This window comes from Glycine soja, chromosome 12 (assembly GCF_004193775.1).
Source record: "Glycine soja cultivar W05 chromosome 12, ASM419377v2, whole genome shotgun sequence".
Classification (NCBI taxonomy): Eukaryota; Viridiplantae; Streptophyta; class Magnoliopsida; order Fabales; family Fabaceae; genus Glycine; species Glycine soja.
In genome coordinates, this window is record NC_041013.1 from 42683245 (window position 1) to 42784711 (window position 101467).

Genomic DNA, 101467 nt, shown 5'->3' on the forward strand with positions numbered 1-101467 from the left:
TAAGGACACGTCAACGAGCAAATACCTTGAGCTACCATGCAAATAATTTGTTAGATTACTTGTGTAATTAAAAATTTTAAGCATTTACTCTTTGTTTTTCTCTCCCACATAATAAATAAATAAAAATATTAAGAAGCAATTGCATTGCAATGCTTAAGAAGCACCTGAGCTTGATAGGAACGGTACTTTTGTCCAGTTTTTACTTTTTACTATAGGAGTGCATTGCGTGTTAAGCATCCCCTTACTACATGTTAAAAAGTACGTACTGCCTTTTTCCTATACGTTTCGATATTTAAAGTTATTACACACAGATTAATTAAGAAACATTTAAAGATACTAAATATTAATGCATTTAAACTAAGATATTCTTATTTAATAGTTTAACCTTTGATACCTACTTCCCAAGTGAGTATTAATTAAGGATATATTTGAAAAAAAATATGTTAATTAGACTTTAAAATTCTAAAACAATTATTTTGGGGAAAAAATAAGAAGTTAAAACAAAAGATATGGGAAGGAGGTAATATTTATTATCGAAGCAACGGTGATTAGCACATTTATAGGCAATAATAAATACTCCCCTTGTTTCATATAATTACCGTTAGTTGTTTTGCATAAGAAAAATCAATAAATAGATGAAAAAAAATAATTTTATAAAATTAATTAACCCCTCATCATTAATTCATTTTTTTTTGTTTTTTTAGCTCATATTATTAATATCATAAGGGATATAAGTAAAATAATAATAATTAATGTTACATTAAAAACTAAATTTTAGGACAAATATTTTTTTCTTAGATGTCAATTATAATAAAATGGAGTATTATTTAAAAAAGTAAAAAAATAAATACAAATATGTAATGATGGGACTCATTTAAGATATTAAAGTAAAAAAAAAAAGGTGCCTAATTGGAGAGATTGAAGCTTAAATTGAAAATAGTGAAAATGAGTTGTGTATAAGTGAGACTCGTTGTTGTTTGTGAATGATCTAATGTTGTTTTATTTCTTTGTTTTACATGTCTTTTCAAATAAAAGAAATAAATTTTTTTGATTTAATTACACTTTTAGCCTCTCAACTTAGCATAATTGAAATTTGAAGATCAAAATCACGAAATTGTAAATCTAGATTTGAATGTAGAATTAGACCTAATTTTTTTTAAAATATTTCAAATGAACGCTAAGTTCTAACAAAAAGAAAAATATTACTCCTCCCTAAGATTTCATTTCATCTGTATTGCATATTAATTATTTTTTTACTAAAATATTTTAAATTATTTTCTTTTTTCTCTAATGGAGATTGGAAAAAGATGAATAGATTCTCAATAAACTTAAGAATATATTTGAAAAAATATTAAAAGTATAGTCAAATTTAATGTTAATAAATAATTAACTTTTTTAATAAGCATAAATTAGTCAATAGGAAGGGAGGGAATAAGATATAGATGTGGTTGACGTAATGTTTTTTTTTTACATATCTTTCCAATTAAGAAAGATAAGAATTTTACTTTTTACAACTCCCACATAGCAAACGATGAAACGACACCTTTCCTCGTGCTCGGCGAGTTCCTAACCTGCATGGCAAGGCAACCACATATTTTATCCTATACATAATATATTGCGATTTGCTAGTAAGAATTTAACTCAACAAATCACTTGTACAATTGTGTCTAAATATCTTCTACTGAAATAATGCTACTGATTTTTATAAATATCTTCCTAATAGTTTTTCTTAATTATTAAATGAAATATGTTAAGTATGTTTCACTTTCCCACCGACAAATAGACAGCACTAGTTACAGTTACAGAATTTAGCATCAATTAGAATAAAATCTAGGCAAAATTATAAATTTAATTTTCTATTTGTCTTAAATTACAAATTTGAGTCCTTATAATTTAATTTATAAATTTAGTCTTCTATATTTTTGTAATTCCGTTATTTCACTTCTCACATCGATCATTAATTTTTTGTCTTGACGGTCATATATCATGTTTTTATTAAATATTAACCATTACGTGTTACATTTTTATTAGACATTAATTTCATGTACTTAATTCAGTCTTGGTATGTTTCATGGTCAAAGATATAAGAAATAACTTAAGAAGTAAACACTAAAGCTGCTAAGTGAAATCTTGTAAATGGTTTAACATTATATGAAGAGTGACAATAATACTTTCTTTAACACTTTCTTTACAACAAGAAATTATTAAGTGATTCTAGACCATCATGTTCCCAGCTAATATTCACATGACACATAATCAAACATTATTATTTATTTTTCGTAACTTGTAAAATTTAAATTTATTATATAAACATAGGTTTGGATCAGGGATAAATGGTGATCCAAAGTCACCTAATGATTCCTCATTCTAAACGTACTTTCTACTATTGGTTACATTTACGTGTGTCCTGCTAATTTCTGAATGAAACCCACATACAGTCTCACATGTATTTCACCTAAGAGAAGAGAGTGGCGCTAACATTTCTCATCTTATATTTAAATAGCTTGACATTGTCCTAAGCTGTACCTAAATCTGAACAGTGTACCTAATCCAGGGATTGAGCCATTTGTGATAATTTATCATCATGACATGCCACAAGAACTGGAAGAAATATATGGTGGTTGGATTAGTCCCCTAATACAGTACATCTTCAGCTCCAATTTTTGTTTACTCAAAATATATAAAGCTAAAAAAATTGGAGATTTTGTCGATTCTTCAATGAATTGTCCTGAAAACTCATAAATTCTCCTGCAAAGCCATAGTCCAAAAGTTTAAGCCAAGAGAACAGTGAAACTTTTATAACAATACACGTTCTTTGTTGTAGGAGAGATTTTGTTCATTTTGCTGAAATTTGTTTTAAGAGCTTTTGAGACAGGGTTAAGTACTGGACTACCATCAATGAACCTAACCTGTTTTCAGACTTTGAGTATATGAGAGGAATATATCCCCCTGGTCACTGTTCCCCACCTTTTGGAAATTGTAATACTGGTAACTCTGATGTTGAGCCTCTCATTGCCTTGCACAGTATGTTACTGTAACATGCCAAGGCTGTTGACTTATACCGCAAGAATTTTCAGGTAACTATGTCCTAAACTAGCATTTGTTGTCACATTTTCTAGGTTAGGGGAAACAGGAATAAAGGCCAAGATTGGACTATTGGAGTCTAATTAGTAAACCATTCACGCTAATCCAGGCAAAGCAAGGTGGAACCATTGGCATTGTTCCACATTCCCTTATGTATGAACCACTTAGAGATGAAGAAAGTGATAGGCAAGCTGCGAGTAGGGCCTTGAACGGATTCCCAAACTTTCTGTTCAATGGTTTTCTAGTTTCCTCAACAACACTAGCCACACCAACAAACAAGACCTGATTGAGCTATATGTTAGAAGCAACAATGTGACCAATTGCTGGTTTCGGAGTTATTTGAACAGCCTGAAATGTACGGATACTAGTGTGCTGTTCCACTTCTCAACTGAGATTTTTTGTTTGAAAAATGTTGGCAACATACTCTTTAAATATTCAATTGTTTGTTATAATTTATTGAAAATTACAAAATTTTGTAGACCTTGCTTATTGTTTAATCAGTCTCCGTCCTGATTTTATAATTTTCAATAAATTTTAATCAATAATAGAAAGTATGTGAGAAGATCATGTATTGCTAGCACTCAGCTTTTGTTTATAGTATGTTTTGTTGAAGAGATATGAACCGGTAACCACAAAAACAGTAAACAAAAAGGCTTCTTGTGAGGGAGGTAAATCGACAGATTTGAACCACCATATTGTAAATGTTTGAATTCAAAGTCAGCGAGGCTTCTTGTAGCATCATCCTTGAACTTCATCATGATCCAAATGAATGCATTGGTCTTGTACTAGCCCCCATGACTTGTGTGTCATTTCCTCAAAATTTCAAACCTTATGAACAATATTGCTATTATTTTGATTCTTCTATTCCCTATCTGAAGTGCAAATTAGTTAGTAAATTGAATTATATACCTTCCTTGACATGGCATACTTGGACGGTTAGACATCCAAACTATAGTATCTTGAGTCTAAGTAGGATAGAATCCTCTGTGAAGAAAAGAACCTAATAGAGTTGTGAGGGTGAGTAAAAGGACCTGACACTCCCACTCAGCATTAAACTTCCTTTGTGTTTTTGCCCAATCCACTTTTTCTTGGCCCTTCTTGAGTGATAAAATCTTCCAAGGCTACCCCTTAAGGAATGGTAAAGTTCAAGATAAATCCTCCAAGTTCAATATGTCATACTAATAATAATACCAAGCAACAATTCAGCAATCCAGCATTGAGACATTAAGATCTCTGTGATGTATCTAGAACGGTTTAGTAAGAGCAACCAAGTACTCCAGTCAAAATCCTAAATTTTACCTTATTATAACTTGCCTAAGCAAGCATGATTTTGGGTTAAAAAAATCAATACCTTTAAATTGTAAATGAACCCTGCATTTTGAGACTACATCACACCCAAATTCTTGAGCATAATCAGCCAAGACCAACACAAATACGGACGTAACAAAACTACATATAGTTTAAGTGTATATTTGGTTAAATTGTTTTAGAAACATTTATAGAAGAAGAAAGTAAAAAATAAAAAAATAAAATGAATTTCTTTAAAAATTAAAATTAGTTTAAGAATAAGTCAATAATATTATTTTAAAAAAACAAACATTAGAGAATTTTTACAAATTAACCGTAAACTAATTTTAAAAGTTTAAGGAAAAGTTGTCAAGTACCAAAATCGTGACCCCAACTCGTTTGTTATTTTCTTCATAAATAATAAGATAATTATTGAAATATATAACATTTTCCCTAGGAAGGAGGCCCCACAAATAATTGTAGCAGTTGCAGAATTGTCAGAATTATTAAAGCATGAAAATATGACGAGCCACGTAGTCAATTTGATAAAGTTTTCAACGTTTTATGCCCCACGAGTCACGACGTTATTAATCTCCTGAATGATTAAACCATACGAACAAAAAAGATAATGCTGGAAAAGCTGCGCCTTGTGTTGACACTACTTTGCTGTGTTCATTTTCATGTCCAAAGTTCTCTTGGATTTGAAGATGGAATCAGCAGATCTCAATTCCCAGAAGGGTTCCTCTTCGGAACATGCACTTCCTCATACCAGGTAGGTACATGTTTTCTTGTGCTTTCCCTGCCTTCAAAAACGTTGGAGTTACTCTAAACTTTAACTTTTCCTTGAAATATAAAAAGTTTGTTGGAGTTACACATGTTTTTCATTTTTTCCTTTTTTGTTTCTGAAATATTTAAAATTTGTTGTTTCTATAATGGGATTTTTTTTTTCAAAATAAAGATTGAGGGAGCACCTCTTGAAGATGGCAAAGGTTTAAGCAACTGGGATGTTTTTAGTCATATACCAGGTAAATGGTGTCTGTTGATATGATTTCCATCTTGATTCCTTGTTGTGCATGTATAAAGTTATTATAGAATTACAAGGATGGACATGAATGAACACTATGCAATTTGATAAATTTTCAGGAAATATAAACAATGATGAGAATGGTGACATTGCAGATGATCACTATCATCGCTATTTGGTAAATATCAGCTTCATATTTTACCTGCCTCTGTTATACTCTGACTAGTATTGTTGATTTTCTTAATCATTGTTCTTTGTATTTGACAGGAAGACATCGAGTTGATGTCCTCTCTTGGGATAAATGTGTATCGATTTTCTATTTCATGGGCAAGAATTCTACCTAGTAAGTTATTAAAAATACACAAACAGTTAGCATAATTTCATATTTGGAATTCTCTGCTAAATTTGGTCTTCATGAGGTGTATCAGGAGGGATATATGGGGACATAAATCCAAGTGGGGTTATGTTCTACAACAAGATCATAGACAATCTGCTTCTTAGAGGTGAAGTAATTAACATTGTCCACATTGTTTTTAATATTCCATAATAATGCTACTATTTTCTTACTTCAGATTGATAGCATTCAGTTTTAACATGTGTCAAGATCTTGTTTCGTGGAACCTCATAAGTGGTTTAATATATATGTTTATAACCACATCACATTGTCCTAAGCTGTACCTAAATTTGAACGTGGTGTACTTAATCCAGGGATTGAGCCATTTGTGACAATTCATCACCATGACTACCCGGGAGAATTGGAAGAAAGATATGGTGCTTGGCTTAGTCCCCTAATACAGTAAATATGCTGTTCTCATTTTTTTAGTCCTATGATATAAATGCTAGTGAATTTGGAAATTTGTCACTTCTATGAATTGTCCTCGAAGTGTAAGCTAAGTGAACAGTAAGATTTAACAACCGTTTAATACTTCGTTGTAGGAGAGATTTCGTTCATTTTGCTGAAGTTTGTTTTAAGAGCTTTGGAGACAGGGTTAAGTACTGGGCTACCATCAATGAGCCCAACCTGTTTGCAGACATGGGTTTTATAAGGGGAACATATCCCCCGGGTCATTGTTCGCCGCCTTTTGGAAATTGTAATACTGGTAACTCTGATGTTGAGCCTCTCATTGCCGTGCACAATATGATACTGTCGCATGCCAAGGCTGTTGAATTATACCGCAAGCACTTTCAGGTATTTGTTGTCACACTTTCTAGGTTAGTTGAAAAAGGACTAAAGGCTAAGAAGGGTGTTTAATTTGTAAACTACTCATACTAATCCAGGCAAAGCAAGGTGGAATCATTGGCATTGTTACTCATACCTTCATGTATGAACCTCTTAGAGATGAAGAATGTGATAGACAAGCCGTGAAAAGGGCCTTGGCTTTTGTTGTAGCCTGGTAAGTTGTGTTAATAAGTGGCATTTAAACTGCATATACCATTATGTACTTTATTAATGAAAAGAATTAGCAGCACCAGATCCTTGAAATTTTGTGAAAACTTTTTCTGCTCTTTCAAAGGTCCTTAGATCCCTTGGTTTTTGGTGATTACCCTCCTGAGATGCACTCTATTCTCGGGAGTCAGTTGCCAAGATTCTCTCCTGAGGAGAAGAGTCTCATAAAAGGCAGCATAGACTTCATTGGCATCAATAACTATGGAACTCTCTATGCCAAGGACTGCTCCCTCACTGCTTGTCCTCTTGGAACAGATCGTCCAATACGAGGCTTCGTAGAAGCAACTGGAACAAGAGATGGCATTCCAATTGGTGATCTGGTACCCTTGTGTCCTTCAGCTGCTCTTATCATTGTGTTATTTTTTGACTCAAATGTTTGATAAAGGATTAGGCAGTGAACATAATCCATGATCTAATTTCTTTTGTCTTAAACAGACAGGAAACCCAAGATTTTTTGTGGTTCCAAGGGGCTTAGAGAAGATTGTAGACTACATCAAGATAAGATACCATAACATGCCCATGTATATTACAGAAAATGGTGAGCGAATACTAAATACATTAGATGATCTCATATTCTCATTTTCTCCCATTTGTTATTTTCATGTGTTTTTGCTTGATCAATTGAGTAATATAATCTCAAACACTTTACCTTGCATTAAGGAACAAGGAATTTAACCATTCAGGGTTGCCATTTGTAAAGGTATTAGTTAATTACTCATTGATGGCTAAATAAAATATGGTTCAGGATATTCGTCACCGCACAAACCAAATGTGACAATGGATGATCTACTACAAGATTTCAAACGAATAGATTATCATAAAGCCTACCTTGCAGCTCTGCTTAGAGCCATAAGGTGAGTGATGATGAGGACTAATATATGAGTAGCATCCTTGTTTAAGATCAAATTTCAGTTACTTTGTTGACAAGGAAAGGTAATTTTATTATGTTCAGGAAAGGCGCAGATGTAAGAGGATATATGATATGGTCATTGATGGACAACTTTGAATGGACAAGCGGCTATGGCGTGAGATATGGACTTTATTATGTGGATAGACACACTCTCGAACGGATTCCCAAACGTTCTGTTCAATGGTTTTCTAGTTTTCTCAACGACACAATCCACAGCAATAAACAAGACTTGAGTGAGCAGTATGTCAGAAGCAAAGATGTGACAACTGCTGGTTTCAAAGTTGTTTGAACTTGCTGAAATGTATGGATTCTTGTGTAAACTAAGATTCTTTATTTATGATAAATGCTAGCAGCATACACTATAACATTGTTATTTGCTGAAATTTATTGGATACTACAAAAAAAAAAGTTTTACCTCATCAGCTCATCGCTTATTATTTCACAAGTTTCATTTGTGATTTTATAGCTTCCAAATAAATCTTAATGAATAACAGAGAATGTGTTTAAAGCAGTATATTTGTAGAATTGTAGCCCTCATCTTTTGTTTGTAGTATGTTTTTATTGAAGAATATGAACCCTCCCCCACAACAACAGCAAGCAGAAAGGCTCTTGTTACTTGTTAGGTAGGCAAATATTTAGTGTATGTTTGAATTCAATTTTGATTATATATATATATATATATATATATATATATACTTTTTTGAACTCTAGTCCTAGACGATGTAGTTTCTCCTTGGCAACTTTTGTTTTTGAAACACTTGCACTATTTTTTTACCAGTATTCATGAAATCTCTTATTTCCAGAGAAATAGATGCTAATTTTTTTAGAGCTTTTTCACTAAGTTAATAAAAACAAGGGATTATCTATTTAAAGTAATTTTAACAAAAAACAGGTAGTAAATAAAAGGTTGCCGTTACAGTACTGTATATAGATTAAACTTTTTCATTAGTTCAAGGTCTATACAAATTGAGTCTTTCTTCATTAGTTAAAGATCAAACAATTAATAGAAAATAACAAACTAAGAGATAACTGCTGATACACATTCAACACCACTTTTGAACATGTTCTATACACATGCAATTCACAGACACCGAATCAAAAGTGGTCAAGCAATTACACAATAAAGAAATTATCCATCCAGCTATGCACTATATAGCTTTGGAATTTGGATGATGGGGGCATGCAGGGGTAACTAATTTTCTCAGTAATGAACTGATGAATTGTCCCTTCATTTTATGTACATGCATATACAAATTTGCATGCCTTTATCTGCACAAAAAACTCGTAAGAGGAAACTGGAGGAGGGATTCAGGGCACAAGTTGTAAGTAGGAAGGATTTTCTAAATGCTTATTTTGCTGATACTATTCGGTGTCTTTTTCTTGGCTACTTGTATTTTTTCAGCTGCAAGAACTTACATGGACGTGGAGAAGATGATACTAACATGCCAAGACAAGACTAGAATGAAAATGTTACTTCATATATTTCCAATGCCACTGTTTTATGTTATTGGTCGAACATCAAATTTGTATCCACGGGACAACACTGAATACTGATGTTGATTACTTAGAGAGTTTAATTTTGATAGTTTGTCAGTGTAAAGATTCAACTAATTGGAAATTATTTTAAATATACTAAAAATATAAAGATTTTTTATTCCATTATTTAATTACAAACTAATGTATATATTTTTTTTTAACTACTAAGGAGTCTAGCTGAGGTTGATTGAGCATGAGACATGAGTTAGTAAACTTTCTAATAGTGTTTTCGATTCTGCCAATAAAAAATAGTAATTTTTTAAACTTTTATAATAACTACGAAAGTTATTATAAAGTATCAGAATTACAGAAGCTCCTGAGTGAAGTCACATGCATATGCATTCCAAAAAAATGTAGCAGGATCACAGTAACTGAAGCTCATAAGTGAAGTGCCATTAACTATCAGCATTTTTTGGGGACACCTGTGTATGAAGTATGAATCCTTTCTCACAGATAATGCACTATCAAACTCTTCAAGAATTAAAATGTTATCTAGGACTACGTAAATATTCTAAAAGGTAGCTTCTAAGAAAAAAATTATGTAAATTAAATTTGAAAGGAATGTGTTATAAAAAGCTGGAATAGCTCAGTTGGCTAGAGCGTGTGGCTGTTAACCACAAGGTCGGAGGTTCAAGCCCTCCTTCTAGCGGTTTCCCTTTTTGTTTTAATGGTTAATCCCATTAACTATACAAATCTCAATTTAGTCTATAAAGAGCTTGTTTATACGCATTTTTATTTTAAAATATTTACACTATTTCCTTTTTCACTTAAATATATTTTAGAATCATCTAAATTAATGTTTTTTTTGTTTTTCATCCCTATATTTTTTTGTTTTAATTATTACAAATTATGTTTGTTTGTCATTCTTATTATCAGTATCCATTAAAAAAGATGACATGACAAATAGAATGATGGCATTATCTTACCACACCACTATGGAGTGTCATATCATCATTAACTTACAAAAACATAAATAAAAAAAATATAATTTATGGGGATTAAAATAAAAAAAATGGCATACTTACATGGATGAAAAAATATTTAAGTTTTTAATTACATATTAAAATAAAATAAATTAATTAATAAATATTTTAATATTAATTTATTTACATCTCAATTTGTATATTCTCTTTACCTTCAAACTATTTTTCTTATCCCTTTTTTTCTCTTGTCATCCTTCAAATTTCATCCTTGAGTGTCTTTCTCACACTATTCATCATCTTCTAACAATTATGGTAACTGAGATAGTGGTAGTGAAAGTAACCATAACGAGACATTGGTGGTGGTGGTGATAATAGCCAAAACAATAATATTTAAGACTTTATTTTAATATTGAATCAACCGTGACAGCAACAATAGTAACGATGGTGATGACCCCAATAATGTGGATATGGTGGTAATAATAGTAAGGACTGTGATAAATCATTTTTCATAATAGGAATTAACAAAAATTTGATAGTGTTAAGTGTATCACATTATTAAATGTACAAAATTTAATATTTAATTTGAGGCTCTATTATAATATTTAAGACTTTATTTTAATATTGAATTTTAGATTTAAATCATTTTTTATCCATGCAAATATGTCATTTTTTGGTTTTAGTCATGTAAGTTATATTTATTTTGATTTTAGTCCCGACAAATTAATGATGAGAGACATTTTGTATTAATGTGATAGGATGATGTTATCAAATGCTGATGTTATATGATAATGTTATCATTTTGTTTGTCACAATCAAGTGATGATGTGATATGATAATGATAAGAATGAAAAGCAAAATAAACATAATTTGCAGAGACTAAAGTGAAAAAAAATTACAAGGATAGAAAATAAAAAATACTAAATTGTAAGAACGAAAAGTATATTTAAGTCTTTCTTTTTTGTGGTGCAAAATTTTTATATTTAAGAAAAGGTATATAAAAATCTTTTTCCTCTTATCTTGACTACCAAACAAGTCCTTAATGCAAGGTAAATGTATTTTTTTTATAATAATTTAATTTAAATGTACTAATATTAAAAAAATACATACTATTATCCAATAATAAATGATCATGATAAATTTATTGACATTAAAATAATAATCTTATAAATTATATAAAAAATGATTTTTATAGGACATTACAATATATATTAAACTCTAAAGATAATCATCACTCATCAGGATCCATGAGTTTAAATTTTAATATTTTATTTCGATCTCTATTAAATCAAATTTTGAACTTGATGAATCTTTTGAGAGAAAGGAGGCAGGAAGAGCTAAATTCATCTTAACCTATTATATCATGCTTATCTTTTATTGGTTAAGAGGTTAGAAACTTTCTTTTTTTTTTACGATAAATTCCTCTTAATAAGACATTTTGATCATATTTTAAATAAATACATTAGATGTAGAGTTTCCTCTAATCAAATAAATAAATAAATACATACAAATTTGAGAATTGAATAAAAAATTATAAATTTTCTAAAAGGTAAAGACTACTAAAATTATGAAAGAAAAATAATAAGTGATTAAAATAATAGATGAAGAATTAAAGAGGATTATTATTCTCTTTTGTACTACCTTTTTTCAGACACATCTTGTGCTTTGGATAATTAATAATATTTTTTTGCTTCGCAAAAAAAATAAAATTAAAGAGTATCAAAACTGCAGTTTAATTTATCTTAAATCTTTGTATTTTGCTTAGTTGGTCTGTCACCTCTTGGGCCCATTAACTAGCTTAACATTGGGCCTGCCTCTGCTTCAAGCCTTCAACCATTGTAAAAAAAAAAAAACACGTTCCCACCGCTCCTCAGCGGAACAAAAACCCTAATCTTAACTGTCCTTCGCGGTTTCGCTCTTTTCAGCTGCAACAACCAACTCTCTCTCTCTCTCTGTTTCTGTTTCTGCAATGGCGAAGAAGAAGGAGAAGAAGGTGAACGTCTCCGGAAAACCCAAGCACTCTCTCGACGTAAACCGCAGCAATGACGCGAAGAAGGAGTCGCGCTCCGCCGCCACCGTGCGCCGCCTCAAGATGTACAACACCAGGCCCGTGCGCGACCGGAAGGGAAAAGTCGTATCCCACGAGCTTCAGTCCAAGGAGCTTCCCAGCACAAGAATCCAACCCGATCGTCGATGGTTCGGTAAGTCCAATTTCGCAACAACAATTGTTTAATTCTTATTTAATCGAATAATAATCGCGTTTCTTCAACTTGAATGCTTAACTACTTAGTGTGTGTTTTGGAAGCAGTTGAATCTACTTTCAGATGATGAAAGTTACAGCATTGTTGCTTTGAAATTTTTGCATTGGACACGCGATTTCTCCTTTAACGTCATTTCAACGCTAATCCAAACGCACACTTAATTAAATAATAACAATCGTGTTTCTTCGACATGAACTTACGAATTTTATGATTCGCAGGGAACACGCGTGTTGTGAATCAGAAAGAGCTTGAGTTTTTCCGAGAAGAGCTACAGAGCCGCATGTCTAGTAATTACAATGTAATTCTGAAGGAGAAGAAACTTCCGCTTTCGCTACTCAACGATCACCAGAAGGTTTGCTTGCTTTTCACGATGTGTAATTGGTGAATGAATGAGTTGTGTGTTTTTCAAAATGAAAATGTTAGTGAATTTGATAATGGTTTGTGGACTTTGAATGTAGCAAGCTAGAGTTCACCTGCTTGATAGAGAGCCTTTCCAGGATGCGTTTGGACCGAAGACTAAGAGGAAGCGCCCCAGCCTCTTGGCGGCTGACTACGAGTCATTGCTGAAGAAAGCCGATGGGTCTCAGGGTAAAAATGATGGTTTCTCTGTAAATTTGTAGGTTGGATGTGTAATCGGCTTGTGCTGTTATCTTTAAGAGCTTATGGCCTGTTTGCTTGGAGTGTTTTTGTTTTAAGAAAGGTTTAATTAGTTATTTGGTCTCTATAGTTACAAAAACTTATCCTTTTAGTCCTTGTACTTTAGTCCCTACTCCCTACACATGTCACATTCCATTTTTCTAAAAGTTATAAATAATAGCTTAAAAAGTTATATTAAAAAATTGATTTCTGTTTCTTATCTAAAGGCACCCCTTAGTTTGTTACTTGTTTTTCGTTGGTGTACTTAATAATTTACTTAATTGAAACTGACTAGTAATTGTTTGTTTCTTTTTTGGGAATGCTTGTTTTGTGTGATTTTTTGTTTCTCTCTTCAACCTAATAATGTTTTACTTATTTCTTACATTGCAGATGCTTTTGAAGAGAAGTATGGTTCCAGTGTATCCGCGGAAGCTAATGATGAAGATGGATTTAGAGATTTAGTGCGACATACAATGTTCGAAAAGGGTCAGAGTAAACGCATATGGGGTGAGCTTTACAAAGTGATAGATTCTTCAGACGTGGTTGTCCAGGTAGTATCTCCTTCTATTTTTCGGGGATTTTTCACATATCTTATGTTTTTGAAGTGGTATGCATGTGTGTATTTCTATAGATACGATTTTGTGCAGAAAATTGAAAAAAAAGAGCTTTTTGACGGGCATTTCTGCTGCTTTGCTGCTCTGTATTTTGAATTTTAAAAAGAATTTTGTCTTGGTTAATGTGTTCCTCCTTTTTAAGCAATTTTCTTTTTATGGTTGTTTTGTGCTTTGTCAGGCTGTAGAGTCTATGGTAGGTCAGATTTCTTTTGACATGACTCGTGGAAGTTTTCACTTGGATCCTTCTTCTCTTCCTCAAAGTTTGAATACCTTATGTATCCTAATGCAGGTTTTAGATGCAAGGGATCCACAAGGAACAAGATGCTATCATTTAGAGAAGCATTTGAAGGAAAATTGTAAGCACAAACACATGGTGCTTTTATTGAACAAGGTTAGTAACATCATTATTTGTTCTTTGACTTCTTTCAATTGCTCTAAAATGTTGCTAAATGCCCTAAATTGCTATTACGTGAGATAAAACAATCTTAGTTTTATTTTTCTTTTTTCAGTGTGATCTAGTTCCTGCTTGGGCAACAAAAGGATGGCTTAGAGTTTTGTCAAAAGAATTTCCAACTCTAGCATTCCATGCAAACATTAACAAGTCCTTCGGAAAAGTATTTCTGTTACATTTGATCATTATTTAATTTGTTTACTTTATCTGCCAATTTTGTTACATTATGAAATAATTTAACTGAAATTTGAGATAACACATCTTTCTTTCCTCTCCATTCAGCATCAGCTGCTATTTGCTATTTTCTTATTGGTCATTATTGTGCTTAGGGTTCACTTCTATCAGTTCTGAGACAATTTGCTCGATTGAAACGTGATAAGCAAGCAATATCTGTTGGATTTGTTGGATACCCAAATGTTGGGAAGTCATCCGTAATCAACACATTGCGTACAAAGAATGTAATAGTTCTTTCCCTTTACTGCTTCGGAATTTTTTCTTAATCTGTTGTTTGAGTTTGCGAGGACATTAATGCAAGCATGAAAGCACAAATCTTTTCCCAAATCCTCTCTGGCATTAACATTTTAAATTATTGTTGTGGAATAATCATTTTAGCATACTGATTGACATGTGTCTAATTATATGTTAAAGGTCTGCAAGGTTGCTCCAATTCCAGGGGAAACAAAAGTATGGCAGTATATAACCCTAACAAAGAGGATCTTTCTGATTGATTGTCCAGGTGTTGTCTACCACAACAATGATTCTGAAACAGATGTTGTGTTGAAGGGTGTGGTAGGTTTCCTCCTGTTTTCTCTGATTTTGTTATGTGTTTTCATAAAGAATGCTCTGTTCAGACTTTTTTTTGAGTGTTAATTTAATATGACACAGTGGCATCATTTAATCCGTGTAGGCAACTTCACCTAGTGGGGATAGTATTTCATTTTTGTAATTTGCTAATAGTGTTTTTCTTTGTGCTCTGCAAAGTAAAAAAGAATAACCACCTACTTAGGGACATGTCCAATCAACCTGGTTGTCTCCTGAGATATCTATTTTGTTTTGTTGTTGTATATTATTCATTGTGATTTGTTGGACTCTCAAGTCCAAAAAGAACTATTCTTATATTTTATGAAAGGCTGAATGACTAGTTACCTATTTGGGTGTTATATCCAGGTAATGACACGCAAGTGATACTAGTCATAGCTTTCATGCCATCAAAATATGATTGTGATCAATGTTGCTTTCCTCTTGTGCTGATTTATCAAAATGGTGACTATCTATTATTGATGTGATAGTATATTGAGTGATATAATTTTAGTATCAACCTGGCATCTCCTGAACAATCATAGCTTTTATTTGGTTATGTTATATCATATATTGTGATTGTCGGGAGCCATGCTTGTTTTGCTTGCCCAATGGATAATTTATTCTGTGTTTGTGCTGATAGAAGTTCTTGTGGAATTAATTTTGCATTTTAGTTGGTAATATATTATTATTACTTAATACAGTCAGGCTAATGCTTGTGTTACTTTCAGGTGCGTGTAACTAATTTGAAAGATGCTGCAGACCATATAGGTGAGGTTTTGAAACGTGTGAAGAAAGAGCATTTGGAGAGAGCATATAAAATAAAAGAGTGGTATGGTTCTGTCTCATGAACTTAATGGTGTAGATATGTGTTAACTGTAAAGTGTGTCCTTTTTATATTTTTGTGTTTGCTGAAAACAACCTAAGTTTGCCCATCAATCTTAATCTCTGATAAGATGCTGTTGTAGTTGATAGAGAACAACACTTTCTACTTTTCGTGCCATGTTATGCAATCAACCCACATGCAAACTTTAGACTTTAGAAAATGTAGATAAGCAAAAACTGACACAAATATATCAGGCAACAACTTTTCTCCCACTTGTCTTTCTGTGCTGACATCTTTTAAGATTTTTTTCTTTTTCCTATATTAGCTTCTGGTGATAGATTGTGCACAGTAAGGCAGTGATGACATAATCTGTGTGACCATTACATGCTGTTAAGACTTATTCACCTTGATTTGCTTACTTATCTGTATGTATCAGCATAGCATAAGTACAAAACATTGGTTTTCATCAATATTTTTCTTGTCACCAGGGATGATGAGAATGACTTCTTACTGCAGCTTTGCAAATCAACTGGCAAACTTCTGAAGGTATTCTTCTTGAGTTGTTCTGAATCCTTAGTTTTATATTTGGTAGTCATTTCATGATAGTATTGTTGTTGAGGCTAATGATCAGCTCTACTAATGTATTCTGGCTCTCCTCAATTCCGCCAAGACTTGATATGCTGCCTGTATGCATATTCTTCCATGTATGGGATGACTATCGGGAGTCAAAACCAATATTGAACTAAAGCAACACCTGTGGGTGGACACTGGACACAAACAAGATATGTTGTACTTATAGAATCTATTGTAAAAGTTGGTAGTATCTTAGCGTTAGGTGGTGTGGGCATGTGGGTAAGACTTGTAGAGGTCCCATTAAGGAGAGTAAATCAGATGGAGGGTTGTACAATAATTAAGGAACAGGGAGACCAAGACAGGGATAGGCCATATCATCAAGAAGGATTTACATTATATTTACGACAGGATATTATGGCATTGTTTGATTCATGTACCTTATCCCACTTGGTGGGAGAAGGCTTTTGTTCGGTTTTTTTGAAGCTTGTTGCTCTGGTACTAAACCTGATGGTCATGTAACCTATGTAGCTGACCTCACTTAGTGGGATAAGGATAAGGCTTTTGTTGTTGTTGAAGGTTTTTGCTCTTGTAAGACAGGGTAAAATCTGTGACTTATAATGTTTGTTTCAGGGTGGTGAGCCTGACTTGATGACTGCGGCAAAGATGATACTTCATGACTGGCAGAGGGGTCGAATTCCCTTTTTTGTTCCCCCTCCTAGGCAGGAGGACTTGTCTGAGGAACCTAATGTTAATGGTGTTGACCTAGATGATTCAGTTGATGGCAACGAGGCTTCTGCTGCTATGAAGGCTATCGCAGATGTTCTTTCATCGCAGCAACAAATAAATGTACCTGTTCAGAATGATTTATATAGTGAGAAGGAGTTGAAGGGGGAAGCTACTGATCAACATCCAAACACTAATGCAAACGAAGAAATTCTGGCCCTTGATAGTAACACATCTGAAGAGGATCCAATCAGCGAGCCATAACTTTTGGTTGCTGTTGTAGCAGTCAGGAAATTGTAAATTTTAAGTTGGGTTTTGTTTCCATCCTCTAAAAAGCTTTGAAGAGAACAAGCTTCTTTTCCCTCAATTCACTTATGCACAAGCGAGTTTCATGCTGGGACTTCAATGTAAATTTTTTTTTTTCTATTTTTATTCTCTCTATTTTCATAATCCAATACACAGTTAATAATTTTTGTATGAATGTTGATGTTGATGTTAAATTAATAATTTTAATTTAGTAGAATAACTTTATAAAAATTATGTAATTTAAAATTAATTAATATTACATCATTTTAACGTCATTTTAACGTCTAATAATTTTTAAAATATAAAAAATGTCAACAATTAAAGAATATATTTATGAACATTTAATTTATCTCAAAGGACAAAGAAACAGATAAATTAGGACAAATTTTTCCATCTCTTTTTTTCTTTTTTGGGTTTCTCATCCCTTCAACACTACTGTGGTCGGCGCTTTGTGATGAGTTTGAATTTTGAGGTAAAAGGTTTTTTTGGCTTTATCATTCATTGAAGTCCAAAGTTGAGGCGATTATTTCCTTCAAAGAGATACTAGTCACAAATGTTAACTTTGACACTGTTTGATAAAGTTGATTTAGGTGGGTAGTTGAGATAAGAGGATGGGAATAGGGGATATATTAGAAATTGATGTTGTTTGGTTAAGGTTAAGATATGTGAGGAGAGAAATTAAAAGTAGGTAGGTCTTACATGAAAATATTTTTCTGGTGGAGTGAAATAGTGTGTAGATGAGATTGCACAGTGATTTCGTCATTTCGTGTGCCAAAAACTGTTCTAGTGCTTTGTGTGATTTTCCCTTTCACTATGTTTGATAATTATGAAATGTCTGATAATGGATTATGCATTGTTTGCTAATTGGTTACGCTACACCTTGTATACAAGAGTAAAATAACTTTTTTATTTTATTTATTTACAATCCAATTTCTATCCTCCTCTCCTTCCGTTTAAAACAAATAACGTCACAATATTATTTTTTTCATTCCATTTCTTTCTTTGCTACCAAACAAAGTGTAAGTAAGCAGAAATAATATGGTACTAAATGGACTCTGTTGTACAATGACAACGAAGATTAAATTTAAGATCTCTGTAAAAAAATATCTTGTTATGAATTTGTCTAATTGAATAAATTTTTAGGCCCTTTCAAGTTTGATATTTCAAAGCATCTGGATCTTAAAAATGAGACGGGGTATTATTGAGGACCAAATTACATTCATGATCATCACATTTATCACTCTAAAAATGTGTCTTTTAATCTTTGGATTTAATATATATTTTTTTTAGAACACACATTTAGTATAATTAAAAGTCCTAAATAGTACTAACAATAAAATCTTTATTATTGATTTAAAATTATTAAAAAATACAAAATTAGTCATGAGAGTAAAATTTACAAAATTAGTCATAAGTTTAAAGGTTTTACCTTCACTTATATGATGCTTAATATTGGGAAATACCCAAGTCCCACATCGGCTGCCTCAATCCTTGGAGTGCAGCTTATATACCTGTTGGATAACTTCACTTAATATCAATTGGTTTTAAGATGAAATCTAACGTGGTTATTCTCACTTATATGATATTCAAATTTCTCATTCTTACTCAATATGAAACTTCATTTCTCACTTATAGTTTAACATAAAATGTATTTAAAAGAGTATATTAGAGAGTATCTCATTAACCTTGAAACAAAAGTAATCGAGTTAGGTGACCGCATGTGAGGGACAATGAAGTTTTTGTGCTTGACGAAGATGACAGAATTGACAAAGGACCTGACGTGAACGTCCTTGAACTGATAGCAGACTTGCACTAGAGTGGAGGATTTTTATGACATTTTACAAAAATTAATACCCTTGGTAATGATGATTGTTCAAGAAAGATAAAAAAAATACAATTTTAGAGAGAAAATATAAGTACAATAAAGACTAACTCCAGGAAATGAGTCTAATTTGCTTTAATAATTAAGTGTAAAAGAAGATGTTTCGTTGATGCAGCAACGACAAATGCGGTAGCATATCATGCAGCGCGAAAAAAGATAGTTAGGGAAACACGTGCATGCTGCATGAACATCACTTTATGTTTTTTAATCACATATATTTTAGTAAGATTTTTTTTGTTGATCATATTTTTTTTACGATTATCAAATTGAGATTTTGCTTAAATTTATTTTTTATTCACAAATATTGATTTATTAATTTTATTAGAAATATAAAAATACAAATTTATAATATTTCTTTTCTCCTTTTTTTCTTATTTTTCTAATTATTACTGAATGAACCTTATATCTCTTTAATATTTAACATATATGATTGATAGGATTGAAAGATAACTTTACTGTTAAATATTTCTGTATCTCATTATATGAAAAAGCTTATAATAAAAGAGATGGTTTACCCAAAAAAAATACTTTATTATATAATCTGTGAGTAAGAGTTGGCAAGCACCTGTGGCCCAGTGAAGAGATACTGAACAGTGTGCATTGCATTGGCATTGACATAATATTGCAGCTGGAAAAAGACGCGCTTTGCCCCTAGCAGTTTATATAGGAATCATAAAAATGCATGTAGTTTTTGGTGAACTCATTCAATGTATTAGGAACAAACAACTGTTTGTTAGTTACAGGTTATGACTGAGTGAGAAAGAGAGTGAGAGGGATCTTCAGATTTAACTTTTCTGGGTTCACTTGTTACAGCGTGATAAGTTCCATTCTGAGTTTCGTAGATTCCTGACAGGGGTTTAAGGTTGTGAGTACTTGATGTTGGTAAAAAAGGTGTGGCCTTTACTCTCATTGAAGAATGTCTGAATCTGCTTGGCACTGTCGTTGAAGTTGAACCAAGGAAAAAATGAAGCTTTTATAAGAGCCAGTAACGTGTCTTGGGAATGTGAGCATGATTCGCAAATGGGGTTGCTCTGAATAGTTCACAAGAGCTCTCAGCCTCTCAGGAAGGAAAAAAAAGAGCCTTGTTTTTTGTTTTTTATTTTTTATTTTGTTTGGAGAAAGTGAGAGAAAAAAGGTCAAGGAAATTTCCTTTCACCATCTTGTTATATTGGAAATATATTTCTTTTTCCTTTTCTTCTGGGAGAGTTTTTGATAGTTATGGAAGATTTTGATATGCTGTGAAGAGTTTGCGAAAGTTTTCTTTGTTAGCAAGTGGTATTGGTTTGTGTTTTATGCTCAAACCTGGGAGTCAATGGTGGAGAGATTAGAAATTAGAGCTTCCATTTGGGTCCTAATCCTTTGTTTTGCTGTATCTTTGTATGTAAATTAGGAATCAGGATTACTAATTGCTGTTGTTTGTTGGTGAGTGACAATGCCATTAGGATTTCTATTTATAGGATTCAGTATTATCTCACTGATTTATAGGCCGATTAAGCGGTGTACTATGAGTTTTGCTGGTATAATTTTTGAAGTAGATTTTCAGTGAGACCATATCTTAAGTCCTTGGATGTTTAAGGCATAGTCATATTTAAGGTCTGGTCTGTGATTTGGGTGTTTCAGAATGGAAGAAAATTCTCAAGAAAAGCGGTCTTTGGCTTTGACTCCTACATGGTCTGTTGCCACTGTGTTGACAGTGTTTGTTGCTGTCTCTCTGCTTGTGGAGCGCTCCATTCACCATTTAAGCAACGTAAGTATTGCCAGACAAGAATCTTTATTGAGCTTTGTTGGTTCTTGATGTTAAACTCTGTAATGTAGCAAAAACATTGCATGGTAGAAATTGGAATTTGTTCAATTTTTAAGGCATTTTGGAAACTTGTGATTAAGACTTCAGCTGCTATCAGACTTGTTATGAATTGAGTGATAGAAGGGCAGCGATGAAAAAATGAAAAGAGAAATATTTAGTATTTTCCCTAACTACTGCTTAGATGTGGTAAGAACCTTCATTTGTGATTTTTAAATGTATCTCTATAACAAATTTATTTGGATATGCATTATTTGGCATAGGAAGAAGTTTTCTCTCTTTCCAAAAAATAAATAAATTAAACTGACATGTATAGATTTAAATTTTTCCTTTTTTATTTAAACTTTAAAGCTTGATTCTGTCTTAATTAATCATATATTTGTTTTACTTGTGATAGAACCATCGATTTAAGTGTTATTGAATAAGAAGTTCTTTTTGGTTACCTTTGGCCTGAATTCTCATGTGTGATTATGTTTTTCTGTGTCTGCAGTGGCTGCGGAAAACTAATCGAAAACCATTGCTTGCAGCTCTAGAGAAGATGAAAGAAGGTGTTGTGCATTAAATTATACTGGAACTCCTTTTACGTATACACAAGGATTCTTTTTTACTTGTTAATCTTTACTGATTTTACCTCGTTGTAATGTAACGTGTCTCATTTTACTGATCAATTCTCTTTATTTTGCAATTCTATCTTCAGAGTTGATGTTACTCGGATTTATATCACTCTTATTAACAGCTACCTCACGCATGATAGCCAATATTTGCATTCCATCGAAGTTCTACAACATTGCTTTTGCTCCATGCACTAGATCTGAGATTGATGAAGAAATGGAAGACAACAGCTCTGAAGAGCGTAAATTATTGATGGCTTCTTCTTATCCACACTTAGTTAGAAGGATGTTGAATAGCAGCACCTGCAAAGAGGCATGAGCAATATAACTTACATGTATAAAATTTGACTCACTAGCTTATACCACTTTAAATTAATGTAGGTTGATTTTCATTTTGTTATCTTGCTCAGGGTTATGAACCTTTTGTTTCGTATGAAGGTCTAGAGCAGTTGCACCGATTCATTTTTGTCATGGCGGTAACGCATATATCTTACAGTTGCCTAACTATGTTGTTGGCCATTGTGAAGGTGAGTTATTGTTTTTTATTCATAGATGAGGCCTGTCTGCCACACACTTATCATTGTTGCAAAAAAAATGAGCCATGTATTATTTTTCTGTTTCAAAATCTGCTTGGGTTTTCACATTGGATTTGATACTATATTTCCTTTTGAATACATCAATACATTATAAATTTATAATACATTGCAGTTAATATGATTCAGCAGAGTGTCTGATAGGTACCTGCAAAAAACATTGTGAAGAAACAGAGAGACAGAAGGAAAGAAAAAAGTATCTGTATTGTATTCCAAGTTTTTTTCATATCAGCAAATGCTAATTGCTAGTTTTGTTAGTAGGGGGGATTGAACCCATGACCTTTCCCCCCTTCCCTTCTTTCTTAACCACCCAATCTGATTTGTATTTCAAGTATCAAGCCCAAAGCAAAGGATTTCAGGTCCTGATTATATAGTTTTTGTGTACAGTGAAGAAAGAAAATGTAAAGGTCTATAGACAATTCAAGAGGGGCCTAGTCTCCCAAATCCGAGTCCAATTCCTGTTCCCCCAATCATAGTCCTTGGGGTTATTCTCTCCCCCTCCAACAAATTCTCACACACCCCTCTCCTCACTATTGCTAATTAGGCAGTTATTTATTCTTTTCTCTACCCTGGCCAGGGTCAAGTGCATTACACCTTTTTCTTCTCACATAACTCCCTGGTAAATTTGAGCCTTGGGACCTTTTCAGTGTCAATCATGTTCTATGAAGCATCATCATGCAAAATAATTAAACTGAGCAAAATTAGGGAGAAACACGGGACCGGAATTGTCACGGAAAAGGGTATATAGGCAATGTATTAAAAAGATACATGCAATACCAAAAAAGTATAGAGAATATTATATTATTCAAAGTAAAAGTGTGGAGGTTGCACCTAAGAAAAGTAATCTACGAAAATTATTCCTGGATGTTTTTTATAATTGAGATTCGAGAATAATAGTATGAAACAATATCATTCAAATATTTTTAAGCTTTATTTAGTTGGCTCTATGTGGTAAAACATTCAGGTGTTATCATTTTGGATTTTGTTTGACATAATAACACTAGTAGTTTAAACCAGATTCACAGTTGGAGAGTGTGGGAGGATGAGGCTCATATGGATCGGCATAATTCATTAACTGGTAAGCACAATACTTCTCAATGTGCCTTTGAACAAAATCTATTTTCAATTTGTTTTGTGTTATCCTGTTTGGTCCTTTGAAATGTTGTTTCCACTTCTATGATTGACTATACAAACTTATGAATCACCTCAATCAGGTTTGTTATACTACAATTCATCTTTTCTCTCACTTGTGTAGTTGTTGTACTTGTAGGTAATATGTTATATAATTAAAATCCAAAAGCAATTTCTCTGTTTCATCTCTCTCTTTCCCACTCCCCTAAATCACTTTACTAATCCTGTGGGGCAATTATGTTGATTTTTGGCTTGGTAGCCGCTGAAGTTCAGATAAATAAACAAGCATTTTGGATGACCAAAATCTTCCAAGATTGAATCATTCAGTGATTTATGATAGATGGAAATTCTAATATATAAATGTATCTTTACCAGCCAGCCCAAGCTTTTGGTCCTTGATTCGTATTACATCGATGATCAATTGATCATGTGGTCAGGAGTTTAATCCTTGCATTAATATTTAATTTTAATTTAGTTCTTAATTATAGTCCTCGTTCTACGCTCGAGCTTGTGTAATGGAGCATGTTAGAAATGTTCATTTACCTCTGTGCCTAACAGTTTAGGCCTTCAGGAGAGTTGGTCATTGACAGAAATTATACGGTCATGTAGTGCATATTTAAAACATATTTAGTAGTTGATTTGCCTATTCTTTTGTTGCAACAGAAATTACAAAAGAGTTGACCATGCGAAGGCAATCAACCTTTGTCAAGTCTCATGCATCAAACCCATTGAACAAAAATAGTTCCCTCATTTGGGTGGTAAATACGTATCTCCACTTGCTTTCTTGTTTCCATTTGATTTCAGTTCATTTATGTTTTTTCCTTTTAATATGTCTGTCTGTAGTTTCTTAAATTTATTTGATGAAAGAAGATATAAATAATGTTTGAAATCAGAATATACACAAAAGATTTTACCATCTGTGCACGGTTAATTTGGCTAGACTTCTTACCTTTTGATCAATTTGCTTTCACAAACAAGTTATGCATGAGTAGTTTGTTGCAATGGTCAATTAACTTAGCTAAACCATTACAAAGTTTTTCTCTCAAGGAAGCAAGTATGTTGAGTAAAATAAGATAAAAATTTCAATGATTATTTTTTATTTTTTTTTAAAGTGGTAAAACATATGAGAATTCATTTTGTGGTTCTCTAAATACTAAATGCTAATAGTTCTTGGGGGCTAATCACATGAATTTCGTATAACTATCAGAATCTTTTTGAGAACAAATATTATATGAATCTTTATTGTTACCGTATACTCTCTACTCCTCAATGTTAAGAACATATGTGCAAGAAATCTTGATTTTACAAATCCAGATTTCATTTTGAACCATTTACTCAGGATAATTGTATATCTATCTAATTTTAATTTTGATTAAGTTGTAGACATGCTTTTTCCGTCAATTTGGGCATTCTGTGGTTCTTGCGGATTATCTTACGCTTCGCAAAGGCTTCATCATGGTATTCAATATTGCAAAAATATTTGTCTCTTTATTTATTTTTTTGGTCTAGATCACAAGTATCCTCCACTGAGGCAATATTCGAGCCTAATTTGATTCTTATCTCACAGTATTTAAAAGCTACCTAATGTGGTTCTTATATCAGTTTGTTTTCATTATTCATGGCAGAATCACAACCTTTCATTCAAATATGATTTTCACAGCTACATGATTCGATCAATGGAAGAGGAATTCCAAAGGATAGTTGGTGTGAGGTGAGTAATAATAGAGATTCAGCAGTCAGTTTCATGATTTTCTCTTTTAGATACCAATTTCAGTTCATCAAGGATTCAAAGATCTGTAGTGTAATTTTATGCATTGTGCATGCCATGATCTTAGATTTCCGTGGTGACCTGTTTTACTAAATTGTTGGAAAAAAATAGTCATTCATTTATATTTAGTGTTTTAAGAGGTAGTTTAAATTTTCCATTCCGAATTCATATCAAATAATCAATTAAAGGAGGAAAGAATATAATGTCTTCATTTAAACATCTTGGACTTATTCTTGTTACATTTTATTGCTTTAGTTTTTCACAAACTGACTCTCATAGAGAAGTTGAAAGCTGATTATGTCTTTTAAATCTCTTGCAGTGGTCCACTCTGGGGATTTGTTATTGCCTTCATGCTTTTCAACATTAAAGGTATAGCCTATTATAAACAGTCTAGGTGAAAAACATTTCACCATCTTTGCTCTTGATTTTAACATTATACTTCCTCAGTGTCCCTTCTCTAAAAAAATCTCGTTGTTATGGATCTTTCTTTTGGAAATCGCTTCTACTTTCAGGCACTTTCTCTTAAGAATACTTGAAACATTATGGTCAGATCATACTTGGTTTTACATGCTGTTGAAACTTACAATATTTTTTTTTGGGTTTACCACAGGATCTAATCTATATTTCTGGATAGCTATCATTCCTGTATCTGTAAGTTACCTTGCAATTTCCTTCATTTCTTTTTTAACTTTTGTTCCCGAACCATTTAGATGTTGTAAATGGCTCTTTGCAAAGTAGTTGGTTGGTTTTTCTATGGAATTTGAATGAAACAGAATGCTTGTTGGTGAACCTGCATAAAATATGGCCTTATTTATGAAATGTTATATGATTTTTGTATGCTAAATAATTTAGTTGAATAAATTATTGAAGTTATTTAATAATACTATCATGTGTTTCATGAACAGCTTGTGCTCTTGGTGGGAACAAAACTACAGCATGTTATTGCAACCTTGGCATTGGAGAATGCTGGAATTACAAGGTTCTTCCCAGAAGCAAAGTTGAGGCCTCGTGATGAACTTTTCTGGTTTAATAAGCCTGAACTATTGCTATCGTTGATCCATTTCATTCTCTTCCAGGTTGGCCATGGTTTGTCTACATCTTATGTGATAATTTCTTGCTGAAACTTGTTATTAATGTCTGATTCCTTGTTCTTTTTGGCAGAATGCATTTGAGCTGGCTTCATTCTTTTGGTTCTGGGTATTTCCTTATCCACTTTACATCCTAGAATTAGACCATGGAGTAATAGGATGTTGTTTAAGTATCAACTGAATCTTGATTACTTGGAAATGAATTATCCAAAAATGAGAGCAAGATTCAGTTTTAGGGAGTTAAAATAAAATAAGATACAACTATATATTTGTGTTATTAAATCATATAATACACGCAACTTTGAATTTTTTGCATTTTACTAAACTAGAAAAATGTCTTTTTTTACTACAGTGGCAGTTCGGATATTATTCCTGCTTTATTAGGAATCACCTTCTCCTTTATATAAGGCTAATATTGGGGTATGTAGAAATCAACACTGCTTATTTTATTCCTTATTCAGGATTTTACTTCATATTATACTTGTGTAAACTAAGTCAATAAATAATTGACCTGTCACTATTTTATATATAAAATAACTATTTAATGTAAAATGTCAGTGTTGGATATTTATCGGCTTAGTTTACAAAAATCAATCAACCAACTTGTATACAACTGTGTAGGTTAGCAGGACAGTTTCTTTGCAGCTACAGCACCTTGCCACTCTATGCACTTGTTACACAGGTAAGAAACCCTGGATGTAGAAAAAGAAAATACAAGTTTAAGTCTGACATATATGACATGTTTGTAGTTTTGGAAGTATCAAATTATGTAAATGGCATGCCATACCCAAGTTTCATTTAGACAATACTTCTACTAAGTACTAACATGTTAGTTCACTACACAAGAGTGCTATTATAATTGGCTTTGATTTAGAAATAATGAATAAGCTCTCTTTGTTGGATTTCATGCATTGAGTGAATCATTTTAGTGAAGGGTTTTTGCCACTTTAATGTTCCATGCAACAACATCTTTTGTGTATTTCAGATGGGAACAAACTACAAGGCAGCATTAATCCCACAGAGGATAAGAGAAACAATTCATGGTTGGGGCAAGGCAGCTAGGAGGAAGAGAAGACATGGCATGTTCACTGATGACTCCACCATTCACACAGACACAAGCACTGTGTTGTCTATTGAAGAAGATGATCAATTAATTGATACCCCTGAAGTAGAATTACAACCAGCAACAGCTGTTACAGCTACCCCTTCTCCCATTGCTAATGAAACTTCAAGTAGGGCTGTTACACCCCTCCTAAGACCCTCTGCCTCAATATCTTCAGTGCAATGCAGTTCTAAAGCTGAAGCAATTCCAAGATGCTCCTCTATGCCAAGTGGAAGATAAATTGTGAACAATGGAGACTAATGAAACTAGTTAAATGGTACATTGATAAAGATGGCTTTTGTATGATCATCAAAGATGTATAAGATAACTACTTATAGTTCCCTTAAAGAAAGCTTTACAAGGGAATAGTGCTTTTGGACATTACTAATTTATGTGGGACAACTATACAATGGGGTGACTTTTGTATCTTGATGCCGAGAAGTAACACTGGAGAATTGGCCAAGTATATTGTAATTTTCTTTTTTGGATTTGAAATAGTGTAAATTAAAGTTGATTGTATGTCAAAGAAAATGATTATCATTGTTTTTTTATAATCATGTTATTGATATGGAGTATCCACTAACTATTTGTCGTTGACTAATTTTATCAAGAACTTGGTCATCTTTAGTGTAATATTTTCTTTTAACTATGTCTTTTTCATCTAAAGTCTTGAATCTAAAATCTTACTTAAGGGAACTAAATTCTATACAACTCAAATTAATGATTTATTGGTGAATGTCATCAGTTGATGCTATGCATTGCTAGATTGTTGATCCATGGTTGAATACTCAAATGGATTTTTGAATGACATGATTTATTAGAATCTTATAATTTGTTATTTAATTGCATAATTAGATAGGTATTATTTCACATGGATGAATGGGTGTAATTCTATCATAATATGAATTACATCATTCAACAATTATCTTTTTTTTTCTTTCTTTTTCTTCTTCTTTCCTTTTCTCCTTTCTCTCTCTACCATTTCTCATTAAAGAAATTGAAATGAAGATGAGTTATGATAAATCAAAAGAAATTGAAGAGCACCATGTCATACATTTACTACTTTCTCTCTGTTGATTATTATTATATATATATATATATATATATATATATATATATATATATATATATATATTATAAAATATAAGCAAATCTTTTCCAATTTTATCTTATTTAATGAACAATTTTTAAATTATCCTTTATTTAATAATTGAGGTTTTATTTATAATGAAAGACCATGTAAGATTTTTTTTATAAATAAGATTAGTTACAACTTAAACCTCTTAGTTACATCAAACAGAGTATTATCGAAAAAAGGAGAAGAAAATATCATGTTGAAAAATCTAAAAAATGCATTTCATAATAAGACTTCTTGTTCAAGCAATTAGTAACCACAATTGAATTAGCTTTCTATATTAAACCAACCCCTAACATTTTGACCTAAAAAATAAACAGAGAAGTGCATGAAAGCTAAGTGAACCTATGAAATGTGTACAGTAGCTTGGTGAAGGTAAAAAAGAAATCAAAACCAGTGATTTTGGCAGAGTAACTTGGTGTGTACAGTGTACCCTTGCTTTCACAATTTCTTCTTCTTCTTCTTCTTCCACGGAATTGCCCGAATCAGAGATATGGGGTGAAAGCTTCAATGAGAACTGCAGCTGTAAAGGGCACTGTTAGTGATGGGGTTGTGGACTTCCTCTTTAAGATGCTTGGAGATGGCTTTGAATTTGACAAGAATAAGATACATGATGTTTTTGGTAAATTCTTGCACCTCTTAGAAGAGTTGAGTGTTTATGAAATTGTAATTGCTAGTAGACTTGTAGTGTTTGTCAAGATTTTAAATAGCTGTTGTCGTTTCGTCATGATCCTTGATGTTACTGAAAGTTGTTGACAAATGCAGCTGCAATTGGGGTTGCGGTGGCTCTAAGAACCCTGATCTTGCAGCCAAAATCGTGGTGCGGACCACTTTTTGGAATCTTGTGATTGCATTAGAAAAGGGTTATTTTTCTGATTGATCTATTGAACTTTGCATGGTAATGAATTGTTTCTGGTTGTTGAGGGGCAAGTTACATGCTGATTGTCCTGTATTATCACCTCATCTATGTATCTTTGTGTATTCCTATCGTATTTCTTCCACATGGCACTCGTTTATAGTGTGTCAAAGTATGCTGTTTATAACTATCCTTTCCTAACATGTGCATGTGCAATAATATCTCAGTACTTTATTTAAGAGGTGGCATGTCTTTTTACTTAGAATGGTTGACATGACAATTTTGCAGTAACATGTTAACTGGGTCATTCTGATTTTCAGTGTCAAGTTTGCATTTCTGATGCTAATTTCATTTTGGTTTTGCTTTTGGGTCATTGACTGCCTGATGTTAGTTTTAGATTTGTCCATACCGGATTTTCAAAATCCTGTGTCCTGTTATGCATGATACTAATACTAATGGTTTTACTGTTTCCTTTTTTTGATATTCAAGGGGGAAATATGCTCTTCATGTTTACCATATTAATACATTGTTTATATTTTGTTTGACAATGTGCTTAATAAGACGATCCTTTGCAATTGCAGGCCGTTGCGGATATGATGTACAGAAGGTACAGTTACATTTATTTATGGCAATTTTCGAAATTTAAAGGGCCGTCTACTTTGAGAAAATATTTTTTGTTTTCAATTCACTTTTATTTACAAAATGACCTATTCTTTTCACTTTGCTTCCCGATTTCAAAAGATAGGTAAAGAAAAAAGTGAAAACAACTTTTTATTGTTTTCATTATTTCCATACAAACTTTTGAAAACAAGAAATAAAATTGAAAAAAGTGGCATTTTTATAATCATAAGGGAGAAAGAAAAGGAAAAAGAAAATAGAAAATATTTTCTCCAACCTTCAATACCTGATAGTTTATTACTTTTGGGCCTAATTAGAAGAATAAGTTATGAGTACTACGTTTGTAATGATGGTTACTACATCAATTGTCACCATTTGGCATTTATTGCAACGAGCATAACCTTAAAAGAAAGTGCATGTGATGTGGTTGAATATAGTATTAAAAATTATACTGTTGGCAACCAAATTAAGATACAAATACACCAAAATATTTTCAATTAATCTTGGTTACATTGATAAAATAGGATGTACGAAGGGTAAAATTTCTGGACTGAGTATGTATAATCTTGGCTAACTGGTCTGAATAAAGCACCAATGCTCAGAAGCCAGAAATGTAAGGTTGATATACAATCAGTGCAAGTGAGTCAATGTTAAATTTGTAGTTGAAACTTGAAAAAAGTAAGCTTGTGAATGTGAAATCATGGAGAGATATGGCTAACTATTGCATTGGAATCGATTATCATTATTTATACAAAAATTATTTCATCAAGCAATAGCTATTAGATATAGATATTGGTCCAAATTCTATGTTCTATTTTTAGTTGGTCAGGAGAAGAAATCAAATATCATTGTCAACATATGAGAATTTACATCACTTCCTCCTAAGATCCTCTCTATCATAGTATTTAACAAACTTTTCTTTAAACATATACCCATCATGAAGAAGTATGGATCTGAAGTCATCTTGCAGACAATGGAGGAGCTGCTTGATGAGTTAGCTTCCACTTTAAAGAAATATAATGATGTTCATGATCTGGCTGGTGAAAATGTAAGGTTTCAGCTAATAAATATAAAATATAAGTTCAAACTAGGTGCAAAATATTTAATAATTGAATGGTTTGCATAATTTGATTGTGTTAGAAGGAGCTTCTCTAAATAATTTAGTACTGATGTCATTTTTTTTTATAGATTGACTACTGGTGTCACTAAATCTTCTATAATTTGTCATATAGTGTGGTTATAAAAAATTACTTGTATAGGTTTTTACAGTAAGGAAGGAAAACCCTTGCAAATTTGCTCAACATTGTATAATCTTATAATTAAAAATGGAAAAGAAGATTGGTTAAAATATGTTTTTTATCTTCATAAACATGAAAATGTTTGGAATTGGTCCTACAAATTTTTAAGTACATTTTTCGTCCTTACAAAATTAAAGCTATTTTTTTGGCTAAGATACTAGTTTTAGTAAATCTGAACCTATGATAATGACTTTTTACATCGATTATACATATAACTAATGTAAAATGTTACGTTTGTGCATATAACCAATGTAAAAAAAAATAACACATTTTAATTTTGTGAGGACAAAAAAATGTACTGAAAATTTTATTGAGACAAATTCTTAACATTTTCATGTTTATTTTTCTTATTTTGTGATTGGAGGGTCATAAAGTGCAATTATATATTTAGAAGAACAGACATCCCTAGGCTGACACTTGACTATTTGAGTACTAGATTGGTCCTTTTATTTGTCCTCAAGATGTTTAGTTGATCGTGTTTTTATATAATGGCGAGCTTAATATTCGTGTTTTTATATGCTATTGAAGCTTAAATCCAAGGGTTTTACTAGGTGCACCATGCATATTGTTTGTGGACCCAACATTAAAATAAAATTTCAAAAATATTCTTAAAGGTTTTTATTTGTATGGATTACATAATCCGTATACCTCATACGAATTACGTGATTAGTAAGTGTTTTCTTTCTAATTTTTTTTCAAAAATATGTTTTTTTAAATTTATTAATAAATTATTATTTTTAATAGTAAATATATTTTTATTTATAAAAACATATACGGATTAAATAATTCGTATGAGTTTTATCAAAATTAATTGTCATAAAATTTATTATTTAAATTTACATGCGCATTAAATATACATTAAAAATTTTAGTGTTATATATAACAACATTATTTATTTTATAATATAATTGGCCTATTAGCTCAGTTGGTTAGAACATCATGTTAATAACTTGAAGTCACATATTTGACTCTTTTGTGATCTTTGAAATTTTAGGAGTATTTGAGAATAAAGGAAAACTATTTATTTTCACTTGATTGAAATTTATTTTGAGATTTTGATAAGATATATAAGAATGAATGTTGGATTATTAGTTTATTTTATTTATTGTGAGTTCATGATGTAGTTCGCTACAACGAAGAGATAATGTAGCCTATGAGTCAATTACTCATAGTATATTTATATTTGGTGTTTGCTACAACGAAGAGATAATGTAGCCTATGAGTCAATACTCATAGTATATTTGTATTTGTCGTTTGCTACAACGAAGAGATAATGTAACCCATCAGTCAATTTCTCATAGTATATTTATATTTTCTATTTGCTACAACGAAGAGATAATGTAGCCTAAGTCAATTTCTCATAATATATTTATATTTGTCGTTTGTTACAACAAAGAGATAATGTAGCCTATGAGTCAATTTCTCATAGTATATTTATATTTGCCGTTTGCTATAACGAAGAAATTATATAGCCTATGAGTTAATTACTCATAGTATATTTATATTTTTCATTCGCTACAACGAAGAGATAATGCAGTTTACGAGCCAAATGTCGTAGTTATATAATTATGGTTCACCACAATGAAGAGATAATGTGATCTATGTACACATAGTGGAATGAAAGTTTGATTATAAAGTTATTATTCTTGAATACCAGTTTATAGGTTGTTCTAAAATATATTTTTTTATACAATGGTTTCTAAAAGCAAGTTGTATTATTTATTTAATGTTATTTAAATTCCTTTTGGATGTTAAGACTTGTGCAATGTTGTGTTCTCCTTCCTGTCCACTTTGTATTTTATGCCCTCACTAAGTCTTTGTGACTTATCTTCTTATTTTATTTTATTTTCACTAAGTATTTGTTGACTTATCCAGGAATTTGATTATTTTTTGGTAGGCCACCATTGCGTCCGATGGATAGTTTTTTTGTTATGACTCCAATATAATGCAGTTATAAGGATAAAGATAGTAATAGATTTAGAAATAATTCCTTTATTTTGAAATTTAAATGATCTTCTCTTACATGTAATAATTGTACTTATAATGTTTTCAGACACTTTGATGATTAGTATTTATGACCAACTTCGTTATTAGTTGATATTTTGAACAATATGTTAATATCTAATTGTTGGATTGGGATATATATATATATATATATTTGTTTGTTTGTTTGGATATATTATATGTTTTTTTATAGTTCATTTAACATAAATGATGTTGTTAGATTGTTTACTATTTTTTTTAATGCACAGGGACATTTTTTTAACAGAAAGGTTCTTGAAGCAGATCAAAAATCTTCTCAAAAGCTTTTTCGAATCAAGTTAGTAGCAAATATAACAATTTCTTTCAATCTTCACCTTTTTAAGCCATGTGTTTCATTCCTTGGCTCATTGGAAAGCATTACTTCAATTTGACTGCAGAGAATCCGACGATGACGAAATGTCTCTTGATTTGCATGAACATGAGCCAAAGCAAGCCCTTCCTCTTCTCAAATTTCATTTAACTACTCTGGCTTTCCTGGTAGGCACTAGGCAGTAATTCTCATCCCAAGTCATTAGATTATGGAAAAAAATTGCATGGAACACCTTAATCTGACAAATCATTTCCGACTTTTACATTTCCAGCAATCAAATACCATCGATTCATAGTTGGGACAGGGAGATGAAGATATGAAAGGGGCTCGGAAAAAATTGGCAAGTCACACACTTGAGATTAGCTTAACAACTTTGTGCCACTATGTGGGGATTAATATGTAAATTTACATGTAGTATGATTTAAAATAGATGTTATGCTTAAGGAAAAATGACATGTCACTCACATGTTACATTTCAGTGGGTAAAATGCATATGATCTCCTACTCATGCTCAGCATTCAAATTTTGGATACACATTTACATTATATTTCCTTGTGTATTTATTAGGAGACAGAAAGTGAAAATTGTATTGAATTCGATGAACATACTTTGTTGGGGCCTGGGGGGTCATTTTGATATGTTCATTTAGTCCAGTTGATGAAGTTTAAGAATATTCCTAAATCTGTAGCGGATTATTAAGCTGCTGACCAAGAATTCCATTAATTGGACGGAAGAAGACTATGGTCCTACCTTACGTCTTCCAAGTGGATGTAATCGATAGGAAAATTTTGGAGTTTGCTAAAAAGAAACTGAATAGTAGTATGCCCTTCAAAAATATGCCTGACTTAGTCTTTTACATACATACATATATCAGATAGATATTCTAAAGATATATGTAATATCAATTTTCTTTTACTAGAAATGCAAGATGAAAATTGTCCTTTCAAAGTCATTTTTTCTTCTTTTAGATTTGTCTATAGGATTACATTAAATTTCTGCTTAAAGGAAAAAAAAAAAACTAATGACATAAGATCATGAAAAATTAATTTTATAATGCAAAATAAATGTGATATGATAATATCATATATTTTTGGTGAACAGATTTATTTACAATTTTAAAATTAGAAAGACCCAAGAGTTTGACAATATGGTACCGTTAACTAGTTGGCAAGTCATCATACAACTAATAATGTCATTGACTATCTAAAACCATGTGTTATGAAGCAAGCTTGACAATAACTTGAGAGTCAAGCTGTGCTAAGTTATGGGCTTATAGCATTATTGGATCTGTTTTTGGAATCCTGAAATCATAATTTTGACAAAAGACACGAGTAGTTCTGTAAAAAAACCAGAGTAGTGCTTTTACAACTCATGATTTTAGAGTTTATGAAAGTTAAAGCTGCGAAATCAATCATGATACTAATTGATGTTAAAATTTAGAAAAATATTAACAATACTTTCTCTAACATACTTTTTTAACACAAAATTAACTGTTAAATTTGTAGAAAATCATAAATTTTTATGGGTTTTATTTTTTATTTAACAAATTTCCTCTTAATTTTGTAATTTTTAAGAAAATTTAATTAGTAATAGAACATGTATTAATAATAGAGCATGCATTAGAAAGAATGTGTTAGTCTTACTAACACTCCTTTGAAATTTATTTTCTGAATCTAAGAATACTTATCATCTGTTTGTTTCATTGTTGTGGTCGTTACGAATTTTAAGACAAGATCAATTCAATGTGGCACGGGATATGATGGACCATGAACATTTGAGTGACAGTACCAAATTTTTGCTATGATGACCAAAATCAATTGCTACCATCCTTAAAATAATTGGAAAATAAATATGAATAAATAAACAATTTAGCTTACAATCCCTTATTTCTTTTAAGATTTCGTGCTATCTTAACTCTTCTGAAATAATGCTATATATGATAGAAGAGGATCTACAACTGAAGATCTTATAATTCATCACAAGATGCACGTTTGAAAAAGATCATAATTACACAAGAACAAAAATTGAATTTGTTCTGTTTGTGCCCATAACATGTCCTAGCATAACTCATTTCCATTTGTGAAAAAATAAAAATACTTTGAAAGCTACCTAAATCAAGAGGGCACCTTTGTTGAACATTGGATATAACATATATACAAGGAGAATGGAGAAGAACAGAACTCAGGTGGCAAAATTAAGGACCTTAACAAAATTCTAAATCTTGAAGCTCTATTAAAATTCATCAGAGACAAAATAATACAAGGAAATATTTCATTGGGGTCCTTGTGTAAGTCTCTGCATCTCATTTTGGTCTCCAAGAGTTTCAATGAGAAGAGGTGGAGCATACTGTGCTGTCCCATGCTCTTCAGAGTCTTGGCAGAATGAGAGAATGATGGTGTCAATTGACATCTCTACAACTGCAAAGAAAAGAGTTGCAACAATATATCCAAGAGCCCAGCAAACCTGCATTGCAAAAAATCCATTGAGATTTTGATAAATGTTTACAATTCAGCATTAAAGGGAGAATTAACATGGATATATTTTTTGCAACTTTTTTTGCAGCCCTTCATCCTTTTAGCTAGCATGTTATCCATTATGGTCATGTTGACTGTATAAAGTCACTTTTTTACTCAGTGGTGATGATTGTATGGCCACAGATTTCACTCTTAATGATGAACAAAAAACAAGTTCTTTAAATAGAAGTAGCAACAAAATGGCTAATTTAGGCCCAAAATAATTTTGAACCAATCAGTTTATATGAATACTCAATATTTTGGAACTGAAACCTATGGACATACTGAAATATTTTCACCCACTATCCATCTAATCGAGAGTCTACACATTTTATCAATTAAAGTTGAAGAACCCTCTTTCATGGTTTGGTTAAACCATAATTGATCTTTAAGCCCTTCCCTTTTAATTCGATTATGTTAAACATACCACAACAGGCAATAGTGGAGATGAGATCTTGTTATGTGCAGATCTGTACTTGTGTGCGTCCAACATGAGGAAAGCAAAAGCAGCACTTGAGAGGCTGACACATAGTTTTCCAAGGAACAAAATAACATCTCCAATAACGTTAACACGCCCAATCCGTAGGATGTTATTCATGATCAATTCTGTTGCAATAGCAGAAGCTCTAAAGAAACTTTTACCCGTTATAGCAATCTGCAAGTGTCAGGCAGATACTTGAGAAGTTAAATGCAGAAGGATAAATTGAATTAACAGAAAAGGATAACGCATTGAATAAATAAAAAAAGTTAGTGAAAATAATATACTAAGTTAAACAGAGAATGCCTTATTAGGAAAAAGAAACAAAATTCTAACATAATACTTCTCCCTCAAAATGTTAAAGCAAAACCATTATTCTAGGGAAGGGGGGACATTGACTGTAAACATTTTAATGCCACAAGTATAAAAGATGATAGAAGTTAATACTTAGTAGACAGTTTTTTACCAAGCCTGAACTCTATCAATTACCATGCAACCTGTCCTGGAATACACCTCTGGAACTGGATAACAAGTAATCAGGAAAGGACTTTATCTGAGGTTAAAGTGCCAAAAAGGACATTACTGGAGGAATCCCGAGAAATAACAGCAAAACTTATTTTAGGTTAATAAATCATGCAAGTCTATATATGTTAACATTAAAGACCCATAAGCAATTCAGCCGCTCCCATACTTGCTGATTAGAATTACAAGGCAAAAAGTACATTAAAATTAGCTTTTCCATTTATTGGTCCTTAATATATCCTTATTTGTTAAATAATAACTGCAAATTAGTATGCAGATATTTATCAACATGATGCATACATATTTGGCTTATGGAAGGTTAACAAAAATTACCATGATGTAAGCATTTCGGTTCACTGATTTGATGGTCCACTCAATAGACCTTCGAAAACATTGAGAAGATTGGTGAGCAGCCTTGCCAATCCAGCTATCAGGCACGTGGCTAGAGCCTTTAAGTTTCCGGCGAATAGATTCAAGCAGAAAGCGGATTGACTCTACAAATGATACAGTCAGAGAGCCAAGAGCCACAGAACCAAGACTGTAACGCATAAGCCTCTTCATGGAGGAAAAGACTGAAAGAAAAGGAATTTCAGGCTGCGTTGAGAAAGATGAATTACATTTAGTAACATTGTATTTTGACTCTGAATTGCATTATTCATTTCATTTATGAACATGGTATTTTGACTTACAGATGCTTCACCATGGGCCCAATAGTAAGAGGCAACAGATCCAGCAATCACTGTTGATGAGCAAGCTATGAGAAATTGTGTAGCCCAATAACAGCTAAAAAAGTGAAAAAGGATGGCAACTCCAATATGCGGTGTGTAAAGAATGCTATATCCACAACACTGATCACAGATCACCTTTTTTTCCAACAGGTCATATGCGCAACAGTTAGAGTTGCAATTATTCTGAACAACCCGACCAGAGCTAAACAAATGAAGAGCAGCAGAAATCCAGAACATGTAGAACACTGCAAGAATACCATACGGTATGATTGGAAAAATAATAAGTGCTCGAACTTCTCCTATCATTTTTGCAGCAACCTGTGAGCAACACTTGCATTAAAATCAATTTAACTGACTGTCATAAGGGAAAGAATGCAGTATCATCATTCCACAATTACTTATAATTCTAGGATTGCTATGTTGTACCATATTATGTGCCTATGGACTAGGTATGTCTAACAATATTGTGAAAGAGAAGTTATGCATAACTTCGTCTAACAATATTGTGAAAGAGAAGTTATGCATAACTTCGTGACAACTGGATGTGAAACCTAATGTATTACATGGCAGGTTTATACTTATAGATCACAGAAGTTAGGAAATAAATGTTCCATAAGCAAAACATATATCACATATTAACAATGAAAATGATGGTTAACAAATAGCATTTTCAGAGTGAAAGATGAAAGGTTAAGTTTCCATTGATTGAATAGTAAACAAAAAAAATGGATGGTCAAATTGATATGACCAAAGTTTGAGTATGATGTGAATACTTATGCTGCCATATGCAGACTTGCCAAGATTAGTTTTCACAAGAACAGGTAGGTTACACCTCATTTTTTCGTGAAATAAATTAAAAAATATTTTATTTAAAAATAAATAGAGTTTTATAAAAATAATGAGATTTTTTGTAATTAAATAAATAAGGAGAAATAATTTTATTAATTAAAATAATAGTTTTAAGGTAAATAAAATAAATATATATTCTTAAAAAATAAAAATAATATTTTATTTATTCATTTGATAGAGAGTAAAATAGAGTTCTTTTTTATAAAATAAAAAAATAAAAAAATAAAGTAAATAATAGGCGGCTAAGAGTACCCTAGTTATAAATAAAAACATATTAGATCAGATTTTATATATGCGACGAGTTTATATGCTCTCTCTTACTCTTAAATTCGTTTTTCCTTTCCCTTTTCTCAAAACCTTTTCTTTCTCCACATACACTCAAACATGTTCCAGTAAAATATGATCCTAGACTCGTTAACCATTGAATCGTTGTGAAATTTAAACACCAGGTTCCGAACTCATTTTCACACATTCCCACCGTTGGGATATAAGAAATAATATCTATGGTGAGAGAAAAGTCCCTCGCATGTAGCTCTCTTTCTCCAGCATACACTCAAACCTGTCCCAGTAAAACTACGATCCCTTGGATCGTCGTGAAATTTAAACACCAGATTCGGAACTCATTTTCGAACATCCCCACCATTGGGATTTGCAAAATAATGTCTGCAGCAATCAGAGGAAAAACTTGAGGAATTTTAAGGAACCGCTAGAGCCCACTTTGAGGTAAGAGATGAGTTTATCACAATTGGGGTTAGAATGAACTTGTGTAAGGATTCTTAAAGGATCAAATTGGAGTTTATTTTGAGATGTTTATTGTATTGTAATATGATTATAATTACGAGATTGTTGTGTTTGACAGACCAATTGATACCCTAATGCGAATTGATTGATAAAATTGAGTGTTCTTTGTGTTTTTGTGTTTTTTCCTATGATTTTGATTACTTTGATTTTGATATGATTTTGTAAAATTGTTTGAGGGGTTTTACTCTCATGTTGTGAGAAACATTTTTGTATAATTTGTTGGTGTTTTAGATAAGATTTACTAGATTAGCATGATAAATTGTTATATTTGAATCATGAAATTGTGATTGAAATTGTATGAAATGATAAATTGTGAGATAACATGTTGTTTTGAGATTATAACATTGTTATTAAGATTGAGTATAAGTGAAAAGTTAAACATGTGTTAATTTGTAATATACACGTAAACATGTGATGGATTGTGATATTGTGAAATGTTGAATTGTGAACATGAGATATGATTGTGAATAAGTGTGTGGTTAATACTTGATGTGCCAATACTTGTGTTGTGAGTTATGAATTATACAATAACCTGACACTGGGACATGGGTTTCTGTTTTAATTGCATGATGTTCCAAACATGTATTTTACTTTATTTTATTTTGTTGCTTAACTTGAGTTCTTTTGTAAACTTGAACGGTCTTGTTTTGAGCCGGAGGTGTTTTTAACAACTTGAAGCGAATGTGACTCTTTTATTCACGTGAATTAGATTAAGTAATTTAAATAAAATTGATTTAATTAAATTCCAAATTTTTATATGTTTTTCTTAATCATATGGATGTCAAGGTAGAGGGTGTCACAAGATAAATTCACTCCAATTGCTTAATCTAAGTAGTAACTAGTAAGTAAAATTTGGGTTAATTGAAAAAGAAAAAGTGCAACAGTAGATATAGGTACCGGGTAATTTACCATAATTTCTTAACAATCACCAAATTCATAGAAAGAGTTAATCTATAGCAACTTTGCATAGAAAAGAATGTCCATACGTTACTTAGAGATTATTAAAAATGCGTGACAAATGTGACCCTGATCGGAAGTTCAGCCGTAGAAATATATTTTAGGTTAAAAATACACATAATTGACATCAGATATCAATCAACGAAGAAAAACAACAAACTCAATCATAGTTTCATAATTGCATATAATAAAGTTATGCTTGCCTTAAGGACAGAAGTTGCCATAAGGATTCGCCGAACAACAGCAATTGATGTAAGAATGGCAACAAGCATGATAAAGGTCATAAGGACAGTGACAACTCGTAGATGAGTAAGCTCCTGAAGATTAATTTATATGATAAATCAATAAGTTATCAATGTAGTGAGAGAGAGAATAAATATTTAAGGTCTCAATCACAACGATACTTACCCTTACAAATACATGAATGTAAGGATCATGCTCACCTATGATGGGGGAAATAGCATCATTTCCTATCCAGCCAACTGAAAGCCAGGAAGTCAACATTAGGCATTATATTGTTTGATTGGTGCTTGCTCAAAATCTAGAAAAAAAGAAATAAAAATATTTGGCTAGATAATTCAAAAGTTACAGAAGCAAGTACAATAGACTTCAAATTTAATAACAGATTACAACATGAGTATCAGTTATACCAATTCTTTCATCTATTTGAATATTTCATGACTCATGAGTTGTATACCACACAAATAAACAATTTTTTTCATTGTTTCCAATGCCCAAAATGCACTGAAGACCAAGGACAAGATCTGGATCATTTCCCAAGTCCTGATAAATGACTAGGCTATCACAATACAAACTCAAAAAGTTAAGCCATATCATCTAATATTTTGGCATTCCAAATTCTAATATTCAATAAAAGAAAATACATTACAATTAATTTGTTCTGTTCTTTTCAAACGGCCCCTGTGTCTGCCTCGTACCATAAGTCATATATTTTAATTATGACTGGAAAACATCTAGTTTGTGTCTGGCTAAATTTTTTATTTTTTAACTTTTGGTCTAAGTTGTTATGCAGGCTAATCTGTGGTAAGTGCCTGAAAATAAGTTAGAAACATTTGTCAAACTAAAAATACAACCAGAGAAGCGTTGTGTGCTTGATTGGATATATCAGAGAGGATGATAAAGTACACTTGATGGATGGGTATTTATGAAAATGGTGATTTAAAAAATGAACAGGCTATGCAGCTGACAAGGAAGTAAACATTCAATATAAAAGGCATGGAAAGGAAAAGTGAGTATAATAAAAAAAGAAATATTCATATTTTGGTTATCTTCTGTATAGTGCTACTTCCTTAAAAAAACAGGCATATGCAACTCGAAATAGCCCAGCAGATATCCTAACCTTTTAGGTAGAAAAACATTGTAACTGATATTATAAGAACATTAAACAAAACCACTGTAATCCAAGGCATGGCAGCAACAAAATGCCGAATCATCAGCAGCCAAATCACAGACAGAAACAGAGGTAAAATCCCTCCACAAACAATCAGCACAGGCCATGCCTTTCCTATGTCAGCCATGTATCTCTGCATATAAAAGTATTTGTGAAACTTCAAATCTCTGCAAGACTGCAACACATGCATAATGATATAATGCTTAATGGAAGACCAAATGAAAGAGAAAAACAAAGTTTCAAACAAGTGTACTTTGTAGAGTGAAAATGCCACAATATTCGAAGCACAATGCATATCGACAAGCATCAATAATTTTTTACTCTATTACCTTCTGTTCATTGCATTGTTACCCCTACCAAGAACAATCAACAAATTAAATGTAAAACTTTATCAGCAGAGAGCACTGGGTGTGATATGAAAGGTGGTAAAACCAAGGAAATAAAACTCGATATAAGTGTGCTCTTCACTATCCTGCCAGCATATCTTATCAGCAGAATGCTCATATCTCTTTTATACTTCCTTGCTCCCACAAACTTCTTTTAATTTCCTGTTTCTTGTGTTACAATTTAAAACTAAGATGCTGATAAGGTGTTATGCTTTCCCTGGGAAAAATCACAGTCATAACATCAATTTAAAAAAAGAAGGTAGAAAGTTGAAAAAAGCTAACCTTTAAAACAGCTGAATGAGAATTGATATACTCATGAATGGACTTGTCAATAACAATGTCTTCATTGATGTTAACTCCACCCATCTGCCGCCAATGCTTTAAGGATACATTCGATGCTTTAACAATGAATTGGCAACTCCAGTAAACTAGACAAAAAGTATGCAGTAAAAATCCGGTATTTATAAAACTCATCATATGTAGGAAACAGTTCCCTAACACACTATCCACTCCCCCTCCCCACAAAGAAAGAAAAAAGCAATCCTAAAAATAATTCCTTTCCTACAAGGAGCACAATTTGCAACCAGGGTAAAATCTCAAAGTAATGTATCCACACAACACAATCATTAGCAGGCATACAACAACACATGACATTTATGAATACATTAGAAATGCAAAAGTTTTCTCACCATTTACACTAGGAAATATGACAGGATAACAAGGGCCTTGAAGTTGAAGAGAAGAGTTTCTCATTTCTGGCGTAAGGAACTCAAAATAATCATAGTTCATATCAATCCAATCATTCAATGAAACGCGAATATCTCCTTCAGGATAATCACACACCCAAGTAAGTGAATCTTCAGAAGGTATAGGGCAGTCCAATAAGCATATACTGCGGGCGTTGGCCAGCTTGAATTGGCTATCCTTCAATCCACTTTGATAAACCTGATTAGGACTTAGCCAGTATCTGAGCTCCAATTCTCGAAGATCTTGAACTGCATGCTTTTGTCCACACACGTTTCCTTTGTAGTCCAGCCCATAAGTAAGCCTAGTAAGCCATAAAATGTGCAATCACAACTTACACCACCATAACAACAAAAGGGAGAATAAAATTACAGGTTTCATGTTACTATACAATAGAGTCCCACACACACACACACACACACACACAAGGAAATGCATAAAATGTTGAAAGCTAAATATCCATGGCAAATTTTTCTAAAGAGAAAAAAGAAAGCAGTATAGAAGTATCCCTTTGAGAAATTGCATGTAAAGGCTTAAATTTGCACTTAAAAACTACAACTTGCCAATTACAGCAACTCCATTAGCACAATGCACAATCAGAAAAAAGCTGCAAAGTTTAAGATCCTCACCTCAATGGGTTTCCTCGGTTGAAAGCAAAGCTGGAGTTGACAATCAAGGCAATCCAGAATGCAACAAAGATGACAAGAACGGCTATGTCTCTGCATTTTTTGTTGTGCCTTATGATGCCACCCAAATGAGTGGTTCCATCACTTGAAGGGTACCTTCCTATGACTGCACCCAAAGGACCCCTCATTTTGAAGCCCTTGTATGTATGTATCTATCTCTGTTTCCACTTGCAAAGCAACAAGCTTGGCTGGCTCAGTTCAACATTCCAGAGAGAGAGAGAGAGATGCAAAAAAGCAGAACGAGGGACAGAAGTGAAGTAGAAGGTAGGACACTGTCAAAGCTTCTGTAGTGAGCAAAAGGGTTTTATTTAGATGTGGAATATTGATTGATAATGATTATTAACGATTAAATTTTTCATTATTTATTCCATCATAAGACAAAGATATTCTCTAAAGCCTTAAAGTGAAAAAATAAAATAAAAAGACAAGAGTCCTTGTCTTGTTATGGCTCACTTCATGAACAAATCCGAGCTGTGAAATGTGTCGGTTCAAAGGAAAATTATGGGTTTGGGTTGTGAAGCAGAGAGTGACATAACTGAAAATTAGATTCAATGGCCGAATATTAAAATTAATATTTTCCATATTAAAAACATATATGAATGATTTAAAAAAGTAAATTATAATCCTACGAAATAAAAATTGTTCTACCATTATTTTCTAAACTAATACAATCTATTTAATTTCAATGATATTGTATAGTAATTTATTTTAATATTATATATTAACATAAATCTAAACATGTCTTATTAATTAATTCTCCTATAAACAAATAAATATAATTTATGTTTTCAAATAATCTACTAAATATCTTTTATATATATATATATATATATATATATATATATATATATATATATATATATATATATATATATATCTTATGGGATAATGTCACATTTAATTTCATATTCATTCTCTTTAAAAATATTAAATGATATAATTTAATTCAATTATTAATTCAAATCAATATTATTCTATTATGAATAGATTCTATTTTATTATTCATTATATTATAACTATACTTAATTATTATTCTATTAAAGACAAATAATTCTATTTTTAGAAATTTTATTTTTAATAACAGATTTTATTCTATTTTCAAAAAATTCATTCTTAATAAATTATTGCATTTTCCTTTTAGTATTTTTTAATAACAATTTTAATATTATTTAATAATATATTACGAAAAATAACCAATCAATTTATTTCATTTTTTTTATTTTTTTAGTTAATAATAAAGTTAGAAATGAAGAATGAGCCGAGAGCCGAACGCTAGATACAAGCCAGGATGGGAAGTACTTAAAAGACAAAGAAATTATTAGATTGGATATTGCAATCAAGGGATTTCAATATATTGCATTGCGCCGATTTGGCGATAAGGATAGACAACAATTTAGTTTTTAATTTTTTGACAAGATAGACAGCAATTTAAGCTAGAATTAATAAAATAAGTAATTGTGATCCTCCCCTAGTTTCTTCCTTCCTAGTTCCTTCCTTATATCATGACTCATGGGTCAAGTGGACTGTGAAGTGATATGTACCAATTAAAAGCGTTGGATGGCATCATTTGAGTCCATAACATGGTGACGGGTAAATATTAAATAACATCTTTCATGGGAATGGTTGGTGGTGGCCCCTTCAATCTTCCAATCTTGTCTCTTCCTTCAAACTTCAAAGTCACGAGGAAAATAAATAGTTTCCTTGCTACTTTTTTATATAAAAATTAATATGCTTTTAGTAAAAAATAATTGATTTACTCCTTTTTATTATAAAAATAAAAAGTAAAGACAGTGAAAGAAAGGAATATAAGACTGTTTGAAGAGAGAGCGAGGGGAAATGGTGAAACAAATGCAAGAAATACACATGTTTTAAATTTGTCTAATTTTGGATGGAAAAGAGAGAAAGGTGGATTATATAATGATATATTAAATTATTATTTTTTATTTTCTTATTATACAATTTTCAAAACCATCTTACTTTACCTTTTTTTCACTTTCCTTTTAAAATCAAATATATCTTAAATAGTGGTATTAAAATGAAAATAAGAGTTGTTTTTAGTATTACATAGAATACCAGTGTCTTTAGACGAGACATGCCTAGTAATGTAATAAAATAAAAAGAATGGAATTTTAATTAAATTTACTAAACAATTAACAACAATCAATATAATCAATATAAATTTCATCAATTAAAAACATGACTACATAGAGTTATCATCTTTGTTAAAGTTTGTTATCATTAATCCACTTATCTTGACAATCATATGTTTGGCAAATCTTGATTTACTTATTTAGACAATAGGAAAAGGATTTCTTTTGAAAATCGGTGGATCATTGTATACAACTTGATTGGTCATTTAGAACTAAACTTTGAAAAGATGAAAAATATCTTCTCCACTTCATTGTCTTCTAAAACTCAAATAAACTTCGTTCACCTCCAATTGCATCCATAATTGCTTTTCTCAAAATACCAATCGACATTTCCTCACCAATTTTAATAAATTTAAGACCATTAAGATATTGAAATAATATCCCCTAAGAAGTTGATACCACATGGCCATCATAATACATAACAAGGACTCCCTCCATTTTGAACCTAATATGGTGAAATATGAACACAATACATTGAGTAGCCTCAGAGCTCATTTTTATTTATTAGCATATTCTATTGTTCTATCGTGAGTGTATTATCAGTGACGACAAAGATTGCACCAACAAAATACACAATTCAAATTGTATCGTGCTCTACAACCAAGAGAGGTGATTTGGTCTTTTAGTTTAAATTGTCTTTTGATGGATTGTTAGTGTCACTGACTAGGGTTTAGGTTTGGGTTTCTCCTGTAACCGCACTGCTATCTATATATTCAATAGAAAACATTTGTCCAGACCAAACAGCCACTTAGCTTCTTTCTTTTCATGCTAAATGCTGCAAACCTCCAATTAAATTTCAATCAAACTTAATGAAGACAATTATCTTCCATGGAAGCAGTAAGCCCTAACAACTATTAGTGGGTACAAAATGCAACTGCACATCTCATATTGCAGCTTCTGTCCTTCACTCCTCCATTTCAATATTTCCTTCCTCTCTATTTTCACTCAAACATGGGTTTAAAAAATAGTTTCAGATGAACGATCATTTGAAAAGATGAATGGTCAAACAAATTTTTCACTAGCAAGACTGTTTATTACATGCAATACTCAATTGCAGTATGTCCGAATGATGGGAAATTTTGAAGCCATGCATGTAGCTTGACCTCTTTGACATTTTTGAAATGGTCACTTAGTCAACTACAATGCCAAAATCTCCATCATGTGAAAAAGAAACATTCTTCAATTAGCAATGGTAGACGTAACAGAAGAGCCAAAATTTACTCATCCATCAGAAAATAACCCATCCACAGCATGCTAACACTAAGCCGAAAGACACATAGTTGACATAAAATTAATCGTCATGGTGACGGGACCATCATTACCCTGTCATGGTGATGGGAAAATTGTTACCCTATCACCCAACACTTCAATTTACAGTAAGTATGTCCAACTATATGGCAGCATCGGGATCCAACCTTCTCTGGATAGCAGCAGCAGCCTATAGAGATAAAATAACAGCTAGTTCTAGTTGAGGCTCAAAAGCTAAAATCCAATCTCAAAAAAGGAGTTTATTATGTAACTCTCACCTCAAAGTTTCCAAGCTTGTACTGGTAAGCCATCTCCTCCCTAAGTTGAGTTTGCTCTTTCATTGCCTGTGCCTGTAAATTATTGCATGCCAATGTCACAAAGAACCTTGCCATAAACAAAATGACAAGAAACCAAATTTCCATAAAAGAAATCCAGTGAAAAACCAACCATTCCAGTTTGCATAGAGTGCTTCAATGCCATTACTTGCTCCTCCTTGTGCTTTTCACGAGCTTGCAACAATTCTTGCCTAAAATGCAATAAAAAATTATGGCAGGGTGAAGCAACTCAGGTCAACACTATGCATGGATAATGTTTTAGAGGTCATATTCTGACTCAATTGTAAAGACAGCTTCAAGTAATTTAATATAGGTATCATTTTGCAAATGAAAAACTGTTGACAGAGTGAAAAGAAATAAGTAGTTATTGAAAATGTAACATATTAACAACAGAAACTAGGAAGATAGTAAACATTGTTGCTTCTTAAGAAAATAAATAAATCAAATAACAGTAGATGTAGAGTAATTTGAAAAGATAATGGTTGCTAAACCAATTTAAGATTAAATAAGTAAAAGCAACATGTACAATATTATACCTGCGCTGTTCTTCATCATTGAAAACAGTGCGCTCTGTTGCCTGGACTTTCTTAAAACCTTTTTTCATCTCTTTTTCCATTTGATGCCTGTAGTAAGCATCAAGATTGTAGTACCTGCCACATTAAACCATTTGTAAAACCATATAGATACACAAAAATGTTTCATTCAAGATCTTAGATCCATGTCATCATTGCAAAAACAAGGAGTTTGCATTCATGAGCACAGCACGGATAAATCAAAAGACAAATATTTCCAGATGGCAAATAACAAGTATGTGGGCATAAATTATTTCTTATTTACAAAAATGAGCACTAAGGTCTGTATAGACTTAAATAAGGTAAACTAAAACCCTGCAAGATCTTACTTTTTGGAAGGAAAGGTAGCTGTGTTGTGATCCTCCATGAATCTGCATATAAGAAATTAGACACAATATTACATTTAAATCTACACTGTATATGTACCCAAGAAAATAAAATCAACACAGTATTGAATGTAACTATTAACATGTGAATAATTAAAAAATCAACAAGTCCACTAAGGGGAGAGTGAAAGAAATCATTAAGAACATATTAGGGATCCTTAGCACCTATTGTACTACGTTAAAAGTAAACTTAACACTTAACAAACAGCAACTTTATATACTACCCCCCCCCCCCCCCCCAAATCCTTCTTTCTCAATTATTTTATGGAACATTTCCCCCCACCTGAGAAGCAAGTTTTAGGGCTTACTCTTTGAACATCTGTTTTTCTTCCCAATTGGACATATTCTCCAGATTCACCTGTTAAAATGCCTCAACAATTACAATACAGGATATATTTTATGTAATCATGACACATATAAATTAGGACTCCAATATATGAATGAAAAAAAGGTTTTTCTGCAGTTTTTTTAAGGACAAAAAATATCATCAAACTGACTGAGTCCAACAGGCTTTCAGGCAAAAAATAAATGGCCTCTAATTCTTATGAAAATCTGGTTTCTTGATGAAACAAGATAAATAGTTTGTGTGAAGAATACAGAGAAGATATTTCCCCAGATAATGTAAAGAAACCACAAACTTAATCTTTTACAAGAACAGGTGACCACCAAGGAAGAAGAAGCATCATACATTTTTTTTTGGACAGAAAACATCATACATGTTTAGACTGCATAATATAGAAAGTGGAACAAAATAATCACCTGCTTTACTTCTGCCAACCATGCAGTGAACTCTGGTCGTTTGGTCCTGTAATATTCATAACGTCACTCACAGAGAGGGATGACAAGACCTTTAGTTCATAAGATATAAAAGCCAAATTAGCTAGTTATTAAATTCAGACACACAAAAAATGCAGGATGCTTTTTACTTAAACAAGACCTTTCTAGCTTTACTACTTAATTATAAGCTTTGGTAAATTGATACCACAAACATTAGAGTTGAGTGGCTTAGGATAAATTGAAGCTTCCAAAATAAAAATAAAAGTATGATCATAATATCCAGTAAACATGTTACTGATTTTACAATTTTTTTCAGTTACTTTATCTTCTAAAGCCTAAACAGAGAAGTGCATGCTTTCCTGGACATAAAGTATAGCTAAAGTACCCAGCAAGAGACAACAGATGGAACAAACCATAAGTATCAAGCACAAATTGCTATGTTATGCTTAAACCCTTTTCAACAATAATCCCAGTTAAGAAATTTCTGCTGCTGTTCCCCCTACATTAACACCTTGTTTGGTAGAGAGAAAGGAAATAGAGGGAGTGGTAACGGGTAGGAGAGGAATAGAGAAGAGAGAAATAGATAAAAAAATAAATAAATAGAGTAGAAGTATGAGTTGAAATAGAAGAGAATAGAGTGGAAATAAAATTATGAGATTGTCGGGTGTGAATTTTGAAAGAAAGGAAGGGAAAGAAATTAGAATATTAAGAAACACACTGTTTTACCCTTTTATATTTATTCATTATTTTTACCCATATCCCCTACATCGCCCTTATAATCGATTATACAATCAGTATAATCAATTACATGGCATAATTATATTTTTACCCATTCTCAGATGCGTGTGTTTTCAAATAACAATTCATGGTATAATTATATTTTTTATATTTTCATTTGTGTTACTCGTGCCACACCCTCACCAGTGGGAAAACTGACCAACACAGCAGTGGCAGAGACACCATAGAGTGAAGAAGGCAGCTACACTTCCTCGCTATTTCATCGCATCTGAGTCCCGAGAGCGGAATGTTTACAGTGTGAGGCCCACACGTTTTTAAAAAAAAATCTCCCCACTATTTAACGGGTACCAAATGAGGGAACTTCCGTACCTCAAATCCCATTTCTTCACCCTCCCTCCCTCCCATTTCTCACGTATTTCACCATTATCAAACACAACCTAAGAAAATAAATGAAAAAACTGTCACCTTTGCTTATGCCAACACCTAGCATCTTCCTGTATTGTGGCATGAGGACAGTAGCCAACAAATTTCAAAATTATAAACCCCAAAAAGTAAAAACTAGTAATCATAATCAGGAGAGTAAAGTATAACCTACTGTTCATGCAATGAAATGACTTGTGAGGTTCTGTTAAAATAGTACAGTTTCTGAGTTTTAATTTTCTTGTAAGCAATGGAAGATAGATTTTTTGGAGCATACAGGAACTTTCTTTGAGTTGTTTTCTTTCTTTTCGTTCCTCTTTCTGTGTATCTTGTCATGAGAAAACATCAAATCCTGTTATTAGTCATTGCCCTTCACCAATCTTACTAAGGTCACCACTGATCAATTTAAAAACCTATAATTCTTAATTCCATCATCAGTCAACCAAATTCTACAATTAGCCTTGTTCAATCACAAGTCTACTGACCACATTCAGTCTCATCCTCAAGTAACCACAAACAACATAACTCACATGCAAAACCAAAGTAACAAAACACTGCCAGAGAATTTCAAAACCTACACTCTACAACTTTGTTATTTTGTCACAATTCACAAACAATCAATCAGCCTCTATGACCACACAATTCAATCATCAATCACAACAAACAATCATCTCTCACATTTCATTTCAACCAATAATCGAACATAACAATTAAGAAATAATAAAAAGGCATTAAACTAATCTCTTACCACATATCAGTTTCTCTAATAACACCATACTTCCCCCAAGAATTCGTCACCGCTCCCTTCTTCCCTCTCTCCTCCTTCTCCTTCTTCTTCTTTTTCTTCAGCTTCTCCTTCTTCCTCCTCTCCTCTTCCTCTTTCTCTTTCTCTCTCCTTCGCCTCTTCCTCTCTTTCTCTCTCCTTCTCCGCTTCCACTCCCTCTCATCCTCCTTCTCTCTCCTTCTCCTCTTCTCCCGCCGCTTCCGCTCCTCCTCACTCTCCGATTCCGAACCGGACCGCTCCGACTCGGACTCCTCCGAGCCGAAGTCACTGCTGTGGCGCCGCCGCGATTTCCTCTTCCTCCGGTGCGTTCTGTCGCCGTCGTCGGAATCCGAGCGTCCTCCCTGCGATTTTCTCCTCGAATTGCATTGCTTTCTATCGGTTTCCGAGTCTACATCAGAATCTTCTCGCGCTTTCCCGGAACCGGAATCCGACTCGCTGCAGTAGTGCCGCCGCGATTTCCTCTCCCTCCGGCGGCGCCTATCCCCGTCGTCGGAATCGGAGGTTCCTCTCCGCGAATTGATGTGCTTTCTATCGGGTTCAGAATCTACATCCGAATTTTCTCGCGATTTCCTAGAATATCTCCGTGCCGGAGCTTCGTCGTCGTCGTCGCTTTCCGGCTGAGAACCGTTTGCGTTTTCGTCTCTCGACATTATTTTCGTTAGGGAATAGGCTGAGCTTTGGGTTTTGCAGTGAGTTAAGTAGCTGAAACAGGTGGAGCCGATTACTGAATGAAAAACTCTTAGACGAAGATCTATTTAGTGGATTCTTATCAAATGGGCATGGATGAGAGACTAATAGAGGTATGGGCCCTGATTATATTTTAGGAATCGCCCGTGTCCGAGTGAGGCTTCGGCTTTGCTAGGTGCACCAGGCATATTGCTTGTGCCCCCAGCATTAAAACAAAATTTTAAAAATATCTTTAAGTGTTTTTTATTTTTACGGATTACATAATTCATATACCTCATACGGATTATGTGATCTGTCTGAGTCATACGAATTAACGCATATAAATTATGTAATTCGTATGCATTAATCCATATGACTCATACGGATCTATGAGATGATCCGTAAGTGTTTTTTTTATAAAAAAAAATCAAAAATATTTTTTTTAATTTATTAATAAATTAATTTTTTAATAGTAAATATTTTTTATTTATAAAAAATATACGAATTAAATAATTCATGAGTTATAACAAAATTAATTGTCACAATTTATTATTTAAATTTACATGTATATTAAATATAGGTTAGAAATTTTAGTGTTATATATAACAACATTATTTATTTTATAATATAATTGACTTATTAGCTCAGTTGGTTAGAGCGTCATGCTAATAATTTGAAAGTCTTATGGATTGGGCTCATACTGGGTGTACGTACGTGAGGCTTTGGGGAAGAAAAACTAAGGTTGAGACATTAGGTAATTGGGGGTTGAATCCTAGGCCCCCATACTTGTATCTTACACCCCCAACCACCTTTGAAATTATTATATTACCCTTAAGGAATAAACCTACCCTAACACCTCCCTTTCCAATGGAACGGTCATTCTGGAACTATTTTTTTTTTTCAAAATAGTCTTTCCATAAGCAAAAAAAGCTTTCGAATTGGACATTCCATAACCAAAAAAACCTTTTAGAATGAGTTTCTCATGAGCAAAAAAAGTTTTAGATTCCAAAAAGAGGGTTTCCGAAAGTTTATTGGGTTTACGAAAAGCCCATTTTGGAAGCAACAAGTACACTCGAGAACAAGCTTTCCATAATAGCTATTTATTCTTTCCAAAAAAGGTGTTATGAAAAAGGATTTTCTAGAATGATCGTTCCAAAAGCAACAAATGCACTCCAAAATAGGCTTTCTATAATGACTATTTTTACTTCCGAAAAGGGTTTTTCAAAGTGCATTTGTTGCTTCTGAAACGACCATTCCAAAAGAAACAAGTGTACTCTGGAACAAGCTTTCGAAAATGACTATTTTTGCTTTTCAAAAAAGATGTTTTAGAACCACCGCAAAACTAGTCGTTCTAGAAAGTTTGTTCCGTAAACAAGTCCACGATGTGAATGTGAAGCATTGAAACATACCTATGACATGGAGAGTTGGAGGTAGGGGTGTGCAAAAATTAGTTTAGTAAAAAAATCAAACCCAACTAGTTTTAAACTGTTTTAATCGATTCATTTTTAAAATCAAACTTATTTCAAACTTAATTTTTAATTAATTTTAAATTGATTCTAAGAGTTAAATGAGTTCCAAATGAGTAAGGATGAGGATAAGAAAAAGAAATAGTGAAAAAGGGTAAATCAATAAAGATACATAAAGAAAGAAAAAAGAAAGAAAAGAATATCTCAACCATCAAATTTAAAATTAATATATTGTACGATTAATATTTCTTTTTACACCGTGAGAAATGAGTTTTGTTTTCACACACTATTACACCGTCTTGTTTCAAGGAATATCATTATATTCCGGAAATCACATTTCTAGGAATGACATGACAAAGAATATTATTTTCATTAACATCTTTGGTTGACATCACTGATTGCATAAAAAAATTATTTAATTAAAAAATTAAAAATAAACATGAAAAAATAAATGTGATAATGTAATGGGAAGACGTGGTTAATCAAGAAAGGAACTTTCATTGTCGTGAATTCAAAATACACACTTATCATGAGAATGTGACGCAAGGTATACATGAAGATTTTGTATCTGCCCATGTAGAAATTAAGATTTTGCATTCCAGGGAATGTTCTTTTAAAACTTATACCAAGCATGAAAATGACATTCCTAAGCTCACATCCTCGGAAATCTTTACATACTTTGAAACAAACATCTCCTAAAGATTTGTAGATGTTGAAGGCCATTCTTAAAACTCCCAAATTGACAATATTGAGAATAATATTACAAAACCCAACACCTCATTTTTTTTTAACATCCGCAAGACCCCCAAAGTTTATAGGGGAGTAATCTAATCCAATTTGCCTTATACCCCATACAATGTTCAGTGAAAGGTGAAGGAGCAGGAAGCCAAAGATGTAAACGGAATTTTAAATCGTACTATAATAGATAGCAACTTTACGCAACAACTACGATTATGTAAACAGCACAGAAAATATGGTTGATCCATAATTATACAGGACCATAAATGGTTATTTAAGAAACAAATCACCCAAACTTGAGATATTTGGCTTAGATGAGAGGAAGCTAACGAGAAAAATAGCTTTACTTCCAGCTGAAGCCTTTGCTTACCACCTCACAAGAATTTTTCTATGCTTGAGGTCAATGTTGTCTTGGGCACAGCTCCAATAACTGTATCTTTCTTCTCACCATTCTTGAAAATAATGACAGTTGGGATACTTCGGATCCCGTACCGAGTAGCGGTTGAAGGGCTTTCATCAGTATTGAGTTTGTAGCACTTAAGCCTACCAACATATTCCTTTGCCAGCTCATCAATTATCGGATGGATCATACGGCAGGGACCACACCATGGAGCCCAGAATTCAACCAATACTGGAGACTCAGATTCAAGCACAAGTGATTGCCAATTTGCATCAGTAATAGGAGCCACTGCAATATCCAATAATACAGATTACAAAATATTTCACTTCAGTTAAGTATTTCTCTCAGACATGCAACAATTCTATGGAAATGTAATGGGTAATTAAATTTAGGTTCCACATGCTTCACTTAGAGTACAATGATGAGTAATGCTAAACTGTAATATTGTTGTTACATATGAAGCTCATAAATGCATTTCAAAATCACATTTCCTTCCACGGCAACACATTTCTTTCTATGACAACCCATTTGCTCACATATTTTGCAATTCAACAAATATGTGACTAGTGGTCAAGGCAGGTCGGGAGTTCAAATGCGAAAAAATTGGAGGAGGGTGGGGTGGTTGTTCTGGATTTGGAGGAGGGGAGGAGTGGTTGTTAGAGGATTAGGAATCAGAGGATTTCAGAATTGAACTTGTGTTGAACCTAATTGATCAAATTGGGGGGGGGGGGGGGGGGGTGTTTTGAGTTAGTTTTCCACCATATTGAAACCACCTAGATCTCGTTTTGGATTCTTGGTGTTCTGATTTTAAGATTTTGTTGTACGTTGTTAAGTTGGATCTGAAGATGGAGTGAGGAAAGGGGAAAAGAAAGAAAAGACAATTTTTTGGGGTTTAAAACCATCAGAAAATTGTTTATACTTGTTAAAACCTAAAACAATTAGTGACAGTTTTAAACGGCTAGAAAAATGCTAACTTGAATTTTTTTTAATGCTAGAAGTAATGTCTGTTATAGAAAGGACCATTCTGAATCAGTTTCAGAACATAAAGGATCAAACAAACTTTTTAAAAGATAAAAGACCAAACCGAACCAAAGTAAGATAAAGGACCAAAATAATCATTTGGCCCCATATGTATGATGTTCAATGATTTAAAAGCCCTGAAAATCTAAAATGTAGGGTGCTCATGGGCCAGGTTGGTGTGGGTTTGACTTGGTCCAAAGTCCAAACACGGCACTACATTTTGCCTGGGCCAATAGTGTTTGAACCCAGACACTTCCTGGTTATGAAGCAACAAATTACCAGATTGACTCAATTTTAGATAAAATGTACAAAAGAAATATTACAAAAAAAAGTTTAAAATGGTATATGACATTGGACCAAGCTGGGCCAACCCGAAATATGACCCAAACCCAATCCAAAAAGCAAAAACAAATAAGGTCTAATTCTCAAGACACAAACCCAGCTTCATTAGCTTTGGACCAGGTCTTGAGCATCCCTATCACTAAGCATAAATTAATCTAACATTAACCAATTCCTATCAAGAAAAATCACCAAGGGAACATTTCTGATAATGAAAAAAGAAGCTCCACTTTGGGTGGGATTTTGGAGGAATAAGGAAGAGTGGGGATATTTTTTACTAAGAGTTATATAATTATTTAATGTATATAAAAGTACATAAAAGATTAAACATTGAGTTTATCTAATCTATCATTGCATTTGTTTTATTTTAAAAAATATTTATTAGAAATGAAAATTTTATCATCCCTTCTCTTTTCCTCCAACACCCCACTCCCAAACATACCCTTAAGAGGCAGTAAACTCAGCTATACAGACCAGACTAGTAGAGAGATGGAATGCATATAAGCAACTTTAAAATTCATGCAGATATTTAAACCCTGTACTTTGCTCCCACATTAGAGGTTATGGAAAGAAGGGACAGGTGCTAGAAGAAAATGAAACAGACTACAAGAGTGACTTTAAATGATTATGCAGTTTTACTAGTTTCTGATTGTTTGGTAAACTTATGAATACAAGCAGGATACACTAACACTGTAAAATTGGTCATGTTGCCAAAAGAGATATAATTAGGTCATAAAACACAGATTTATATATACAGTCAAAAGTCAAAACATGAGAAACTCTTCAAAGAATTTCAGCTATGCCTATTCCATTCTTTTCACCACAAAACAGATAATTATTGGAGAAATGTGTCAAGCTATGCACAGTTGGAAGAAACAACAAAAGCACTAGAAGCCTAGATCTACAACATAATAGGTGTCAAATAAAAATCATATTACAAATAGTGTATTGGATAACACACAAGAATCAATTTTATCCCATAAAATCACGGTGATAACATGAAAGAAGTATAGACAACCTATCTGTTGCTCTACCTCCATCATGAAAAATCAATTCATTATTTCTCACCACGAAGCTAATCCAAACACACTAAAAATAACATGAAGCTGTTTTCTTAGCTTCACTCATCAAAATGCTCAATGAATAACAACTATCATCATCATTACAACATCTACACATAACACATGACTAATGCAATGATTCTAACATCTTCACATAAGAACAGTACACAAAGAAATTTCACAGAACATAAGCAAAGCCGCTACCAGAGAATCACAGAATTCACACAGAACCTAAACAACAAATCAATCCTAACAGTAACAAAAACTTAACGACTTTCCGCCACGAAATCGAAGCCTAACCTTCAACGGCGGTGTCTCCTGCCTCGCACTTGACGCCTCCGCCGCGAGGAGCGGTTCTCAAGGCGGCGCGAGTCGGAAAACAGGTCTCGGCGGCGGGTCGGAGTCGGAGGCCGGCGTAGCGCGGCAGCGAGGCGGAGTTCCGGCGGCCGGAGAGGGCGATCGGAGGGGAGAAGGTGGCGGAAGGGAGTGCGGAGGAGCGAACAAGGGTTAGGGATTGGAGTTGCACGGTGGCCATCGAAGCAGAGGATCGCAGCTCCAGACGAAGAAGAATTGTGGGAGTGAAAGAAAGTGTTGTGTTGCGTTGAACTAACAATAGACGAAAATTCTATTTAATTTTTTATATTTTGTTTTCTTTTGGAAGGATATTGGTATTATTATTGTGTGGAGAATGTGCGGATGAGGTGATGCTACACTAACACACTGCCATTTGGTTGCAAATAGTTTTCTTTCAATAAATCTTTTTTTTTTAAGAATTATTACCCTTTCTCTCTTAATTGGTGTTTTTATAGTATTATTGGTATATAGTATTTATTAATTTTGTTGAAGATTAAAATTTATTGATAAAATTATTATTTTTTTAGGTTAAACTACTCATTTAATTCTCTTGTGATAGTTTGAAAGTGGTTGTATTTTAATTCTCTTTTAGTTTTTATAGTTTAAAATTAATCTTTTTAGTACTTATATTTTATATTTTAATTTTTTTTTAGTCTTTGTTATAAAAATATGAATAATATTATCAATTACAATTAACTACAAAAATATTAAAATATAAATTACATGAACTAAAAAAAATCACTTTAAAACTATAGAGACTAAAAAGATAAGAATAATCAATCTATAAATTAGTAATTTAAACTTTTTTTAATAAGATTCTAACCTCTTCCTCTCTCAATCACATGTCTATTGAATTTTTTCATATTTTAAAAATTATTTAACATAATTATTTTTTCCTCAAATAAACTATTTTTTCTCAGTTATATCTAAACCAAACCTTTTAAGTATGTAACATTCTATCACTTTAGAATTGTTATATCTCTATAAATTTAAATACTAATCTAAAAGAATTTTAATATTCAAGAGACCATTTAATATGATTTTAATATTTTTAAATTAATTAAGTAATTTTTAAAATAAGTTTTAAACTATATATAAAAAATAAGTTTTTAACTGTTAATTAATTTTACACTAATTTTTAACTCTTAAGTGCTAACACTTGATTTGTGAAGGATCGAATCGGGATTCCCAATATGTGTTGGCACTTTTGGGATTAATTGACCTCAAGGGGTTATATTTATAAATTTATTATCTAATAGGATCTGTTTCAAAACTTATTCGCGAGAGGATCCTTCCTTACAAGCATTTCACCGTTCAAACTGGAAAAACAACATGAATAGTGATGTTTCGCTATTGTGGATGGCGAAATAGGGGTAAGATGGAGTGTTTTGCCATTGTGGTTGGCGAAATAGGGGTAGGGGTTGGGTTTCGCCATTGTGACTGGCAGCGAAACCATGGCCGTAACAATTTTTGTTAATCCATTTGGCATGAAAGGTGCATGGACGTGATGGGAAAGAAAATTGAAAAATGGCATAAAACAACAAAAAAGCGAAAATTGCGTGAACAACATTTTCACGTGAATACAACATTTAGTGTAAACTTTTACAAATATTAAAATATGAATTTATTTATTTTTCTCCAAAAAGAAACTTATATTTTTATGAATTTTATTTTCAATAAATTAATTTAATGTATCTTATCTTTTACAAAATGTTGTATTCACATGAGAATGTTATCCACATAATTTCCACTTTTTTATTGTTTTATGTTATTTTTTAGTTTTGTTTCCTATTATGCCCACGTGCCTTTCATACCAAATGGATTAACAAAAATTGCTACTCCCATGATTTCGTCAATCACAATGGCGAAATTCAACCCTTACCCCTATTTTGTTAACCACAATGACGAAACATCTCACCCTATCCCTATTTCGCCAATCACAATAACAAAACACCATTATTCACGTTCTTTCGTCAGCTCAGACGATAGAATGTTTATAAAAAGGAACCCTTCACAAATAAATTTTGAAACAAATTTTATTAGATAAAAGTTTATAAATATAATCCCTTGAGATCAATTAACAACACTTTTTGATGTGTACAAACTCGGAATTTTTTTTATTTTTTATTTTTGAGGAGAACATGCAAACTTGGAAGTTGTAGACAGTACGGACCTGAATTTCCTGCAATCATAAAATAACTGCAGGGTCTTACAGTCATAATCCATGGGATATAAAATTTTGAGTTACATTTTACTTAATTATTTAAATAATAAAAAATCACCGCAGAGAATCCATTCCCTACGACAGTACTATCCAGAAAATTATTACCAAACTGAAGGAAATGTTTTACATGGTTTAGAAACATTAATATATGTATCACTGGATGAGTTTATAAGCATGCTTTTATTACGGGTTGAACTTTGTTGAGATTAGGGTTGAACTTTGAGAGCTGGTTTGAGACGTGACAACCAACGTTGATAGCTACCAGTAATAATCGCGTGTCTCTTGAAAGTATTTATATTGCAGTAATTCGTCATAGTTGTTTTTAATGGAATTTTATAGACACGTCACTCGTTTTTATTTTTTAACTCTAAGTAATCAATATTTATAATGAAGTAACTCTCTTTTACAGCTTCTAATGACTCTCACCAAAAAGTTTTTGTCATTATATTTTATTAATAATTTTATTAATTTATAATTATATTATTTATAAATTAATTAAACTATTAAAATTAAAAATCAAATATAAATATAAACACAATTAAATTATTTTATTTAAAATACTAAAAATAACTAACTTCATATAAATAACACAACATAAAAGAAAATAATTAAAATAATAAAAATTACATAATTAAAACAATTACTAATTTTATTAATTATCACATCTAAAATATTTTCAAATATGTTGGTTTGAAGTTGGTCATGACATTTCCAGATTATGAACTTTTCTTTTCTCAACCAAATATGACTCAAGGGCTAGATGAAAATCAATATATATGTCAACGGTTGGCTTATCATTAGTGGTGGTAAACAATTTTCATCATTGATAATTGATCTTTTACATATATAATATATGTTTCCACATATAATTATGAATTGAGATTAGAGCTAGCACTCTAAATACTTGTTTCATATCCTTTCTTCTTATCTTTTGATATTGAATAATTAAATTTTGGTTTGAATGCATTGAATGAAAATAAATCAAAATAGAAGTTGTGAATTTTTTGACAACTGAGACAAATTTTAGAGGTTTTGATTATATAATTTTTTTTACATTGTTCTTTATTTATAGCAACTCTAACAACTATTTTTTTTTTTCCAACGACTAGACGTGAATGTTTTTTCCAACAGCTGAATTTTTTTCACTTTTAATCATCTACAAAATTTCAGAAAGCTGCAACAAATAATAATTTCATACCTTTTTCTTTTATTTTTATTGCTTAACAACATTGCTTTAGAAAGCAAAAGTTTTGACAAAATTGTTTTCTTGATGATCGATGCAGATGCTCTAACAAGGTGATTTAGAATTTGAATGCTAATCTTAATTATTAAATAACTCATGTCAAGAGGAAAAGTACATATCTTATATATACTCTCGGTATTTGATAGAAATAATTTTTCTAGCGATAGATAATCCACAATAATACCATAAGAAAAAAAGTTTGAAAACTTAGGTTTGATAGTCAAATATATTTTTGAGGTACAAGCTTCGGTTGCAAGGTCCAGAAATGGATATGCAATGGCCCACATTTAGGAGGCTGACCCGTTAAATTGAATTAAATGCTTTCTGGAATGGTCTAGTGAAACTTTTGTCGATCTAAATAATAAATAAATAAAAACATTAAAAATATAAAAACATTTGAAAAGCTTAAAAATTATAAACAAAATCACTAATCTGAAATTGTTCAATATTAACACAAAAGTATAACTAATATGCATAAATTATTCAAACAATAATTTATATTTTAAAAAATAATTAGTTCGTGGGTTGATCCAGTAACAAGTGAACCTGGACTAGTTAAATAGATCGGACAAATAAATCTATATTGAAATAAATTTGCACATTACTTAATCTTAACCTATTTAGTTGGTGTTAAAATATACTTTTAGTTCTGTAAGAAAAAATATTTTTAGTTATTTATGTTTCCAGATATATTTAGACTGGTATCTTCTTTATATTTTTTAATTGAATTAAAAATGACCCTTTCAAATTATTTTTAATTTTAAGACACGATTTTGTATCCTTTTTTATTGAAAAATGAAAACTAAAAAACTCAATTCTGGTTCAAACTAAACATGACCATAAATATGTTTAAAATAATGTAAAAATTGAATTTAATGATCAAATAAAAAATTTAGTATTATATTATTTTTTATTGCTTATAGATTTATTTTTCATACAATTTTTATCATCATGTTCATGTTCAGTTTGTTTTTTCATAATTTTCACCTAAGTAAACTTATTGATACGAGTTTTATGTCTTAAATTATAAAAAAAATTGAATTCCAAAATCGAAAAACAATCATAATTTTTTAAAAAATAAAAAATCATTTTGATTTACTATTTTTTTACTGCACCAGTTTTCAGTGAATCAAAATGAAAATAAAAAATTTAAGTTCAATTTAATTTTTTATAGGTATTTTGATTCATTTTAAAAATATATGATATTAAATTAAATTTTTAAAAGATAAGAAACTAAATTTAATATAATGAAAATACAAAAAAAATATATAAAAATTTAGTCGGTGGTCCATCTAAATAACAAAACTCATATATCCAACTACACTCATGGTCATGGATGATGTTCATATTTGTACTTCTAAATAAATGACTTAAAAAAATTATAATTCTGTCACATTAAGTGATTTTATCTTACTCAGCTCCAATATATTTTTAAGAGGTTTATTGGTTTAGGCCACATATGTATTTTCTATCAGAAGCAGTTAATCCCTTCCAACATTTTTGAGAGGTTATCTTACTCCAACATATATTGCTTCCTAACTATGTTTCTTTAAAAAAAAATTACAACAAAAACAAATAATATTAGACATATTCAGAAAGAGAAATCACTCTGCTATTTTAGCAGGGAGACGTATCGAAGGAAAGAAGAAACAGAGTTGCAGGCAAGGCAACTCAGTCGTATGGTCACTCACCTAACCCTTCCTTGCTCCTGTCCTCTGTGTCAGTATTCCAAACCTAAAATCCTTCCAAATCCACTCTTCCAAAAACCCATAATATTTCTTACCCTATAATATTCAATTCCATATTCTTTTTCTTCTTTAATTAAAAAATAATACCTTGATAAATAAAAAAATTAGAGAAGAAAAATGTAATTCAAAAAGGGACAGGTGATTCAGAATGTCTTTAAATTAATGTGTGTTCATTTTCTTGTGGTACCCAAAATGCATGAAATTCTCGTTGTCAATTTGTCATGTCCTACACAGTCATCTAGTCAAAGTTCAAAACTTAATATACCATATATCAAACACAACCCACTTGTTCTCATTCTTGTCTTTGACTTCTCTACCTACCCAGTACCCACCTCAAATTTAATGCAAAAAGACCCTTCTTTTCTCTCAAATGCTTTCCATAACCATGGAAGAACAACAAGAACCAACAAAGCTGATCCATGGCTCCAAAGAGAAGCATAACAAGGCCATGCACATGCACACCACTCCCAATCCCAACCCTTCTCAAACAATCATGAGATTGGCCTCACTTGCCATCAGTTCCAACGTGCGGTTGAAATCATCCGACATGCCTTCCCACATGCAGGAACATGCTCTGCGCCACACTAGATCACTCTTCCCCCTTCACCACCCTCCTTCTCCAAAGCCATCCAACACTCTCATTGCTAGAGCTCTCAAAAAGGTATAGCGAAATAAAACCTTTGGGAGAAAAATTCTTATTTTGCAACTTTTTTTTTTCTTTAGTTCTTTAACATGTATATTCCTCCAAAAGACAATTCTGATTGAGGCATTATCGGATGTTAAATGTGAATATCAGAATTCGAACCTTGGTTGAAACCTTATTTTTTGTGTTGATTACCATGTTACTAATATTGTAACACGGAATATCCACCAGCTTTTCTGATCATTAATAGTATCTATTGGTCGTCTTTTGATGAAATCTCTCATATTAATTAAGTTTTTTCATTTATAAGTTGAACCTTATTTTACACTTATAACCTTCTTGATCAAAATTTTGTACATGGCATAAGAATAAACATTCATAGAAGTTTATTGTATAAACCTCTTACATAATTAAGGTGTGTGTTATTATCGTTACGTATCAATTTCAGGAGTTTGACTCGAAGTATGGATTGGCGTGGCACTGCGTGATAGGGAAGAGTTTCGGGTCGTTTGTGAGTCACACAGGTGGAGGGTTCATCTACTTCTCAATCGACTCACTTTCTGTTCTTCTCTTCAAAACTGAGGTTCACTTGGTCACGCAACCACCTCCTACTTAATTTTATTTTTGGTAATCTTAATTAATGTTCCTTAAAACGTATATATACATAATGTAGTACTCTTGATTTTGATTCCAATGACAACTTTGGTTGTGTCCTTGGTTGGTTTCCCACGTGTGAACTCAATGGTTAACTCTTTGACTACTTACCCGGTTTTGAAGTTTCCTTGTGAATTGTGGCATTCACAAATGGCAATAGGTCATTAATAGCATGTTTTCATGTTCTTCTAAAGGTTGACAAGTTCGTTGTGAAACATGAGATAATTTGAAACTTCCGGCCTTTAATTATGTATGTGCATGTGAAGTTGTGTTCAAATTGGATTGTGTAATTTAGTTTATGGGCAATGAAGGGTGTGATTATAAAGACTAGTCATAAAGACTAGTCATATTAATTTGGTTTGGTTTCATTGAAAGTTTGATGCCTACAAATTTTTGCCATGATGTCTATAGAAAGTAGTAAAAACACCGACCATGAGAAACCTTTTTGTTGTCGGACGAATATTGGTTCACTTATTGAATTTGCAATTTACCTTAGTTAACTAAAATATTGTTCAACAATAGCCAGATTTGATTTCATTCATTTTTACTTGTCCCCTCCTCTACTTTTCCACTATTCACCCCTTGTTATGAATTCAGAAAACTGTGTTTTGGTTCAGGGGTCCAGCGTCTCTGACTTTTGTTTACCTTTTATTCTGCTTGTTTCCCGATAAAGGAACTCTTGTATTACACCACGCATGTTAGATAAAAGTAGTTGAATACCATTTCCCATATCTTTTTAAATTTTAAAGAAATAAATTCGCGCCCATTGTTGATAATAAGGGAAACACTAAGAGGGTTGTGTTGTTTATTAGCACATTTCTGGAAAATAATGTACATGGTTGACAAAATACTATATTTATTTCCTATCAAGTCAAGATTGCTCAGCGATTGAACAATTCCCAACCTTTTTTGACTTATACTTTGCAGTTTGCATTCACATTTTATTTAACATTATGGAAAAACTATTATATGTATAGCATTCTTCCCTAAGATACTTGCATTAATTATTATCAGATGCTAATTGCATAAAGGAATGCAACTTCTCTGGAGTTATGATCAATCTGCGAAAATGATAAGTACGTATACAATAAGGCCCTTAAATCATGTACAATTAATATGAAATTAGATTAACAATAAAATTTACATTAAAATATTCCTCGAGAGAGATTTATTTTGAAGGTACACCAAACAAACACTAAGACAAATCTTACAGCATTATGGAATAGAGAAAACTAAATTATTGCATTCATGACGGGGAAAATAATACGGCATTAGCATACCCTTGTTTACTCATTTTCTTTCATAATCTCATCTATTTCTCTTTACATTGGTTTTTGGTCTCTAGAGTTGGTATCTTCACTTCTCTAACAAAATTGGACAGACGACAACATATAAATAAACTTAATAAAGGATTAATAGTGTTTTAAGAGACTAAAGTCACCATTAACCCTTTCAAAAAATATTGTATATGATTCCTGATCTTAAAAACACTAAAGGCACGTTACCATGGGCATGCAAAAAGCTCGCACCTTGGGTCGTGTGACAACATTGGACTCAAATTTTGCTTTTACGCTTATGCTGCCTTGTTCCTTCACTTTCAAACCACTGATCAAATTACAATCCCTAAGCATTCCATTTTGTAAGAAACCTCGCATCAACTTGGTATGTTTTTTTCTTTCTTCTCTTCTTTTTTCTGTTTTCTTTTCTAGAGTCATTCTCCACGTTCCCCATTTTCCTTTAGCTTCTTACTTGACTTTTTTGACGAAGATTTTCTCTTCTTTGTTGAAGAACGTGTGCTAGGTTCTTCTTCGTAATCTAACTGCCAATTGCATAACATGTCCTGATCTCCATACTGGGGAAAAATAATAAGAATTTAATTTTAGTCAGTGATAGTGACAGGTGAACACCTATCAATAGACTTAATTGCACTTTTGATCCTTTAACTATAATCTATTTGTGATTTTGGTCTCCCAATCTTTTGCTTTAATTACCCCAAATTTGTTAGTTCAGCATTTTTAAATTTTTGCTTAGCTTAATTTTCAGAAGTTCTCTAAGGAAAAGACAAAATGGCTGTTATATATAAGCTGAACCAAATACAAGTCCTAGTTATTATCATCTAATGCTAACAGAAAAAATAACTAATGTGGCACACAATTTTCACGTGATATCATATGTTGCTAAGTTAGTCATGTAAAAATACTTGCTTACTGTGACGTGAAAGATTAAAAAAGATCAAGTAGTTTAGTAAAAAGAATTCAATGGATCATACATTTTGATCCTATATGTCACAAAGGGTCATTTTAGAGGACCACCTAAATAACATGTTATGCAACCCCTGAAAATCGCATGTCAGCTATTTCCATTAGTAATTGGATGATATTGCGACAAAAGGACTTGATTTTCTTAAATAGAAAATTTGGCAGACTTGACTGGAGTAAAGTATTATTAGGGGACCAACATTACAAAGATCATAGTAGAAGGCTCAAAAGAACAATTACACGTCATGAATAAAAAGAAAAAAAGCATACATGTTTTCTGGCATCATACATGTTTGTCCTTTGTGGAATTTGAAAAACATTTTTAAAACAATTAATGCTCAATGCATTGGTTTCTCAACACTTTTAGAACATTTTTCTAAAACTATTATAATAAATAGAACATTTTTCTAAAACTATTATGATAAATATCATTTACTAGAAAAAATAAACAAACCTGAAAATAAAGGAGTTCTTCCCAATGTCATTCTCTGGTGCCTGATTCAGCCAGAAAAATAATAAAACTTCAATCAATCAACCACATCTACGACAATAATTTGTCTAATATGTACAAAATAATTAGTGCCAATCAACTTCATATTATAAAAAAATAAATTGCAAGGCATTTACTACAGAAAGCAGTGAAGACAGACTTCCAAGACTATTCAACCCCAGCTTAGAAAATCTGCCGTTTACTACCCAAGTATGAATAGTTTTCTCCTAGCATTTTGGTTCGCAAATATCTCCAATTTCCACTTTTAGTATATTCCTTCATAAAATATTCAGCAATTGCTCGAAAATAACATGGGACTAATGGCTTTGGAAATGGAAATAGGGACTCCAAATATTCTTTTTTTGAAAAATCAGAAAGAATCAGAAAGACCAAATAAAGAGAGAAAGGCTGTGGAAGAATGCAACTGAGAGAACGAGTATGACTAAAGGAAGATTATCAAATATCCTCCAGCTTGGAAAGGGAAGCAAAAGAGATTCAAAGAAGCTAGAGAATAGGACATAACTGTTCAATAACCTCTAGAAAATCAAGAGTCCACTAAAAGAAACTGACAACAGCAACAATCAAACCCCCCATTTTATCCCCACCCATAAGAAAAAAAAGAAAACTCCACCCAAGTAAATTGAAATAAGCTCATAACTGAGAAATGCAAACATAAGCAAGAGGAAAAATCATGAAAATTCCATCATATACAGTCCACTTTCTTGCTTTATTTATTTTGACAGAAAGAAAATATTCATTTTTATAAAAGCAAAAGGCAGTTCTTCCAACAAAACCTGTGGATCCTCAATGGCAATAAGACTTGGTCGTCCTTTGTTTAAAAACCCGAGAAATGACAATGGGAAAAGTTTAATAACCTATAGTGGATAAATTATACAGCATAATTGAAAATAACATTATTTCACAAATATATCCAATTCTTTATTACCCTTCACTACTCTTCACAAAAAGGTGCCTGTCCCATTACAAGACATGCCAACATCTGAGGTGTTCAATTTGCTTCCATAGAAATAAAAACAATGAACCTAATACCCAAAAGAGGAAATAAAAAGGAACACAATCAGAATGGTGATTAGATATATTTCTTACTTTACATACCAGAGGGGAATCATTTATCCAAACAAAGGCAATCAGAATACAATTATTGCACATGTTTCTGTTTTTTAAAATATTAGAAATTGCACAAATAACTTGCCAATCATGGAAGAGAGCCCATATAACAGCCTGAAACCAATAGAAACAGATGCAAAACTGTATTTCAGATTCAGAAGATACGCACCAAAAGAACTCCCAGGTTGTGCTCGGCAGAAGGCTCAGGCGAAGATTCTGAAGCATATAATGATCACAAACTTAGACCATGTTATTGGCAAAAAGAAGTGCTTTGAGTTTTAACTTTTAAGCACTGCCAAAACATTATAATGCATTTAAAAGAAAAAGGTGAATTTATTGATTTATTTCTCTTGATGCAGAGGTGGAACCATATGCTTAATAGGGAAGCCTTATGGTGAAGGCCAGTGAAAAACACTAAACTTAGAAAAAATATTCAAGAACCACTAACCCGCGACATTGCCATCAGCATGGCAAGGAGGGCATAAGAACCAATCCCACCAGAATATACCTGCATACTACACAAGAATCTCAATTAGGCAGACTGGAATTAGAACATTACAAGAAAGATACATATTTGAGAAAACTAATACCTCATTTAGTTCTCTTTGCAGCAAAAATACTTTCAAAATCAAACACAAGGGCCTTAGTGGTGGCCACTTAACCACTGCTTCCTACAAAATTCAACAGTACAACAATGAATAAGAATACACAATGTTCCATTTCATCCAACACAGGACACTTAGTAGAGTATTTTCTGTTTTGTATTGTTTTTTTCTTGCATTTAAAAAGGTAAAAATTAAGAAAAAAGAAAGTAAAAACTTCAATAGTGCATGTGGCATTTTGAAATGTGTCTTTTGAGGCCTCCTTTTGCAAAGCGTCTCATTGGAATTTTACTTTCCAAGGTACTATGGATATTTTAACAGTGGACAGATATATTAAGCACAGGGAATCACATTCTATACTAATACAATATTGAATCCAAAGACTTCAAAACTAGAATGCTCTAATCAAGCAAAGCAACTACAATACATAATGTTAGTGTTATTAAAATGAAAGCAGAGGAATTGCAAGCCAAGTACCACATACAAATTATTAATTTGATCCTACACCACTTGATAATATTTACTTTTAGGCATAGCATTCCCCAATTTCCATGGAATCCTCCAAAAACAGGAGAATGATCTAATAGTAGTTTTATTATTTGCTTCTGAGATGTTGTATTTTGTTATTTATCAGAGACTACCTCATTATCGGTTAAGGTTCATAATATAGCTTAAACCACATATCCATATAAGAATTTCAAAAAAATCATTTCCATCCATGTCTTATCGATAGGAAAATTTCACAAAAGCCTAATTATATTCAAATTTCCACTTATGTTCAACATTTTGTAATGACTCCATTTATGTATTGGTCAAATAATATATGGTGCACTTTACACTAATTATAAATTTTAATACAACACAGAATCTCAAATCAAAATTAGAAAATGCATTGTGAAACCAAGTGATGGGAAATAATAAAGCATACCTGGATATACTCAGCTGCTTTGGGTCCATTGTCTATATCAAAACTGAAACAAATCATATTCCTTGGTGGATTAGTGTTATTGAAAAAAAACTTAAAATAGGCTTATTCCTAAAATAGGTTTTAGTGGGTCTTGAGCTAAGCTTGACTAAACCTTGGAAATCTTAATGCCATAATGATTTTCAAATCCCCTCTGCACACAACATTAAACAACATGACAATCCAATATAACTAAGTGATAACCATGCATCAATCTATAGTATACAACAAATCAACTATACTGAGAATAATATGGTTGTGTGACTTGTTACAATTAGTAGCAACTGCTAATAACATTGTTGTGTGCTATACCTGTGTCCTATCCTATAGGTATTTAAACTTAAAATTAAAATAGTACAATTTGAACAAAAATATTTTAAACTTAAAAAATATGTCATTTAAAAACATATATAATAATGTAATAATAGATTATTTTAGTTATATTTACACAAATCATTTTAAAATATGAATAAAATTTAAATAAACCGTGCGAAACGAATAAGAATACACGGGTATTATTCTAGTATTTTAGACATGCTAAATATATTTATAATATTCTCAGAAATATACTATTTATAAATGAAAAAAATTCCGTGACATTATAGATTACAAAACGTGTCTTACCAAACCAAACCTAGCAGCCTTTAGTTGTTTCTTGTTATGTTGTTTTGTTTTTTAATTTCTCCCTGATAAAAGAATAAATAAATAAAATCTACCAGCCTTTTTTCCCTCACTAACGGTTAATGGATGTGTATGCATTCTGTTATCAGGAATTGTTAAGGATAAACTATAAAACCATATAATTAGAATGCACAGCCCTATTTACCAAAAACAAAAAATGCACAGGCACTAACATTCTAGATACGTAACAATTCCTTCGAACCTATAAAACATTACACAAATTGTCATTGTCATTGTCACACACCAAGGTTTCATTAATTCACCAAAACAAACACAAAAACACATCATGGCCGAGTTCACAGAATTGTTTCCCTTGGGCGAACCATTTGATGGTTTGATGCACATGTATGTGTATGTCATCACATTTGATCTTCCAACCTTGTTCATTGTTCTATTCATACCCACAGTGTTATTCTTCATCTTGTATCAAGTTCTCAACGGTTTGTTCTTCTGGTTAATGGAAATGAGGCCAATTGAACATGATATTGAAGAGGGTATTACACATTTAGCCAATTATGGGGACTCTGTGCCATCTCACCATGTTACCATATTCCATGCCCTTGTGCATAGCAATTTGCATGCTTGGACATTGGTGACTGCATTTGAAGGAGTTTTTTATGAGAAAAGAGGACAAAGACTTAGAGCTTCCAAAAAATTGCCCCCTTTGGTGAACTATGGAATGCATGGTGTAACAAGAAGTTGTGGTGAATGTGCCATTTGCTTGGAAGAATTCGAAGTTGGCCAATTGTGTCAAGTTTTTCCCGAGTGCAAGCACATTTTTCATTCGGACTGCATAGACCACTGGTTGCAGAAGAAACTAACTTGTCCAATATGTCGTAGTAGTATATAGATAATTTGTAATTGTGAAAAGTGTATAGAATTGTATATAGCTACTAATTCAGTTTTAGATTAAATTGTGTCATGATGTGCTTCCCATTTAGCAAATTCAGAGACCATAGTTTCAAATTTACAAATTAAAGAAATATGATGAAAATGTTGTACAACTCTTATGCGGCTAGTATTTTATTTTGTTAATTTTAATCATGACCATCGAATTTAATGGTTCTGTAAGATTGATAAAATCTTAAGCTCCTTTGAAAAATGCCCCTAGCTTCCACGGTAAAATCAGCATGAATTATTGATTTCCTTGTAAAAAAAGAAAAAGGATTGATGTCTTTCATAAATGGGACCAGAAAGGGTAGTTAAAGAAAACATAATTTTGAAAGAATCATCTCAAAATTCATGTCAACGCGTACAACTTTCACCAAATTCATTTCCTGCAAATCAGCATTTTCCTTTCCATATTTATATTCTGCCACTGAGATTTAAATTTAAGCAATTTGACTGGAAAAAAATGTTCTCCATCTTTTACTTACCATGTTATCAAATTTCTCACTTTTATTTCTTCATTTATTTTTCATTTTGCAACTATAATACCATCACAAAGACTCTGGTTCTGGCTTTCCTGCCCCTCTTGAGTACCAACAAAATAAATAAAGAAAAGGAGCGGAATCTGTTTTTACTTCCTAAGGTTAAAGGTCTTTTTTATAAGAAATTATTATATGGTATTAGACCACCACATATTCATAATTGATAGTCTCGACAATTTTTTTCAGGATATATAATTGATATTTTTAATTCATGAAAAAAAAGTTAATAAAATTCAATTACGTGTGTCTCGTAAAGATCAACATGTAATACTTTCTTGTTTTTAGGACATGAGGTTTCCAATGAGCTTTTGTGAATTGGGTTTCCTCAATTGCAACTGCTACAGTATATATTATGTCAAAGATTCAATTTGCGAAGTTGTCAATTCAAGGGTATGACAAAAGTCTTCTATTAAAAACCCTGCCATCTATACCGGATTATATTTTTCTAAAGATAAAGACTTTATGCAAACCAAGCATCTATATTTGGTATCTACAACAAATGCAATTATGTCATGTTCAAATTATTCATTCCCTTTCCTCAACAAAATCCAAGAGACTTGACATTAATGTAACCCATAAGCTACAACTTTCTAAGAAAAAAAAAAACACCAAGAAGTTAGTCAAGATAACCAAAAGTTGTTTCTCAAATCATTCAACATGGTTGCTGTTTTTCAATCATTTGCCCCTCAATCTGCCCCGGACCCTCTTACCTTTTCATATTTTATTGCTAATGCTTCTAATGTGATTCTAATATTGTTTGTATGTCTTTGTATAGCCACCATATTTTCAACAATAGTTCTTCTTCTTCTATTAAAAATCTTTGAAACTATATCCGACATTCTTCTTGAAAGACTTGAGGATGATGTTGAAGAGGGAACAATAAGGACTTTGGTAGTTGAATCTTTTCTGACTTACCAAGATGCTTTCAATGAAATAAGTGATGGCAGGGAAAGATTACAAACATATATACAAGCTTCTGAGATGAGACCAATTCATAAAGGGCCATCAATCAAACTGCCACAACTCGTAAGTTATGGACAAGATCAAGATGATGAGTTGAGATCATTTTGTAGTAGTGATTGTGTCATATGTTTGGAGAGCTTCATCACCGGGGAATCTTGCCAAATTCTTCCACCTTGCAATCACTTATTTCATTCTTACTGCATAGAGCATTGGTTGAAGGACAATGCCACTTGCCCGGTTTGTCGAAACTGTTTACTAGAAACATAATAATTTACAAAGTGGATGATTTAAGTTTTGTAGAAAATGTGACCAGACAAGGCTGTTAATTATGATCCTTCACATCTTTATAGCTGTTCTGGACAAGCCTCACTTGAAATCACATCTGAAACAAGAAGTTGAACTTGGAAGAATCCACTTTCATCTCTTCAAGATGCTTTGCGTTGACAACATATTCTGGAACATAAATTTCTGAAGCACATATCAAGACAACTGAGAAAACACATGTATTTGCTGAGGCAGCATGCCAATTGAAACTGCCATCTTATTGGGTAGTTAAGATCAAGTGATGTTAATTTCTTTCCTTTTGTTGGGAGAATTTCATCAATGTAAATATCTACCTAGTGGCATGTGAAGGACTTTGACAACTAGCACAATTTGGCTAAAATGAATTATAGAGTGAATTTTCTTGTGCAGAGTTTCTTTGTAAGGAGTGTAATGAGATTTCCATGTTAATATCGCTCAACAGACAAATAAATAAGTTACTTGTTTTCTGATGGATAAAGGTTCCGTGACCATGGATAAGAAAGTTAAGTGACAAAAGCTGAATAAAACAAAGTTTCACCTTAAACAAAGAAAATTTTTCACATTGGATAAAACAAAAAAAAGAATATCTGGAGTTGGTTAAAATTAAATTACTAAAAGCTAGTTTTCTTTATTGTTTACGTTATGATAGCTAAACAAGGAGCATTTTGCCCTTAAGTTTGAGGAATCTTAATACGAATTTTTCTTTCCTACCCTTGGCTGTAACGCGTCGTATTTCATATACTGATGTGTTTCATTAACTCGTGACAAGCTTGGCTTTTTGGTATGTTCAAATGCTTTGAATTTTTGTTACGTAGTGGGATTCAAAAGAGTTATTGTTGGTTTTTTAGCAGAAAAAATAATTTTTAGAGAATACCAGATATGTTATGCAGTGTACCAATTAATTTTTATTGTTGTATTCTATACATAAAGCCACAAAGTGTAACGGAATATTCAAATATTAACAAAATTCTAAACTTAAAAAAATTGATAACATCCTTAAGTCTAAATTATAAAAATAAGATCCCTGTCTTTATTTCAATACCATCCTAAAGATAAGAAATATAATTAACAAATTCCTAAAGGTAAATATATATATATATATATATATATATATATATATATATATATATTTTAATGAAAAACACTCCTATACTTTTTGAGAAAGTTTTAGGAACCAAACTTTCCGTAATTTGAAAAACATTATCTAGAGAATCAATATGATGATCCAAGTCTGTCACCTACCAAAGTACTGATACTGAGCCTGTATTTATATTAAAATTCCTTAGCAGACAAGGCTTCGTTTAATCAGCCACATGAATTTACTGTAACAAAATTTATTTTGCATACACTATATATATTGCAACAACACAACTTCATAGCTAAAAAACAGGAAATTAGAAATGGCCTAAGTTTGATTCCCCATGATTAGACCATTTGCACTTAGGCATCAAAAAGTGAATTTTACAAGTTGGTGGTCTCTACTTCAGCTTCTGATTCTGCAACCACAGGCACCTTTTCATATAACTTAGATCCTTTTAACCTTTGAGGCAGAATACAATGAGCACCAAAACGTTGCTGCAAGTAGATAATGATAGCAAACAAGATACCTCCCAATGGAATCACAATATCCCAAGCAGTGGAGTAAAAATCTGCACTAGGATCTGCATAGAAGTATGATCCACTATCTACACGAGCTTAATTATGAGTCCTGTAAAGATCATAAGCATGTGGCAACAGTCTCACAAAAGTGGTTCCAAAGTAAAATTAACATGAAAGAACATTGTCCCTCATGTTTGAAAACAGGTTTAGAATGATCTGTGGCAAGAGAAAGCCATCCAAAACCAAACCACCATAAGATTTTAAGTTCTCCCAAGATGAATGATTTTGGTTCAATGGAGTAATCACCGGAACCCCATCTCCATCTTTCTTCAACTTCAACAGCAATGCAACCAATAAGCCAGCAGCATACAAGGGTAAAGTGACACAAGTAGCCTTTCTCTCAGCAATCCAAAGGCCTTTATTGCTTTCATCACTCTTTCTTGATGACCAAGTTAGTTGAAGTAATCGAAATTGCAACAAGAAAGCCACCATGGTGATTAGCCTCACGGCTATTTCATTCACTTCAAGCCACCCAACATTTGCAAACACAGTTTTTGTTGTTAGGATTTTGAGCAAGAAGTGCTTCAAAGTTCAGAACAAGGGGTATCATGTAGCCCAAAGTAAGCATTGTCATCATAACAAGTGAGAGCAAGGGGAGCACATTGGGGTGTCTCTTCACATGATACAGCTGCAATCCCACAAAAACACATGCTAGAGTGGTGGATATCAGAACCATGATGGTCTCCATATCCATTCTCCAAACTGCTTTTTCTGCTGCTTCAGTGTAAAATGCAGCTGAAGATAACTCCAAAGGTTTGAAGTAAAGAGAATCTGACTTTTTGCATGTGCTTTCGATGCTTCCCTTGATGAAGATTCCACTTTTTGCATCTAATGGTGGGAGCTGAAACTTCACTACAATCTCACAATCCACAGAATGAGCTGTTGGTTTGAGAGAATTCAAGTGAATATCGCGGCAACCTACCATACACAAGCTTCCTGCTCCGGAATCATAAATTCCTTCAGCAGAAATCCTCACTGACCAAGAGGACTGATTAAGCAGGGAATTCTTGTCATTTGAGGTTGAATTATACCACAGTAAGATTTTGTAGCTAATGTTAAACAAGCCACCACTGTTGAGTACTACCTCAGGAGCTTCTACAATGGAGCTTGAGACATTCTGATCAAAGGTAGAGATCTCATCACCAACAGCCAAGGGAGATGAATAACCCCAGGCTACTCTTTTGTTGGACTCTCTAATTGCCATGTCAAATCTCATGTCAGAAGAATAGGCATCTGGATATCTTTTCCCCTTGTTCTTCACAGGCTTGTGTTTTGGGCATGACATCTTAACTCTGTTTAGTAGGCTATACTCATACTTTGTAGCTTGAATTCCCACTCTACCATCCTCTTCATTTCTGAATTTTATCATGTTGAAGTAGCCTGAATCATTAGTACTCTTATTGCTCCAAATTTGGACAACTATGCTACTAGTGCTATTGATTGACCAAGTTGAGGGGAGTCTCAATCTTAGTCTTATGGAGCAATCACCCACATGAGTGCCGGCCAAGGATGAAGTGTTGCCTATGATATGACAAGCCACTACACACAATATGTTTTTCTTCTCATCCCACCATCCCTCACCTACCAACATAGTTTTAGGATTGAAACTCTCGCTAATCCAATAGTTTCCAGTATTCGAAAAATGCCTTTCAAAGACACTAGAAATGGCAGTGGACCAGAACTCTCACTAAAAGGAGTGCAGTTCTTTGAAGAATTGCACTCAGGAGAGAACTCTAAGGGGAGTCTTCTAATAGCCCTTGAGAGGGGACGAGAACAAAAACTCAATGAATTCAATGACAAACCACCCTTCATAGCATCACTCCCAGAAGAGAACTCATTGGCAATTTCTGTGGAATCCAAGGTATAACTGTAATTTCCTTTTGGAAACATCACCACAAATGGGTTCAAAGTAATTCTCACTCTTTTCAGAACTCAAGCTCTCCAAGCTTCCACTAACCAATCTAGTGATATTGCTTGCATCGAACACATTATCAAGCTTAAACACAGCATCCAAATTAAGATACTTACCGGTCTTTGACAAAAATTCTAGGAAGTTTTGATGAATTTTCTAAGTTTAGACTTGGAAAATAACGTAAATGTTCATTATGGCATATGGACCCAATTTACTAGTCTTGTGTATAACTTGGTGGATATAATAACATTCATGATCAATGGATATTAGATGACTCACTTTCATTTAGAGGGTGGATTCCCACTTGACTTAAGTATTATTAAAAGAGAGTTGACAAGGAATGGTTTGTTTGTGTATATGTTTTTTTTTCTTAAGCTCTTTTATCAAGTAATTTGTAGAAGAAACTCTCAAATAAATAAGAAACTCTTAAAACTCTTATATATGTTTTGCTTAAGCTATTGTCAAAAAGATCATTTGATTTGTAAGTTTCTTACAATTATTACTTTTTTTCTTGGTGCCGCACCATTCCAATATGTGCTGTCTCTCACAATCACAAGTGCGTTTTTGCATGCTCAAGCATTAACATTTTTAAGGCCCTCTTAAACGACTATTAATTGATATTTACCCTATGTAAACGGTCACGTAGTTTTCCCTCTGCCACCGTATTTATCTTTATGAGGAAAAAAACCAACAATAACAATGGTTGGTAGGGAGGAAGTGGAATCAAATATTTTAGAATTTTAATTTTAATTCATCTTTGAGTATTAAATAAATACCTATTTTATATATGTCCATGGTCTCCAACAAAGATTAATAGACAAAAACTACTTTGTCTCAGTAAATATATAGATTACTTTTTTTAACGGAGCCTTACTGAATCCGAAATTATTAATCCAAATTAAGAGTGAAATGATAGGTTAGAGATTGTTGAGTGGATATAAATCCAACACCTCGTCTTCCTTTATGCAATAACACCTCATTTTTACACAACAAATAAAAGAAAAAAAATATCATTTATTAGATTTAATTTTATTTCTTCTGATAAGGATATGATATATTTAACTTCCTTTCATAAGGATTTCATTTTAAGAAGACGTGCTAAATTTTTTTCAATCTCTTGTTTCTTTACAGCTTCAATCTTTTGTTATGTATCTCTTGTTTATGTAAACAAAATATTACATAATACTTTTTTTACATCTCTCTACTATCTTTGTAATGAGTAAAATTTAGGGGAGATGGCACCTCAGTCTAAAGATCTCTCTACTATCTTTATATATTTTGTTTTTCTTTTGGTTACAATATCTGTTGTCTTTTATTTTCATAACACTTATAACATATTTAAAATTATTTGAGATTACTACAATCATGGTATAGCGTCTTATTTAAGCTCAAATCAATTTCGAAACTTGATAAAGCTTGATTTAACTTATATGAGTGGATGACATGGAGTGAACAAATGATATAGAAACTTCAAACTTGGGAACGTTTCCTTCGATGTTTTTTGACTTATTGTTTAGTAACTAGTAAGAGAACAAAAGGTGTGGCCGGCAATTTTTGTAGGTGCAATCCATATTAATGAAATCGACATATTGTTGAGTATATATATATATATATATATATATATATATATATATATTATATATATATATATAAGGACGTGCTCTTGTTCAACCCCACAAAGACTTGGAACAAGTCATCGCTTACAAAACTGATTTTAGTCAAGATCAAAATACAAGTCAAATAGTTATTTATTTAATTTAATTCAAACATTAATCTCACATATTTTGCAAGTGTTGTTGTTTCAGGAACTCATTCACTTAAACTTATATTTTATAAAAAAAAATATCAGGCTCCCATCAGGCTGCTTTAACGTGTTTTTTAATTAATATATTTAAAATATTATAGTACAGATTTTTAAATGGTTAAATTAAATTTATTATTATTATTATTATCATCATAATTATAAAAAAATTACATAATTTTTTTTTAAATATCCTTTTCATTCTTTCCAGTAAGAAGAAAGAACTTTTTCGACTTTTCTCTCTCATATTTTTATCCATCAAAACGATACATTTTTTTCGTCTTATTTTTACTCTATTTTTTTTTATCCTTTTTAGTTCCTTTTCCCATGTGTTCTTTCCTCTATGATTTATCCTTCATGCAAATAGTGTTAAGGAAAAAAATATATACTACGGTACACGAGGAATGAAAAAAATTACACGATAGGCATGTATTTGACTAAATAATTATAACCAATATTATTTTATAAATAGGTTAAAATATGTTTTTCATTTCTAATAAATACTCAAATTTTATGTTTATTTTCTGATTAATTTTTTCTTTACCTTGAATCTCTAATAAAATAAATTTTTTATTATTAGTCTTTAATATTGTTTTTTTAGTTCTTGATATATTAACAAATTTTGTGTTTGTTTTGTGATGAATTTTTTTTTCATTTGTTAAAGTCTTTTTTAAAGGAATTAATAACAAATGAATTTTTTTTATTAGGAAGCAAACAAAAAAAATTGAATAATTTATTAAGGACTAAAAAATAAAAATTTTGTTTTATCAGGGTACAAAAACAAAAAAAAAAACTTATTAAAAAACAAACATAAAATTTAAATATTTATTAGGAATCACAGACATATTTTAACTTATAAGCCTTAACATTATTTGCTTACCGCTTTTCACAATGACCAAAAAAACAAAACTTGATGAGCAAGAATCAGGCATCTTAAACATAATTAGATAAGAGACTATTAAAATGAACTTGTCCCTAAAAGGAGCAGGTGGAGATATCTATTATATTTGAAATAGATTTTGTTCTTTACCAGTCTAGAACTAGAGAGCATGTGTCACTCATGAGCCTTCAAGTCAGTGATGAAGATTAGATGTGCTCCAGGCACTCTTCGAGTAGGATGCAATGTAAGAATTCCAACATTCAAGTCAATGAGAGTTAGAATAAGAGGTGACCTAGATTTAAATCATACTTAATTATGATGTAAAATCCTTTTACGAGTTTTTCTGTGTTGATGAGATAAAAAAAAAGATAATATGATAATATGATAATATGTTATGAAACTTATATTTAAGTGAGATGATAGAGGATTTTCAGCCATCCTCAAGTTATATTTGCTTTACTTTAAAAGGTGAGCACACCCTTTATTTTCTGACTCGGGAGATATTAACTTTAGAGGAGTTTGATCTAAAATATTTTTCTGCAACTATATACAACATCTAAAATAAATGGGTAGTGTTTCATAAAAATAATATAGTCTATAATAGTAAACAGAAACCGGCTTACTAGGAGTAATAGATGTAATAAACCTGCTGCATCAAGTCAAAAACCTTGCAAAATTTAAAAATATAATCTGGAGATTCATCGGTATCCAATTCTATAATCCACAAAAGCACTCAAGTCACTTAATTTAACATTAAATTGAGAGGAAAAGGGCACAAGGCTTTACTTCATCAGCCACACGAGCAGTATTTTACAAAAAAAAATATGGCAGACACTATATTTGAATTACAGAACTTCATAGCTAAAATACATGAAAATTGAGCAGAACTGCTTGAGAGTGACCATTTTTGAGTCACCCTGATCAGACCATTTGCACTTGACATAAGGAGCATGTTATATTTTGGTAGTATCTACTTCAGCTTCTGATTCAGTAACCACAGGCACCTTTTCATATACCTTAGACCCTTTGAACCTATGAGGCAAAATATAATGGCTACCAAAACGTTGCTGCAAGTAAATAATCATAGCAAATAGGATACCTCCCAATGGAATGGCAATATCCCAAGCAGTGGAGTAAAAATCTTCACTTGGATCAGCATAGTAGTATGATCGACTATCTAGGGCAGCATCACTGTGAGTCCTGTAAAGATCATAGGCATGTGGCAAGAGTCTCACAAAAGTAGTTCCAAAGTAAAAAGAAAATGAAAGAACATTGTCTCTCATGTTTAAAAACAGGTTTAAAATGATTTGTGGCAAGAGAAAACCATCCAAAACCAAACCACCATAAGACTTGATGTTCTCCCAAGGTGAAGGCTGGTACATAGGGACATACACAGAATCCTTATTATCTCCATTCTTCAACTTCAACAACCATGCAATCAATAACCCTGCTGCATACAAGAGTGAAGTGACATAAGCACTGTTCCTCTCAGCAATCCATAGCCCTTTCTTGCTCTCACCACTCTTCCTTGCTGACCAAGTCAGATACAGAAGCCGAAATTGCAACAAGAAAGCCACCATGGTGATCAGCCTCACACTTATTTCATTAACCTCAAGCCATCCATTATTTCTAAACACCCGCATTGTGTTGTTGGGATTTTGAGTGAGAAGAGCTTCAAAGTTGAGAACAAGGGGTATCATGAAACCCAAAGTAAGAATTGACATCATAATAAGGGAGATGAAGGGGAGCAAATTTGGTTCTTTCTTCACCTTGTTGAGTTGCAACCCCACAAAAACACATGATAGAGTTGTAGATATCAGAGCCATCATCACTTCCACATCCATTCTCCAAACATTTCTTCTTGCTGCTTCCCTATAATATGCCACTGCAGATATGTCTAAACGCTTGAAGTAAAGAGGATCAGATTCATGACGCGTGCTTTCAATACTTCCCTTAATGTAGCCTCCATCATATGTGTCCAATGATGGGAACTGAAACTTCAGTAGAATCTCACAGTCCACAGAATGAGCTATTGGTATCTCAGTGTTTGTGTTTGAGAGAAGGTCACGGCAACCTACCATACACAACGTTCCTGCTCCGGCATCATAAACTCCTTCTGCAGAGATCTTCACTCTCTCAGAGGACAAATTAAACACAGAAGTATTGTCCCCTATCTTTGAATATGATATCACTGAGAGGCTAATCTTGTAGCTCATGTTAAATAAGCTACCATTGTTGTCGTTGATGTTGAGGGTTCCATCAGGAACTTCAGTTGAGAAACTTGAGAAAGAATAAGAAGATGCATACATGCCAGACTCATAAAATTCATCATCAACAGCTAAGGGTGCTGAATAACCCCATGCTACCCTTTTATTGGACTCTCTAATTGACATATCAAATCTCATGTCATCAGAATAGGCCTCAGGATATCTTTTCCCCTTGTCATTAGGCTTGTGTTTAGGGCATGATTTGTTAACCTTTTCTAGCTGGCTATACTCATACTTTAAGCCATGGCCTCCCACCCCACTCTCCTCATCATTTCTAAATGTTACCATCTTGAAATGTCCTGAATCATTTGGCCTCTTGTTGCTCCAAATTTGCCCCACTATGCTAATAGTGTTTTTTATTGACCAAATTGAGGGAAATCTCAATCTTAGTCTTATTGAGCAATCACCAACATGAGTGCCAGACAATGATGATGAGTTGCCCATGACATGGCAAACAACTACACACAGCATGTTGTTCTTCTCATCCCACCATCCTTCCCCTACTAACATAGCTTTTGGGTCAAAACTTTGGTTAATCCAATAAGAACCAATATCTGAAAATTCCACTTGAACCCTCAACCTATGTTTCTCAGTAGTAAGAGAACATCCAGTGCTTGTCAAAGACATTAGAGATGGAAGTTTACCAAAACTCCCACTTATAGAAGTGCAATTCTTAGAAGAACGGCAATCAAGTGAGTACTCCAATTGGAGTCTCCTAATCCCCCAAGAGAGGGGAGGTTTGCAAAAACTCAATGAATTTAAATTCAATGCTAATCCTTGCTCAGCATCACTCCCATGAGAGAACTCGTTGGCAACTTCTATGGAATCCAAGGTGTAACTGTAATTTCCTTTTGGAAACATCAACACAGAAATGGGTTCAAAGTAGTTCTCATCCTTTTGAGGACTCAAACTCTCCAAGCTTCCACTAACCAAGCTAGTGATGTTGCTTGCATTGAACACATTATTGAGCTTAAAAACAGCATTCACATTGAGAGAGTTACCTTTTTTGGAATAACCACTCCCAATCCCAACCATGCAAGCCTTCCCTGAAGACGCATGCCAAAACCCTTCAAGCTTGAAGGTTACGTAACCTTTACGGTAACGGCGTTGGCCCCCATAATATGAACCACCACCATCATTGAATGTGTTGGTGCTTCTAAATGATACAGTTCCTTCAAGTTTGAAAAGGTTTGGGGTTTGAGTTGCACGTGTGTTCCTTTTTGAGAGGTAAAAGGAGAAGCGGTTCCAAGAAGCACCAACATCAATAATGCTATCACCTCCTGTGTACGAACCAGTGTGATGATCACCAAGAGGGAAATGCTTGAGGCTGAGTTTGGTGGTGGGGGTTGAGTCTGGAACAGTGGAAGCACAGTGATCTTTGTAAGAGGGTTGTGAGGCAAAGGAGGAGACAGGGTTGAAGGAGAAGAAAGTGAAAAGAGAAAAGAGGATGGAGAGAAGAAAATTCATGACCATGATGATAAACTATAGTTTAGTTATTAGGAAGGGTAGAGAAAGTGAGAAACAAAGCATGAATTCAAGTCACATTTATAATATCTGGTGCAAGGCAAAGAAAGACTGACTTCTAAGGTTAACATCACACAAGTTTCTTTCAAGTTTCCAAGAAAAATTTGCAAATCTTATCCTATGGTGTAATATTCACAAAATAGTTAAAAACTTTCTGAGATATGATATCTTGGGTTGTCCGGGTGAAGGAAGACAGAGTCACATAGATGATTGAAAGAAAAAAAAAATACATGGAAAAAAAGGAGAACCATACTAAGAACATGAAGCGAATATATCAGCTTAAATAAATATTTTTTTTCCTATTTTTTGTGTTTTTTATTTTAGTCCTTTCGAAGATTTTAAACTTTTTTATTTTAGTTTTTATCAAGTTTTAACTAACAGATGACATAATAACAGTCACACTGATCAATTATGTTTTTAAACTTCCCATTAACTAATCTAACGTGATCAATTACTTTGAATACATAAAAATTTTAAAAAAAGATTTTTCAAAAAATAAAATATATATGATTGTTCTATTAAATCTCTTGTTGATGCGATAAGGTAATTGGTTTTCGTCTAACACCATTAATTATCATTAACATTGTTACTCTTGATAGTTTTTTAAGAGAATAAAAAAATTATTTTAAAGTTAACTTTGTTAAAATAAACATATTTGATAGGACTAAAGGACTAAGAAAATCTCTTTAGGACCAACGTTAACTTGTTATAAAACAAAACAATCTTTTTAAAGGACTACAAAATATTATTTTATAAGACCAAAGGATTATTTAAGTCGAATATGCTTTTTTTTTTTAACAATAAATAGTACGTACACAGAAGGGACAGTCGTTTAGTTATAATTTGAAACAAATAATATACGATAAGTTTATTATTTTTTTAATAATTATTTTAAAATTTATGGTAACAATTATTTTTATTAATTTTTTGGTAATGATTATTTTTATTGATTGATAGTACAAAGTTTTTTTTTTATATTTATAATGCATAAAAATAAAGTCTTTTTTCAAACAGTTTGCCCGTCTTTACGGAAAAAAATGTTATACAACTCGCTTATATATCTATTATATATTATAATATATAAAAAGTGAGATACAAGCTCTCAAATGTCACATAAGATTCTTGAATTTTTGTCACATAGCCATGTAACCAAATTTTGCATACTTTTATCCAGTGGTTGTGTCTTTTTTACAACTCATAATCTTATCACGAATGAAAATGAATAAGTTTCTTGTGCATTCATTTCCTATTTAATAATATTATTAAAAAGGAAATGAATTCACTTTTATTATTATTATTATTATTATTATTATTATTATTATTATTATTGCATTAAAGCTAATGCCAAATTTTAAATAATTATATTTATTAAATATTTATACCAAATTATAAACAAGTTGAAATTTATCTTATTTGAAGTTGCAATAAGATCAATTGTAGGTTGCACTACCTTATTTATTTACTATTATTTCTATTCATTCAAATAAATATATTTTTTACTTATTTCTTAAATCAAATAACATTTTTTTCTATTGTTCATTTCTTTTCTTTACAATCCACTCTTCAATCTTCATCCACGTATAGAATCAACAAGTCGTCGCCGTGGTCAACTCGTCACCAAGAGTCGCGACTAAAAAGAACGCGTGAAAGCAATGAAGACTTTTGTGCAGCTTCTAAATTGGGATAGACGATGACAGTCAACGGGGAGACTTATAAAATGAAATTTTTTAACATGAGAATCAGAAAAAAATATTAATGATTAGATTTTATTATAAAAAAATTAAAATTATATGAGTATTTTAAAAGTTACATGATTTTAAAATTAATCATATAATTTTATGATATTTCTAATTTTGGATTTTTATATATAATTATTTGACTTAGGTTTATTTTTCTTATTTTTCATATAAAAACGACATTTTCATTGCATACATCTTCTCATTTGGTTTGGGTGGGCTCAACAAGAAAAACTTTGTCAAAGAGATTAAATTCTTTCACGGAGAAAAGGGAAATAATGGACTGCTACCTTTTCTATTTTTATGGTCAAGTTTTTTTAATTATTGGATGAGTTATTGGACCTTAAACTTAAACTAGGATCATTAGTAGGAGTTAAGAGAGTATCTTTCTTAATTCTTGTGTGAAATCTTATATTCCTATGAAAGAATTATATTTGTATCAATCTCTCAATATTTTTCTAGTTTGGTTGTTTCCATCTCTTTCTCTAATCATGTTTTTTTCTTTTATTTTTTCAATTTCATAGAGCTCCAAATTGATCTCCAATTTGCTAGTTTGCTGAAGTTAAAAATTAAATCCGCAAATCAAGTTCCATAAAAAATAATATAATCAAATAATTATTTCTTTTAATTAAATTAAACTAAGCATTTACTTGAGTCCCATCAAACCTATTTTTTTTATAAGATCATTTATTTAAATTTGAATCTCATCTGAGCAAGACTTCATAATATATATAATGAAACCAAGTAAGTCAACCTAAATTATAAATATAATATATCAATCTTAATATTATGTATTGTTAAATTTTAAAATTAAATAATGCGCCAAAAATTTATAAAATTAAATAAATAAAAAAGTACAATTAAAGTATACTAGTACATAATAATTAAAAAATATAGTTTTTTTTAAAATACAAGATATCAAATTAGGTTAAAATGATTTAAAATATAATTCAAATCTATTAAAATTCACCAAATTTGAATAAAAAAACATCCTTCAGCAGAGAAAATCTCACTAAACAGAATTAGTGAATTTCTTTGACATTAATTAGTCATCCAAAAATTAATAGTTACTTTATACCCATACAAAGAAAAAAAAAACTCCAAATCTAAATTTTAGATCATTATTGTCCACTCATATTAGTCGTTGAGGTTAAAAGAAAATGGGCCAAAAATATGTAGCCGAATACGCCATGAAGCAACAAACACGGCAATGCTCTGTTGTCCCCTCAACTTGGAAAAAGAAAACAATTGGACCTCAATATTGGGGCAGGTAAGAACCAACCACAGATCTTCTGAACCTATAAATCATAGTATTGACTAGAACCATCAAAATAAGTTAAAATGCATGGTCAATAAAATTGACCTAAAAAAATAAAATAAAGCAACTGTTATTTCCACTATTCCTCCTTATTTAGAAACTTCCCTTCTCTTTTTTAAACCCTAATTTACCTTTATAAGCATACACTCCCCCAAACTCCAATTACACGTTCACTCCGTTACCCCCTTCACCCCTTGCCATTACTGCATCCAATACAACAGATGAATTCAATTCACCTTATTCAACTTGCTAAACAATTGATTATTTTTTTCAAAAGGAAATGAATTTGATTGATAGTTCCTATCATTCCCACCACAACCCGGAAACAAAACATTGCATAATAACCCCTTAAACTACGAACCAACATTGATAAAAAGTTAACGAAATAAAACTCTCTATCAAAGTAACTTTTTTTAAAAGTGAAAAAACGCCATGAGACAAAGTGTTTACTTGGTTGTTTCTATAAGTAAAATAATTGTTTCCTTGTGTGCCTTTTAAGTTATGATTGAACTTCATGAGACACTATCTCCTATGAAAATGTTGATTTCTATCATGAGTGTTTCCAAAAATTTAAAGAAGGTTAAAACATATAAAAGGATATTTGTTTCATTGCGTGCCTCCACAACTGACCTTACCGACGTCTTCCACTAACTCGATGACTAACAATTGTTTTAGATGAATAAACATTGGGGTTATGATGCAATTGGAAATTTGCAAATAAGGGGAGTGCATTTTTTCCTGAACAATGGAAACGAGAAAGAGATTAGGGGGAGTGCCTATTTACAAGGCTAACTTTGGGAGAAGAAAGAAAAAGGAAAGTGTACAAGTAAAGAGGAGAAGTGGAAAGTCTACAAATTTATAACCATATGAATACTATAGATATTTGACTTGCATTTCATGCCAAGATATTTTCTTGCTTGTTTTTTTTTTATGGGCAGAATCAATATATATATATATATATAGCAAGATTCAAATTAAGCTACAACATGGAAGCACCAAAAATGCAGCAGGCAAAAGCTATAATAAGAACATTTCTCCCATACGTCCACCTAATAGTAGTGTTGCAGCCTTAAAAACAAACTAGCAGCTCACTGCCACGATCCCCAACAAGATGCCAACAAAGCCTCCCCACGCCTCATCCACGACCACCATAAACATCAAACGTTGTCAATCATCAACTTCCAACAAAAGGCTAGTGTTTTTTATGGTGCATGTAATGACCACAAGCACTTCACCACGTCATAATCCCCCTTTATATTTCTGCTCCCCTCCTCCCTTTGGAACGAATAGTACAACTCATGTACCACATACCCGCGCTTGTAGGAATTGAGTAACGTAACAAAATTGTCATTTTGTTCTTCCTCCCATGCAAATAAACATTCCCCTCCCAGCACCCCATCTCCTTTATAGTTGCTTGTTTTTCATTTGAAACATCGAACAACCTTCTGAATTTTCTGTAAACTGCCATGTCTCCCATCCACCAATCCTCCCAAAACCTAGTGTTCTCACCGTTCCCTAGCTATTTTCCTCTTCACACATTTACAAAACCAACCCTCCAACTTTCCTATATCCTTCCACCCCAAAGACCCTTTGTTCCATTCCCACTCATGAACACCCCCACAAGACACACCGTACTTTTCCTTAATCACCTTTACCCAAAACGATTGTTGTTCTGATAAAAGCCTCCACCCCCACTTACCCAAGAGAGTCCTATATATTAAACAACTCAATGTTTCTAATACCTAGACCTCCCTCAAATTTAGGTTTGCACACATCAACCCAACTCACTCAAGCCAACCTTTTCCTCTCACCCTCCCCTCCCCATAAGAAATTCCTAAACAAACTCTCAAGCACAAGAACCACTTTCTTAGGAACTCTAAAGAAAGACATGAAGTATATAGATATGGAAGATAGCATTGACAGAATAAGACAAATTCTTCCACCAAAAGACAAGAGTTTATGTTGCCACCCATTGAGCTTCCGTTTGATCTTCGATATGATTGGGTTCCAAGTATCCACGCTTCTATGATTAATTAGCTCCCACCGGAAGGCCAAGATATGTGAATGGAACTTCCATCCTTCTGCAGTTCAAGACCATGGGTAGCCTATCCAACTTCTCCTTTTCCAAACATACCCCACCTATCATGCCATTGAAAATCTCAAAACATCTTAGAATACTCTTCAAAGTCAAGATGTTAGACATGTTAGGATCACAGAAAATAGTGCATCGTCCACGAATTGGAGGATTGAAACCTTCAAGTTGCCACTCCTCACTTGTGCTCCTTCAAAAAGCCTCTTCCTCTCCGCCTCTCTTACAAGGCCGCTTAGCCTCTCTGCCACCATAAGAAATAAGAAAGGTACAAGTGGACCTTGTCTAAATCCTTTCTCCACCAAAAACTCCTTAGTGGGTGAGCCATTCACCAATACCGATGTTGATGAGGATTCAACACAACATTTCATCCATCTTATCCATTTTTCGCAAAAGCCCAACACTGACATCATGTAGTATAGAAACTCTCATCTCACCTAGTCATAATCCTTCTCAAAGTAGACTTTAAATATAAAAGTAGATTTCTTCCTCCTCTTTACCTTATTCATCACTTCATTTGCAATGAACACCCCATCAATAATATTTTCTAGCTTGTTGATATATCTTGTTGTAGGTGTGGTATGTGAAGAGTGGAGGATTTAATTTAATTAATATTTTTTTTATTTTTAAACTCATGGAATTTAAAAATAATGTTATCCTTGATTATTCAAAATTTTGCTAAATATTTAAATTTATTTTTCTTAAAAATTGATTTTCTATTGAATATTCTTTTTTTAAAATAATTCTTTTAATTTTAGGTACCCATTACGGAATATTCTATTGAATATTCTTTTAATTTTATAAAGTAGATTAAGGAGGGTAGGTGGTAGAACTAGGATAGGATCAAAAATTAAAAAATAATGACAAAATTACCATTTTAACATTTGAAATTTGAGTTGAATTCAGTCTTGTTTTTTAGAGATAATTAACAAGTAGACTGTTATTTTAGTTTTCAAAAGTGTATGTGTATGTTTGGTTTAGCATTGAAAGACCTAAATATTCGTTGAATTAAAAGTTCTGAATTCTTACTTTTTACAAAATGTGTATGAAAATGTATGTTTCTTCAACCTAATGTTAAATCAAATACATCCTATATTGTTCTCACATTAGTTTCTTAAACTAAAAAAAAAAATCAAATAAGTCCTTAAAATGCAATCCTGCATCACTTTAATCAACATTTCAAAAAAAAATTATAACTAAGTAATAATATTAAAGTTAGGGATGAAAATGATAGTAAGTAAGTAAATTTAAAAACTTAGATGAAATAACTGAAAGTTACATAGACTTTTATTGAATTTCTGTAGTTTGAGACTAATGTGACAATACCATACATTTTCAAACATTAAAATACTAGCTTACTCGGTAAAGAAAATTTAGTTTTAAAAAAAAATAAAAAAATAAAAATTAACGGTTCATATTTTTTAATTTACAAAAGTAGGGACAAGACTTCTTTTTTTAGAGGAAGGGACAAGACTATATAAAGAAACTAATTTCCTTCCACACTATCTAAGTCACGGCTAACACGTAAATAACAAAACTAATTTCCTAAATTATCGTTAGAAAAGTGTAAAACAAGAATATTACTTTTCAAATATATCTTAAACTATTTTTTTATCAATAAATATTAATTTATTAATTTTTGTTTAAAATTTTAATAGAAAAATTCAAACTCCCATCCTTTTTTCTATTTCCCTCCAACTCATAGACGAATCTTATATCTTTTTTATAAGTTGAACTTACCACTTTCTTTCTTTTTCTCATCTCACTTGCAGGGGTTAATGGAGCAGAGGAGTTAGTCTATAATTTCTCGAGCCTATGCTTTGAAAGATAATCTTCCATAGCAATAACAGTAATCTCAAGATTCCAGGGCGGATCCTGACATTTTAGTAACTCTGAGCTGGATAATAGATAAATATATATATATATATATATATATATATATATATATATGATAATTATGTTATATGTATAAAGTATTTATTAATTAATAGGATCTTTTTCTTTCAATGTTTTCATCTAAGGCATAAACACAAAATCTTGTTTGAGGGAATCGAACCTAATTCAACTTATATATGAGTATTTAAAAATGAAAATATTTTACAAAAAATAGACAAATGATTTTATTAAAAATGATACACTTAATTACATTTAGCAAACGATATGGTTTGAACAAATCTCAACAAGTAAGATGCATTATAATTTTTGTTCAATTTATATCACCCAAAAAATTATATGCACACAAATATTTATATAAGGTCACATCTTAAAGAAAAAATATATACACCCATATGAATATATAATTTTTTTATGTAAATTTATTTCTTAAAAATTCTCTTCAATTTGTTTTCCTCTCTATTTTTCTTTTCTATTCTCTTCACATCATATATTTTTATTTTTTATTAGCACACTAACTTTTAATTTTAACTTTTCGATAATTTGAATTGTTATTACATGTTAATCTTTCACACGTACTTGAAAATTCATTTAAGATGAATTGAATTTATGAATATAACTTATTAGAGATCAATTATATTTTTTGTATTTTCTACTTATGTCATATTTAAATTTAAATAAAAAGATACATAAAATGAGAAAAAAATCAATTTATTTACAAAAATAATATAGAAAAATTTTACAGCACAATGATTATTTTTTTAAAAAAAATTAGGTTCCTTTTAGTTATGACCCTTAGGAGTCAGGTTGGTCCGGCAAGATTGCAATGAATGGTGGAGGAGACACAAAAATTTCATATCATTGTCATTAACTTTAAAGAAATGGTTCATGACATCCTGATTGTTGAATTTTTAGCTTTCACACTATAAATTCTCACAAATCAACACGAAATTTTTCAGTGTATTTTATTCTCACTCACGCTTACTAAAAAAATTTTAGGAAGTTATCTGTCTCATAACTACTCCAAGTTAAACACGTTTAACTGTGGAGTTCTTAAGTGATAGACTACCAAAAAATAAATATATCTTGTTGGTATATGTAATATCAATTAATTCCTTTAAGTCATCATATATAGTTTCATACATGTATAATCTTTGGATCTTTTTCATTTCTATGTAATTCGTGGTGTTACAATGTGTGCTTATAAATACCCAAAGAAAAAAAAAGAGAAATATCCATAGAATTAAAAAAATAGGAATGTAGATATGTAATTTTTAATTTAATAATTATAAAAATAAAGTGTATATATGTGTATGTTTGTGTGCAGTGCAAGAAAGAGATGATATCCCATTTTGATTTTTACAAAATCCTAAATAAAAACGCTAAACAAATTTAAAGTAATTTTTTAAAATAAAAATAGTTTTCATGTAAATTTAAAACAAACGGATTCTAGATCAAATTAAAATTTTTATGAGTGAACAAAACCAAAACCAACAGAAAATTTATGAAATCCAAACGAATCTGATATAAATTTTCAAAACCGGTCCAACTCATGAAACACGAATTAAAGGCTTATATGCAATTGGAACTGATTGCATAAAACAAAAATGATTCCCAGGACACCTTAGATGCTATTCGACATCAAATAAGGATAAAGAAAGTTATATACAAAAAAATATATAGGTATAACAAGTTATATAATGTTATAAGAGAGAGAAAAATGATAGTGGTTGATGGGGGTGTTTGTAATTAGAAGGTATTGATATATCATTATTCTTAATAAAACTGGCTATTTCATTTTTTTTTTTTTTGTTTCTTGTTTTTGGATGGAGGTGCATTAGATTAAATTAAAGCAGAGCCATTTTTACAAAAAAAAAAAAAAAAGAGCTCATGTTATAAATTTGCTTACCCCTTTTTTGCTCAGTATGGTGAGACAAAACACTACATAATAAACAAACAAACAGAGAGCAGAATACTATGACCAGTGATCTATGACAAATTAACAAGGTGTTGTATTTTTGTTTGCAATTATATACAATTATGGCAGACAATTGTTCTATATGTTCATGATAAATAAGAGAGCAGATATCAAGAGTCAACTACTTACATAAAACAGTAAAATGAGCCATTAGGTGAAAATGATGTACTATGGCTTTGGTATATCAAGCCTCAAAATTTGGTTTATCCAAGAGAAAGTTCAGTTCAAGCTGCAGCCTCAGGCAATACTTAAACCTGATGGCTTGTTCACTACTGGTGTTGTTGCTGGAGGCAGCAATTTCTCGATGTCCTTTGCTCCAACTTTAGCAAACTCTTTGACAAGCATGTTCATATATCCGGATAAAGAATCCTTGAATCGCTGTGAGCAGCTTCTGTCTCCCTCGTCAACATCCTGAACCCCTCCTTTGACCAAACACCCAACTTGAGCACCTTCCATGTATGCCTTACATGCCACCAGAATATCGCTAGCTCGACTGCAGAAATGCCCCTTAACAAAGTCCTCAAAATTCTGAAACCAAAAATAGCATTGAACAGTTAAGTTTTGAACCCCAAAAAAAAAAAAAAATAGAAACAAGTTTGAGGCAACAATCATTTAAAATGTGTGTGCTTGTGTGTGTGTGTATATTACAGCACTTGCCCTATTCTTCATTCACATGATCCCCATTTTCCATAGATCAATGTAGTAGGCATATGTTGATAAGACTAAGGATGCATTATTATTGATGACTTGCAATGATATTTAAGGTCAACAAACTACAAAAGCACAAAGATGTTAAAAAGCCTAACTAAATAGAACAAGGTAAGGAGATACAAGTACTGCCTCATAGGGATAGGCAAATTCTCCATCCCTCGGGATCTGCCGCATTTCAGCCCCTAGGTTCAGGAACTTTTACTCAGGGATGGGGCAAAAACAATCCCAAAGAACCTTTTTTTTTAACCTGGGGTATCCCCTAGCCAGGAGATAGAAACTAATCTTTCAAAGTACTAAGATCCATTTACAGTACTGACCTCTTTCAGTACATTTTGGTACAGGGCCTTATGTGGAAATTGGCAAAGACAAGAGATCTCAATTACTGACGAATGAAAGCCTGTGTATAATTTATCTTTTTAACAAACTACAGAAGACACTTATTCGCTAAAAGAAGCCATCGAGCATTTTTCTTATATGTAATATGCTAAGTTTATTCTAAAATTTTACATTTGATTCCTAAATTATCTAACACTGTATATTTCTTTTTCTTATCTTCCAGCAAAAGGCACAAGCATGCCTTGGCATTGCTTCTTTAATTGCCCCCCTACCCCTTCCTTCTGTTAGATTTCAACTTAAAATCAATTGGTATTAAGTAAAGTTGCACAATAGATATATAAGTTGCACCCTGAGAATTGAGGCAGACAATGTGAAACTTCCTAACACCCCCCTCCACAGATGTCTGTCAGAACATGCAAGCCTACTATAATAGGCGAGAACCAAGATGGGCTATGGGCTCTAATACCATGTTAGATTTCAGCTTAAAACTAATTGACATTAAGTGAAGTTGCCCAACAGATATATAAGTTGCACCCCAAGAATGGAGGGAGGTGATGTGGGACTTCCTAACACCTCTGCACCTCCACCCCTCCCACAAAAAAAAATTAAATAAACAAAGGAACTGCAAGTGAACAAGGCAAAACAACCTTGCTAGAGATATAAAAAATTGAAGAAAGACTAGAAATCAAACCTTTGGAGGCTTTCGTATCATATACATCATGGTCCTCAATGATAGAATGAATGTGTCCTCATTATACTGAAAAGACATCTTTTCACCATTTGCTGAACCACTCATGTGTGCATATCCAGGTTCATTAAAGTAAGGCTTAGTATTCAGTATTAGACCTTGTATAGAGACCAGAACCTGGAGAATTGTTGAAACGCCTGGAAGCCACTTCTCATTTTTGCTGCCGGACCAGGTGTTAAGTAGACTAAGGCATACTTTGCCACAAGCATACAGATTTGGGTTGAGCCGAAGACCTCCAGAGTGGTAGTGGACTTTCTGCCATGAAAAGATACCCCTTCTGTCAGACTTGATTTTAAGAGTGAAGTGTGAACAATAAAATAATGCCAGTCAGAAACAGTATCCCCAACCACATACCGGCGGTACATTGGGATAGGCACTTGGAAAGAAAACATCAAAAAAGAAAAGGCCATCATGATAAGGAGTCCCTTCTGCTCCAATAATCACAGCCCTTAAAAGATCCATCCTTGACTCAAAAACTCGGACAAATATTGAAGCTGAAGGGGGCAAAAGAAAGAGTCAGAAGCAGTGACATTGAGCAAGATGCCAGTGGCAGGTTGCACATTATGGTATTCAGAAAAAAAATGTATACTTATTTCTCTGTTTAACTTCCAATATCAGAACAAGTATCTGAACTCTTCTGAATAAAAAGTCAATAAGCATTATTCTATAAGGATAAATCATAAAATTAGCCAAGACAATGTTTGGAGTTCTTTCAACAAAGCTCTATCAAAAAAGAATAATACTGCTTGAATGTATTTAAAGACTAAATTGGATATGGCAAGGAAAATAGTTCAACTATGTGTAACAGGAGTACTGAAACAAACTCACCTGGCAAATCCTTCTCCAAAATCCTCCACTCTTCCTGGATTTTTTTAGCCCAATTCTTGGGAGGCTGTTCAAGAAATAGGTTCATGGTAAACCCAAATAATTAAGCTAGGAACTGAAACAAAGAGCATTTGAAAAAATTTACCTGATGCATTGAAGAATTACTGCGAAAAAAGTGATGGTCTGAAATGTCTTCAACAGTGTCAAATTGTTTAAAACTTCTGAATTTCCTCAGAATTTCCTCTTTGGCTTCATCTGTGATTGTCACAATAGGGCCATCCACAGTTTTTCCATTAAATCCATCTCTGGCAGAATCGTGAACCCAGTTGTTATCAAACACATGCTCAGGATGGGCAACAAGAGGATCAAATGGATAATAAATATGATTAGGAATATTATTAAGATGTGTAGAAAATGGTTTAGCATTATGAGAAATCTCCCACCAATGTTTTCCTGATTCTATTCCTGGAGGATACAATGATCCATGATGTTCAATGAAAGTTGAAAGGGATGAAATGCTACTGCCAGCTTCCTTCTTAGCACTTTTAAATTGCCCCCAATATGGCAGCTCACCTGCATGTGGCATCTTCGCGGCCTCTGCATGGTAATTAAAACCATGGTATGTTGAAGCAGGCTTCTTTTTACTATGGAAAGGCCCTGAAGACCAGTGAGACTTAGATGACTCTACTCCTAATGAAGCATTTGAAGTACGCCCTCTGAGTTTTGAAGTAGCTGATTTCTTAGAAGGGGCAGGTTCAGAAATATATTGAGAAGACAACTCTACTCCAGAAGAGTGATCAACATTACCCATTTTGATTGGAATGTTAATAGCACCCCATGAAGATGCTTGAATTTCAGAGTTAGTTGGCTCTAATGATAAAGAGGGCTGAGAAGAGGGTGTCATGGGACTTTTATTAGCATTAGATTGCATATGATGCCAAGGATACAATGTATTATTTCCAGTCTTCTTCGAACCTACGACATAGTCTGGTGGCAACCAAGTAAAAGGTGCTTCAATTCCAGTAGGTATATCCACATTATCAAAGTGTTTCTGTAATAAAGCATACTCATCTACATCCATATAATCTTCCGACAAAATATCAAAGTAGTCATCATCGTCATATGATAGATCAGAACCATGACCATCAATATTGATTAAATTATTTGACACAGAAGGGAAATTGTTAGAAGATGCAATCCCACTAACTGATCCAAAATTTTCCACAGCAGGCAGAGAGTAAGTATAATCAGCCGTTTTCTGAAAATAATTTCAAGCAAAATGTTAGTCATTTTCATGTTGGAAAAGATACCGTACATCTGATGCAAGAAATAACAAAAAACAAATCTTATACAAACCACAACTTGATGATCATCATGAATGGCGTCAATAGTCTTCCCTTTGTTACTATTGTTAACTTTTTCGCCAATAATCACTACATCCTCAGAGTCATCATCAATGTCAATCACATCATGCAAAATGACCTAGAAAAGTAAAATTCAATTATTATATGTGAGTAAAGACAAGGTAGACTCATAGAAAGATTCATAAAACACAGACAAAAATATGAGGAAAATATATAAAAGAAAACAGCAGTGATTATGAGGTTTTCAAACTGAACACAAATCATAGTAAAACAATCTTCCCTTGTATTTTCAATTTTACTCTATTATACAAGAGAGTTTTCAATGGTATTCTTCTGTTTTGTGACAGCACTAGTACCCCTTAATAATTAGTGGTTAATATTTGTCCATGTGCCCCACTTACTTGAAATATAAATACGACAAGTTATTTGTGTATCTGTAATTCAATTAAATGGGCTCAATGTTAAATATTGGCCCGTAATTTCTGAAAGTACTGGTAGCTTCATAAAAAGTTAAAACAAAGAGTATGCATGGAATCTCCTAGAAAAAATCTCCCCTATATTTTGAAAATCAATACAAACCTCCCCAAACTGAAATCATACCTTGATTGCCATATTATAGAAACTGCATTACAAATTTACGATTTACAGGTTAACCACAAAGGCCAACAACTACAACATTCATACCTTGAATGACAGAACAGAATCACATACAATTATTTACACATAGGAAACAAGAAGCATAATAGAAAAATGAATAAAACTAAAGTTCCAAGGAAAAAAAACAAATGAATGAAACAAAGGACTGCTACCCAACCCACAAACTGTTTCCTAAGAGCAGTGGCTAGAAACCTAGAAACATTTCATCTGTAACAGACTTGCACATCAATGACACAAAAGTAGGCCTTGACTAGTTCATTGTAATGCCCTTTCACAATCAGAAGATGAAAAACAGTTTATGTATGACAAGAAAATAGTACAGATATATCTAATTCACCATTCAAGGTCTGACTAAGGTGAGAAAAGCAGTACAATTATTGTGATGATAACAAAACCGTACTACACATGCATATATAAGCTCTACTGTCTTGATTTTAACTTCTAACAGCAAGATACTACTGTTTTATTCAAAAGTCCTTAACCAAAGAGAGGTAATTGCATTTATCTATTAACGCACTCAATCAAATTGACCTATTCTGATGACCCAGGCGCCTATTAGACTTAGAAGCACAAAGAGAAATAAACTGATAGACCAGCACAAATCAGTTTAGTCTATCTGACCTAGCCATGCGTAAAAAACTTCGTACCCCATTGCCCAGAGGCTCTTCGCTATGCGAAGGTATGGGGGAGGGATATTGTACGCAGCCTTACCCTTGCATATGCAAAGAGGCTGTTTCCGGATTCAAATCCATGACCAACAAGTCACCAAGGCACAACTTTACCGCTGCACCAGGGCTCGCCCTCTCTAATAATAAAACTTCGTACCCCATTGCCCAGAGGCTCTTCGCTATACGAAGGTATGGGGGAGGGATATTGTACGCAGCCTTACCCTTGCATATGCAAAGAGGCTGTTTCCGGATTCGAACCCATGACCAACAAGTCACCAAGGCACAACTTTACCGCTGCACCAGGACTCGCCCTCTTTTAAAAACTTCGTACCCCATTGCCCAGAGGCTCTTCGCTATGCGAAGGTAGAACAAAAAAAATTACATTTCAATTTTGCCTTTGTTTGAGACAATAATTCATGGAAATGCATTAGACACAACCCCAATTTGCAATGGGATACGAATTATCCTTAAAGGCCCTAGGAAATAGATCCAACCATAAACACCAACCCACTGCCAAGTTTCCTCACAACACAGCTCACATATGACATAATCTTATTATCCCTCTAAATCATACCAAGAAAATATCACCAGCAATTCACATGCATAGCACGCATATATTTCCACAATAGAACAACCTGAGAAGAGATAACCACGTGATTTGGAAGTTTCTCAATCACATGAAACATCAATTATTAGGTACACTGACAAAACCAGGGAGAAAAAAAGGATATGATCATAGTAAAGTTGCAAAAAAAAAAAATTAAACAGAAATCTTAATCAATGTATCATCCAAAGACTATTTATAGCATAGCCCCTTTCCATTCCAAGGAATACAACAAAAGCCCCAAAACTCCAATCCCTTGATAACAACAACGTGATCATCACCAGAATCCACAACATAGTCAAAATTTACAATGTCAGAACGCACACGTCACACTAAACCCATTCCATTTCCAATAACAAAACTCACATGCAGCAAGCAACATGAAAAGGTTGTCTCAACGACCGCAAAAGCAGTTACTTTAAAGCAGAAAAGGGAAAAATCGTGACAACTGAAAACATCACACAACACAACACAAAACAACACGATCATGGCTGAAAAGCGAAAACCCAGATGAAGAATCTTCAAAACTTTGAACGAATCGAAGACACCCGACAGAGAAAACACGATTAAACAAAGACCCCCATGAATTCCAAAAGAAACTTTGAATCGGTGGAAAGAGCTTGCCTTGTTCTGCTCGCGGAATCTCGGAGGGTGGTGAATTGGGGGAGGAATCTCGATGACGTCAGGGTCCATGGTGCTCCCCGAAGGTTCAATCCTTTGGTTATTTGTTCCACAACAAGAACGAAGAAATAAAGCAAAAGAAAAGAGTGAGTTTGAGGGTAGAGTGAACGTTCACGCGGGTGTTATATTGTTATGCAGAAATGAAAAAGAGAGAGAAAGTGTGTGAAAGTTAAAAATTGAGGAGAGAGAGACAAAGACAAAGAGAGAGACCTTAGTTAGTGTTGCATTGATCGATCGGCTTATGAAAAGAAAATTCAAAAAGACTTTAGCACTTTTACTGTAACACAAGTGTGAAAAACTTACCAGTCAATGTGTCAACAATATTTGCTCTCTTTGGTTTGGTTACAATTACAAAGAAAGAAATGCAAGTGAGAGAAGTTTTAAATTTAGATGGATGGAAAAAGAAAAAAAAATTAAGTGTTTTTTTATTAATCAAAAGAAGAAAAAATGTTGTTATTTGTATTTTTTTAATCTCTATTTGGATTTTGTTTGACCGTGCATATTAGTTAAGGTTGTGATGATATTAAAAAAAGATATAAAATAAATTATAAAATTATTAAAATGTTAAGAGTTTACCTTTTATGTACTTTTTGGTCTCTTTGGTTGAAAGGAAAAATATAAGAAAGCAGACAAAATGGAAAATTTAGACTGAAAAGAACATTAAAAAGATTTGAATTTCTTTTTTACAAGTCACTTTTTTCCATTTTCTCTTCAATTAAACAAGAGAAAATATATCAATATAACCAATTAATTGAGATCTATTCTTTAAATTAATTATTATAATTATAATACTCAATAGTCAATAAATTTATCATATATAATAATATAATATGTAATTAAATAATATTGTGGTTAAAAAAAATATGTAATTCAATAATAGTATAATTAAATTGTTGGTTTTTTCATGATTGATATTGTGTTATATTTTATTGAAGACTAAGATTTAACATTCAATAGTATTTTGGCTTATATAATTTACTCGATAATTGATTTTTATAATTAATTCAAATTTATTATTGATAAATGAATATGATGTGATTTAGAGAAATTTAAGTTTACTTTAAAATATCACTGTATATGCTTTTAATGAAAACTAACGCAATTTTATAATAGCATTTTGATGCATTGACAAAATAAAATGACTCTTTATTATATTTATTATGTTAAAATTTGTTATTTTTCTCACAGTAGTGCTAGTAAATGTTTGAATATACGCCGATTATTCGAAAAGAATAGTATAAAAAAATTAATTTTATTAAATAATTTTATTTTTTACTGCATTAAATAAAAAATTTATATTATTATCTAATTATAAATTATTATATAGTTAGAAACTATTAATTATTATAATAGTAATTCTAAAAATTATTATTTATTTTTTCCAATTGATTGAAAATATTTAATTAATAATGCAAGAAGTTAAATTAAAAGACTCTTAATATAAAATTAATTTTTTGTCATACCTTTTTCAGAAATCAATTGTCAATTGAGAAACAGTTAAAAGTTTAAAAATAACTTTTATCATACTTAATTAAAAATCATATCAATGATAATTTATAATTAAATAATAATATAAAATTATTTTATATTGTTGATAAATAATTATTAACTCTTATTTTAATCAATTATATATATATAAGATAATTTTGATTCTCTAGGTTATGCCACTTAATAATCCAAAATCATTTACTCCAATGTTATTCATTATATTATAAAAAATATTTTATTTTAATATTCAATCTATTTTATTAGAAAAATTAATAAATGATTGTTATAACTCAATGAAACTAAATTTGTCCTTGAATAAATAAGTTATTAAAAAATTTGTCTCTGAAATATTAAAATTCAAAATTTAGTATCCGCCAGTGTAAAAAGTATGATAAATTTATCGGACTGTTAACTTTCGTTTATTACTATTAATAAAATAGCTTATGTGATATAGAGGAACAAATATGTTACAAAATTGATTGTCATACTAAATAGATTGAATGAAAATATCACTAATTATCATTATTGGACTTCAATGTAAGTAATTTTTTGTTGGACAAAAATGTTACTAATTTTTATTTTGGACCAAAATATCATTACATCTCACTTGGACAAAAATATCAGTAAGTTACCATTATTATACCAAAATGTCAGTAATTTTTTATTATATCAAAATGTAAGTAATTTTTTTATTGAACGTAAATATCAATTATTTTTTGTTAAACCTCACTATCATTATGTTTCTATTAGACTAATTTATTAGATTCCAAATGTTTATCAGTAAAACAAATATACTAATATGATTATATAAAACGTTCAAAAAAAATAACACAAATGAAATATGATACAATATTAAATAAGAAACTTCTTCTAATAAAATTTTAATTAACATCATCAAACACTTTTTTTGGGTATTTTATATTATTATAAATTTTGAAATAAATTAAATAATATATACATAAATATTAAAACTAAATATCTAAAAAAACATTCTTTAGATAAAATAATTGTATGATAAATTCATCTTTAAATTATGCAATTTTTTAACTATCATTTTAGTTTATCTTAAATAAATGAGTATGTTTACATTTTAAGTGATAATAAACATAAATTTGTTAAAACTATTTGCTTTTTTTCTATTTTTTAGTCATTTTTTATGTAGAGGTATATCTTCTTCCTTAAAAAATAATCTTACAATATTTTTAAAAATATAATCACAATTAAGATTTTTCATTCCATTCTAAGTTTGTTCAATGTATATCATATCAGTTTCACAAATTCAAGCCGAATGAGTCATACCATTTAAGTTACTAATAAAAAAAGATAAATAATCATTTTTATCCTTTAATGTGTAAATTCCTGACAAATTCATCCCCAAAAGAGTAAAATTCAAAATTTGCGAGGAATTTTTCATAAAATTATATTTTACCCTTAAATGAAATGAAATTTAGGGGTCTAACAAATTAGTCTAATATAAATATTATAATGTTTCGGTTCAACAAAAAATTGCTAACATTTACGTTCAATAAAAAAATTACTAACATTTTCATATAATAAAAAAATTACCGAAATTTTGGTCTAATAATGATAACTTCCTAACATTTATGTCCAATGAAAACGTACTGACATCTTGTTCCAAAATAAAAGGTAAAATAAATTTGTCACATTTTTTACACTTTCAAGAATTAAATTTTGAATTTTAATCTTTCAGGATGTTTGCAAAGGTACCGATCAAGCTAAAGGGAAAGTTTTATCGGACTGCGGTAAGACCGGCGATTTTGTACGGAACAGAATGTTGGGCGGTCAAGAGCCAATATGAGAATAAAGTAGGTGTAG

The 101467-nt window shown here is 32.1% G+C and overlaps 11 protein-coding genes, 1 long non-coding RNA gene and 1 other non-coding gene across 16 annotated transcripts; 7 read left to right on the forward strand and 6 right to left on the reverse strand.

The window, feature by feature from the left end:
* Positions 1-4954: 4954 nt before the first annotated feature.
* LOC114380375 (beta-glucosidase 18-like) lies at positions 4955-9337 on the forward strand. 2 transcript variants are annotated; one of them, XM_028339390.1, is made up of 13 exons: positions 4955-5143; positions 5330-5396; positions 5515-5573; positions 5663-5738; positions 5824-5898; positions 6104-6191; positions 6332-6584; positions 6674-6789; positions 6910-7162; positions 7278-7380; positions 7588-7696; positions 7795-8053; positions 9155-9337. In XM_028339390.1, the coding sequence occupies exons 1-12, from the start codon at positions 5000-5002 to the stop codon at positions 8039-8041; spliced, it is 1590 nt and encodes a 529-aa protein (XP_028195191.1). In that variant the 5' UTR covers positions 4955-4999; the 3' UTR covers positions 8042-8053; positions 9155-9337. The 2 variants fall into 2 exon arrangements, with proteins under 2 accessions (XP_028195191.1, XP_028195190.1); XM_028339389.1 differs by lacking the exon at positions 9155-9337 and having other exon boundaries at positions 4956-5143; positions 7795-8174.
* A 526-nt stretch (positions 9338-9863) lies between these two features.
* On the forward strand, positions 9864-9937 carry TRNAN-GUU. The gene has a single exon. It is a non-coding gene; the product is annotated as a tRNA-Asn (tRNA).
* A 2143-nt stretch (positions 9938-12080) lies between these two features.
* Positions 12081-17613, forward strand: LOC114380002 (nuclear/nucleolar GTPase 2-like). 2 transcript variants are annotated; one of them, XM_028338875.1, is made up of 12 exons: positions 12081-12409; positions 12688-12821; positions 12928-13057; positions 13496-13656; positions 13898-13912; positions 14009-14110; positions 14229-14333; positions 14500-14628; positions 14819-14959; positions 15700-15800; positions 16283-16340; positions 16998-17613. In XM_028338875.1, exons 1-12 carry the CDS (start codon positions 12178-12180, stop codon positions 17352-17354), a joined length of 1665 nt encoding a protein of 554 aa, XP_028194676.1. In that variant the 5' UTR covers positions 12081-12177; the 3' UTR covers positions 17355-17613. The 2 variants fall into 2 exon arrangements, with proteins under 2 accessions (XP_028194676.1, XP_028194677.1); XM_028338876.1 differs by lacking the exon at positions 13898-13912 and having other exon boundaries at positions 12082-12409.
* Positions 17614-19858: 2245 nt separating this feature from the next.
* On the forward strand, positions 19859-27955 carry LOC114379414 (MLO-like protein 11). The gene is made up of 15 exons (XM_028338065.1): positions 19859-21025; positions 21570-21627; positions 21777-22003; positions 22101-22217; positions 23301-23361; positions 24078-24172; positions 24798-24872; positions 25040-25125; positions 25502-25551; positions 25793-25833; positions 26088-26258; positions 26344-26379; positions 26623-26690; positions 26892-26952; positions 27256-27955. The coding sequence occupies exons 1-15, from the start codon at positions 20900-20902 to the stop codon at positions 27610-27612; spliced, it is 1629 nt and encodes a 542-aa protein (XP_028193866.1). The 5' UTR covers positions 19859-20899; the 3' UTR covers positions 27613-27955.
* An 818-nt stretch (positions 27956-28773) lies between these two features.
* On the forward strand, positions 28774-34440 carry LOC114379671 (putative nuclear RNA export factor SDE5). The gene is made up of 5 exons (XM_028338362.1): positions 28774-29129; positions 29945-29970; positions 33532-33599; positions 33700-33799; positions 33904-34440. The coding sequence occupies exons 1-5, from the start codon at positions 29018-29020 to the stop codon at positions 33925-33927; spliced, it is 330 nt and encodes a 109-aa protein (XP_028194163.1). The 5' UTR covers positions 28774-29017; the 3' UTR covers positions 33928-34440.
* Positions 34441-35567: 1127 nt separating this feature from the next.
* LOC114377889 (choline transporter protein 1-like) lies at positions 35568-44004 on the reverse strand. Its single transcript, XM_028336354.1, has 10 exons — positions 43651-44004; positions 42967-43325; positions 42560-42705; positions 41841-42024; positions 40889-40962; positions 40684-40797; positions 37835-38191; positions 37479-37739; positions 36573-36800; positions 35568-36095 (listed from the first exon to the last, which is right to left on the reverse strand). The coding sequence occupies exons 1-10, from the start codon at positions 43833-43835 to the stop codon at positions 35904-35906; spliced, it is 2100 nt and encodes a 699-aa protein (XP_028192155.1). The 5' UTR covers positions 43836-44004; the 3' UTR covers positions 35568-35903.
* Positions 44005-46842: 2838 nt separating this feature from the next.
* LOC114380491 (vicilin-like seed storage protein At2g18540) lies at positions 46843-51865 on the reverse strand. Its single transcript, XM_028339578.1, has 8 exons — positions 51082-51865; positions 49158-49203; positions 48707-48756; positions 48342-48383; positions 47977-48090; positions 47553-47631; positions 47384-47455; positions 46843-47295 (listed from the first exon to the last, which is right to left on the reverse strand). Exons 1-8 carry the CDS (start codon positions 51765-51767, stop codon positions 47248-47250), a joined length of 1137 nt encoding a protein of 378 aa, XP_028195379.1. The 5' UTR covers positions 51768-51865; the 3' UTR covers positions 46843-47247.
* A 2077-nt stretch (positions 51866-53942) lies between these two features.
* On the reverse strand, positions 53943-57430 carry LOC114380364 (thioredoxin-like). The gene is made up of 2 exons (XM_028339371.1): positions 57108-57430; positions 53943-54675 (listed from the first exon to the last, which is right to left on the reverse strand). The coding sequence occupies exons 1-2, from the start codon at positions 57340-57342 to the stop codon at positions 54362-54364; spliced, it is 549 nt and encodes a 182-aa protein (XP_028195172.1). The 5' UTR covers positions 57343-57430; the 3' UTR covers positions 53943-54361.
* A 5237-nt stretch (positions 57431-62667) lies between these two features.
* On the forward strand, positions 62668-64026 carry LOC114379594 (dynein light chain, cytoplasmic-like). Its single transcript, XM_028338281.1, has 2 exons — positions 62668-63037; positions 63468-64026. The coding sequence occupies exons 1-2, from the start codon at positions 62747-62749 to the stop codon at positions 63633-63635; spliced, it is 459 nt and encodes a 152-aa protein (XP_028194082.1). The 5' UTR covers positions 62668-62746; the 3' UTR covers positions 63636-64026.
* Positions 64027-64835: 809 nt separating this feature from the next.
* LOC114378224 lies at positions 64836-67839 on the reverse strand. Its single transcript, XR_003659274.1, has 3 exons — positions 67719-67839; positions 66386-66426; positions 64836-65525 (listed from the first exon to the last, which is right to left on the reverse strand). It is a non-coding gene; the product is annotated as an uncharacterized LOC114378224 (long non-coding RNA).
* Positions 67840-70082: 2243 nt separating this feature from the next.
* Positions 70083-70646, forward strand: LOC114379047 (putative RING-H2 finger protein ATL19). The gene has a single exon (XM_028337602.1). The coding sequence runs from the start codon at positions 70083-70085 to the stop codon at positions 70644-70646; it is 564 nt and encodes a 187-aa protein (XP_028193403.1).
* A 3292-nt stretch (positions 70647-73938) lies between these two features.
* Positions 73939-82526, reverse strand: LOC114379950. The gene is made up of 2 exons (XM_028338796.1): positions 79743-82526; positions 73939-74010 (listed from the first exon to the last, which is right to left on the reverse strand). Exons 1-2 carry the CDS (start codon positions 82482-82484, stop codon positions 73954-73956), a joined length of 2799 nt encoding a protein of 932 aa, XP_028194597.1. The 5' UTR covers positions 82485-82526; the 3' UTR covers positions 73939-73953.
* Positions 82527-91522: 8996 nt separating this feature from the next.
* Positions 91523-98358, reverse strand: LOC114379980 (probable ubiquitin-conjugating enzyme E2 25). Of its 2 annotated transcripts, none has more exons than XM_028338843.1 (7): positions 98087-98358; positions 95532-95651; positions 94315-95427; positions 94173-94236; positions 93699-93838; positions 93288-93599; positions 91523-92077 (listed from the first exon to the last, which is right to left on the reverse strand). In XM_028338843.1, the coding sequence occupies exons 1-7, from the start codon at positions 98153-98155 to the stop codon at positions 91787-91789; spliced, it is 2109 nt and encodes a 702-aa protein (XP_028194644.1). In that variant the 5' UTR covers positions 98156-98358; the 3' UTR covers positions 91523-91786. The 2 variants fall into 2 exon arrangements, with proteins under 2 accessions (XP_028194644.1, XP_028194643.1); XM_028338842.1 differs by having other exon boundaries at positions 95526-95651; positions 98087-98357.
* Positions 98359-101467: the final 3109 nt, after the last annotated feature.

Bases quoted from the DNA above. Each gene is read 5' to 3' on its own strand.
- LOC114380375 (XM_028339390.1), top strand. From the start codon at position 5,000: ATGCTGGAAAAGCTGCGCCTTGTGTTGACACTACTTTGCTGTGTTCAT. The intron at 5,397-5,514 runs GTAAATGGTGTC...ATAAATTTTCAG, and splicing joins TGTTTTTAGTCATATACCAG to GAAATATAAACAATGATGAG. The intron at 5,574-5,662 runs GTAAATATCAGC...TGTATTTGACAG, and splicing joins ATCACTATCATCGCTATTTG to GAAGACATCGAGTTGATGTC.
- LOC114380002 (XM_028338875.1), top strand. From the start codon at position 12,178: ATGGCGAAGAAGAAGGAGAAGAAGGTGAACGTCTCCGGAAAACCCAAG. The intron at 14,334-14,499 runs GTATTTCTGTTA...TATTGTGCTTAG, and splicing joins TTAACAAGTCCTTCGGAAAA to GGTTCACTTCTATCAGTTCT. The intron at 14,960-15,699 runs GTAGGTTTCCTC...TGTTACTTTCAG, and splicing joins ATGTTGTGTTGAAGGGTGTG to GTGCGTGTAACTAATTTGAA.
- LOC114379414 (XM_028338065.1), top strand. From the start codon at position 20,900: ATGGAAGAAAATTCTCAAGAAAAGCGGTCTTTGGCTTTGACTCCTACA. The intron at 25,126-25,501 runs GTGAGTAATAAT...AATCTCTTGCAG, and splicing joins CAAAGGATAGTTGGTGTGAG to TGGTCCACTCTGGGGATTTG. The intron at 26,259-26,343 runs GTTGGCCATGGT...TCTTTTTGGCAG, and splicing joins TCCATTTCATTCTCTTCCAG to AATGCATTTGAGCTGGCTTC.
- LOC114379671 (XM_028338362.1), top strand. From the start codon at position 29,018: ATGAGAACTGCAGCTGTAAAGGGCACTGTTAGTGATGGGGTTGTGGAC. The intron at 29,971-33,531 runs GTACAGTTACAT...TTTAATGCACAG, and splicing joins GCGGATATGATGTACAGAAG to GGACATTTTTTTAACAGAAA. The intron at 33,600-33,699 runs GTTAGTAGCAAA...ATTTGACTGCAG, and splicing joins CAAAAGCTTTTTCGAATCAA to AGAATCCGACGATGACGAAA.
- LOC114377889 (XM_028336354.1), bottom strand. From the start codon at position 43,835: ATGAGGGGTCCTTTGGGTGCAGTCATAGGAAGGTACCCTTCAAGTGAT. The intron at 36,801-37,478 runs GTAATTTTTGTT...TGACACTTGCAG, and splicing joins ACCGAAATGCTTACATCATG to ATTGCTATAACGGGTAAAAG. The intron at 36,096-36,572 runs GTATGTTTAACA...TTTGCAATGCAG, and splicing joins CTCCACTATTGCCTGTTGTG to GTTTGCTGGGCTCTTGGATA.
- LOC114380491 (XM_028339578.1), bottom strand. From the start codon at position 51,767: ATGTCGAGAGACGAAAACGCAAACGGTTCTCAGCCGGAAAGCGACGAC. The intron at 49,204-51,081 runs GTAAGAGATTAG...TGAATATTACAG, and splicing joins ATTAGAGAAACTGATATGTG to GACCAAACGACCAGAGTTCA. The intron at 47,296-47,383 runs GTGAGAGTTACA...TTATCTCTATAG, and splicing joins ACAAGCTTGGAAACTTTGAG to GCTGCTGCTGCTATCCAGAG.
- LOC114380364 (XM_028339371.1), bottom strand. From the start codon at position 57,342: ATGGCCACCGTGCAACTCCAATCCCTAACCCTTGTTCGCTCCTCCGCA. The intron at 54,676-57,107 runs GTTAGGCTTCGA...TGGATATTGCAG, and splicing joins AGGAGACACCGCCGTTGAAG to TGGCTCCTATTACTGATGCA.
- LOC114379594 (XM_028338281.1), top strand. From the start codon at position 62,747: ATGCTTTCCATAACCATGGAAGAACAACAAGAACCAACAAAGCTGATC. The intron at 63,038-63,467 runs GTATAGCGAAAT...TATCAATTTCAG, and splicing joins TTGCTAGAGCTCTCAAAAAG to GAGTTTGACTCGAAGTATGG.
- LOC114379047 (XM_028337602.1), top strand. From the start codon at position 70,083: ATGGCCGAGTTCACAGAATTGTTTCCCTTGGGCGAACCATTTGATGGT.
- LOC114379950 (XM_028338796.1), bottom strand. From the start codon at position 82,484: ATGGTCATGAATTTTCTTCTCTCCATCCTCTTTTCTCTTTTCACTTTC. The intron at 74,011-79,742 runs GTGGTTACTGAA...TCTAAGTTATAT, and splicing joins AGGTATATGAAAAGGTGCCT to GAAAAGGTGCCTGTGGTTGC.
- LOC114379980 (XM_028338842.1), bottom strand. From the start codon at position 98,155: ATGGACCCTGACGTCATCGAGATTCCTCCCCCAATTCACCACCCTCCG. The intron at 95,428-95,525 runs GTTTGTATAAGA...AATTATTTTCAG, and splicing joins ATGATGATCATCAAGTTGTG to AAAACGGCTGATTATACTTA. The intron at 93,839-94,172 runs GTGAGTTTGTTT...TGCCCCCTTCAG, and splicing joins TTTGGAGAAGGATTTGCCAG to CTTCAATATTTGTCCGAGTT.